We start from the raw sequence: 128,897 nt of genomic DNA on the forward strand, positions 1-128,897 counted from the left end.
CATTTAGATTGGATTTGGATTGGATTTGGATTGGATTTGGATTGGATTTGGATTGGATTTGGATTGGATTTGGATTGGATTTGGATTGGATTTGGATTGGATTGGATTGGATTTGGATTGGATTTGGATTGGATTAGGATTGGATTTGGATTGGATTTTGATTGCATTTAGATTGGATTTGGATTGGATTTGGATTTGGATTGGATTTGGATTGGATTTGGATTGGATTTGGATTGGATTTGGATTGGATTTGGATTGGATTTGGATTGGATTTGGATTGGATTGGATTTGGATTGGATTTGGATTGGATTGGATTGGATTTGGATTGGATTGGATTGGATTTGGATTGGATTTGGATTGGATTAGGATTGGATTTGGATTGGATTTTGATTGCATTTAGATTGGATTTGGATTGGATTTGGATTGGATTTGGATTGGATTTGGATTGGATTTGGATTGGATTTGGATTGGATTTGGATTGGATTTGGATTGGATTTGGATTGGATTTGGATTGGATTTGGATTGGATTTGGATTGGATTTGGATTGGATTTGGATTGGATTTGGATTGGATTTGGATTGGATTTGGATTGGATTTGGATTGGATTTGGATTGGATTTGGATTGGATTTGGATTGGATTTGGATTGGATTTGGATTGGATTTGGATTGGATTTGGATTGGATTTGGATTGGATTTGGATTGGATTTGGATTGGATTTGGATTGGATTTGCATAGAAAAACGATACGCGTTCCTCTTTGTTTTGAAAGCCACAACCAAGGTAAGTAAAAGGAAGGTAATCCAATATGTCAGATTGCACCATCCGCCATATTGTAAAACCTAACGACAGCTGGCAAGTTTGTGTTCAATTTTTTTCACTAGTGAGATGACAAACAAAAACTTTCAACCCTAGCAACGTAGCAACCCCCACAGAAACCATTCACGCTTAACTTTCTCAGCACTAAAATCGGACAAACTCCATGACACTCATCGAGTGTTTCCTACTTACACGGATTGCAAATTAGCTCGTACAACCACTTAAGCAAATATTTTGCCATATTTCGGCATAGCAATCTTTTTTGGTTAAGAAATCACCATTGTTTCATAATTAACAAAAATGCGGGGCACGAGCCAAGTTTAAACCTGGGGGATTATTACTCATTTTATGAGTGCCATGGAAATATGTCAACATTGGTTATCCGTGTTGAAAATGTTGTTGCCGATCAAGTTGCCGATGCGGCGCAGCAACGCTTCTGTAACGTTCTGCAGCATAAACAAACTGGCCGGCTGTCATCTCCATCCCCCCCGCAGTGTGCCGCACTCCCCGCATCCACTTACTGCTTATACGCTATTGATTGATGCACCAAGCGGTAAGAAGAAGAAGTTTTGACATCCAAGCGGTGTGCCGTTTACATCCATCGACCAATCAGCGACGAGGATCTTATCGACGGCACACCGCTTGGATGTCAAAACTTCTTTTTCTTTTCGCTTGGTGCATCAATCAATAGCACCTTCCTTATAAACATCTTGGCCACAACTATGAAGATTTAAAATCAGCACGGAAAAATATTAAAACCCAAAGAATAAGTTTTAAAAACTCAAATTTGGCTAAACTGCTTTTAGTTTTAACTCAAAGTTGGGTTGTTTTCTCCCTCGCCCATTGCGGTTGTCGAAAACAAAGGGAGAAGCACCGACGCATCCGCTGCTCTTCCGTGGAAGAAGCCAAATTTGGGTTTTCTTGAGTTAACCCAAATTTGCGTCATTTGAGGCCTCCGTTGGGTGAAAATAACTTACCAGTGGGTTAATTTTTTTGCCGCTCTCAAACGAGAACTCTGGAGCTCGATTTGAATAGGTCGTATGTACATTTTTCGATATAAAATTCGATCAGTTTATTTAAGTTATTGTAACAATATGGAAGATATTTTGGAGACTTTTAATGATGGAACGGAAAGCCTGTTTTGTGATGATTCTGCTGTATGTATCAACTTTGTTCAATTTCAACGGTTTTTGCTATAATAAGCGAATCCAACTGATCGAATTTTTAATCGACAAAAGCACATACGACCTTTTCAAATCGAGCTCCAGAACTACTCACTCACCACTTTCGCTGTTTGACGCAAATTTGAGTTATTCCACGGAAGACCGGGATTGCGTCAAAACAACTTATATTTGGGTTGATTTGTAGTTCCGTGAGCGTTAAAAGCAGGGAGAATAACCCTTAGAGCCGATGCACACGGGTGGCGCGTCCACGCAGCGTCCACGCAAGTGCGTCCTGAGTTACACACAATCAAATGGGAGGATGCACATACACGCTAAGATCAGTTTACCTATTTTTCTAAAATATGGGTAAATTTTATTCAAATTTGCGTAAACTTTTCGCAAATATGGGTAAATAAAACTCATATTTTGGAAAAGTGCACAACCTCATTTATAGGTAATATTAACCCATATTTGGGTTACAATTACTCATATTTGTGTCCACATTACCCATATTTGAGTTTTATTAACCTATATTTGAGTATCATTTACGCATATTTGCGGTTGTGCACTTTTTGGAAAAAAGGTAAACTCCCAACTAACAATCACTCATTTTACAAGCACTTTTACGACGAATTGATTCAGCATGATGCTGAATAACATTTGGGTAATTTTCAGGCACAACCTTTGTTCGGTTTTTGTTCACACAAATTTGGAGAAACTATAGAGCATAGTGTTGTGTACCAACTGAACTGTTTGTTGTGAAATCGTTTAACAACTATATAGTACAGCTGTTATTCAGCTTTAGCAAAAATGATTAAAAATAAATAAAATGCAAAATTTTTCAATTTCCACGAGAGTTTATGATTCGAACTTAATGCTGTGAACAAATATTGTGAAATAATAACTACACATAAATTTATCTAAATCCAGATTCGAACTCGAGACCCGTCGATTGCCAGCCGCATGCCTTCCTATCTGTGCCATCCTAGAGATGATGAATTGAAGCGCTCAAATCAAAACATAAACTTCCGTGGTTTAATAATGATCAGACTTCGACTCCTATTCAGCAGTGGTGAATTATCACAGACATTATGGTTAACGACTGAACAACAGATTAATTCAGCTGTTGTTCAGTAAAAAACACGTGTTTTTCATCATGTACTCTGAGTCGAAGTATGATGAAACAAAAGCGCTTGTTTGACTTGTGAAAAACACATTATACAGATACATGTGCTTATTTTTACATGAACTTAACAAGAAGCAGAAAAAAGTGTTGTTAAACTATGTTGTAGAGGAATTACTGCGAGTCGTATAAAAATCTTATCAAACGCTTGAAAAGTGTTTTAAATTATCATTGTTAATACCAATACGAAATGTTGAACATTGGCTACCTTTTCAATTGGAATAGCATTTGTACAGTAATGTGTACAGCATAATTTTAGTTCAGCTATAATTACTATTGTAAAGCAACAATTCAGCATGCATGCTTGTTTGCGGCTGGCGATTGTTAGTTGGGCTGATCTAAGCGTGTACGAGAACGCAACGCTACCGCACCGCAACCGCGCCGCACCGTGTGCGGCACGCAATGTCAACGCATACCCCACAGGAACGCTGCGGCGACGCAGCGTGAATTCACGCAGCGTCAATTAACGCTCGTGTGCATCGGCTCTTATTGGGGACTACGAAGGTGATGATTTTGTTTGCGGTTTTCTGTGGGAAAGTGAAGGAGGAAAGATTTTTTGCTTTTTTTTCACTCATACTCCCATAAGAAACCCCGTAGGAAGAAAGAGTGTTTCCCTGCTCATCAACCTTCGTAGTCCCCAATTCTCCCTGGTTAAAAGTGTGGCCGATGAAATTTTTGCAAGTGTTACGTGTGTTTGTCTGTGTCTGTTCTCGCTTCTATGAACCAGATTAGTTCTGGAGCTCGATTTGAATAGGTCGTATGTACATTTTTCGATATAAAATTCGATCAGTTTATTTAAGTTATTGTAACAATATGGAAGATATTTTGGAGACTTTTAATGATGGAACGGAAAGCCTGTTTTGTGATGATTCTGCTGTATGTATCAACTTTGTTCAATTTCAACGGTTTTTGCTATAATAAGCGAATCCAACTGATCGAATTTTTAATCGACAAAAGCACATACGACCTTTTCAAATCGAGCTCCAGAGTTATTCGCTTCTCGACACACAGGTGGATTTTGCACAATATTATTTTTTTGGGTCTTCATGCTCGTTCGACCAACGCGCCCAACCCCCTGCCGCGAGCCGAAAAGTGACAGATCGTCGGTCGTCAGCCGCACTGCGGGTGTTTTGCAATCGGAAAATCAAAACAAAACTTACTAGTCCCGTTTCATTACGGTACTTTCCGGAAAAAAATTAACTTTATCGGAGTTTTTGCATCAACGAGTGAAAAACATGACATCCAAAGTTCTGCTAAATAAATTATCTTCGCTTTCGTCGCGGCACGTCTACATCGTTAACTTCGGTAAGCTGTTGTAATTCTGGTTTTGAATCGACTCATAAAAACCTAATGTTCGCCTTGCAGTGCCCTCGCTATCGTTCTCCTCTAAGCCTCCGTCCTCGGACAAACCGGTCAGTCCCCGAATGGAAGAGTTCCAGAAGAAGCTGCGCGAGAAAACCCCGATCGGCAAGCTGGACGAAATTGTCGGTAAACATCCGTACCAGGAGAAAGAACCGTTGGAACCGTGGCCCAACAACACCAACCCGAACACTGGCGAGATTGGGGGACCCCGGGGACCGGAACCGACCCGGTACGGCGACTGGGAACGAAAGGGTCGCGTTAGTGACTTCTAGGTGAGTAATCAATCGCATCCGAAGTTTCGTTTGACATTATTCTGGAAGGTACCAGTGAAAGTCACGATTCCGCTGATTTAATGGAATCTACTAGTGTTGTAAATGGTTAATGTAGATATTATAGCTGAACTAATTATAACGTAGGGTGATATTCTTGTTGTAGGCGTAGTTCTAAAATACATACTGAAATGTTGCCAATTTGAGATTTTAAATAAAAGTTTCCTGACAATAGGTGGCCTATTAGGGACTCCCAAATTAATGTTCGAAAAGTCATTGTAATATTCTATAAGACAAGTGTTGTTCGGTAGATTGTATAAACAAGTATGACATTTATTTTCCCAAATTCCTAACACGGCCTGCTACAGGATACATAAATATTTCAGCCTACTACATCTCTCCTTTTCTCTAAAATTGAATAGATTGTTCACAGTCAAACAATAGTACTATAACACATCTTAATAGTATGTAGTTCGTACAATAACCATTGTATAGTGTATGCAGGGTTGTTACAACAGCGCGGATTTCGCGAATTTCGCGGATTTCGCGATTTTCGCGGATTTGGCGCGGATTTGCCCCTGGAATTCGGCCCTCGCGCGGATTTGGCGCGGAATTGGTTTTGCTATTCTGTCATGCAAATTTTGTACATGATTCTACTCTGATTTGCATCATAGTTTTTTTGTGTGAGATTGCCTTAATTTGATCTACCAACCAGCGCTTGACGAATCCCTTCGACGAATTTTGTTCTATGATTCTTGTATATGAACATACTGAGAGTTAAGCCATTTTAGTGCTTGAAATAACTTTTATTCCCGTTGATATGAATCCTAGAGCCTTTGGATCTTGGGCAATATGTTTCAGTAATAATTCAATACGAAATTGATCTAGAAACTCTGAACTAAACCAGAATAATTACATTACCTTTATGTAGTTTATTGTCGAAGCATAATTAGTTTTTACAACATAGGTACCGTAATCCGGGGTCAAATTGATCACTTTAAAACAACTTTTGCGGATAACATGAGTGACAATTCAAATATTGCCAAAAGAATTTCTGTAAAATCAGTACCCAGTGGATCTCTATGAAACCATGTGACAGAATTTTGATCAACAAGTTTAAATTTTCAGTTAAACTACATCAAAAATCAAAAAATTGAAGATGCCACTTTGGGGCGAAATTGATCAGTATACAATTAAGCATCGGTTAAAAAGATAAAAATCCTTATCCACTTAATTTTGCTGTTCTAAACCCGAATAACGCGTCAAAACTCTTACAACTAGTGAATTTGACACTTAAAATGCAAAATTAAATTTTGAAATTTCCCCCTTAACGCCTAAAGGTAGGCAATTTCCTTTGAAATAAGTGTTTTTTGTTACAATAAATGAATTTTTCGTCAAAAAAAGAACTTATTTTTAACTTATTCAAATTCAGAATAGCTTCATAACTTTCTAACCAAGGCTCCACAAAAATGTTAAAACAAAAAAAATACGGGAAGTCCTAGTGGCAATCGATTGTTTAGAGGCAATGATTTCAGCTAAGTGAGAAATACATTGCAAATTCCTAAAAAAATAAGGCAAAACTGACTGTTTTCTAAACAAATAAAAGTCTAAGCTCATCTTTAGACATTTATGAACTAGATCAGATGGAGTAAGAAGTTTAAGATCATTGCGACGCTTAGAAGTTCCTGGTATGCAATTACAATGTAGTACCCAAATGATCAATTTCGCCCCGCTGATCAATTTGACCCCGGTTTACGGTATTTAAGTAAAACATGCTAGAACTCTTTCACCTTTATAAATGATCATCCGACATAACATATTATCTATTGGATTTAGAGGAATAAACTAAACTTCGAGCTCTACTCCGAATACTTCTTAGAAATTCTATAACAAAATCCAAGTACCAAGTAGGTAATCATCAAGGGTCTTCTTCAGGGTGTATCCCCGGAATTCCTCTAAGGATCTATTCTGATATTGTTCTTAAGATCTTTTTGAATGATTTTTTTTTCTTTTTTGGGTTAATGATTTCATCTATACAATTCTCGAGTAATTTGTTTCGTAATGCCTGATTATTTTCTGTAAAAAAATCCTGTAAAAATATCGAAATGAAAAGAAAATTCCCGAAAGAGTTCCTGACAAAACTATAATAATTTTTAGTTCCAAAGTCGTGCACGCTGGCTGTACTGTATAACAAGTGTGCACGGCATTTGAACAGGGGGTACAAACTAGCTACGCGCATGGATTGATTGATCTTATGATCTTCTGAATACAAGTTTTTAAAAAAATAAATAACAAATTGATTCTAGAAATTTCATTACAAATGTTTCTCAGGAATCCATGTAGGTACACCGCATAGTAATAACGCCATTTCTATTAGAAATCCTTAGATCATTTTAGAAAAACTATCGGAGCATTATGAAGGAAATTTATATAAAAGGCATATAAATCCCTATGAGAATTAATGATGAAAACTTTGGAAAAAAAAACCCTGAGGAATTCATGGATAAATAACTGGACAAGTACCTGGAAAGTACTGGAAAAAACATCCTGAAGGAATTTCAAACCAGCAAGAAAATCTTTAAAAAAATGAAACATTATCTTTTCAGGAATTTTCCCAGAGTTTCCTCCAATGATTGCTGTAGGGATTTTTTAGTATTTTAACTGTGGAGGAAGGTATTATCTATTTGTACAGACATCTCCCCATGTGTTCCTCTTGAAATTTCTTCAATATTTTCTCAAGACGCTGTCCACAAACTACGTAGGCTCATTTTTGACCATTTCAGAACCACCCTTTTTTTCGAAAATTTTCCCCGAAATTTTCGAAATTAGTATGGAGCTTGACCAGTCCTCCCCCGCCCCCTAACAGTCTACATAATTTGTTGACGAACCTAAGGTATTCTCCGTGGATAACATTAGTTTACAGCATTTTTTGAACTCGGTAAGCTGATGACCAGTTCAACCGCTGCCGTCGTCGAGCACGGACGGGTTCAATTGTGTTCCTTTTAGTTCGGTTTCTCGTGGTTTGCATCTCGCGCTGTGTTGGAAACAGTATTCAAGCGCGCTTTGTCTGTCGGTCGTTAACACTTGCTTCATTTGTCCGTGGTGCAATCCGTGCTAGAAACAGCACCAAATCGAAATGAATCGAAATCAATACCGTACAGTTTCGATTTCCGACGGGTAGTCCACCGCCGTCATGGGTGGAAATAGCTAATTTCCTAAAGCAGCTGGACACGGATTTAATGCTAATGGAAACAGCATATAAAGCAGCCCAAGACCGTTCACTGTATGTTAAGTTCATCTCCCACGAGGCTATGACGGAATCGCTTGGGAAAAACACGGAGCCGCGGCAGTTTGCTTACAAAAACGGAAAATCAGTAGCAGTGAGGATGACGATTGCAGGTGCTAATATGCAGTACGTCCGCGTATTCGACCTGCAACCGGAACTCCCTGACGCAAATTTGTCGTTGACACTCGGGGAATTCGGAAGAATAGAACATGTGATTCGAGAGAAGTTTCCTTCGGATTTGGGTCTTGATCACATGTACACGGGGATTCGAGGAGTATACATGGACGTGGAAAAGAGCATCCCGCCATCAATAGATGTTGGCGATAGAAAAGCAAGGGTTTTCTACGAAGGTCTGAAGGACACTTGCTTTTTGTGTCTAGGATTTGGTCATCGGAAGGACGTCTGTCCTCAGCGTAAGATTCGGACCAAGCAGGATAAGAAAAGGCAAGTTAACGAGGAATCCTGTTCATACGCTGACGTCGTATCTGGAAAAGAAAGTGTACCGGAAGTAATTAAGGATACCTAAACTTGTGAAGATGACCTGATTGAAGTTTTGGAGGAAGACGACGGAGAATATATTGATCTGCCGGAAATATCGGATGCGGAACGAACGCAGGAGCGCAATTGTGGAACTGATTCCGAAAAGGAGCAAAGACGAAGACAAGGCATCAAGGAATTGAAACAGGTGGCCAAAGCCATCCAGGAAGCGATGTTCAACCCCCAAGCTAATCAACGTCGGGCCCAATTCGCGGCTTCAGGTTCTGGTGCTGGTTCCAGTTCCGGTTCCGGACCGAGAGTGAAGGTCCCTAGAAGAACGCGTTATTGATGTTTTCAATATAGTTTTTAAAATAACAAATTGTATTGCAAGATTCTCGGCTCTGTAGAGTTTTATTTAAAACAAGCGAGCAAATAAAATAAACAAACTAGAAAAAAAAGCTGATGACCGTTTTTAGTGCAGAATCATGCCCTGAGTTCGAAAACTCCAAGGAAAAAATTTACAGTAGAGCGGAAATTTTTTCGTCTTTCCACACAAGGTTGATGACTTGAAATCGATTTTTGTTCTATTTTTAAGCAAAGTCGCTCACTTCACACATCACATTCTCCGTAATCAATGCTCCGATTGAGCAGAATTTTTTACTGTAACTCACCCACATATAATATGTCAAATAAACGTTGAGAAAGAATTTTTAAATTGTTTTTTTTTCTTATTGAAAAAAAATACGTTTCTTCATAATTTTTTGGAAATTTTGATAAAATTTAAGGAGATTGCCCCCAAAACTCGCCAATATCTTGATTTTCATCAATCTGACGCAAAACCTGCATTCAGATGATTGAATGGTGTTATATTCAGCTTTTAATTTATAGAAAAAGATTCAAAATTGGTTGAACAAAACGCAAGATATTTGAATTTTATGAAATTCCATATTTTAAAAAGTTGTAAAACTCGATTTTGAGTTAAAACTTAAATTTTTTGAAGCACGGTTTCGAAATTGTGCTTCAAAAATTTTGGTCGTTGACAGAAGTTCACGACTATCGTTTTATTTTGTAAACTAGTGTAATACTTATCTAAAGTTTAAGTTTCTTTCTATAATGTCTCACTAGGATTCTCCAGACATTAGCATTGTTTTCAAATTTCTAAGAATTACCCTCATGTTGCGATACGTGATATGCTTATGGGCGCGACTCGCATTAACGGGTTAAAACATAACTTTATTAAATAAAACAATTTACTATGTAAAACGTGTATGCACGCGAGCCGGCGATCGCAATTATATGATGACGGTCAACGAAGAACGATGCACACCGAAACTCGATGACATCTGTCACAAGCTGACGGCTGTCAGCGGAAGAGCCCCGAAGGATGTTTCGGCTGCGTTCGTAGTGGGATAGGGTGGTCCTCCCAACACCTCCCCCTGTTAATAAAGGCTGTACGGCTCGTACCTCACAGGCAGCCTTCGGACTCTTGAAGACTGGCGAGTAGGAATCGATTGTTGCTGTAGATTGGTTTGGGGAGTTCGTTGACGACGTTGTGGAACTGGCTGCAGGTCCTCGAGTAGCGCAGCTGGCAAAGGAGATACTGGCTGACTACTTTCTACTTCCGGTTCAGGTATGGTGTTGCGTAGGCCCCAGCTGTCCAGGAGAATCGCTAGCGGAACTTGAGCGTGTATCGGTGTACTGCTGAGTTGGGTGTTGTCTTCGGACTCGTAACGTTTCCGCATTTGGTTACAGTGGGACCGAACTAGGTTTTGCTTCGATGGTAGCCAAATGTTGTACATCACACTACCGATACGTTCGATCACTTTTCCAGGTGTCCAGGTCCAAGTGTTTGCAGAGTAGGCTTTGGTCCAAACGAGATCTTGGGGATGGTATTCTCGAGCTTTTGTTCCGTGTTTCCGGTTGAACTGCTTGGCTTGGTCCTTGGATGGTTCATTGTACGGTGTCGGTGGCCGAAGGAGTTCCAGGGATGTCCGAATCGGCCTTCCGTACATTAGCTCCCCAGGCGACTTTCCATCTGGAGCGCTTCGACACGGTGTTGATCTATAGCACAGCAGAAAACTATCGATGGCTTCGTCGAGGGTTTCCCCCCCTGCGGTGATTTTCTTGAGGGTTCGCTTGAATGTATCCACGAACCGCTCCGCAAGTCCGTTGGACTGCGGATGATATGGAGCAGTTTTCAGGTGGACGATCCCGTTTGCTGAGCAGTATGCTTCGAATTTGTCACTGGTTAGTTGAGTTCCGTTGTCGGTAACCAATGTTTCCGGTTGCCCGTATCTTGCGAAGATGCCACGGAGTATTCGCAAGGTTGTCGCTGTAGTAATGTTGTTCGTTCGAACTACTTCTGGCCACTTTGTGAACGAATCGACCAGGATGAGAAAATAGCTCCCATCTAGTGGACCGGCGAAATCCAAGTGCAGGCGCTGCCACGGCTTCGCTGGTTTGGGCCAGGACTCCAGATTCGTTTTCCGGTCTGTCTTGGCTACACTGGCGCACTCGTTGCAGGAACGGACTAGTCGGGACACATCATCGTCGATATTTGGCCAATAAACATACTGACGAGCTATGGAGCGCATACGCTCCACACCAGGGTGCCCCTTGTGCAGCTGCTGCAGCACTTTCTTCCGACAGGTTGACGGAATGACCAACCTTTCACCATACATGAGGCATCCAGCAACGATGGAGAGATGTTCACGACGAAGATAGAACTGTTGGGTTGCGGGGTCGCTGATAGTTCCTTTGTTCGACGGCCAACCTTCATTGACGAAACGAATGGTTCGCAGTAAGCAGTCGTCACTTTTAGTTGCCCCCTGGATGACCTTGAACGAGAGCGGGAAAGCTTGTAACGAGTCGTTGATGGTTGTTCGTATGCTGTGTTCCAGCTCTAGGGAGGCGATGACATATTCTTCTTCGGGACGCACGTGACTGTTGATTAGCCTTGATAATACGTCCGCATGCCCGAAGCTGTCGGTGGAGATGTAGCAGATTTCGAAGTCGTAGAGTAGAAGTGTCAGGGCCCACCTTTGAAGCCTGTTTGCAGTGTAGGTGGGAATGCCCTTTTTAGAGCCAAAAATCTGCAACAACGGTTTGTGATCGGTTTCTAGAGTGAATTTTCTACCGAACAACATCCGGTGGAACCGAGTCACGGCAAACACAAGGGCCAGGCCTTCTTTTTCCACTTGGCTGTAATTTGTTTCCGCTGCAGTCAAGCTTCGAGACACGTGGTAGATGGCTTTCACCGATCCGTCGGGGAACTTATGTGCAATGCGGGCTCCCAGCCCGACCGATGACGCATCCGCTGACACAACGATGTCCATTGATGGGTTGTAGTGTGTGAGCAGCAGCGGTGATTGAAGAATTTCTCGAAAACGATCGAATGACTTCTGACAGGCGGATGACCAGTTGAACTTGTTTTCCGCCTTTAGCAGCTCGTCCATCGGCTGCCGAAGAGTGCGCATCTCCTTCACATACTTCCCATAGTAATTTATGGCACCCAGATACGACCGAAGAGTGGGTACGTCGTGCGGGGGTGGCATGTTGACAATGGCCGCCACCTTATCCGGGTCTGGCCTGATACCGTCTCCGTCCAGTATTTGACCCAGGTACTTCACTTGACGCATGCTGAAGCTACATTTTTCGATGCGCACCGTGAAGCCGAATTCCTGCAAGCGAGCGAGAACTTTCTGCAGATTTCGTTGATGCTCGGCCTTCGTACGACCTCCGACCAGAACGTCATCCAAATAACCAACGGTGAACGTGAGACCAGCGAGCATGGTGTCCATTATCTGCTGGAAGGCCCCCGGAGCAGATTTTACGCCGGGCGATAACCTGGTGAACTGGTATAGGCCTTTGTGGGTGTTAATGGTGAGGAGCTGCTGGCTTGCTTCGTCGACAGGAACCTGAAGGTATGCGTCCGATAAATCAATGTGGCTGAAATATCGACAATTTGCCATCTTCGTAAAGATATCCTCGGGCAACGGCAGAGGATAACAGTTCGGTTCTAACGCGGAATTCAGGCCTGTTGAGAAATCCGCACATATTCGAACCGTCCCGTTCGGCTTTCGGACGGCAACGATCGGGGCCGCCCAATCGGAAAAGTTGACCTTCTTCAGGATATCGAGGCTCTCCAACCGTCGAAGTTCTTCCTCCACAGCGCTCTCCATGCTGTAAGCTACCGGTCGTTTGGGTCGAAACACCGGTTTTGGATTGTTCTTCAGCACCAACTGAACTGGAGTTTTGTTGTATAAGCCCAACTTCGTGGTGAAAACGTTCGGAAATTGGGCACGGAGGTCAGCGACTTCTTGGGTTTCCTCGGTGGTCACTTGATTGCAGAACGACGTGATGGACTGGTTCCACAATCCAAACATATCCATGAGATCAATCCCTAAAATGTCTAGATGGACGTTAGGAGCGGCGACGTAACACTTACCCTCCTTCGTGACGTTGTTCAGGGTAATGCTACAGTGCAACTCCGAGACCAGATCCAGAGGCTCTCCAGACGCTGTTCTTGCTTGACATGATGCTGTTTGCACTTTTGGTCGACCGAGCTTGATCCACGAACGGTGCGAAATGATCGACACATCCGATCCCGTGTCCAGTTGCAGCCGGAGAGGAACACCATTGAGCTTGACGTCGATGAACTTCCGGCCTTGACTGATGTTCTGCACTGTCACTGTTTTCGTTGACTGGTTTCGCTTCTTCTTCTTGTTCTTCGGTGCTGGCTTCTTTGAACTTGACGCGCCAGACGATGACTTCGAAGAGAAACAGGAGCAGTACCCCTCTTTGTGACCCTGCTTCCCGCAATCACGGCACTTGTGGTCGCGAAATCGGCAATCCTTGTTGAAATGCATCCCGCCGCAGGACCAGCAGGGTGTTCTTGGTTGATCTCGAGAAGGACTGTTGCTGCTCGACCGATAGGGTTTGTTCCGCTTGTTGTGTGCCACAAAATTCACTGATGACGGGTTCTCCACAAGCACGGTGTCCTGTTTGAGGTTCACCAGGCTGTTGCACTGTTCAACCACTTGTTGGAGTGTGAGATCTTCAGCTTCATTGAGCTTGTTGATGAGGCGCATTCTGATCTCCGCGTCTTGCTTCGACTTGAGTCCACACACAAACGTCAAACACTTGAACTGTTCTTCGGTCAGCTCAGACAGCTTAAAATCAACGCACGACTTGTTCACTTTGCAGGAATACGCGAGGTAGTCTTCACTGTCCTCCTTGGTTGTTTGGAGACAGTTATAGCGCCGCCGAAAGATGGAAATGGTTGCACCAAAAAGCGCCTTCAGCTTTTCCACAGTCTCGGCGAAGGTGAATTCCCGAGCAGTTTTGGGCAGAATAAAGCTGTTATAACGCTCGTGATCCGGCGGGCTGAGCTTGCGCAGGAGTAGACGCACTTTCGCGGCATCATCCAGCTTGGAAGCGTCACGGTCAAACAGATCACTGTAGCGGGAGAACCAGGCATCGAAGGTATTACCGCTTTCTTTGTTGTACACGAATTCCACCATGTTACTGGAAAGCGAATCGAGTACCACTTCATCGCGGGACAAACTTTTGATGGCGGATTGGGTGGCTGCCAGTTGCTGCGACATTTGCCCCATGAGTGCTTGCTGATTACGGAGGATCTGCACAATGGTGTCGGTGATATTGCCCGACTGTTGTTGACCTCCCGAACCTGGTGCACTACCGCCATTGTTTGTCGCCATCGCACAATTTTCTCCTACTACCGATCCACGAAGAACGCCTTTTCTCGGGATGAACGCGCGATTTTTAGCACGATTTTACTACCGCCTCGTCGCCACTGTTGCGATACGTGATATGCTTATGGGCGCGACTCGCATTAACGGGTTAAAACATAACTTTATTAAATAAAACAATTTACTATGTAAAACGTGTATGCACGCGAGCCGGCGATCGCAATTATATGATGACGGTCAACGAAGAACGATGCACACCGAAACTCGATGACATCTGTCACAAGCTGACGGCTGTCAGCGGAAGAGCCCCGAAGGATGTTTCGGCTGCGTTCGTAGTGGGATAGGGTGGTCCTCCCAACACCTCACAATGTCCTACTCAAATTCATCCCTGTCTAAGAGTGATGGGATTGACGATGGCTTATCAAGCGTCGTCATATAGAGAAAATTTGTATTAATAGTTTGTAATTCATTCGTTAGCAAGCTTTTGCAAGTTTGAGTCTTATATAATTCTTGATAGAATAGATTAATTATAGTAATTAAAATTATTGAAATAGTAAATGGAATAGTGCTTAAAAACAACTCTGATTAGAGTTAGCGCATATAGTTATTAAATTAAACTAAAATCGAATCCTAGTAATCATACCGTTGCCTATTGCATTATATACATACGCTTGATTTGCCGTGCCTCCAGCATACGTTTAGTCGCTGTCGCATGATCTAACAACAGTTGTCTACGCGCAGTGCTGGGGGAGCCGACAGGGCCCACTACCAGCCTATACTAACCCTCTAATTACTAACAAGGCTGGGAAGCTAACAATCACTCATTGCACTGTTTAATTTAATCAGTGGCAGTCACAATTTTAGCGGATGTGATCTGCTGTAGTTAATCATAAGTAGGTGTTATAGTAAGTACCAGTAGTAGTAGAAGTAGTAGTACATAGTAGTTAATACTAACAAGTAGATTTGTGCTACTCTATTTCATTTCCCTGAAACTATTTTTATTTTAACTAAGCATATATTTTAACTAAGCATAAACTCAGGAGTGGATAGCATGACGACATTGATTGGAGAAGGGTCCAATTTTATTATGGAATGCAAGAGTGAGTGTGGGAGGTATAACTGCATTACACATACCGTGACATCACCTAGGGTAATTGTTCCCATCGTTGCGGTAGTACCTATTGTTGCGGTAATGGCAATTGAGCACTTTTTCGACTGAAATGTTACCAAAAGGTATTTTTAATAGATGTATGGTGCTTAAATTATGAGATTGCACCATTTGTTTGCTTAAGATTTGCCCAAAAACCTATTTTAAAAAAATATTTTCATAAATGTGTTTGCTGCTGTGTTCCTATTGTTGCGGTAGTGTTCCTAATGTTGCGGTATCCCATATGATTTCAATGGGATACCGCAACAATAGGAACAAAATACCGCAACATTAGGAACACATACCGCAACATTAGGAACACAATGATCTTTCAGATAAAAACGAATAAAATGCTCATAACAACATCAAAGTGGCAATATTTCGTTATTTTCCCGTAGATTAAGGATGGATTTTATTATTTTCAGTTCAATCCATGTAAAAAGTTTGCTTGGGGCGATACAATTGTGGTTTAAACATGAACCCAGCGCTTAACTCCTCCATGATCGGATCAATTACCCTAATTCCGGCACTTTTTTTCGGTTCCTAGTTCCGTTCACGCCATCCAAAGAAATGGGGTGAGCGGAATTGGGAGCCGAGGGGGAGTGATTGGGGTTGGTTGATGTCACGGTATATATCTTAGACAGGGCAGGGTGATAACAAATTCGCGTTAGAGAATTAATAATTTAGATGTTGAATGCTATTCTCTCAAGAGGCTTGTTGGTGAAGGTAAAAAAACTAATAAAAGTAGATTCCAAAACACTTTTTAATCTTTGCTACTTTGTTGTACCTATATGAATAACCTTATTCGCTAGTTGTTGACCAACAACGGTAAACTTATCTTTATAAATGTTACAAAAAAAACACAGAGATCCAGAAGTTATCACACATAATCTGCATGAATAATCTCTAATATTGCATTCTTAACTCTCTTTCTTCCCTTTCTGATCATGGTACGCCGAGGATCTAACCGGATAAGCGGAGAATTATCTTCGAAAACGGACGACATAGGTTGAGTATAAAACAATAAGCACTCTTCAAGTGGGTAAGTCAAACAACACAAAACAGCACGAAAAGGTTTCTGGGGGTGATAGATCGATTAGGTGCTCAGCGCTGTCTGCAAAGCAAAGATGACCGTACACATCGTGGTTGCTGCTCCGTGATTGACCGGAGTAGTCGTAATCGGGGTTTGCTACCAGTGAATAAGAGGCTTGTGACATTTGAAAGTCGATAACGGCGTCCTTGTGGTCGGCGGTAGGGGAAGAGAGTGTTGGTTCGGCAACCATTGCTACTGGAAGCCGTGGAGTCTACGGCGTACCCACAGCTGTCTCGCGGGGATATACGGGAAATACGCGTCGCGATCTCTATTACAATAGCGATTTGTTTTGTCCCGCGCATCTTGTGTAGTGGTTCCGCGCGTTATAGAGGCGAACGCGATCGATAATGCTGTACGATAGTTACCCCATATAGAAGCGATGCATGTACACGTACAGCAAAGAACAACACGATAATAAACTAAACACCCGCGCATCTATTGTCTGTTTTTTTCCGCGCGAGGCAATGGCGAACGCGATTGATTATGCTACGATGCTCACCAAATACAGAAGCGATACAGGTACAGCAGGGAGCAACACAATACAATACAATACAGTACACAAATTGATAGTGAAACACAATATGTACTTTCGATTAGCTTCTCAGCGCGGTTCGACATACAAAAACACATAGTGAAACGGCAACAATGGGAAACTTTTATTAAAACTATTTTTGTTCAACGCAGGCCAAAACAGTGTCGACTTGGGCCACGATATGCCTACGTACTTCTGTGTGTTGAAACAAAAATAGAGGCTCATAGAAGCAAACGTAGGGAAAGGGTGCGGTGTTAGAACATAAGCACAGTGTGCTACCGCCGTAATCACTATGAAAAAAAAAAAAAAAAAAAACAATGTCCTACTCAAATTCATGCTCATTATTTTTAGAATTCCTCGAAATACATATTTTGTATCGGGTACTGTATATAAAAACTTCAGAAATTCTTCCCGTTTCATTCCGGTCTTTTCAATGATTTTGAAGAGATAGCTCCATGGTTATTTTTTTTTAATTTTTCCAATATTTTCTTTGATAGAAATTTCTTAACAAATCTTTTGGTATATTCTCCTGAATGACGGGCTCTGGCAGATTTTTCCAAGAACACTCTGTAGATTGCGGCAACGATTTTACTAAAACTTATTTAAGGAACATTGCTAAAAAAACATGAAATAGAGTTGTGGCAAAACGTCTTCAAATTGCAGAAAGCTTAGAACATTTTAGATGAACAGCGTTAATTTACGAATCAACAGTTTAGCTCCCACCTCAATTAGTCCATTTCAGTTGAAAGTGCCTTTTCTTTATACACCATTGTAGATTGTTCAAATTTTATGTTTAATATATACGCAATGTAGAAAAAATAAACTTTACTTCCACACTCTCGTGGATTTGACGCGAATTTCATTTCACAATCGCGCGGATTTGGCGCGGATTCAAATTTTGCTCGCGCGGATTTGGCGCGGATTTTTTTCCACGCTTCTCGTAACAACCCTGTGTATGTATCGTTAAGTTCATGTTTGCACTTCTTAGCTTCTCCAGGTAATCGATAGACCATTTTGGATATCCGTCATTCCTTAAGGGTCCGGTTTCACAATTTGTCCAACACATGTTTCTAAATTAAAATAGAAAATGAGAATAACATTGATACTTGGTAAAATATAATTAATTATACTACGTTACTCGCCCTACCATCTCTTCTTATAATATTGTCAGATGATCATTCTTACCTCATTGCAATTGACATTACCTCAGTAACTTCGCTAAACGAATAGTTTTCGCCATTTGATACTCAACTTTTTTTCTTCACAATTGTCCAAGGTAACTTTCTCCGCTTGTACCTTATTGCTTCATGGTTTTGCAAGGAAGATAATAACGAATGTTCTGTCCAATGGTCAATCTGTAAAGATAAAGCTTCTTTTCAACTTTCAATAACGATTTTGTACATATTATTTACATGTCCCTTTACCATGGACTCAACTGAAGTCAAATAAACTTTCTTCGTCTCATGGTTCACGGGACTGCCAAATGGACTAAGACAAGTCTCCTTCATTTGGTCTTATCTAATGCAGACTGAAACAATATGTTTCCTTTGCGTGTCTCTTTACCCTCGAATAGATGGACTAAAGTCGTACTTTCTACATCTATCTTGCGGTAGACTAGACTGCCAAATGGACTAAGACTACATAGCCTTCTACATTTGGTCTTTCCGTTTTGCAGACTGAAACATTTTGTTTCCTTTGCTTGTCCCTTTACCCTCGAATAGATGGGCTGAAGTCGGCCTTCCTACATCTATCTCGTAAATAATTTCAAGTTAAGTCAAAAGTTTTTCAAAGCTCATTATATAAGTCATAAATGGTCAAAATTTCATTGCATTCAGTTCATTGAATCCGGAGATATAACAGCTCAAAGTTGGCTATCGGATAAATATACCTTTTTCTAGAATCTTTATAACTTCGTGCAGAATAGCCCGATCTTTTCCAAATTTTGTCCACTGATACACAACTAATTGATCCACTTACAGTCAAAATTTGAGAATATTTGATGCACTTTTCAAAAAGTTACAGCTATTTGAATATTTTTTTAGAAGGGAAAATTTTGCCTGTCCCGATCATTTTGTCTATCCCCTGTACATCCCCGCCGCTTCATTTGAGGTTTCTAAAAGCCCTTGGGAATTTCCAAGGGAATTGCTTTGTTGCTTGTTCGTCCGTGATATTATGAATTCGATTGAAAATCAAAAAACTTTTTTTGAGAAAAATATTTTTGCTAATTTAGAGTTGTTTACAACATACATCGGAAGTGACGTATATGATAGTGCATCATTGAACGCACCCAGCGCACCCCACCCGGTACTGAAAAAAAGTGTCGCTAGTCGAAAAGCGTCGCTAGTCAAAACGTCGCTATTCGGTTTGGTGCTGGCGCCATAATATTTGTACTGGAGATCGTCAGTGGGCTAAAAACACAAATCTGCAGTCAACATAGTTATTATAGAAATAGAATAAAAACAATTTTTCTTACCTATTTCCTCTGCGATTGTAATTTACGATCCGAATGCAAAAGCCTTCACTTCCGAAACAAATATGGCCGATTGATTTGCTCAGTCAAAAGTGTAGAAAGTAGCTTGTAGAGGTGTGTCTTCAGTGGTGGTTAAAACTAGAATACATTTATTTCTGACAATCTTAAACTCTATAACATTCATGGCATACTACGACTTCACTTTTGTTCAGTCTCCCAACACTCCTCCTGAAGTCATAGTGATTCCCAGCAACTTCGGAAATATTCCAACTTCGGTTTCTGCAATGTCTTCGTTAGTCCGTCTGCTATTTATCTGCTCATCCGTACTCACGTAGGCCAGGTTGACAACTCCACGATCGAGGGCTTCTCTGATGTAGTGATGTCGAATGTCGATATGTTTTGTGCGGGGATTGTACCCGCCATTCTTCGCTATCGCTATGCAGCTTTGGTTGTCGCAGTTTATCTGGATTGCCTGCGTTTCTATTGAGATTGAAGTTAATTGTAGTAACCTACGACTGTCTATTATAGTGACACTCACCCTAGCAACGATTGTTTAATAGACCAAACAGTTGAATAAAACTTTTCATTCGTTCTTCAGACTACAGCCAATCCATACGTCTTTTATTAACTCTCTCAAGTGGTTATGGGCCCAGGACGTTGGCCATAGCTGAAGAATAGTAAGGCAAAGAAGTGAATATTTCTGGCGTGTGCAAGATGGTTCTTCCAAGGGAGGATTCAAGCTCTCAAGGCGGTAGGAGTACTGGTGGCGGATCGAGAGGAATCGGCATAGGAGATGGCGCAACAACAAGTGGAGTTGGTGTGCGGCCAGCGGCGCCGGTGCGGTCGTTCGGAAACGCAGTTAGTCTACCGGCCATGGAGAAATTGAAAGGACGTCAGAATTATGCCTCCTGGTCCTTTGCGATGAAAATGATCCTCATACGCGAGGGAACGTGGCGAGCAGTGAAACCTGCTGAAAACCAGGAAGTGGATCCAGAGATGTGCGAGCGCGCGTTGGCAACCATTTGTTTGTCCTTGGAGAAGCAGAACTACAGTTTGGTCAAGACGGCGAAAACATCCAAAGAAGCTTGGGATAAGCTGCAACAAGCGTTTCAAGATAACGGGCTCATCAGAAGGTTTGGACTCCTGGACAAGTTGACATCCATCAAACTTGAAGAATCCGAAACGGTGGAAGATTACGTGGATCAGCTCGTGACGACGGCGAACGATTTGAGTGAAATAGGATTCGAAGTCAATGATCAGTGGCTTGCTTCCTTGCTGCTCAAAGGACTTCCGGAATATTATAATCCGATGATTATGGGGCTGCAGGCATCCGGCATCAATCTCACAGCTGACGTGGTGAAAACAAAAAAGCAGTAAAACGTATAATGAGGTATCTAAAAGGAACACTGAACAACCGTCTCCAGTTTTCCACATGCTACAATCCTACTCTAACGGCGTATTCCGATTCGGATTGGGGAGGAGATGCAGATGAACGAAAATCTACGACGGGCTACGTTTTTACCAAAATGGGAGGAGCTATATCTTGGAACTCCAAGCGACAGGACGCCGTGGCTTTATCGACGTGTGAAGCCGAATATATTGCGCTATCAAGAACTGCACAAGAAGCTCTCTGGTGGCAGCAATTACTCAAGCAATTCGACGAGCAGCAGGTGGTCCCGATTATGTGCGACAATCAGTCGGCAATCTGCGTTGCCAAAAATCAAGGTTTCAATCCGAGGACGAAGCACATTGATATTCGTTATCATTTTGTACGGGAGACGCTAAATCGAGGAAATGTAACCCTGGACTACGTTTCAACGAAGCAGCAACCGGCAGACGGATTCACGAAGCCTCTAACAAAGCAAGTTCATGAAAATTTCAAGAAAATGCTTGGCATCGTAGGTTAAGGGGGAGTATTGAGATTGAAGTTAATTGTAGTAACCTACGACTGTCTATTATAGTGACACTCACCCTAGCAACGATTGTTTAATAGACCAAACAGTTGAATAAAACTTTTCATTCGTTCTTCAGACTACAGCCAATCCATACGTCTTTTATTAACTCTCTCAAGTGTTTCTCCAAACAAACTTGAGATACGGGGCTGTCCATAAACCACGTGGTCATTTTTTTGGGACTTTTCAACCCCCCCCCCCCCCCCCGCGTGGTCATTAGTCCATACAAAAAATTTTATTTGTCCATACAAAATGGTCATTGGCCGAACCCCCCCCCCCCCCCCCCCCTAATGACCACGTGGTTTATGGACAGCCCCTACCGCGCCACCAGGATGCTTGTACGGCGGCCGATACCGCCATGTACTCCGCTTCACACTTCGAAAGTGCAACTGTTGGTTGCTTTTTGCAGGACCACGATATCCCGCTGCACCGATCCCGATTCGCTAGCTTCAGCAGCTGCCTCGTCCAAGAATATTACCTCACGGCGTTCCGAAAATACGCACGTGCGAGAGAGTTGGCTTCTTTCCACTCCAGGCTTCCTCGGGCGTCATGTTGTGACCACGGGTTGGCGATCGGTTGGTCAAGTAGACAGCGGTTGACACGGCTTCGGCCCAAAAACGTTTCGAGAGCTTTTACTCGAACAACAAGCACCGTGCCTTCTCCACAATCGTCCGGTTAGCACGTTCCGCCATGCCATTTTGCTCGGGGGTATAGTCGTTTGTGGTTTCGTGACGGATTCCTTTTGAACTGAGGTAAGATTGAAAACCTTTGTTAGTATATTCCTTACCATTATCGGTCCGGATGGACTTCAACCACAGACGAATTTATCTTCGTTTGTGCTTCAACTTCTTTCCGGTCTGGCGCTCCGCCATAGCGTGGAAGTTTCGGAAAACGTCCATGACTTCATCCTCCGATTTTCGTTTCAGGAAATATACGCACATGCGCCGAGTTTTTATCGTCGATGAAGGTGATGTAATAACGATTACCCCCTAGAGAGGTCTCCTCCATCGGCCCGTTGATGTCGGAATGAACCAATTGGCTTCTTTAGGGGTGTTGAGATAATTCGATATTCTGAATCTGCATGCCAAACTGAGCCGAAATCCAAATTTTCATGAATTTTGGTGCCCGGGAACCTATTTAAAAATCAATTTAAAGTTTGTATGGGAGCGATTTGATGAATCACCCCTCGTCGGATTTTATACTGGGCGGAGCTGTCAAACAGTTGCGCAGCTGTCAAAAGGTGATTTGAAAAAATCTCTTTGAAATTGATTTTAGGTATCAAAATAAAGTTCTAAAAATCTGAAAAAAATCACAATGGCTCAGAAAAAAGGGCTCTTTTGTTTAAAAATATAAAATCATTAAATTTTTCTTAATTTAAAAACCCAATTGTAGCACTTCCGAAGCTCGAGATCCTTCCTTGCCGAATGGTAGCCTAGCCTGCTTCCCCATCGGACAGATTCGACAATCCTTCCTAGCCTTCTCGTTGATCCGGATTCCATCAGCTAAACCGTTTGCGAGCTTCCTAATGTTTTCTCCGTTTAAGTGGCCCATTCGTTTGTGCCACAGCTCCATGCTTTCAATGGATGTACAGGCCAATGCTGTTTTCGGTCCGCTGCCTGCCTTGTCCAGTTTGAATTGGTTGTTCACGTGGCTGCCAGTCGCCACAACTTTGCCTTCGGTATTCAGCACCTTGCATCCTTGGTTCGTGAAGTTCACCGAATAACCCTTCTGAACAATTTTGCTTATTATGTTTCCAGTTCAAAACCGAATTAGCGACATTTTTTCTTTGACTTCCGCTGCTTTTGCCTTTCGTTAAACACAATGTCGGAAGTGGGGCGCTGTATTATACACCTGGTGCTCTATACAGCGCCCCACTTCCGACATTGTGTTTAACGCAAGACAAAAGCAGCGGAAGTCAAAGAAAAAATGTCGCTAATTCGGTTTTGAACTAGAAACATAATATTGACAAAAGGTTTGCAGTCAGAGAAGGGATCAGCTGAACGTCACTAATCGCAACATCGTCCTTGTCCTTCTGGCACGCCGGCCAAATCCTTGCCGTACCACTAGCGACGATGTCCATCATGCCGCCGTTAGCTGCCATTACCTTACCGCATCCATCGTCGAAGCTTTCCAGTAGGTCCTTGCTTGGCGTCATGTGTGCGTAAGCGGCCGAATCGAAAATCCAATCGTCTGCTTCTCCCAAGTCGAACGTTGATAGTACCGTGCAAAACGTGTCGCCCTTCCGTGCTTCCCTGCAGTCCTTTGCGATGTGTCCGAACCGGTTACATTTTCTGCATTTTGGACCCTTCGGTGCAGTAGGCTTCTGTTTCTGCTTCCCGTTTCTATCCTGCCGTTTGTTGGTTGCGAAGGCTTGATAGTTTTTTCCGTTGCTATGGTGATAATCATCTTCCTCTTGCAGCAACTTGGTTTTCACGTAGTCCCCGGTGATTGCCACGCCGGAGTTTTCCAGCGCCATAATCATCGGATTGAACTGCTTCGGGAGACCGGCCAGTAGCAGCATTCCAACCCACAGCGACGGGATCTTGAAATCCAACGAATTCAGCTGGTTGGAAGTAGCCACCACCTCGTTGACGTACTCTGCCATGCTAGTGCAGCTTTCCAGGGTCAAACGAAGCAATTTGTGCAGTAGTCCTACTTGCCTGGCCAATCTTTTGTCCTCGAACGCTTGCTCCAATCGATCCCAGGCATCTCTGGCCGATTCCGCATCCTCGATGTGAACATAGATCGATGGATCCAGCAACAAGATGATTTGCAGCTCCGCACGAAGATCCTTCTGTTTTTTCCTTGGTTTTTTCACAGCCTCGAATGTTCCGTCGTCCTTCTTTTTCGGTTTCACTGCGTCCCAAAGTCCTTCCAGCTGCAGATATGTCTTCGCTGCGAACTTCCACGATGACCAATTCGTTCTTCCGGTCAATCTTTCGAGAGCAGGAAGGCTTGATCCACCGTATGAGCTTCCAGGGAAACCGCTAGGTTGAGTTCCGGAACTTGAAGTCATCTTGAATATTTTTCTAGCTTGCTAGCAACCAGCGTTGCCAACCTTCCAGATTTATCTGGATTTATCCAGATTTTTGAGGTCTCATTTAACAAAAGTCTGGAAGATCCAGACATTTGTTTTCCGGATTTGTAAGGTTTTGCTCGGAATTTGTAAGGTTTTTGCCCGGAATTTGTAAGGTTTTCACGCAAATCCAGACAAATCATCCTAAATCATCCAGATTTTTCAAAAATTGACCTGGCATCCCTGCTAGCAACAGGCCCATAACCTGTAGAAAGTAGCTTGTAGACGTGTGTCTTCAGTGGTGGTTAAAACTAGAATCAAGGTAAATTTAATGGAAGGTACTAGCATATAAGCAGTAAGTGGACGCGGGGAGAGGTTTATGGCGGGGGTGTTGGAGTTGATTGCTGGCGAGTTTGTTTACGCTCTACTTTATCGGTATCTGTGAGGTTGCTAGGGTTGCTAGGGGTTATTATTTACATACTTCCAAACAAGTGAAAAAATTTCCACAGTGGCAGGGCAGGTACTTGTTGTCGACCTTGTTGTAGAATTGCAAGTTAATTACAATGCAAGTTAATGCAACTTTTCGGCTGGATTTTGCTGGTATTGTGATAAATTCAACGCCATACGCTCAATTTTAGCAAAACGCATGCTGAATTTTCACTGCCTAAAGTTTAAAGAAAAACCAACAGATCAGAATTTTGAGCGTGATGGTGTACCTTCGGCAGCAGTTGGGAATTTTTCCCGAAAGCCTTATGTGTTACAAACTGTTGCCAAGATTACTCCGCAGGGTTTCAGAGAAGTTTCGCATGGAACGGGTAATATTTTGTCTAGTCTAGAGCATACCATTGGGGTTATTGCATTATTTGAGTGCAATAAATTAGACCACAAGCTCGTTGGTTGAAATCACCATGTAGTGACCTTTTGGGTAATGGCTTGCTATCATTGATAAACTTCCAAATCAAAACAAACTTGCCAGCTGTCATTCCAAATTCCAATATGGCGGATTGTATGATTTAGCATATTGGATTACCTTCCTTTTACTTACCTTGACTAGAATACATTTATTTCTGACAATCTTAAACTCTATAACATTCATGGCATACTACGACTTCACTTATGTTCAGTCTCCCAACAAAAAGAAGTGCGCAACCGACTTTTCGGTTGAATCATCCAACGTGAAGTTCACCGCATTTGAAGTTTAAACAATGCTTGGAGTTTTGTTTTGCTTTGATTTACCGAGTTTTCTCGGTATTTGCTACCGAACTCGTACCTTTAGCTGCTTCACCGATGGTTTCGCTTCAACTGACAATCAAATTGATGGAAGTATACCGAAAATCGGTTGCTTTTCAAAACATCATGGGTAAAATCACATTTTAAAGCGATCTTTTCGGTACCTGATAAACCGGTGCTGGTCGGTAGAAAAATTAACCGAGTTCGGTAATATTTTTTAAGTGTGTATGCTGCGCCATGGCAAATTTTACAGGGTGTCTACTACCTGGAAAAAAACCTGGAAAACCGGGAATCCTCAGGGAATTTTATTTATCAGGGAAAAACCTGGAATACTCAGGGAATTTCTTGAGTACTCAGGGAAATTTTACTCCGATAAAAAAAAAAACATTGGGTCGTATGAACCTGGTAGTAAAAATCCATATAGAAATTTCGCTACAAGGATTTTTTTTTCCGGAAATTCCGTCAGAATTTCTTTCTGGAACTTCTTTAAAAATACTTCCTGGAATGTCTCCAAGGATTTCTTATAAAATTCCTTCCGCATTTTTGACGCTATTTTTCTTGGTATTCCTTTCTGATTTTTTTCCGGAAAGGTATACTTCCGGAATTCTTTCAGGATTCCTGAATTCCAACCGATTTCTACTGGTGTTTTTCACGGGGATGCTATTTCTTCTCAGAGTTCCTCCAGTGTTTTTTTCAAAGAAATCTCTATAGGATTTCTACCAGAATTTATCCCGAATACTCTATAAGAATATCTGTCGGGATAAATCGTGGAATTTCTTTCGGCACTCCTCACGGAAATTTTACCCAATTCCTTCCGCTGTTCCTCTTGGGGCTTCCCCAGAAGATCTTCACAGAATTTCTTTCACAGTTGCTAAAGCAGTTATTACTGGGGTTTCTACTAAAGTTCCTCCAAGGGTTTCTGTAGAAGTTTTCACGAATTTACTGCAAGAGTTCCTCAAGAGATTTCTTTCATTTTTTTCCTGTTATATCTTCAAACCATTGCTTTTGCCTTTCTTCGAGATGTTCTTCCTGGTCTTCTACAGGAATTTGTTAAAAGTTTTACCTGAGGTTTTTCTCGGAGTATCTCCTCGAACTTCTCTCAGAAGGTTCCTTCCGATGTTGGTCATGAGATGTCTCTCAGAGTTTTTTCTTAACTTACCCTGGATTTTCTCCTAAGATTTTTTTCCAGAGTGCCTTCTGGGATTTCTACAGGAGTTATTGCTGATTTTTCTCATTGAATTCTTCTCTTGCATTCTTCCAGAGCCAGGCTGTTTCTTGTAGTTGTAACGGATTTCTTGCAGTGATCAACCTGAGAGGTTTTACAGATATTCTGAGCATTATTCCCAAAATTCTTCCCGGAATCTTTACCAGAAATTCTCCCGAGCTTCTGAATACTCCTTTGGGGATTTCTCCCAAAGTAATTGCAGGGATTCTTCTACGGGTTATCCTCAGAATGTCTCCTGGGATAACTTACGAAATACCTTATAGGATATTCATGAAGAAATATTCGAGGGAATTCAAATAAAATCTTGCGAGAAACTCCGCAAAGTGTTATTGAAGAAATCTCAACAGGAACTTCAGGAAAAACCTGAGAAAAAAATGAGAGATCTCGAAAATAGTTCTAGATAATAGTAATCCCGAGAAGAAATATTAAGGACATCCTAGGAGGATAGCTGTCCCGGAAAACCACAAAAAAAGACATGGACACTGGCTTCAGCCGGCGGCTGTACCGATTGAACGAAACTTAACACGGAGTGGCTACGGATAAGAAGCTATTCTCGTGAAAAATTTAATCGCTTGGAGCGCGAATCGAACCCTCATCCATCCGGACTCTAACCGAATGGCTACGAGGTTCAACCAATGACATTCTTGAAGAAACTTTGAATAGTTTTGGATGAATCTTCAGGAGGAATCTAGCGAGAATCTTTAGAAGTATATCGGAAAACCTTTGCAAGAAATATCGGGACGTACAGATATCTCATGTGAAAGAATCCTGCGGAAAGCCAGGAAGAAACTTTGGAAGAAATTCCAGGAATTATGCTCAGAAATCTTGAAAGAATTTTCGAAGAGTAGGGAAACTTACGTATTTTCGGCAGTTTTGTTCTCTTCGTCATGGTTTTTTATTGAAACCTGTTGAACTCAGAGTTGGCATCAAATCCTTCCCAACAAAGTTGAATATGATCAAGTTTCAGGCAATTTGGCCGACATAATTGAAAAAATAACCCAAATTTTCTAAAAATTAAATTTGGGTTATTTTTTTAATTATAAATATTTCATCTGGAATAACCTGGAAAACTCAGGGAATTTTATTTTGAGTTATGAGTAGACACCCTGCTTTAGCGGAATCACTCTTTTCGTAGGGTTCCCATTCCTGCCACCAGATGCGGAGGGATCGTTAGCTTCCGTCAGATTTGCTTTTAGGGTTCTCACTCCTGCCATCAGAGAAAAGAGTGATCGTTAGCTTCCGTCAAATTCACCTATGGCCAAAACATCTGACCATCCAAAACTGATGCTCCTACCCTATTGCTTTTCATTCCTGCCACCAGGTGTCAAACCGACTCCAGTGAGATGTGAGTCGGTATTATGCGCACGCAAAATGTTCCAAAACCTACTTTACCGACGCTGTCATCGGGCCGCGCCGCGATGCCGAAAACTGTCAAAAATTCGCAACTTTCCTCCTTCTTGCTGGCCAGTCCGGAACGTTGGTGTTAGTGCCTTCGCGCACCCCATCGTCGCAATTCTTCGTACGTAGCACGTGAAATGAAAGTTGAATATTACACTCCTTCATTCCGTCAAAAGTAGCAAGAAAATAGCACGATTATCCACTAATTAGACCAAAAAAGGGTCTTCCGTTGTGCTCGCGGGACAACAAACCATCCGGGGAACGTTTCCGTCGCGTTTGATCGGTGATCACGGTCAGCCAGGAAGCAAAGTCAGTGAGTGGCAGAAAAGTGTGAGGTGAAGAAAAAAAAAATTGCGAAAGGATTCTTGTCATTGTCAAAACGAGGCCGTCATTTCAGGTCAGGACAGCAAGACTGGAAAAAATAGTACGCAAAAAGGGATAGAAAAAACTGGCGTGTAACGATAAGTGAACCAATCTTCAGGGAACCGACCAAAAAAGCCCGCATCGCTGGGATCGGGAATCACCAGAACCGGATTCCATCATAATCAAGAGCGCACACACAGTGCGGAATCCGACCTTCGCAGCAGCGATTGTCAACGTAGCAGGGGCACTGATTTCCTGCGAAATCCAGCTAGAAAAAAAACCTAGTCGTCACTCAAGGTAAGTCATTGGATAATGCCTTTTCCGGTTGTTGAGTTGCCGGTACTATTTCCTTCTACGATTTTGGTTCCTTCTAGTGCCATTAGAATGGAAATTGCATAAGAACTTACACCGAATCGAGGTGGTTTTCCTCTCAACGAAAGGGAAGGTGAAACACTAGTGCCTCACCTTACCTCCCTCACGCCTCGCCCCTTCACACACCGTGTCGTCTTTCACGCTTTCATCAAGGTGGGCTTTGGATAAATTTGGTTGTGTGCAGCTTAGCTGCTGCTGTTGCTGCTGCACCAGGCAAGCAACACAAGACAAGACAGCGGCGCACTGACTGCGTGTCTACTATGATTAAAATTCCATTAATCGTAAATGTGCGGTCGGTGGCTCTCGTTTTTTGACAGCGCTGACCCACATTAATGGTAGGGCTTGAGAGAACTTTTTTTTATTGAACTGCCTTGGGAACTGCTGATGTAGTGTTTCAGTGGCGAAGGGTCACATTTTTCACAAAATTTAATTTAATTCTTTGATGATATAAGTTTAGCATAAAATGATATAAATATAATATATCGAACCGATACTTAAATATTCCCCCACATTTTATAAGAAATATAAGATGCTAGTGAAAAGAACATTCTGGATAAATATTATATACAGTCGAACCTCCATGAGTCGATGTTCCTTGACTCGATATCGACTCGTGGAGGTAATTTTTTCCATACTGATTTTTTTTCTAGGTTACTATGACTTTCTAAAGGATTTCTGTTCCACTACTCGATATTTCCATGAGTCGATGATCCCTTCGATATCGACTCATGGAGGTTTTACTGTAGATTATATATACCTCATATAAGGAAACGGTTCTTGGAGTAATGTTACAGAACTCAACAGACAACTTGTCAATTGGTTATTCAATAGAGTGTCCGAAAATAGAAAAACGTGATTTGATCCACCTACCCAACTAACATTTATTGTGAATGTAAACGTCAACAAAGCGTCCTTAATACGGCTTGATGCTGAGTTACTGTGTTGTACATATGGACGGAAGCTTCTATGCAAGCCCTATACAAATGAATCTGGCGAACTTAATCAGCTCGTACATGCTGTGCGATCAGCTTCTATGCCACCTAGTCATTGCTCTTTTCTCGGCTCCTATGTAACCACTAACTGAATAACATCTTGAGAAGGCGCTTTTTCAGCCTTTTTCGCAGTTGTTAAATAATAGTTTTACGGCATCCTTAAATTAAACGATTAAATATAATTAGGTTATGGATACCGTGACGCAATACATGTGGAACTGGAATTATTACTTCTTAAATTGAATAATTGAAGTACTTGCCGCTACTTGGAATCGAACTCCCGATCTCCGTATCCACTGGTCCCGATGATGTCCTCGCTGCCACACTGCTATATATAAAACACATAGAAAATAGCCCGTTTTGTTTTACTCCAGACAAGGCTTCATAATTGTGCCACAAGAAACCTTACCCAACTTCATCTTGCTGTAAAAGCTTGTGAAACGTCAAACACAATGATATCATCAACACTCGGATACTTTTTCAAAACGACGTATAATACACGCAAATCCTATGTTGATACGTCGTTTTGAATAAGTATCCGAGAATGTTTACATTGAACAAGCTGTGTAATTGCGCCAACAGATTCTTCTTCACAGCTTCTAGCTGAGAGAGTGTTCTTTAAACGGCTACGAAGCGCTGCTGTTTTGTGTTTTGGCAACATTACAAAACGTACTGTATAAAAGCAGCTGTTGTAGTGGCTGGGACTCTTACTCGATTTGCACATCTTCCGGCAAATCTTCCGGCATTGAATTAAAGTGCAATAAAAGCAACCCAAATAATTTCACAGCACATAAATGGATAGCTGTAAAGAATTTGTGTAGTAGCTAGGGTAGCAAACCACTTGGGCAGCGGCCGGTATTTTGGGCACTCTTCGCTATAACTTAGTCAATTCCAAACCAATTGACTTTAAATTTTGTACACGGCTAGATACTATACGTATCTCATCGCATTCCAAAAATTGTGTCAATTGGTTCAAAATTGGCTGAGTTATAGCAGAAAAGTGCCCAAAATAGGACCCCTGCCGAGATGGTTCCACTTCCCTATATATCCCGCTTAAAGTTTGTTTTGACAATAATGTTTATATCCGACAAGCCGTGTTGGTGAACCAACAGTTTCTTTATTACAGCTTCTAGCCCTAATGAAATCGTATAACGGCCTTTAAAGCGCTGCTGGTTTGGGGATTTGTCAGTATAATGAATTGTACTGTATAGTAGCAGCTGTTTTGTTAGTGGAGACTCCTATTCGATGTGTTCAAGTTTTCACATCTTCCGGGAAATCTCCCGGAGTTGGAATAGGGTGGAGTAAAGGCAGCCCCAGTGACAAGCAATGGATTTCTGAAAACCGAGTTTGGTAGCTGTATGGTGCTTGTTTTGCAGTCGTGTATTAGCTTATGATTTATAGTTGACTAGCTTTCCTTTTATTCAGCGTTGACTGCTTTTACTCGATGCTTACACAACAGAAAGCAAATGACTGCCCAACTAACATTTATTGTGAATGTAAACGTCAACAAAGCGTCCTCAATACGGCTTGATGCTGAGCTACTGTGTTGTACATATGGACGGAAGCTTCTATGCAAGCCCTATACCAATGAATCTGGCGAACTTAATCAGCTTGTACATGCTGTGCGATCAGCTTCTATGCCACCTAGTCATAGCTCTTTTCTCGGCTCCTATGTAACCACTAACTGAATAACATCTTGAGAAGGCGCTTTTTCAGCCTTTTCGCAGTTGTTAAATAATAGTTTTACGGCATCCCCAAATTAAACGATTAAATATAATAAGGTTATGGATACCGTGACGCAATACATGTGGAACTGGAATTATCACTTTTAAAATTGAATAATTAAAGTACTTGCCGCTACTTGGAATCGAACTCCCGATCTCCGTATCCACTGGTCCCGATGATGTCCTCGCTGCCACACTGCTATATATTAATAACATAGAAAATAGCCCGTTTTGTTTTACTCCAGACAAGCCTTCATAATTGTGCCACAAGAAACCTTACCCAACTTCATTTTGCTGTAAAAGCTTGTGAAACGTCAAACGTCAAAGAGTGTTCTTTAAACGGCTACAAAGCGCTGCTGTTTTGTGTTTTGGCAACATTACAAAACGTACTGTATAAAAGCAGCTGTTGTAGTGGCTGGGACTCTTACTCGATTTGCACATCTTCCGGCAAATCTTCCGGCATTGAGTTAAAGTGCAATAAAAGCAACCCAAATAATTTCACAGCACAGAGATGGATAGCTGTAAAAAAATTGTGTAGTAGCTATATATCCCGCTTGAAGTTTGTTTTGACAATAATGTTTACATCCGACAAGCCGTGTTGGTAAACCAACAGTTTCTTTATTACAGCTTCTAGCAGTAATGAAATCGCATAACGGCCTTTAAAGCGCTGTTGGTTTGGGGATTTGTCAGTATAACGAATTGTACTGTATAGTAGCAGCTGTTTTGTTAGTGGGGACTCCTATTCGATTTGTTCAAGTTTTCACATCTTCCGGGAAATCTCCCGGAGTTGGAATAGAGTGCAGTTAAGGCAGCCCCAGTGACAAGCAATGGATTTCTGAAAACCGAATTTGATAACTGTATGGTGCTTGCTTTACAGTCGTGTATTAGCTTATGATTTATATTTGACTAGCTTCTCTTTTATTCAGCGTTGACTGCTTTTACTCGATGGTTACACAACAGAAAGAAAATGACTGAAGCTTATAGCGCTGAAAATGTTAGTTGGGTGAAGCTTATAGCGCTGAAAATGTTAGTTAGGCAGTCTTGTAGTCAGTACAATGTAGCTTTTATAAATGTTACTTTTATATTCGTTTTACAGGGTGCGGCAGGAAAAAATGCGAAAAGTTCAAGGCACTATTACACGCTAAATATGGGATATGTATTACTTTTTTTTCATGACAGTGTATCAATCAATGTCTATATTCTAGCACTGAAAAATAAAAATGAACATATTTGATGTTTAACATGTGATAATGTAGGCCTTATATGCGGATATCAATAAACTGCGCGCCCAATGGTCATTAAACAAAATGACTATAACAGTAACAAAATTAGCTCAACTTCGATGAACAACCTGACCACACTGATCCAGAGCCATGTAGTTTCACATACCAGATGAAATAAGTACATATATTTGATGATATTGTAGAGCAAATCAAAAATTTTGTTTTATCAGATGCGAAATTTAGCGACCTGTGCGATTTTCTGCGGTTTGAAAATTCTGGTTGTCTTCATCTTCAGGCGCCGCCCTGTAAAGGTTAGTGACCAAAATGGGAAATTTTTTAATTAACTTTTCAGAAAACTAGCCTATTATAGATCATGGAACGTTGAAACATAGATTGGTTAATGTCAAATGGACGAAAATGAGGTTTGAAGTTGAAAAATACTTTCGCATTTTTTCCTGCCGCATACTGTATTGTTTGTATAACTCGCGTTTAAATGTTCTCGACCACCCGAAAACGCGGTATACAACATGTACTTATTTCTGTATTTCTGCAAGATCTTTCGTATGATATTCTGGAGCAGTACCTGGAAGAAATTTTGGCAGCGAGAGTCTGATAACATTCTTTGAGGAATGCCTGACAAATGCAATCCTGAAAAACAGTGGTTCAATGTTTTTAGAATACCTGAAATATTTTTTTACAATACTTCTTAAATGTTTTCTTTAAAAATACTTAGACAAAGAATAACTCTGCTTTCGGAAAATATTCGTTGGTCTTTCAGTATGCTTTTGTAGAAGTCCTGAATGATTTATAACAAAACTTCTTGAGAAATATCCGAGTAGATGATATTTCCCAAAAATCTTGACTGTTTTTCACAGAAAAATTTAAACAACAGAAACTGTTTCTGATGTTTCAATTTCATTCTGACAGATCATACATTTATGAAGGGTATTTAAAACGATTGCTAATAATAGTGGTTTTGCAGCACGGTGTCACAAACACTAATGCAAATCTACTGGTTGAAAATATGCCCATTTGATTTTGCTGGGAACAGCTGATCTTTGTTTACTATTTTCAACCAGTAACTCAAGTGGTGTTCGAGTAATGCAGCATGTACGTACACGCAACACTACTAGAAGCAGAAACCACTATACTAGTGTTGTGAAACCTTCTTTTCTGATAGTAAAGGGGTATTGATCGGACCGGCTTGCAACATAAATACACCGCAAATGCAAATTATCAGTGTGCAATATCTTTTATTTTTCCATCCCCTTCATCACATAATACTCCTCATTCTGAGCCCTAACTTCTTCGCTGTTTCTCTTCCTTGCCTTTTCTCATTCATCTTGTCTTCCCCAGTTTTCGTACTCACTCATATCTTCTTGGGTGCACTCTTTCTCTTCTTCTTTGCTGTTTCCTCGCTTCTTCAGAGCTGTCGTCTTCCTTACCGATGAGTCTCGAAACTCTGGTGCTAGTCCATATCGAATAGCTGCGAGATCTGTGTGCATGCAATTGTATCCGGAACCGAGTCCGAGACTGTAGCTCCAATAATGCCCTCCTCGCGGACGGCCTACATTCGAAGCATTCCGTTACTCGCTGCCGGAATCCGACCCGATCGTTGTTCGAGAGCGCTGCGACGTGTTGAGTCTGTAAACAAAAAGCCCTGATACGATTCCAATTAGGATCGGCAAAACTCAGCGATAGCGTGGGTGCGCTTACCTCTACTGGAAGGCTTCCTGTTTCGCACCGTTTCTGCGTATGGCTGGAATCACTTCGGGAAACGACGGCCCCGCTGCGATAAACGGACTCACCAACTAGTTCTTGTCATCTGATCTCTGGCCATCCAGCTGCTTCGTGACGGGATCGACTTCCCCGCTGCCACAGATCGTTCATCTCCGCTTGACATGCATTCGCAAATGGCTTGTTAAACTTGACTTCCAGCTCGTACAGACTTTCTTTTATGTACGCTGTAGCGATGACCGTATTCTCCTTCCTCGACGAAGTTTCATTTTCGCAAAACAACACCGAGATTCCAGCTTTCACCAGTTACTTGACCGACATCAGGTTATCTCTCAAGTCCGGTATGTACAGCACATTGTTGATTTTCATTTGAACGGCTCTGTTGCTGACTCCTTCGATGATACCTTTCTTCCGAGCTTCCAAGGTCTCGCCGTATTTGGCCACGTTGATGATGATGGGACTTGACAACTTGTTCAACGTCGAAAAACATCAGCAACGTTTGGTGCTAAAAGAACCCAGGTATCAGGTATCAGAAGGCCGAGTACGTTTCGAAAGATATCTCGGTAACCAAATGTCTAATTATATTTATTAGCGGGTCTGTGTCATTTGACATAAAATCATTTGGCATAAGGCCGCTTGGCATGACGGTCATTTGGCATAATGGACACTTGGCATAATAAAGAAGGGTGCATTTCGGTTATGCCAAACGACCTTATGCCAAATGTCCCGCTCCCTTTATTAGCGTTCTACATACTAGGATATTGTAGCTTTCATTTGGAGCAAAGAGAACTCAAATCGGGAGTCGGTTGAGAAACGTGCGTGATTTTTTTTTGTAACGCTTACACACAGATACACAAGAAACTCGGCCGTCCTGGACTCGGATCAGAAATCGGATTTTCGAGCGATATTTATACCCTTTTTATGGGTGTAAGAAGGGTAAAACGAGACGAAGTATCGTGAACTATTCCAGGCAGCAGGGGAGATCGAACCGTTGCTACACATGCTATCGACTCCTATTTCAAACATCCGAATGTGTTCTCACCAAAGAATAAGCGGTGCGTGATTGCATGCCTTTCAAAGTATCGCTGTCATAGAATTCTTGAAAAAAAAAGCGTTCTGTTACCGACAATATGTGATAAACTTTTCAAAACATATCAAGCTGAACATTCTATATCCACCCACGATGTGTACAATCACCTAAGCTATGCTACCTGCCATAAACGCAACGGCTTCGGATTCAGCAACTACGTTGGCTTCTGCTTGCAGCTTAACACGACGATCCTTTGTCATAAGGACTGTACCGGAAATTAACTATAAACGTTCACAATTGCCTAAAAAATAATCTGTTCGAAATAAACATAACTTTATTTTTGGAGATACTATAAAAATCTTTTAATTAAAGAATGGCAGTTCTGATTTTCAAAAAAATATTATTTAACTTGGACTTTTATCTCAAAGATTGCACATATGTTCTTAAAATTTTGGACACCTCTTAAAAATTTGAAATTGCGAAAACTGTGGGAAAATATTCTATTTTTTCTCTTATTTTTGCGCAAACATATTCTTTTCCAGAATGCTCATGATAAAGGAAAATTATTTTTATCAAGAAATATTCCCTCCGCAGTTTAGGGCAATTCTTAAAATTGGAAAAAGGCCATTTTTCAAGGAACTCTTTTTTTATGCGTCTTCAAAGGACGATTACGCAAATAAAAAATACATAAAGTTGAATGTTTGCATTTTTTCAATTGGGTATGTATTTAAATCTGTTGAAGAGGTAGTTTTACCAAAGAACGGAATTTTATAACCTCTGAAGATATTTGAAACAGAGCGTCAAAGTTCGACCAAAAAGTAGGTGTTTTTTTGGGACAGACCATATTCTGAATGTTGGAGGTTTCTCGATCCAAAATAAGAATTTTTAAAGTCGGTATTGAGTCATATGTTATGTACACTTATCTGCTAGTAATAATCATTATTTTCCAGATTTTTCCCCGTACCATTTTTTTTGCTACAAATGATTGAAACGTAAAAAAAAAATAAAAAAATGCAGTTTGTACAGATTGTTATTTTGTGTGGACCACTCATAGAACCATATTCTCAATAATACTTAATATTTTCCAAATTTCTTCAAGCTGTTCTAAACTTTACTATATTGTGAAGATTTCATAGAAGAACCGGAATGAAAAGACCAACCGTGCTTCGAGATAGAGCATTTTGAACGTTTATAGTCAATTTCCGATACAGTCCTTATGTCCATTCTTCTGGCTTCTTCTGACTTCTTCAACTCTACAGCCAGCAATCGCTCACGTACAACTTCAAGCGTAAGGTTTTTTTCCTCAAGATTCTCAAACACCTTCACAAGGGGGACGTAGGATTCGCGGGCAGTGTCTCAAGCAGTTGAGACACCGTCTCTTGTGTGTCAAGTGTCTCACCAACTAATGCTAATTCTTCTGTAGCAGATTCTATAACAAACTTAGATATTTCCGTTGATTTCCTTTCTATGATTGAATTTGTCTGTATCAACTGATTGCCAGGGTCTGAGGGATGAAACAGTTAGCGGAGTAGTTGAAGGAAGGGGCGATATGCTCTATCCAAAAGAACATCGATAAGTCAAACTGTTATAGAGGTTCAGACTCGGAGTGGAGTTTTGAAACTTTCTAAGTAGGGTAAAAACACTAGACTTCGTCGCCCTAAAATTCTGCTCTAATCTTCGCCACTTCATACATAAAAAATGGAATTTGTATGGAGGGGGCGAAGACTAGAGCAGTGGCGAAGTCTAGCGCTTTTACCCTATATGTCCACCAAAAGAAATGTTTTTTTTTTTATCTGTATTAACGAGATTTTTAGCCCTTGGCTAGTTCATCTCGGGACCCACGCTTTACTTCCCTTCCGAAGGAAGAACTCACATTTTGTGAGTTTGTCGGGAGTGGGATTCGTTCCCAGGTCCTCGGCGTGATAGTCAAGTGTTCCAACCAACACACCAGGTCCGCTCCACCAAAAGAAATGTTGTACGATGCTAAAGTTTTGACTGCTTGCTTATTAATGAAAGTGGGTATGAAAAAATGTCAAAAATTCATCTTTGTACAATATTTCGTTTTCCAGGTATTGGTATTGTCGGGCCGCCACCAAACCGAACTTCGCACAATCTAGTCGCGACGCGACCCAACTCGCGACGTTTTTTAATCAGCACAGCGCACTAGATGCGAAACAGTTGCGACACTTGTAGACTAAGAAAATGGCAATTTTTGATAAAATGTCGGTCTTTATTCCAACTGGATAGACCTTGGGATAGACAATATATGTTTGAGAAGCTTCAGAACGCGACTCCGGATAATCGAGTCCGACTTGCAATAACGTATTCCAGTAAAAAACCAACATTATTAATTTTATTATATCATAATTTGAAACAGTAGTAGGTTGTTTCACTTATACATTATTTGTATTTATTTTAGTGTATCGAATTTTTATTCCAGTATTGACCAAATTCCAAATTATTGCATCCGAGGAGGTATACATACTTTCGTTGTGCAAAATCTTGAAGATGCCAGCCATTCCTGTTTCTCTTTCGCTTTCATGATCACATACCTACCTATTAGACTGGGTCAACAAAGTCGATTTTTCGGAACAAAGCTTTTTCGATTCCTTTTAGCGTCCAAAACAACTGTGCAAAATTTGGGAGCGATTGGTTGCGTCCCCGTATTCCGCATTGCGATTGAAATTTGTATGGAAGTTAGTATGGGAAAACGTACTTTTTTGAATTTTACTCATAAGGTGAATTCTTTTGTCTAATACCATGTAACTAATGACGTTGAAGTATAGCCTAGGATATACCGAAAAACTTTGCCGAAGACCACAAAGTGATCCGACACTTGTGAAAAAAGTTATAACGTACAGATTGCCCAGTGGTGCTTAACATTTAACATGTGAAGGAATAACATCAATAATAAAATCTCCATTTTTGGCCTAAGTTACCTAGCGAATAACTTTTTTCACACGCGTCGCATCACTTTGCGGTCTTCGGTAAAGTTTTTCGGTATATCCTAGGCTATACTTTAACGTCATTAGTTACATGGTATTAGACAAAAGAATTTAACTTATGAGTAAAATGCAAAAAAGTACGTTTTCCTATACTAACTTCCATACAAATTTCAATCGCAATGCGGAATACGGGGACGCAACCAATCGCTCCCAAATTTTGCACAGTTGTTTTGGACGCTAATATTGATTGAAAAAGCTTTGTTCCGGGTTGATACGATCAAATTTAAAGTTTCTCCATACAACGTTGACCCACTCTACTACCTATACCTAACCGCGTACCTTCCTTCGCTGCACAGCTGACGTTATCATGCGCGAGGCGGAGAGATGATGCGATTGCAAATTTTTGAAAGCCATGAAGTTTGAGCCGGGAGCGTGTGCGCGATCATTGTGAATTGTGATTTTTTACACATCGTGCCAAAGGCGCAGAGAGAAAAAGTTTGGGTTTGTTTGTGTGACTGTTGCTGCTGCAGTGATGTATCATTTATGCGGTGTGTGCGGTCTAAATTAGGTGTGTAGGCTCAATGTACCAGTTATGGCTATAGTACCTCAAATTCGCCATAGTCGATTTTCAACCTTTAATGATGCAAATCAACATGAAAAAAATTGTGAACAACAGATCACGTTCACAAAAGATGGTTGCAATCATTCAAATTTCACAATTTGCTCAAATTATGATAGAAATAAATCATTTTCCTTAAATTTTCGGCTTCCTTGCACCCTATTTCGCCATAGTGTATCAGTTATGGCTAATCCCATAAGGAATGCATGTAAATAGTGCGAAGTGGAACACAAATTAGCAAATGTATCCATAACTGGTACAGGGTTCCTATCATTGGCACACGCCGTAATAAATACTAAAAGTAGTTTTGGACCCGTTTCTATATTTTTCCTGTAAAGTATTAAAACTAATGAATCATTTGACATGTTGATGACATTCGACGGTCTTCTTCTTATTTTTGTAGAAATAGTTTTTTTTAGGTAGTGCGATAACTGGTACAGGCACCCTATACAAATTTACATGCCTTACTGACCGAACCAATGACATCAGACAAGTAGAGACGAGTTGGAGAGATCACTGCACTATTCGCGATTGCAGCCACGATCTCCGGTTAATCAATTAATGAGCTTTATTCGATTGAGATTGATCGTCCCAAGCAACACACATGTTATAATAGAGTTACGACAGCGCAAGTTTTGGTTGTATAGAAGTTTATTTTACGTAATTCTAACATTGTGTTGAAATAACGTAAAATAAACTTCTATACAACCAAAAATTGCGCTGTCGTAACTTTTATATAACATGAGTGTTACTTGGGGTTAATTCGATCAGCGGTTCGGCGAAAAAAGATATCTTCGTTACTGAAATTGGCAACATAACACGTTTCATATACGAGGGAGCATTGAATTAGGATAGTTGGTAGCATGTGTAGTTTTTACAACTAACAACAAAAATCCTGCCGCCTTACGCGATATAAATAAAAAGACACATGAATGGTTAGTAGATAGCGTTGATAGCAAACATGAGCTAGCTAGTCTGACTCAACGCTGAATCGCCGGCTGATTTTCCCATTCATTATGATCAGCTGCTGGGTGCATGAAAAAGCGGTCTCTTACATGATGCACTTTTAGGTGCGCTGCGTTGATCTAATTTTGCTGTTTTACGTTCCTTCTTTCTCTAGTGCATCTACTAGTACATGTACGCTAACTAAGCACATGATGGTATTTCCCATAGTGCGTGGAGGATAATCAGCTGAATCGGGGTTGAGCGATCTGCACTCCGCCGTAGATTCCGTTCGAAAACTCCAAGGGCGCGTTGGTGCTCTGCACGTAGGGTCCATGCTTCGTGCCCATAGAGGACTACCGGTCTAATAAGCGTTCTGTAGATAGTTAACTTCATGTGACGGTGAACTTTATCCGATCGTAGAGTTCTGCGGAGTCCAAAGTAAGCTCGATTTCCTGCCACAATAAGTCTCTGATTTTATCTGCTGGTGTCGTTGTCGGCGGACACCATTGAGCTCAAGTACACGAATTCTTCAACCGCCTCGATTTCATCACCGTTGATATAAATTCGGAGTGGCGGAGTGTTCTTTGTCTTCAACACATAAGATCGAAAAAGCTAATAGGAAGAACACGCCGCGATATAGGCATACCTCTATGAACGGAGTGCGAATTCCGAAAAAGCTACCGATCGATAGAATTTGTGATGAAAACAGAACAATACATAGGCAGTCGGGTGCCTGAAACTTTTGCCAGTCTTGGTAAGGTGGTATGAACTACCAACCAAGCCGATCTGTTTAAAAGCACAGGTCGCACGGCAGAAGTTTCACGCATTCGATGTATTCGTTCAATACATGGCCTACTTGCCTAATTTCACCTTCTATAAAATCTTCACACTTGTTCGCTACCTAGCGAATTCTATCATTTCATTATCCACTTTGATCTCTACTCCCTTCCTACTTATGAGTAGAAAGAGACCGATATAGCCACAAAATCATCAAGTTAATTATAGAATACGGTCGATAAATCAGTACATGATATGAAAAGTTTGGCTTAAGAAGAAAAGTGTTCTATCCAATAAGATCGAAAAAGCTAATAGGAAGAACACGCCGCGATATAGGCATACCTCTATGAACGGAGTGCGAATTCCGAAAAAGCTACCGATCGATAGAATTTGAGATGAAAACAGAACAATACATAGGCAGTCGGGTGCCTGAAACTTTTGCCAGTCTTGGTAAGGTGGTATGAACTACCAACCAAGCCGATCTGTTTAAAAGCACAGGTCGCACGGCAGAAGTTTCACGCATTCGATGTATTCGTTCAATACATGGCCTACTTGCCTAATTTCACCTTCTATAAAATCTTCACACTTGTTCGCTACCTAGCGAATTCTATCATATCTATCTTTTCATTATCCACTTTAATCTCTACTCCCTTATACTTATGAGTAGAAAGAGACTGATATAGCCACAAAATCATCAAGTTAATTATAGAATACGGTCGATAAATCAGTACATGATATAATATCAATATCATCAGTGAAACCAAACAGCTGAACGGACTTCGTGAAAATCGTTCCACTCGTGTGGAATCCCCGCTCTCCTTATTACACCTTCTAAGGCGATGTAAAACAGCAAGCACGAAAGACCATCACCTTGCAGACTCAAAGGAACTCGAGAGTGACCCTGATGCTCGAACTACGCACACCACTCGATCCATCGTCGTCTTGATCAATCGTATCAGTTAATACGGGAATCCGTATCCGTGCATAATTTGTTATAACTGTTATCGATCGATTGTATCATATGCCGAATTGAAATCGATGAACAAGTGATATGTGGGCACATTGTATTCGCGGCATTTTTGCATCACCTGGCGGATGGCGAACATCTGGTCCGTTTTAGCGCGTTCACACAAGAATCCTGCCTATTATTGTCCCTCGAAATAATAGGCAAATTTGAGAGAATATCTTGTAGGCAGCGCTCGGTAATGTGATCGCACGATAGTTTCTACAATCCAACTTGTCGCCCTTTTGTAGATGGGACACACGATACCTTCCATCCATTCCTCCGGTGATACTTCCTCCTCCCAAATCTCGGTAATGACCCAGTGTAGTGCTCTCACCAGTGCTTCTCCACCGTATTTTAGAAGCTCGCTTGGTAGTTGATCTGCTCCAGTGGCTTTGTTGTTTTTCAACCGGCCAACCTCCTCCTCAATCTCTTGGAGGTCAGGGGCCGGAAGTCTTTCGTCCTGTACACATACTCCTAGATCTGTTACCACGCCACCTTCGGTACTTGCAACGTCGCCATTGAGATGCTCATCGTAATGCTGCCGCCACCTCTGGACCACCTCACGCTCGCTCGTGAGAATATTCTCGTGATTATCTCGGCACATGTCGGCTTGTGGCACAAAGCCTCTGCGCGAGCGGTTCAGCTTCTCGTAGTTCCGGCTGGCGCTACTTCCTCCGGAAGACTGAGTTCTGCCTGCTCCGCGCCTGTCTATAACGTGCCTCATTCGCCCTCGTACGGTTGCAGCGTTCTCGCCAATGCTGCATTCTTCTCGTTTTTCAACTGTTCACATCCGCCGTCGTACCAGTCGTTTCTGTGATTCGGAGTTGCGAAGCCTAGTGCTGCAGCCGAGGTACTACCTATGGCGGATCGGATGTCCCTCCACCTCCAACCATCTGCAAGTGTATCTGCGCCAAGCTGCTCTTCCGTTGGTAGGGCCACTGCTAACTGCTGCGCGTAGTCTTGAGCCACTTATACCACGTTACGCAGTTGCTCGATGTTGAGCCGCGGCGTTCGACTTCAACGCGTGGTAAGTTTTATGCGCATGCATACAGCGACTGAGTAGTGGATCCGAAACTATATTCGCACTGCGCTATGTGCGGACATTCGTTATACTGCCCCTCTTGGCATGGCAGTCCCATGTTGTTTCTAATGCAAATCATATTTTTGTCTCTCACGAGCCCATGTAAAATAAATTTGATACTTTTCTCGCCTCATTACACAGCTCATTGAGCCACGAAAAGTTTATGCATCACATGAATACACTTTTTTGAAAACAATTGGAATTATAGTGCAAAACGTAGGCACTTTGAAAAACAACATGGGACTGACATGCGAAGAGGGGCAGTATATCCGAGAAGAATTTACCATCGATTAGAACGTGGCCGATTTGGTTCTGGGAAAGAAAGTGCTTTGGACTACCATACCACGGGAGGTTGCAAAGTTTACGCATCGCTGGCCGTTATCATTCGATACGGCGTACAGGCTGTTTCGCCCGATTACTAGTCTGTACATTTCCTCCATTCATGTCACCGACAACGATTTCCACGTCACGCGGTGAGCAACCATAGTACATTTGCGCAGTTACGTAGAACGCTTCTTTCTCGTCATCAGGTCTCCCTTCGTGTGGGCAGTGTACATAGTTGATGCTGTTGTTGAAGAAACGGCCCTTAACCTGCACATCCTGGCGTTGATCGTCTGCCACTTGATCACATGTTGCCGCATCTTGCTTAACACTATAAATCCTGTTCCTAGTTCATTGGTGGTGCCACAGCTTTAATAGAAGGTAGCCGCTCGATGCCCGCTTTTCCACACTTTCTGTCCAGTCCAACAAAGATAGTCGTTGATTATCCTGTCACATCCTGCGAAATCAAGTAACTTGCAATTCCATGTTCCAAGTTTCCAGTCGTCGCGTGGGTCTTTACCTTTACCTGTATCGAGTTGTATTTTCTCCTATGTTATTCGCAATGGAGATTTTTACGAGTAGGAACGGTGAAGACTGGGTATGTTGCGCAATTCAGATCCCATTGTGATCCACTAGCATTTGCCCAGCAACTCCCATCCCTAACTCCTCGTGGTACCGGCCGGAAACTATGAGCAACCTTAGGGAAGATCGGGTAACCAACACCACGGTCGGAACTTTGGTCGTAGGGTGACAGGGAAGGGGGGGGGGGGTTTCTTCGACAAACTTGAGCGTCTGTTCTCCAGGAGGAGCGGCTCACAACAGCGTCTGATCCTCATGTTAGGGGCGGCTGATCAACGTCTGTGTGCCAAGCTCAAGTGTGCGCTATGGTCCTCTGGAAAGTTAGGGGTTGGTATCAGGCCCTACAAGCCAGCCGTAAAAACCATTGCAACGGAAAATCAACAACAGAATAATACGAACCGAGACCAACGGCGAACAAAAAGGACTTGCGATTGGAAACTCGGTACGTGGAACTGCCGATCTCTCAACTTCATTGGGAGCACCCGCATACTCGCCGATCTACTGAAGGATGGCGGGTTCGGCATCGTAGCACTGCAGGAGGTGTGTTCGCCAGGATCCATGGTGCGAACGTTTAGAGGTAATCATACCATCTACCAGAGCTGCGGCAACACACGCGAGCTGGGAACAGATTTCATCGTGACGAGTGACGAGGCGCGTGATCGGTTGGTGTACGATTGACGAAAGAATGTGCAGGTTGAGGATCAAGGGCCGATTCTTCAACTTCAGCATAATAAACGTGCACAGCTCACAATCCGGAAGCACTGATGATGACAAGGACGCATTTTACGCGCAGCTCGAACGCGAGTACGATCGCTGCCCAAGCCACGACGTCAAGATCATCATAGGAGATTTGAACGCTCAGGTAGGCCAGGAGGAGGAATTCAGTCCGACGATTGGTAAGTTCAGCGCCCACCAGCAGACGAACGAAAACGGCCTACGACTTATTGATTTCGCCGCCTCCAAAAATATGGCCATACGTAGCACCTTTTTTCAACACAGCCTTCTTTATCGTTACACCTGGAGATCACCACAGCAGATGGAATCTCAAATCGTCAACGTTGTGATTGACGGACGGCACTTCTCCGACATTATCGACGTCAGGACCTATCGTGGCGCCAACATCGACTCCGATCAGTACCTAGTGATGGTCAAACTGCGCCCAAACCTCTCCGTCATCAACAATGTACGATACCGGCGACCGCCACGGTACAACGGATGTCGCCTCAGCATGCGCGCAGAATCTCGAGGCCGCGTTACCAGACGTGGGCGAGCTCGATGAGGCCCCTCTAGAGGACTGCTGGAGTACAGTGAAAGCAGCCATCAACGACGCAGCCCAGAGCACCATCGGGTACGTGGAACGGAATCGACGGAACGAATGGTTCGATGAAGAGTGCAAAACGGTTTTGGAGGAGAAAAATGCAGCGAGGGCGGTAATGCTGCAGCAAGGGACCCGACAGAACGTGAAACGTTACAAACAGTAGCGGAAACAGCAGACCCGCCTCTTTCGTGAGAAGAAGCGCCGCCTGGAAGAAGCGGAGTGCGAAGAAATGGAACTGCTGTGCCGTTCCCAAGAAACACGGTAGTTCTTTCAGAAGCTCAACGTATCCCGCAACGGCTTCGTGCGCGAGCCGAAATATGCAGGGATAAGGACGTAGGCTTCTTGACGGACGGACGTGAGGTGATCGAAAAGTGGAAGCAGCACTTCGATCAGCACCTGAATGGCGTGGAGAACGTAGGCACGGGCCAATGCAACGGAGGACGGAAATGAACCAACTCCCAAGCTGAGGGAAGTTAAGGATGCCATTCACCAGCTCAAAACCAACAAAGCAGCTGGTAAGGATGGTATCGCAGCTGGACTCATTAAGATGGGCCCAGAAAAGTTGCCCACCTGTCTGCATCGGCTGACAGTCAGGATATGGGAAACCGAACAGCTACCGGCGGAGTGGAAGGAAGGGGTAATCTGCCCTATTCACAAAAAAGGCGACCATTTGGAATGTGAGAACTTCAGAGCGATCACTATTTTGAATGCTGCGCCTACAAAGTGCTATCCCAGATCATCTTCCGTCGTCTGTCACCTAAAACGAATGAGTTCGTGGGAAGTTATCAAGCCGGCTTCATCGACGGCCGGTTGACAACGGACCAGATCTTCTGCGCCGCACGCCTTCTTGTGCCAACCGGATCCAGTCGCGAACACGAACTTTCCAGGGTTGTTGTCCGGCATTCTTGCAACATGCCCTGCCAATGGTATCCTTTCTCGGCTTTGACCAGTTGGTTGTGCTACGTTCCCCGTTGAGTGTGCAGCGAGCTCGTGGTTCATCCTTCATCCTCTAGCTAGGTGATCTAAAGCCAAATGTAAACTCTTCTATGATTAATAGAACAGAACTGATTGTTCGAAAGGATTAGATACATAAAAATGTCAAAAAGTGTAGATTCCAATGAAAACACCTCTAAGATGGAATCAAATACTCATCAGATGCATATCAAATGCTATGCTGATTAATAGATTGATTTATATTTTGTCATAGTTACTTCGTGTCATAGTACGTATTTTTCTAACCGTTTCTATTTCATTTTATTTTCCAGAACACGCAACTAAGCAAACCTGATACTGCCACGTAACGGAACTCTATTCCAACTCACCACTTATTGAAATTAGACCACTGTTCAACGAATTGCACTGCGAGTCAGAACCAACTGTGTCCTGCCAAGTGAAACTTAAGCAGCGGATAACGTGTTTTATTGTTTTTTTTACCCATATACATACATTATACATCTGAAATTATCAGTGCGATCGATATCAGGAAATCCATTCTAGTTGTTGTTATTTGTGATCTATTTACTATTTAACTCTGGATCGAAAATAATTGCTATATTTCGTGCCAACCGGACACGCGTTCATAGCAATAATGACGGACACAGTCGAACCCGTCGCTGACCAGCAGCAGCAGCACCAGCAATCGGAAGAGGACAACAACAATCAGATCGACCTGGCCGACACGGTGGCAAAGCTAAGCATCAATGGAACAGCAGCTCATGATCAGCAGAACAATAGCTGCGAAGAGAGCGAAGACAACAACAATCTAGCCACTAGCACCATAAACAATAATGTGGACAGTAACCATCCGTCGATAGGAAAACGCATTCGGCGAACTTCCGAGAAGCTGCTAGGCGAGGACACCGGAGCCCGCAAGAAATACTCGCTGGATCAACTATTGTCATTGAAGGATGCCACAATCAGCAAAGAAAAGCCCACCACGATACCGGATGCGTGTCGGTCTATCTTGAAGTCATCGCACAACCCAATGATGGCTTCGAGCAGAAACTTTGGCAACCAAGATAACTCGCTGTTACCAACGTTCATGAGGGGTATGGACGGTGGTGGCGGTGGTGGTGGCATCGGTGGCGGCATGATGAACGCCCGGCCGGGTCCAATGAAACGGGCACCCTATCAGGGTCGATTATCGGCCAAGGAGATGCGATCCGGAGGCGACGATGTGGATAGCGGAATTATCAAGGTTAATTTGAACATTACCGAGGAAGTTAAATTGAAGGAGTGCGCCAACGCTTGGAGGCCTCGGTTTTTACAGAAACAGGAAGAGCTGGATGAAGACACCAAGAAAACACAGGAACTGTTCAAGAAATTCCGCAGCGTGCTGAACAAGCTCACGCCGAACAATTTCAACGACTTGGTGGAACAGGTGAAACAGTACGAAATCGACACGGAAGAACGATTGGACGGTTGTATTAAGATTTTATTCGAGAAGGCCATCATGGAACCGAATTTTACCGACACCTACGCGCAGATGTGCAAGGAGCTTGGAACCATCATAAAAATCGAAACAAGTGATAACAAACAGCCGAACTTCAAGCGCAAGCTGATCACTCAGTGTCAGAAAGAGTTTGAGAAGCATCACACCGATAAGGAAGAGAATGCAACCGAATTGGAGCAGTCGAAGAAGAAAGCCGCCGAAGGAGAGGAGAAATCTGATGAACTCAACGAACTGCAATACGAGCTGGAGGAGAAGAATGCCCGCATTAAGAGGCGAGCCATGGGCACCATACGATTTATTGGAGAACTGTTCAAGCAGGAGCAACTGATCTGTAGAATTATGTACTCCTGTTTGAATATCTTACTGAGCGAGGAAATGTTGGACGAGGAATCACTGGAGTGTCTCTGCAAGCTGCTGACCACGATAGGTGGTCGGATGGAGAAAGACTCGGTGCAAGACTCCCAAGGATTGCAGTACTACTTCGATCGTCTTCAGGAAATTGCCGACCGGAAAAGTACCATACAAGTCAGCAACCGGATCCGTTTCATGATCCTGGACCTGGTCGATTTGCGGAAGAACAACTGGCAACCGCGTAGGGCCCAGGCCGCGCCAAAGACGATGGAGGAAATTCAGAAGGAGGTCGAATCCGAGGAGAACAAGAACAGAATTCTGAACTTTGTGCTATCGGGCAGTGGTGGCCGTGGAGGTGGCGGCGGTGGTGGCAACCGTCAGGATGGGGATCGGCATCATCGCGGCGGAGATGGAGGAGGCAGTGCGTCCAAGAATAAGCAACGCTTCGTCGATGACGACGGGTTCGTGCAGCCGGTGTCGAAGAACAGCACTCGCCAACAGTTGCCCATGTTCGATCCGAAGAAGCTCAACCTATCGGCGGTAAGTGACTGGCAGATTAACGGTTGTTTGTTTAAATTGGTGGGTATTTAGAGCGATACTTTAGTTTTACTTTCAAACTTACAAACAGTCAAATACTTACATGCTCGCATTCTCGAAAGATTTGGATTCTGCTTTGTCCATAGATTCATCGAGGTTACTTGGTCATTTAAGGCACTTCTTGGGGTTCTATCGAACAGATATGTTTCATACAGCCAGGAACGAAGATGATACCTGGCTCTGGACGATTTTATATTAGGTCCTCGAGCTTATTAAGTAAATACAAGTTATGTAATTCGTCTCAATCATTCTCTCAATAGGGGGTTCTTTTTTCTGATTAGCTATAATGTTTTACCTAACTTTACGGATACGACCTTGTATTACTCAAAATTCCAACCCGTCATCCCATTCGCAGCAAAAATCTCCGGAGGTCACCCGCCTGGGTTCGGCATCGATGTTCCAGGGCTGGGGTAAGAACAATGCGTTCGCTTCGTTGACCGACGACCAACAGCAGCAGCAACAGAATTCGGCCGGCCCCCCGAGTTTCTTCGGCTCAGGTGGACTGGGTGGTGGTGGCCCTGGCGGTAGCAGTGGCGGACATTCCTCCGGAGGCGGCAATAAAGGCGGTGGCGGCGGCGGCTACGGAGGAGGGAATAAAAAATCCGGCCGTGGCGGTGGTAAGAACGCCCCGTATCAAGGCAGAAGCAGCAGTCGCTTCTGATGATAGGCCCTGGGTGCGAATGGTAAGACTCCTTTCCTGATTTAGCCGTTTATTTTCCAATTTTTGCGTCTTATTTTGCTGTTAGAACCAGTTTAGAAAAGGGAGAAAATTCAAATAGGGTAATTATTAATCATTACACACGTGTTCCCTGGAGCAAAATAAAAATCTGGCGATCGATCTTCCAAATTTCAGGGTAGATTGAAGGGCGGAGAAAGGCCTATTGCAGTTAGAACAGGGAAGTGGGATTCAGTTGAGCTGATCGACAATTGCTTTAGTATAGGGTGCAGCAACATTTTTTACATAGAATGCGATTATATTTTTGTTAACAGGTTCTGCTTTTGTTTTCAAGATTATAGCTTTTAGAGGGATATTTGAATAATCAAAACAACCGTAGTTTTCTGTATTTTCAATCCGAGCAACGCAATTTGCACGCAGTTAGTTATCCGAAACGAATGGAACTAATCTAGCCGATTCACATTTCCGAATAGCCTATACTGCCCCCATTCGCACAACAGTCCAATGTGAATAGGAAGCCCAGCAAACATGGGATTGTTATGCGAATAGGGACAGTATAGGTCGTAGTTCATGCCAACCTTCGTTCAAATGATTCATATACCCAAGCTTAACAGCTTTATATCTACACTTTGGCCTGATCTACGGGATGTTGGTTATATCGGGTTGAGTTCGTCAGAACTCAAAGTGATGTAATTGTGCTTCACTAACGTAACGCAAAAACAGCCAATATTACTAACTAAAGTTCCTTTTGCAATATTTAGTTCATGGCACAAGGATACAGAAGAAAATCACTGCATATTCCAGAAGTAGTGTCGTAATAAAAATGCGCCAACGAAGTATACCATGATTGGGTATGCTTCGCAGTACCGACTGCGCAGAGATCCAACAGATGGAAACAAATGTTTCGAGATGAAACCGGACGTAAAGAGAGATTAATAGGAAAACGCGAGTTATAACCGTTATGATCATTGCAACAGGAGGAAACCGACACTACCAACATAATAGTCAAGCGATGAACGCTAATATATCGTCAAAACAGAAATTTATCAAAATCCACTACATGATGTATTAGGTTAAGCTACAAATGCCTTTGAAACTTCCAACTGATTAGGGTATCTTAGTAGGCCAAGACGCATAACAGCAGCCATCAACCATAACCAACTGCTCTGGCGCATCGACGACAGTAACCACCATGCCTGTTGTCAGATCCACGCGAAAGGAAGTTCTCCAAATCATGATGACTTTTGATTTTGAAAATATTGTTGTAAGTTTGCGGGAAAACGGAACTCTAAACATAGGGAAAATGATATTACAGTAAGTCAAGATAATACATCAAGCATGAAGCGTTAATGCTCAAAACATATGCAGCAACCGTATATATGAAAAAAATAGGTGACACTGTCGATTATGGAATGATCGATTTATAGACAAAAATAATTAATTGCATATTAATATTAATAATGAAGTGGATAAAACTAATTTTAAACTTATTACAGCATAAAAGTCCAGAGGAGCAGAAGCCTCTCTAACTGTAACGGTGAACTTACCAGGAAAATCTTGTGAACTCTTGCAAATCATACATAGTTAAATACTTAAAAGTGTAAGCAGTTATGAAGCAAAAGCAAAAAAAAAAGTCCGTTATCCCAAAACCCAAAACTGTTCGTTTTTACGTTACTGGTAATCCGAAATCTCCTTCATTGTAATTGGACTTATTTTCCTACAAAATTCCCAAGAAACAGAAGTAGCTGAATAACAGTTTCTTAAGCTAAAGTTTGTTTAAGAGTGGTTTGTTCCACTCTTATACAGCAAAAATGTTTGTTGGGTTATCATGTGTACAAACATGTGTTTTGACTTTTAGACCGATTGCACCGAAATTTCATTTTTCACGCTGACAAGGGAACGTAATCATGAGTTGGAGCAAATTGTCCCTGCCCTTCGGTTCAGAAAGGGGTATGGGCGCGTTCTGCCAACTTGGTCGAGGCAGATTTCTTGTGTGAACAAGTTGCAAATGGACATTCAAAGTGCTACTTTTGAGGATCACTTGAAGGTGGAATGGAAGATCATTCTTTTTATGTATTCGTGTTCGTGCAGTTGTGTTTTCGCGTTCGTATAGTTTAAGCATTACCATACACTGAGTTTGATCAGCGCTGCCAGCCAGCAGGGATGGTCTTCTCACCTGCACCCGTTGAACCATTCTGAATGGCCGTCGTGATAGTATCACCAAGAGCACTAATATTACTTTCCTCTCCTTTCATGTACCTCACCTTTAACAATGCAATGTATCGAGCATTGATTTCCGGCAAAGCATCACAACAGGAAGCCAGAAGGAGCTCAAAACTATAATAATCACTAATACTGGAACAACTGCGCAAGTATTGCATCTAAAACGTTCACTGATTACCCTTGAAATCAACATAAAGGTAAATAACGATGACTATATAATTATTAACACATTCTATCCACAGCTCAATACACCAAATTAATCTCCCACCTTTCCCAATCTCTTACCGTGCCATGCCCTAATACCGTGTGCCTCCTAATACCGTGTATTTGACAAAAAACTCAAATATTTTACTAAGTGTATTATTTTTATAACTGAGTAACTAGTTCAATCATTAGCATATTAAACCTGCTCAAGTTAGGCGTGATAAATTTGGCACATATTTACAAAAACAAGCAATTAAAAATATTTACAGAATGTGAGTGCAAAGTACCAAGTATTAGGGCATGGTTCCTTTTGTGTTCCAAATACCGTGTTTCGGCTAAAACTTGCAAACTGAAAATATTATTGATACTTTTTACTTCATGAATCAATTGCACAAACCTCTAGGCAACGTTTGCCGCACAGGTTCTTTTAAGTATGAATTTAGTATGATTGATATAGTGATGATTCAAAGGACCACCAATGTATGCGGGTCACATACACGGTATTAGGAACAATGCTATGTTTTACAATTTTGATTTTAACAATGGATTAAACATTTGGAATTCCATTAATCATATTTATTATACATAATACACACAATAAGCAATAATATAGCGTTTGAAAAATCAAGAAACTTGGATTATTGATTTTTCCAGGGCTCTTTGAAGTGAAGAGCATCCTTAAGGTCACGGTATTAGGGCATGGCACGGTAGGCCTCGCAAAACTTAAAAACCAATGCATTTCCAAATCGCACCGTGTTTTAAATACTTTAATACTTTTGATTTGCACATACACTACCCGTCATAAGTACGGACTCACAAAAAGTATTGCAACAATATTGCATCACCCTGACTCACCTCGATATCTCTAAAACCAGAACACCTACAAATATATCGCCTTTAGAAAAGTTGTTGCTTTTGGTCTTCTGAATAACTTTCCTGAAGACAGTATCTTTGTAAGTCCTCAGGTTCTGGAGATATCGAGGTGAGTCAGGGTGATGCAATATTGTTGCAATACTTTTTGTGAGTCCGTATTTATGACGGGTAGTGTACATAGTTCTCGAAATTGTTTTACGATTTGAATAATATTTTCGCTCTAAACGTTTTCAAATGTGATCGTTTTGTGGGTAAATCTTAATATGTTTAGAATGCCTCTATTGTGCTTAGTAATGCTTTCTTTTATTAAAAATTAAAAACAAACATATAACTAATGTTGGAAACGAAAGTCCAGAGTTTAAAAATAATCATAGTTTCAAAGCTAACGTGTGATCAATACATACGTACACGAATTTTTGACACCAATGTAGCTTGACACAACGAAAACTAATTAGGTACTTCTTTGACTTTCTGTCTTTTTTGTATGACAAAGTAGACATTTCGACGTTTTTGCATTTGTTGGTATTACATGAAGAGCGAGAGACTATGATATAAATCTACAGGAAATAAAAACTAATACTGTACCGTCAGTGTACCAGTAGCCGCTCATGACCCAATAGCCGCTCACTGTAGCAAAAATCAAGTTTTCACGCATAAATACACTCTTTTCGTCGCTGATATTCTTGGACAATATAAATCATATGAGAGCAAAGCCATTTTATGCAATATTTAACGAATAACATAAATTTTAAAAACAAAAAAGTAGAATTTTTTGAGCGGCTATTGGACCCAAAAAAGCTGTAGGAAATTTTTGTGTTCCAATAACCGCTCACGCAAAAAAATACGTGAAATTCATAAAATCTGTCGATTTTAGTACACAGTGTATTTAATCACTATTATACACTCCCACTGAACAGGAAAAAATAATTGTAAAAACATAGAGTTGCAAAAATAATTCACTTTTCCGCAAAAGTCTATTTAACCGTTATGTATCCGACAAACTTTTTGCTTTTTTCTACACCGTGCTTTTTAAATGGGCGCTGGGTACCCGGGTACCCTGTCGGCCACATAAGGGTTAAAAGATGGCATACATTTGTCCGTGAGCGGAATTAGGACCACTTTGGTCTCACACAAATTGTAATAAAAACATACTTTTTTGAAAAGTTCTACATAAGTCTTGTTTTCTATCTGATTGTACTTAGATTAAACTAACATAAAATGCAAAAATATTACAAATTGGCTTACCAGTCATTTGACAGATGATGTTTTTCTGCAAAACTGGCCTTAGATGAGCGGAATCTGGTACCCTGATGGTACTCTTTATGCTTGTTGATGAAAGACGACTTTTTATCGTGAAAAAGTACAGTATAAAAAAGCGTATCTTCAAAAATCAAAATGTCAAACATAATTACTATCTAACATTCCTTTCAGATTAACCCAATAGTACTGAATGACATGATGTATTAAATATCGAACAAAATAGGACAACACAGTGTTCCAGAAATAGAAAAAGTCTTGACAAATATACGACAACTGACGACAAGAAAAATAACGGACGAAATTTGAGTCTAGAATACTATAACACGACATAGACAAACCCTGATGAATGACTACTTCAAGACTGACAGACAAATTGAAAAACAAATCCTATCTCCTACAGTAACTTTCTGAGTCGGTTTGCAACAGTGTCTTAATGGATGTCATTTTCCGCGTACGTCTGGTTAACTGCTTCTGAAAGATTACATATTCTGTTCTATCTTCAGGTCTAGTGTAGAGGTTTCGACTCTATTCAGAGTATAGCTAGAAACCTAGCAAAAAAAAACTACTAGAAAACTAATCTTAAAGCTTACAAAAGGTTCAAACCAGGGTTGAAAAAATCTCATTCAATTGAATGAATTTCTGCTGAACTGAATGCTTTTTACATTCATTTTCAGCTCCGCTGTGAGATACTTGAAAGTGAACGCAGAAAAATTCAACTACATTGTGGAGGTAATGACTGCACCATCAACAACACACGCTCTGCGCTGATGGATGCTTCATTTCACCACCGGCCGCATGAATGCGACTTGCCCATAAGCAAACGTGGTGAATTTTTGTCGTTTGAGTGCCGGTCACAGGAAAAATGTTGCTTTTGAACCTCGCCGTCTCCCCGGTGTGAGCGAAGAGAGAATTTTTATTCTCTTTTTAATTGCCTCCGTGAAGGACAGGGGCTTCAACGTCAGAAGCGGTGTGGTGAAAAGACAAAAACAAAAACTCACGTTCGTTGGAAGCTTTGGAATTTTTGCAACCGTGGTTCAAACTAGAAAACGAGCTTAGTTCTATTAGTTCTAGTACATATTACAAGCTCATCTTATGATAGATTTGTCAATCTGTGACTTTTCAGTGCCAACTGTTCGGCTTGTAATAACTAGGTTATCAGAAAAGTTATGATAAAGAGATTCTCAAATAATTATAACATTGCAGAACGCCATTAATGTAGAAACAGCAGTGCGTAATTGATCAATCGTTTCATCAACGGAGTACACAGCGCCCCTAGGGATCGGACATTTGTGCCGTAGCTGTAGGTTCTAGAAGGCTAGATCAACGGTATTGAACCAAATTGTGATTTTCTGAAGCGATTAATTTATTATTTTACTATGAAATCGATATACCTAGTAATACTAAATCATTAACAGTAAACATTAACTGTTTAGAACAGGGGTTCCCAACCTTTTTGAGATGGCGACCCCCTTAAAAAATGTCAACATCTGGGGCCCAATGAAACAAACGAATCCAACTTATTTGGGCACAGTGACGTAGCCAGAAATTTGGTGTGGGAGAGATTTTCGACGATCAATGATATTTTTTTTATTTTACACTCACATTTCGTAAACAATCAGTCGCAGTTTGAAAATAGCGGCGCAGCTGAAAATGTTTTCTTCTGAAAGCGTTTTATACTAGAAATTTGTTCCACAAATTATGACTCTTTGGGGTGGCGGTTGGGGGTATTGTAGTGGTTATCCCTAAAAAAATGGAAAGGGGGTTTGACCTGAGTGGTGCGAATAGAAACGGTTTTATTTTTAAAACTAGCTAACACACTCCCGGCACACAGCTTGTAAACACGCACGAGCGTTCAATTTTCTTGCAACCACCTCTCTCAGCGCGGTTGTCAAACACGCTGTCGCGACGCTGTTCGGAAATGGTAAACATGATCAATCCACCATTATTCCAATTTTGTTCTCGTGTTAAAAGTTTATTATTTTCCATTCGCGATGGAAATTTTGATGGATAGTTGTTAAAAAATTAGCTGAAATAGGCTCAAAACAGTGTTTATCCTTCTCCTCGTTTTCCAACGGCTTGACAGCGGAGATATCGTGACAACAGTTTTGATTACATCCGCAGCGCCTAGATAACAATACTCTTCAATTAATCACACAGGTTCAACAAGGTTTAACATAACCTCAATCTTCAATGTTTGGCTCCCGATGTTTGGCTCCCGCTGAGAGAGCATATTGAGTCAGTCCGCGACACTCAGGGTTTGACGAATGTCTCGCCAAATTCCTGTGTTTTAAGCAGAATTCGAAATTCTACTGGAAACTTATTCTGAAATATTCACAAAAACAGTTTGACGAACTTTACCAGAATTCATGATTTTTTTAAGGATGGAGAAATTAACCAAAAAATGGAGTATTCTAACCAATACTACAATAAATGTTTTCTGAGAAAATCAGCCTATGAATGTAAAACAACATTTTCTTATAAAATCAGAATAAAAATTCCTTCTTTTACAATTTCAGTAGAAATAAATCTTAAATATTCACTAAAATACTATGATATTAAATCGATTAAAAACATCTCAAGAGATTTTCAGATTTCCCAGTTCCAAAATGTTTTTAGTCTCCAGAAACAATAACAAAAATTGTTTCAACACATGTAACAACTTTGAAATGCTGTATAATTATGCAGATTTTTGAGATGTTTTGAACAAGCATTTTTTTATCCTGAGAAAAACAAAACCTAGAAATATTAGGGAATGTACATCTGAACATGTTTCGTGAAACTACTGAAAAACCCTAGTTAATCCACCTAGTGGTGCTGGCGCCTTTCTCGTGCCTTCGAAAACCCATTTCAACAAAGTTCAAGTGACATGTTGATGAATACGGTATCTTTCCGATTTTGGCAACACGAGGTGAATTTTATGTTGCCAAAAACAGTAAAAAAATTGTGATTTTACAACTTTTATGCGTTATTTTGACTTATATTATCAATATGGACTATTCAAAAGTTACATAACGCTCCCCTTAGGTGATGTTCATAAATTACAACATGATTTAAAAAATTGTCGTTTTTCAAAACTTAATGAATTTATATTTTTTTAATAGAGGTAAAGCTAAAAAGATGTATTTAAGATGATTTTACGATAAAAAAAATTTGTCAAAAATTTGTGTTGCCAAAATCGATAAAAAATTTGTTGCCAAAATCGGGTGTTGCCCAAATCGGTAAAAAAAATGTTGCCAAAATCGGGAGTAGACAAAAACGGGTGTTGCCAAAATCGGTAAGAAACTGTATAGCACTTTCATATGTTTAATAAAAATCCATTTTATGGCTTCCTGGTGCCGTTTATATAACTTTTGATGTTTGAGCCTCAAAATCTTAAGAAAAAGCCGCTATCTTGAATTTTGAGCCGAAATCTTGGATTTAAGACCGCTATCTTGGATATTCCGGTCACCATTTCTGGACTCCGGACATCTTCCCCATACCAAATATACCCTACCCATATTGCATGGTTTTAGGGCCTAAAACTCCATTAAAAAGCCGTCATCTTGAATTTTGAGCTGCCATCTTAGATATACTGGTCGTAATTTTTGGAGCCCAGACATCTTCCCCTTACCAAATATACCCATATTACAGTCGAGTCAAGTACAAGACACTGAAGACGACCTTACAGTTGAGGTCGAAATACGTATCTGTCAAAGGATGCAAATTCTTAGTGGAATTCAAAGGAACAGTACTTAACGCGATTTTCCTTTTTTATTTTCATATTACATAGTTTTGAAACCGAAAACTCCATGGAATAGCTGCCATCTTTAATTTGGGGCCGCCATCTTGGATATTTTGGTCGTCAATTTTGGACTCCGGACATCTTCCCCATACCAAATATACCCTACCCATATTGTATGGTTTTAGGGCCTAAAACTCCATTTAACAGCAGCCATCTTGAATTTTGAACCGCCATCTTGGATATTCTGGTCGTAAATTTTGGACTCCCAACATCTTCATCAAATAAAAAAAACACCCATATTGCATTGTTTAGGGTCTAAAACTACATTAAATAGCCGCCATCTTGAATTTTAGACCGCCATCTTGGATATTCTGGTCGCCATGTTTGGACACCGGACATCTTCCCCATACCAAATATACCCATATTTCACTGTTTTAGGGCCTAAAACTCCATTAAAATGCCGCCATCTTGAATTTTGAGCCGCCATCTTTAATTTTAGACTGCCATCTTGGATATTCTGACTGCCAATTTTGGACTCCGGATATCTTCCCCATACCAAATACATACACTCATATTTCATGAATTTAGGACCTAAAACTCCATTGAATAAAAGACGCGGACACCGTCTTCAGCCAAAGGCTGCACAGACTGAATTAAACTTAACACTAGACAAGGGACACAAGGAGCATGCACCAGTGGATACGGAGAAGAGACTATTCTCACGAAAAGTTTCATCGTCCGGAGTGGGAATCGAACCCTCACCCCATAGCATGGTGCGATTAGAAGCTTGGTGACCCTAACACACGGCTACGAGGCTCCACAAATAGCAGCCATCCACAATAGCAGCCATCTTGAATATTCTGCTGCCAGCTTGGATTTTAGACCGCCATCTTGGATATTCTGGTCTCCATTTTTGGACTCCCGACATCTTTCTCATACCAAATATATTCATATTGCATGGTTTTAGGGACTTAAACTTCATCAAACAACCGCCATCTTGAATGTTGAGCCGCCATATTGGATTTTAGACCGCCATCTTGGATATTCTGACCGCCAATTATAAACTCCGGACACCTTCCCCACACCAAATATACCTATATTGCATGGTTTTATGGTCATAAACTCCATTAAACAACCGCCATCTTGAATTTTGAGCTGCCATCTTGGATTTTAAACTGCCGTCTTGGATATTGTGACCGCTATTTTTGGACTCCGGAAATCTTCCCCATACCAAATATACTTATAATTTTGAGCCGCCATCTTGGATTTTAGGCCGCCATCTTGGATATTCTGGTCGCCACGTTTGGACTCCGGACATCTTCTCTCTACCAAATATACCCATATTGCACATCTTCTCCGTACCAAATATACCCATTCTGCATGGTTTGGGGCCTAAAACTCCATTAAAGAGCCGCCATCTAGAATTTGGAGCCACCATCTTGGATTTTAGTCCGCCATCTTGGATATTCTAGCCACCATTTTGGGACTCTGTACCAAGGTTGTTAATCGATAAATTATCGTTATCGCCGATAAAGTTAACGTCTGTTATCGTTTATCGCCGATAACGTTAACGTCTTCAGACGGATTCGTCATCGGCGATTACAGTTAAGGGCGGACGGGACGGTCGGGTAAATATCCGCCATTGCTCTGTTGCTACTAAGATGGTAATCTCAGATTCTACTTCATATTTTGCAACAAAAACCTATCATTGTGTATGCTCACTTGCACTGCACATGCTGATTGTTTTTCATCATCTTCAGTGCAATAGAACTCGAGATTACCATCTTCAAAATCGCAAATTGTTAGAAAGAGAGGCAAGATAGGAAAAATAACACGGCGTCCCGTTTCACCTTAACTGTTGAAATTATCGACTCGATAACGTCTCCGGAAAATTTTCTTCGCGATCTGAACCATTGTTGATGCCGTCACCAGAGAAAATAGGTAGAGAAGCGAAGAGTGAACAGCCGCCAGAACGGCAACACTTTTTCTGTTTTGATTTCCTCGCTCGGATGCTGGCAACTGCAGCAAAGCAGATTAATCCACCCATCGAAGGTAGTGCCTATCTCGCATACCGCATTTGAAAACTATTTATACTGTTGTTTTATTAACTAGGCATTATCAAACTGATGTTTCAAAATGGAACAATTTTCATTAATTCAAGGAATCAATGTTATTTATACTGTTATCCATGATATTTAAAAACTTTGGTAAAAATATGTTTCAAATGATTGCAATACTTATCTTCACTTATGCGGTAATCGTCAAGGTTTGTTGATTTTGCTCGATAGGATACCAGTTTGACGGTTCGATAAGGTATTTTTGGCTTCACACTCTTCGCTTCTCTACCTATTTTCTCTGGCCGTCACTAGGGTAACTATAGATTTATCGCAAAATTATCGAAGATACGTTGATCTTTGCGTTGATTCATCGTTTGATTATCGTTATAGCGCAGTTTCGAGTTCGAAAGGAATCGCTCAAGAAACTTCTTGAGTGATTCCTGGCAGAAACTTTCTTCGGTGATTGCCATTTGAACTCAGTAACAAATTTTGAAAACGACGTATAATCAATGGTGTAGCATTGATTATACGTCGTTTTCAAAATTTGTTACTGAACTGTCATTTCTTCGCTACTGCGTACTGCGATCGAAGAAAAACCGGTTTCTTGAGCGATTCAGGCAAGGAATTTCCCATGCATCAAGATAGGCTGAGAAATTCCTTCTGATCTGCAAACAGCGCTTATCGAAAAATTATCGAGCAACCTTTATCGTTATCGAGTTTGCGTTGAGTTAACTGTCGATAATTTTTTTGGTTAACAACCTTGCTCCGGACATCTTCTCTATACAAAATATACCCATATTGCATGGGTTGGGGCCCAAAACTCCATTAAAGAGCCGCCATATTGAATTTTGAGCCGCCATCTTGAATATTCGACCGCCATCTTGGACATTTGACCGCCATCTTGGATATTCTGGTGGCTATTTTTGAGTTCCGGGCACCTTTCTCATACCAAATATACCCATATTGCATGGTTTTAGGATTAAACATTTTCAACCGCCATCTTGAATATTGGACCGTGTAAGCTACTTCCTGGTAGTGAATCACGGGACAGTGGTTTACCTGCTCTGTTTCAGGGTAGTTACGTGGTTGCGGGGGAGGAGCACCAGATTCGGCTCCAACAGGCTCCCGATACACGTGCACTAATCAGGGGGCAGAGGAAGGTAGGATGATTTTGTCCACAGCTAATCACCTTCACCCGGGTTCACTTCAACCTACTTCTCAAACTGGTATTTCACGCAATTCACTAATAACACGCTTGATGTTAACTGTTATTTAATTTATTACTATAATTAACTAGTTTAACAAAGAGTTTTACAATTCAAATTTAGCTTCCTACACAGATAACAGACGAACATGCTCGAACAAAATAGCTCGAAAATCTTGTGTAAAGAAAAAACAAGCTCAGTAGCGACATCGACGGTGACATTCCCACCTAAATACTCGTTCCGACATCATGATGGCGCTTACTGAAGAAATATTTCACGAGCGCACCTTTACATTTTCCTACTCAGAGACTGTGCTGTATTTGCTCAAAAAACAAGATGTTTATGATTATTTCACTAATTTAACAACAACATTGGAGCACAGAGAACAGACGTCCAAGCTCATGCAGTGCGGTTGTGTAAAGCATTGCAACGGTTGTTTTGAAATAACTGGGAATGTGGCAATTACGCCATTACGCGGCGCTATCGCATTTCGAATAGGGGTACAAATTTGCCATTGCCTTACCTTTTGGCGCTAGTGTTGCCAGGTGTGCACCCCAATGCCCCAATATACAGTGTATCAAACAATTGTCCGTACAGCAATTTTTTTGTCAAAATAATTTTCCATTCAAATGTGCATAACTTTTTTATGCGTCAATCAGAAACGCTGAAATTTTGACCAATCATGAAACCTATATCAAAGCTCCATTGGTAAAATTTTGAGCGAGATCGAATAAGTTTTCTGAAAGTTATAGAACTTCTAGTAAAACTTATAAGATTTTTGAACACATTTTTAAAACATTATATCTCAATATATACTCGACGAAATTTTTTCATTTTTTTGTGTTACATCTTATACCTAAGGCTTTAATATGCAGCCATGTTTGGGGTTTTATATTCACTACAAAAAATATGAAAAATGTGCGTATGTAGTTGACGATGTTTTAAAATTTACCATATTTTGCACATATAATCTGCCCTCGAATCTGCCAAACGTTATCCACCAATAAAAGTGCATTAACTGAACGAAACATCCATAGGACCTACTCTTCATATGTAGTTTAGTAGGTCCTGCATAAAAATATATCAATAAGAGAGTTTAAAAAAGTTGAAAACACTTGGCACTTTTATGGATCAAAATATGATAAATTTCCAAATGACACTCTGAACATATACAGATTTTTCATATTTTTTGTAGTGAATATAAAACCTTTAACAAAGCTGCATATGAAAGCCTTAGGTATAAGCTGTAACACGAAAAATATTGAAAAAGTTTCATCAAGTACATATTGAGATATAAAGTATGTATTAAAAATGTGTTCAAAAGTTTTATAAGTTTAACTAAAAGTTCTATAGCTTTTAGAAAACTTATTCAATCTCGCTCAAAATTTTACCAATGGAGCTTTAATATATGGGTTAAAATTGATCAAAATTTCAGCGTTTTTGATTGACGTATAAAAAAGTTATAATCATTTAAATGAAAAATTATTTTGATCAAAAAATTGCTGTACGGACAATTGTTTGATACACTGTAGTTCCACCCTGAGACAAGACTCGCGAAGACGGTCTTCTTTTTCTCCACTTTGTTATTTTTTTCTTCCTATCTGTGTTGACATTATTCGCCTCCAAACGTCATCACCCCACCGCAAAATCGCTAGCGTAGAACGATCGACGCGCCACCATTTTTCGAATGTTGGAGAGCACAGGTACCCTTTTCGCGGTGTTGCTTCACCGTGAACAACTCCGCGAAAAAGGTATTGCTTTTTTCACTGAAAATTTTCCTTGCTTCGCTGAACAACATGACGTTTTCTTCCAGCGAAGGCTTACGCGATACAGAAAATCGCTGAATTTCACACTAACACTGCAGAAAATCTGTCAACAATAACTTAATACACATGCATTTTCAGCGAAAAGATCTATTTGCGTGACAACAATCCACTCTCATGACTACCGGGCGGCCGCCGTCAAATATCAGGATTGCCAACTGTCCGGCGACTGCTGTCAGTTTTCTTTGTCGCCGAATCTGGCGCTGGGTCTTCGGCGCGGAAACCCAAAGATGGGAATAAAATGTTGGGGTTTGCGCGCAATACCTACACCCCCACTGAAAGGAGCCTTGCAGTAATGACAAGCACAAAAATGTTTTTAAATTTACCATGGCAAAACATGATCATCGACCCACCAACGCTTCTTGTGTGCGTTTTGTTTCTTCTCACATCAACCGGTTCGATAGCTGAGTGGTAGCGTGCGAGCCTGGTGATGTCAAGATTCTTGGTTCGAATCCGGTTGCCAGCAGAAACTTTTTTTAATTGAAAATCGAGTCCATGGTAAAATTGAAAACATAATTCTGTTGAATTAAAACGAAACTCAGTCTGCACAAATTTAGTGGCGTTGTGCATTTAAATTGACCCTCAGAATAGTCATTTTCACCGCAAGCCGCCGTTCAGTGTAGGAATTGGCTTCTTTAACGGTGTTGTGATAATTCCATATTCTGAATCTGCATGTCAAACTCCGAAATCCAAATTTTCATGAATTTTGGAGCCCGGGAACCTATTTAAAAATCAATTTGAAGTTTGTATGGGAGCAATTTGTCGAATCACCCCTCGTCGCCGTTTGTACTGGGCGGAGCTGTCAAACAGTTGCACAGCTGTCAAAAGGTGATTTCAAAAAATCTCTTTGAAATTGATTTTAGGTACCAAAATAAGGTTCTAAAAATCTGAAAAAAAGCACTATTCGAAAGATGGTGGCGCGTCGATCGTTGCAGTTTATCCACCGACAAACCAACGTGCCAGCTCATACAACTTTTCCAATTTTTCTTGGCAAATAAGTTCTCCTTTTAATCACTAGCTCCATCTGCGCGATGATTTACACAGCTTCCTCTTTATGTGTGCGTGCGCATAGGAGCTTTACCTTGTCAAATTATTTTACACATTTTGAAGTAATAACCTGCATTCAATGTTTTGCGCAATAAGAAGACATTTCGTTATGAACGTTAAAAAGAAATTTCATCCGCTGAAAGTTTTTATGTTTGGGAGTTTTTATTTGGGGTTCATTGACTATTTTGCTTCATATCGAAAGATTTCTTTTAATAGTTCCATTGCATGGTTGATTGTATCTTCTATTGGTTAGATAGAAATAAGAGTGCTTGTGATGTTTACATTGATCAGCTGGAAATTTTCGTGCTGTTTTATGACGTCTTCTTCAAGGTTTCTTTTGTCAAAAGACGAAAATGACAGAACGAGTTACGATTTTTAAACGGTTTGAGGTTTAAATTTCTTGCCAATCTTGGAAACAGAGTGTCACGTCGGTTTGTCGGTGGTTTATCGTTTGACAGTCAATTGTAGTTTTCGTTTTTGTGGCGGTGCTACACCGCTTCGTGCTACACTTTTCACTACAAAAACGAACATTTTCGATGCAGTTGCCTTGGTGTGCGTGAATAAAAACCAAAATATTTACAACTTCGCAAACGTTGATTGGAGGACACGGTGTACACCCTATAGACACTATAGATTCCATAGACTCGCGGAGACATGGTTGAGCAATACGATTTTTGTGCGTTTTGCCGTGAATTTATAGTGTACCGAGCGAATATGACGTCACGCAATCCATTGTCGCTATTGAAATCGTGACGTCATGCTCGTTTGGCTACACGAACTGACAGTTCGTTTGGCTACAGTTGTCTTCGCCTCCGCGAGTCTATGGAATCTATAGTGTCTATAGTACACCCGCGAAAATGACATAATATGTTTTGGGCTGGTGGTTCAAACACGTACGTGACCGCGTCACCTCACATGCAGTGTGAATGAATCCCATTCACGCACAAAATCATGTTGAGGTGAAATTTTGCATCGCCAAAAATCGCCAAGCAAAGTAATCATTGGAATATAGCGCATTTAGTTCACCACTGGACTATTGACTGTCAAACGATAAACCGCAACGATCGACGCGCCACCATCTGTCGAATAGTGGTGGGTGTAGGTATACCTTTTTCGCGGTGTTGTTTACGGTGAAGCAACACCGCGAAAAGGGTACCTGTGCTCTCCAACATTCGAAAAATGAGGGCGCGTCGATCGTTCTACGCTAGCGATTTTGCGGTGGGGTGATGACGTTTGGAGGCGAATAGGGCACTGCATTGTTTTGATTTTGTATGGGATTTTGACGTTTCTTGGCCTTGTTGTTTACAAAATTTCTGTAAGAGTGAAAGAGAGGGAGATAATTTCATGCAGTGCCCTATCGCACTAGTTTTCACGAGTGCGAAAACGCAAATAAAAGTGCGCGATTGCATCAAATCAACTCGGTGTCTTCAGAGCACGTGCTTGTTCACCATAGATTGAAGAAATAGTGCGCCGAAAACATCAACCTGATTTGATGCAATCGCGCACTTTTGTTTACGTTTTCGCACTTATGAAGTCGCAGTTCGCAGTCCAGTGGTGAACTAAATGCGGTATATTTTGTTTTCAATTTATTTTTGACAGTACAGAAGAAAAAAATGCTGCTCGGAGTGAATTTTGGCTTCAGAATTTATCTCGGATAGCAATACTTTACTCGTTTTAGGTAACGTAATCAAACGGGCTACAACTGACAGCTCAGTTGGGCTGCACTTGACGTTGCTTTTTTTCCTCTTCGCGAGTCTCGTCTCAGGTTATGACTACATATTGCATAGTGGGCTTCGTGACCGTGCGGCCAACAGTGCGGCTAGCATTGTCCAACCAACCAATCTGTGAGTCAATTCTGCATCATAGAGCAATCTTATGGAATTTAATTGTTATGAACTGTTTAAAGGTCGTGTTACGAACGCGAAGCGTGAAGTACATTTGAATCCACACAATTCGGAACGAATTCCTTTCCAACCATTTCCTACAACTAACCAAGCGAGCCGCATCATAAAACCCCAATCAAGTTCGAACAATCAAGACCTACCACAATATAATAGGGCCCGCGATTATAAACGTAGAGCAGAGCGGCAATGTTTATCAGCATAACGAAGCAAAAGCTATGCGGCTGAGGGGCTCGACTGACTTTGAGCAGCATGATAAAATAAACAATCTGAAGCGACACCCGATGGAAACCATACCAATAGCCTAGCAGATCGGCAGCATTCTAAATGTAATCAAAATCCATCATTGAACTTGATCTTGAAAATTAGGCCAGCTGAGCATCGGGATCGTGCAAAATATGAATGGTAGATCTAATTCTGTACAAATACAATCAAATCATGTAGCTAGAGATTGCTCAAATTCAGGAAAATTCTCTCTTCGGAGAAGAAAATATTTCTCCTGTGAAAACACGAAAAACCATGTACCCGCGAAAGATCATTCTAGAAATCTGGCCGCTCATATATTCATGTTAAAACACGTACTGAAAGTGTAAATGTGTAGATCGTAACGAGAGCCGCTATTTCATCATCCTTTCAGGAAAGATCATGTGTAATTTTTGGTAGGCCCTGCGGCTATAAAAGAGGAAGATCAATAAAGACGAGAGTCAGTTTTGTTTTTGGACTCCACACTGGATACCTCCCGGATAAGTATTTTGCTACTCAAATTCCTTTGATCCTGAACTTGCACTTGCGAAGCTTAAATTATTCTGATCACTTGATTGGATAATTCAATCCTTCTAAAGTGTTGATATTTAGAATCGTGGAAGTCTAAGTCATTGGATCGGTCAAACTTTTTCTCACTCTGGTAAGCCAAGGTTCCGAATGCGAGAAACGTTGGCATGAGTCTAGAAAAGGCCAGTTTGATTTTGATCCAAGTGTAGAGGCACTTATTTCTCACTCTGGTACGCCAAGGTTCCGAATGCGAGTAACGTTGGCATGAGTCTAGAAAGGCCTAAGTGCTCTACACACGATTTTAGACGAGTCCCAAATCATTGAATTTATCGAACTTTTTCTCACTCTGGTAAGCCAAGGTTCCGAATGCGAGAAACGTTGGCATGAGTCTAGAAAAGGCCAGTTCGATTTAGATTCAAGTGTGAAGGCATTTATTTTCTCACTCTGGTACGCCAAGGTTCCGAATGCGAGTAACGTTGGCATGAGTCTAGAAAGGCCTAAATCCTATCACACACGATTTGGACGTTCGATTTTAACTATACTCCTTCTTGAACCTCCTACCCTGAGTGAGTAGTATCGGTGTTCGAAAGTAACGCGTTCCGTCTAGTCTGTTGGTTGGCACGCACGGAATGTAATACCGTATCCCTTCGCAACGGTACCGTGAAACGATTGTGGGTTTCGTCATCCTGATCATCGTCGATTCATCATCGCGATAGCTGTGGACAAGAGTGCTGCTGGATTCAGTAAGTATTTGGTCTAGTCCCACCGCAAGAGGAACACCACACCCCGATCGTGCTGCCAATTGGAAGATTGCGCCCCGGTGCCATCGCCAACAATTTGGTGGCTCCAGAGAGGAGGAGCTACTGCCACCAACATCTTGGTGGCCTGCCAGAGAGGAAGGAAAATCGAACTCCAGGAGCGCGCTGAAAAGTGGAAATCGACACCGAGTCTAGTGTGAAACAGTGAAGAATATTGAACACTGAATATCATCAAACCGTCGTGAACCTTGTCGTGAACAGTGAAAAGTACTGAAGAAAAAGAGTACTTATGGATTATGTTTGCTGAAAAATAGTGCCGGAAAGTGAATTTGAATCCACAATAAAAATTGTGGAAGACTGTCAACGTTAAGCATAGTGAATTAACTGATTGCAAAGTGGGTAGAAGTCAATGCCAACGAATAGTTTTTTTTTTGTTGTAACGTGGTTTACTGTCGCCAAGAGTGCAGTCTGAGTGTTGTGCATAGTCACAAGTTATACGGTTACAATTCTATAGGATCCGAACTGTGAACTGACATTCACAAACTGGTCTAGTCGTGCCATAGTGACTAGCGCCCTTTTCGGGAAGGCAAATTAAAGTGAACTGAATAATCACTGAAAACGAATAATCAAGAATAGTGTTTTTTTCGAGTTGTAACGTGGTTTACTGTCGCCAAGAGTGCAGTCTGAGTGTTATGCATAGTCACAAATTATACGGTTACAATTCTATCGGATCCAAACTGTGAACTGACATTCACGGATAGTGGCAAATAAGCCTATACAGGCAAGGAAACTCGCGGTACAAGTGACACAAGTGTGCAAGGAACAAGAAGAACCCAATTCACGATAACCAAGTGAAAAGGAATACGAATACCCAGCAATCCAGAACAAAGAAGAAAAATAAATCACGATTGTTTTTATGTGACTGACCTGAACAGGTCTAGTTGGTCTAGTCGTGCCATAGTGACTAGCGCCCTTATTTGGGAAGGCATCTGAATGGTAAAAATGAGTAAAATGTAATTTGTTTTTATGAGATTTGAACCTTTTTCCTTTAGAGTGTTACAGTGCATATAAACTTTTGAATTTAAAACTAGCAACACTGTACCAAGCTAAAAATCAGAAATAAACCGGACTTTGTATCGAACGGAAGTATTTTTACTAATTTTCAAGTGTGCCGAACCATCCGATTTTCCTGCCGAAAGTTTTAGCCTGAGCTATCGTGGGACATTTTTTGGTCCGTTCTCCCGGATCATCGGAGGAATTTTGCATGGTTTCCGGCAATCGCGAGTGATAAATTAGCACCGTGTGCTAATTTCGGCGCAAGGCCAAAATACGCGTTGGTGGTGCTTCGCCACCCGGTGGAGTGTGTGCCTGTGGCACGAGAATTCGGTGGTCGCCATCTTGGCGAAAAGCGATTGTCGACGTAGCTTCGGCAAGAGAAGGTGCCCGTGGCACGAGGGACGGCAGCCATCTTTACAATTGTCGACGTAGTCTCGACGAGCGGAGTGTGCCCGTGGCACGAGAAATGGCAGCCATCTTTGCGATTGTCGACGTAGCCTCGAAGAGCGAGTGAATTGTCGGTCGGTCTATCAAGTCCGACAGTGTTTGTAAACATTGATTCCGTGGTGTTGTTCGAGCAGTGCAAAAACATACTTAACATTGAAAAAGCTCGACACGCGTGTGATAGTGTGGCCGAAGAAGAGGCTGAAGATCCATGAGTGAAAGTGAAACTCCCCGTGGACCGTCGAGCAAGGTTCAGCGAAGGAATATTCTCGACGCGCTCACCGGATCACAAAACAGTGACGAAGAAACAGCGGATCGTATCCCAACCGTGGCCCAACAAAAGGCCGCACAGCAGGAATTGCTAGCCAGACGCAGGATGGCGCAGAGTTTGGAGATTTTGGGTGATCGGCAGGCGCTGCTGATCGATAAGCTGCTGCGAATGCGTGATACACTGCAAGAGGAAGATATCAGCATTCATCTACTCAAACTCCACGTAGAAACGTTACGCCGAACAGCTGACGAGTTTGAGAAGGTCTACGCAGAAATGTCCGCTCTGTTGACGAAGGAGCAACGAGAAGCGATGCGAGTTGAATACGGAAAATTCGAAGCAATACACAACGAAGTGTATGTGGCGCTGCAGACGCGAATCGACCATGTCGAACAGCAAACGAAACTGCAGGTGTACCAAAACGTGGCCGCTCCCCAGGCATCTTCCCAAGCACCGGTGTATGTGCAGGCGCCAGCTCCTCACCTGCAGGCACCGTTCCCTACCTTCAACGGTACCCTCGAAAACTGGTTCAGCTTCAAGAGTTTGTTCCAGAGTATCATGGCTAGGTACACAAACGAAACCGATGCCATGAAAATCCTGCATCTACGAAACTCGCTCACTGGGGAGGCCAAGGATAAGATCGACCAGGAAGTAGTTAATAACGGCGATTATGCTTCGGCGTGGAAGATCCTGGAAGATGCTTATGAGGACAAGCGTCTCATTATGGACACCCATATCGACGCAATCCTGGACTGCCCGAGAGTCACCAAGGATAATCGTGGTAAGTCGCTCTCAAAGCTAGTTGAGCTGTGTGTCAAGCACACGGATGCCCTGAACGGCCATGGATTCCCCGTCGAAGGATTGGCCGAGCTCATACTGGTGAACGTACTGTATAAAAAACTCGATAAGGAAACACAAGAGCTATGGGAGACTAAGCTGGGTAGCGGCGAGCTTCCCGATTTCGAAGAATTCGTCGACTTCTTGCGCGAACGAGGACGTGTACTCCAGCGAACCAATCGGACCCAGCAGCCACCTCCACATCCAGCTACTCCAGCATCAACTAAGCGGCAGCAGATAAATCAGAAGTCGCACTCTCATGTGCCTTCCAACTCCTTCGTCCAGGTCGCTAGAGAGGTGTGCCCATGTTGCAAGGCGGAACATTCGATCTACCGTTGTGTGAAGTTCCAAGGATTGTCATCGCAGGAGCGAAAAGTGCTTGTGACAAAAGCAAACCTTTGCTTCAACTGCCTGAAGTCCAAGCATCGCGTCGTCAACTGTCCGTCGGAGCAGGGGTGTAAGGTGCAAGGGTGCGGTCGCAAGCACCACAGCTTGCTGCACTCAAACGATGCTACTAGTGTGGACGTTCCAGAAAAGCATGAAGACAACGAAGAACATGCAACAGATTCCGAAGGACAATCGCAGAAGCAGCAGAAGAACTCTGAACAGCGTAGTGGTGCAACAACTCTATGCGCAAGCATCAGCGGAGCCGACCACCGTGTCATCCTTTCCACGGCACAAGTGTTGGTTACTGGAAAGAACAACGAGCTCGTACAGTGCCGTGCGCTGTTAGACTCTGGATCGGACAGCAACATCATAACCGAGCAGCTGGCAGGAAAGCTTCAGTTGAACATGGTCCCCGTGGATGTTCCGATCAGTGGATTGAACAACAGTGAAACTCGAGTCAAGTTCCTACTGGCCACGAAGTTCCAGTCCTGCAATCGTTCGTTTGCTTCTCCCAAATTAGAGTTCCTGGTTGTTCCAAACGTGACTTCGAACCTCCCGGTGACTAGCATCGACTCCCGTTCCTGGAGGATTCCATCTGGGCTACATTTTGCTGATCCAAAGTTCCACTCCCCCGGCGAGATTGACATGGTCATTGGAAATGAAGTATTTTTCGATTTGATCAAAAACGGTCGGATGAAGCTAGGCGTGGATGGCGTTACGCTAGCTGAAACAAAACTTGGATGGATTGTGGCGGGTTCGGTACCGATCAAGGGCAGATCGAATCGCCGTGTGTGTCAGCTCAACCGAAATGATGAAATGCTGAACCAAACGATGTCCAAATTCTGGGAACTGGAAAGCGTCTATCCGGAGAAACCTACGACTGTGGCTGAAGCTGTGGCTGAGGAGCATTTCAAGACCACCCACTATCGTGAATCGTCTGGGCGGTATGTAGTGCGACTGCCATTCAACGGCATGGAGAGTCAACTTGGCGACTCCTACGATGCAGCTCGGAAACGCCTCAATAAGCTGATGCTCCAGCTCGCGAGGAATCCAATCAAGCGTGGTGAGTACTACAGTTTCTTGTCAGAATACTTGGCACTAGGCCACATGGCGGAGCTGCCTGGAGATGGCACGGATGGTGGCGGTTACTACATTCCTCACCATGCTGTGTATAAAGCTTCGAGTTCGACGACAAAGACAAGAGTGGTATTTGATGCGTCAGCGAAAACCACTACAGGATATTCGCTCAACGATACACTCTTAGTTGGACCCACGGTACAAAATGACATCGTCTCGATAATCCTTCGATTTTGTACCCACTCCGTGGTGCTGACTGCCGACATATCCAAAATGTACCGGCAGGTGTGGCTACATAAGGATGATTGCAAATATCAGCAAATCCTCTGGTGGGACGGCAATGGCCACCTAAAGGTTTACCAGCTCCAAACGGTAACATACGGCGTTGCTAGTTCACCGTACCACGCGACACGAGTTCTGGTCCAACTGGCAGCTGATGAAGGTGATGAATTTGCACTCGGCAAGGTGGTCATTACGGAGGACAGCTATATCGACGATTTCTTGACTGGCGGCTCGTCGAGTGAAGCAGTAATTCGAATCTACTCGGAGCTTTCAGAGCTGCTACGTCGTGGCGGCTTTGCAGTGCATAAGTTTTGTTCAAACAGCGTGGACGTATTGAAGGCTATCCCCGAAGATCTCCAAGAACAGCAAGTTAGCTTTGATGAAGCTGGAATCAACAACAGCATTAAAACGTTGGGTTTGATTTGGAACCCTCAAGAGGACTACTTCATGTTTCGGGCAGCGGAAGTCGACTGGACGGTGGTGCCAACTAAACGCAAGGTTCTGTCGGAGATCGGACAACTCTTCGATCCGCTCGGATTCCTGGGCCCTGTAATTGTATTCGCCAAGTTGGTTATGCAAGACATTTGGCGTCTTGGTATAGAGTGGGATCAAGAGCTTCCACAGGAACTTCTAGGAAAATGGAATCAATTTCGTCAGCAATTACCAGCATTGAATCAGATCCGGAAACCACGATGTGTGACACAAGGTGACGCGGTTACTCTGGAGCTCCATGGTTTCTCGGACGCGTCCCAACGCGCATATGGAGCTGTTGTATACGTGCGAAGCATCGCTGCGGATGGAACTGTCTACGTCAACCTGGTGGCCAGCAAATCGCGCGTGGCTCCGCTCAAGCCGACAACGATACCACGACTCGAGTTGTGCGGGGCAAAGCTTTTGGCAGAACTGGTGCAGAAGGTGATTTTTGCGATGAAGATCCAATTCGATGCTGTGAAGCTGTGGTGCGATTCCCAGATTGTTTTGTGTTGGCTAAGGAAGTCTCCTCTCGTATTAAATCAATTTGTTGCCAACCGTGTCGCTACAATCGTCGAGCTAACGCAGTCGTACCAGTGGGGCTACATACGATCCGAGGAAAACCCTGCTGATGCGATATCTCGAGGTGAGCTTCCAGAAGATCTGCAGAAGAAGGAACAATGGTGGAAAGGCGCTCAAATGCTCTGGGAACAACAACTCACTCCACGTCAACCTGAAGCGATTGAAGAATCCATGATCCCGGAAGTGAAGGCGGCGGCGGTAGTGATGGCAGCAGTCAGGTCGGACCCACCAATAATGCTAAACAGACTGAGCAACTACAGGAGAATCCAGCGAGCGTGGGTGTATGTTCATCGATACATCGACAAGAAAGTGCACAAAAAGCAGGAATTTGGTGACATCACAGCCGACGAAATTATGAGGGCTGAAAGGTCAATTTTATTGCTCGTTCAGCGTGAGTCATATGGCGATGTTCTGAAGGCTCTACAATCAAAATCCGTTCAGCGGCAACCGTACCGAAATCTGGCGTTATTCGTTGGTGATGATGGCCTCATCCGAGTTGGCGGTCGCCTAAAATATTCGGCTATTCCGTATGATGGCAAGCATCAGGTGCTGCTTCCACAGAAACATCACATCACGGAAACCATCGTGAGAGGATTGCACCAGGAGCACTTCCACGTCGGCCAGAACGGACTTTTGGCGATTGTTCGGGAGCACTACTGGCCAGTACATGCACAGCAGCTGATCAAGAAGGTAGTTTCATCGTGTCAAGTGTGTGCTCGACAGCGTCCACGACCAGGAGCACAGTTCATGGGAGACCTTCCTGAAGTACGGGTGCAGCCAGCGCCACCGTTTTCTAAGGTGGGCATAGATTACGCAGGTCCTTTCATGCTGAAGATGGGAGGCCGCAGCACGAAGCTGTACAAGGGCTACGTAGTTGTATTTGTTTGCTTGGTCGTCAAGGCCATCCATTTCGAGTTGGTCTCGAGCCTGTCGACGGACAACTTTATAGCAGCACTGCAACGTTTCTCCAGCCGACGTGGTCTGCCGAGTGACATTCACAGCGACAATGCCACAACCTTCGTGGGCGCTAATCATGAGTTGGCGGCATTGAGGCAGCTTTTCGAGGACCAGCAACATCAACTGAAAATAAAGGAGTTCTGTAGCACGAAGGGTATTCGCTGGCACTTCATCCCCCCCAGAAGCCCACACTTTGGTGGGATCTGGGAAGCGGGGGTGAAATCTATGAAATACCACCTCAAGAGGGTAGTTGGTGAAACTCGACTTACCTTTGAAGAGATGACCACTTTTCTAGCGCAGACGGAAGCCATCCTCAACTCGCGTCCTCTGTACCCCATGTCAGAGGACCCAAGCGACTACTCCGTGCTGACCCCATCGCATTTCCTGATCGGCCGTTCTGGTGTAGCGCTTCCTGTGCCGGCATATGGAGATGAAAAGGTCGGTCGGCTCGACAGATATCAGCACGTCCAGCTGATGCACCAACATTTCTGGGACAAATGGTCTCGCGAATATCTTCACCATTTGCAAGGACGGCAAAAATGGAACACGAACGTGAACTCGAGCTTCAAGGTGGGTGCTCTGGTTCTGTTGATCGAGGAAAACCTCCCACCGCAACAATGGAAGCGTGGGCGGATTGCGGCTGTGCACCCCGGCAAGGACGACGTTGTACGAGTGGTGACAGTCAAAACAGCAACTGGTGACTACAAACGAGCGGTGGCGAAGATTGCTATGATGCCTTCTGTTGAAACTGAATTATCAACGGGGGGTGAATGAATGGTAAAAATGAGTAAAATGTAATTTGTTTTTATGAGATTTGAACCTTTTTCCTTTAGAGTGTTACAGTGCATATAAACTTTTGAATTTAAAACTAGCAACACTGTACCAAGCTAAAAATCAGAAATAAACCGGACTTTGTATCGAACGGAAGTATTTTTACTAATTTTCAAGTGTGCCGAACCATCCGATTTTCCTGCCGAAAGTTTTAGCCTGAGCTATCGTGGGACAGCATCATTGAACTCGATATCGTGAAGAATATAAGTGAACAGACATTCACAAATCGGTCTAGTCGTGCCATAGTGACTAGCGCCCTTTTTGGGAAGGCAATTAAAAGTGAACTGACATTCACAAGTAGAAATTTGGTCTAGTCGTGCCATAGTGACTAGCTCCCTTCGGGAAAGGCAACATTGAACTCAACGATATCGTGAAGAATATAAGTGAACTTACATTCACAAATTGGTCTAGTCGTGCCATAGTGACTAGCGCCCTTTTAGGGAAGGCAATATTGAACTGAACAGTCGTGAAAAATTAGTGAAAGTGAACTGACATTCACAAGGTTTTGGTGGTACGAGATACAGCACTGTGCAGACAGTCTTGGACGGCGACTTTTATGCAACGAGGCTAGAGTGAACTCAAGGAAATCCCGAAGCTAACCTGGGAATCAGCAAACATGTCTACAAGGTTCGTATTGAACAAGAACGGCCATTGCCGTCTTTGCAATGAGGATGATACAGTGTGTGATATGGTATGTTGCGATGAGTGTGACCGCTGGTTTCACTTAACGTGTGCAGAACTGGATCATAAACCGACTAAACAAGAAAAGTTTTTATGCGTAAAATGCACACAATTGGAAATTGAACGCAATGACTTGCTCGACAAGCTACAAAAACAAAATCTGTCAGAGCATATAAATCAATCGATAAGTAATGCGTTAGCAAGAAACAATGATGCAACACCATATTTCAAAAGACAAGGCCTAATTAAACTTCCAGCCTTCAATGGAGCTCCACGTGATTGGCCAAAATTTAAAAATATTTATGATGATACTACAATTGAAGGAGCATTCACTAATTTGGAAAATTTAAACCGGTTGGAACAAGCGTTGAGTGGATCTGCAGCAAAATGCGTTGCAAATTTGATGATAAGCGCAGCGAATGTCCCGCAAATCATTAAACGACTTGAAGAAACTTTCGGAAGACCTGAAACTGTTTATAAGCAACTGTTAAGCGACTTGATGAAAGTACTTCACCAAATACGAGTAAACCCTGTTGAGTTATCGGACGCTTTGGACAATCTTGTAACAAACATGGAATCGTTGAAGAAAATAGACTTTTTACGTGACCATCGCCTAATTGAAGATATCACGAAAAAGTTACCATTTAATTTGCAAATTAGTTGGACAGAAGTGGTGCAGCGTAATCAATCTCAACCCACACTGATTGATCTGAGCAAGTGGTTGAAACCACATGCATCGACACTTCGATTATTGTTACCCACATCTGGAACATCTAGAAATGTTATGCCAGCGACACATCCTGCAAAATCTAGAATACATGTTCACACTAAATCCAACGATTTGTGCAACATTTGCAATTTAAATCATAAAACTCAGCAATGCAACAAATTAAAAACTGCTAACGTTAATCAACGTAAGGAAATATTATCGCAAAACCAACTCTGTTTCTCTTGTCTTGGAAAAGGGCATTACTTAAGGTTTTGCCCCAAAAAGACGGAATGTAAATTGAATGGATGTAAAAGCAAGCATCATCGATTATTACATCAACCTAAGCAACAACAATACAAATCGGAGAGGAATAATCATCATGGATATAAAAAGGATGTGTACTTTCAAATAATACCTGTAAAACTGAGCAACAAGGACAAAGTCATCAATACATTTGCATTTCTGGATCCGGGATCATCACTCAGCTTGATCGACGAAGCCATCGCAGATCAGTTGGGGCTTGATGGAAAATCTGATCCATTATGCCTCACTTGGACGCAAAATTTATCAAAAGAAACTCCGAGTAAACGAGTTAACATTCAAATACAAGGGAAAGGCAAGCAGTACGTCATGAAAGGTGTTAGAACAATTCCGGACTTACAACTGCCAAAGCAATCACTGAAGATCAAGCACATCAAAAAACGTTTCAAGTATTTGGCAGACTTGGACATCGACGGATATCATGATGCAAAACCAACTATATTAATCGGGCTGGAGCATCCCCACCTCCTGATGACAACTGACAGAAGACACGCTGATGAAAACTCTCCTATGGCAGTAAGAACCAAACTCGGTTGGCTGATTTTTGGTAAGATCTGTAGGGAAGATGATTATTTTTCAATGTCAATTAAAGAAGAAAAGGAAGCAGAAAATCTCTCCAAAATGTTAGAAGATTTTTGTTCGTTAGAAAATTTTGGAGTTAAAATCATTGAGGAGCTCCCTAAATCAAAAGATGACGAAAGGACAGAGAAAATTCTTAATCAAACTCTCAATTATAAGGATGGACATTATGAACTAGGTCTTTTGTGGAAGAATGATAAATCTAGTTTTCCTCCAAGCTATAACAATGCCCTGAATAGACTAAAATCACTAGAAAGGTCTCTAATGAAGAACCCAGAATTAAAAGATTGGGCAAATGAAAAATTTAGTGATTTCTTGGAGAAAGGTTACGCTAGACAGCTTTCACCTGCAGAGCTGATGAGTGAGAATCCCAGAATATTTTATTTGCCTCATTTCATTGTCATTAACAAGAATAAGGTTCCGCCAAAGCCACGAGTTGTATTCGATGCAGCGGCGGAAGTCCAAGGAATATCATTTAATTCCGAACTAATGACTGGTCCTGATAATTTGATGGGACTTTTTGGAGTTCTCTTGAGATTTAGAGAACACAGTATTGCAGTATCTGGAGATATTATGGAAATGTTTCAGCAAATTAAAATTATAAAGGAAGATCAGTATGCTCAACGATATCTCTGGCGTAATTGTAACCCAGATGCACAACCGAATATTTATGTCATGGAATCCATGATATTTGGCTCAACTTGTTCACCCGCTTGTGCCCAAGCAGTAAAAAATTATAATGCTAAATTATTTGAAAATCAATTTCCAGTTGCATCTACTGCAATTGTCAACCAACATTATGTGGATGATTATCTAGACAGTTTTTCAAGCATGAAAGAAGCAATTAAAACGGTTAATGAAATAATAAAAATTCATCAGTATGGTGGATTCTTTATAAGAAATTTTATTTCAAATAAAAATAAATTGATTGATCACATTCCAAAAGAAAGAATTCAGATAGTAGAAACGAAACAATTTGAACATAAAGATTCAATCACCGAAAAGGTACTCGGAGTGTTTTGGAATATTAAAAGAGACTCTTTGCAATATCGAGTCAAATTTGATAAACTGGGTGAAAACATATTAAGAAAAGATCAAATGCCAACAAAACGCGAAGTGCTTTCGTTTGTAATGAGCATCTATGATCCACTAGGGCTCATATCAAATTTTATTATTCATGGAAAAATGTTGCTTCAGAGATTACATAAAGAAACTTCTGACTGGGATACTCCTATCTCTGAGAGAGCGTTTAATCAGTGGAAATTGTGGCTACAAATGATGAATCAAGTTTCGAAAATTGAAATTCCCAGGTGTGTTACACACCCATCAGCAGAGTATTACGAATTACATACATTCGTTGATGCTTCAGAAGATGCATTTGCAGCCGTAGTTTATTTGAGAAATAAAACTAATAATGGAGCAATGGTTACGTTGATAGCAGCAAAATCTCGAGTTGCTCCATTAAAGAAAATTTCAATACCTCGTCTAGAACTACAAGGTGCCGTACTTGGTACCCGTTTAATGAACACAGTTAAAAAAGAGTTACGCTTGAATATATCAAGAATCATAATGTGGACAGATAGTCAAACTGTACTAGCGTGGATCAATAGTGAGCATAGAAAATATAAACAGTTTGTAGCTTATCGCGTTGCTGAAATTTTAGAAACAACATACATGGATCAATGGCGATATGTTCCCTCAAATCAAAATCCTGCTGATGAAGGAACCAAGATTGTTAAGAAAAATCCAAAGTGGTTTACTGGTCCATCATTTCTGAGTGATAATGAAAGAAATTGGCCATCCAGAAATAAAATTGGACAAACAGTTGAAGAAATCAGAAATTATGTTTCTTTGCACAATAAGTTAGAGAAATATTCTTTCATCAAAGACGATCATTTTTCTGACTTTTGGAAATTGAAAAGACATGTTAACATATTCAAACAATTCGTTAAATGGATTGTCAATAAAGGAAAACCATTGCATAAACTCTGCTATGAGGATATGGTTGAAGCAGAAAATATTTTATTTAAAAAGGCTCAGTGGGAATGTTTTAACGATGAAGTCGTGTCTCTTACAAATGGTAATGGAATAGATAAATCAAGTAGACTTCGTGAGCTCAATCCATTTTTGGATCAAAATGGAGTTCTTAGAGCTAAGGGCCGTTTAGAAAAGGCAGTATGTCTGTCTAGAAACGCTAGAACTCCAATCATACTCCCATATGAACATTATATATCTTTTCTGGTAGTCAAAACGTATCACGAAAAATATTTCCACTATAACGACAATGCAGTTATTGCTGCCATCCAACAAAAATATTGGATCCTCAAGTGTAGATCATTATTGAAAAAAGTTAAGAAGTATTGTCAGAAATGCATACTAAATAAAGCAAAACCATCTCCTCCCATGATGTCCACCTTACCGGACTTCAGGACTCAACCATTCATTTATCCTTTTACAAACACAGGAGTGGATTATTTTGGTCCACTGGAAGTAATGATTCGAAGATCAGTTGAAAAAAGATGGGGTGTAATATTTACATGCATGTCTAGCAGAGCAGTCCATATTGAACTTGCAGAGAAACTTGATACTGATTCATTTTTTGTTTGTCTTCGTAATTTTCAAAATCGCAGAGGCAAGATTAAACATCTTTTTAGTGACAACGGAACAAACTTTGTTGGAGCAGCTAGAATTATTAAAACGTTAATTGACGAAATCAATGAAAAAATGGATAATGGGGAGGCTGCAAAATTGGATTTAAAATGGACATTCAATCCTCCAGCTGCCCCACATTTTGGAGGTGCATGGGAAAGGTTAATCAGAATTATTAAGCAATCCCTCAATGTTATGCTGCAAGCTAACAATGGTAAGATACCAAAAGTGGAGGAATTAAGAGCTGCATCGATTCAAGCTGAATTTATTTTAAATTCGCGTCCCCTAACCCACATACCAGTCGATAATATCGAAGATGAAGTTTTGACACCATTTCATATTTTAATAGGAAGAGCAGGAGAGTATGTCCCTCCTTACGATACGCTTGATTGGAGTTTGAATCAGAAGCAATGCTCAAGTGTAATGGAATATGGGAAATATTTTTGGAACCGTTTCAAAAAGGAATATATTCCTACATTAATTAAAAGAAACAAGTGGAATAATAAAGTCGATCCTATAAAAATTGACGACCTTGTGTTGATTGTCGATGAAAAAATGCCACCTGGATCTTGGTTAAAAGGTAGAGTTATTCAAGTTAATACTGCTGACGATGGTCAGGTTAGATCAGCATTGATACAAACGAAAAAGGGAGTTTATTCTCGTCCAACTACAAAAATCGCTGTAGTGGACGTGAATGGGATGAACATAGAACCGATTAATGAAAAATCAACCAAATCCAATTTAAGAACAAAAGAAACATGATATATGAGCAAGGGGAAAAACGTGCGGCCTCCGCAGTTGTGTACAAAATAATGGCTGGACAGCATCCAAACAGACAAGGATTTCAATTTGAAGCTATGATTTCCGAAAAGGTATTGGATAATGTATTCAGCAAATATTGGAAGAAGTTAATATCTTGGACTACTTGGCTGGGCAATCTAACATCTACTGCTATTGGTTTATACCTAATAGTGCGTATTATTAAATTCTTCGTCGATACACTTATTCATGGAAGAATTTTATATGACATATATGGATTTAGTTGGAAGCTAATTGCATCATGCTGGGATTCACTCACTAGTCTTCTATCTCACAAGAAATTTATGGAAGAAACCAAAAAATTCACCAAGGAAAACGATAGAACAAAAGACCTGGAATCAGTCAAAGAGAAAAGCGACACTAAACTAAATGAAAATGTAGAAGAGCCATACAGAGCCAGTATGTATCCAACAATTAATAAGATATAGTTGTTCAAGATAATAAGATCAATAATAGTAATAAGAAAAATAATTACTATACTTTATCATAATCAACATTGTAAAGGAAATGTTTGGAAGATCACTTCGCTTATCGAAAGATACTAGGTAAATCTCCCCGGTAGATTTACGAGGGCCGGAATGTTACGAACGCGAAGCGTGAAGTACATTTGAATCCACACAATTCGGAACGAATTCCTTTCCAACCATTTCCTACAACTAACCAAGCGAGCCGCATCATAAAACCCCAATCAAGTTCGAACAATCAAGACCTACCACAATATAATAGGGCCCGCGATTATAAACGTAGAGCAGAGCGGCAATGTTTATCAGCATAACGAAGCAAAAGCTATGCGGCTGAGGGGCTCGACTGACTTTGAGCAGCATGATAAAATAAACAATCTGAAGCGACACCCGATGGAAACCATACCAATAGCCTAGCAGATCGGCAGCATTCTAAATGTAATCAAAATCCATCATTGAACTTGATCTTGAAAATTAGGCCAGCTGAGCATCGGGATCGTGCAAAATATGAATGGTAGATCTAATTCTGTACAAATACAATCAAATCATGTAGCTAGAGATTGCTCAAATTCAGGAAAATTCTCTCTTCGGAGAAGAAAATATTTCTCCTGTGAAAACACGAAAAACCATGTACCCGCGAAAGATCATTCTAGAAATCTGGCCGCTCATATATTCATGTTAAAACACGTACTGAAAGTGTAAATGTGTAGATCGTAACGAGAGCCGCTATTTCATCATCCTTTCAGGAAAGATCATGTGTAATTTTTGGTAGGCCCTGCGGCTATAAAAGAGGAAGATCAATAAAGACGAGAGTCAGTTTTGTTTTTGGACTCCACACTGGATACCTCCCGGATAAGTATTTTGCTACTCAAATTCCTTTGATCCTGAACTTGCACTTGCGAAGCTTAAATTATTCTGATCACTTGATTGGATAATTCAATCCTTCTAAAGTGTTGATATTTAGAATCGTGGAAGTCTAAGTCATTGGATCGGTCAAACTTTTTCTCACTCTGGTAAGCCAAGGTTCCGAATGCGAGAAACGTTGGCATGAGTCTAGAAAAGGCCAGTTTGATTTTGATCCAAGTGTAGAGGCACTTATTTCTCACTCTGGTACGCCAAGGTTCCGAATGCGAGTAACGTTGGCATGAGTCTAGAAAGGCCTAAGTGCTCTACACACGATTTTAGACGAGTCCCAAATCATTGAATTTATCGAACTTTTTCTCACTCTGGTAAGCCAAGGTTCCGAATGCGAGAAACGTTGGCATGAGTCTAGAAAAGGCCAGTTCGATTTAGATTCAAGTGTGAAGGCATTTATTTTCTCACTCTGGTACGCCAAGGTTCCGAATGCGAGTAACGTTGGCATGAGTCTAGAAAGGCCTAAATCCTATCACACACGATTTGGACGTTCGATTTTCACTATACTCCTTCTTGAACCTCCTACCCTGAGTGAGTAGTATCGGTGTTCGAAAGTAACGCGTTCCGTCTAGTCTGTTGGTTGGCACGCACGGAATGTAATACCGTATCCCTTCGCAACGGTACCGTGAAACGATTGTGGGTTTCGTCATCCTGATCATCGTCGATTCATCATCGCGATAGCTGTGGACAAGAGTGCTGCTGGATTCAGTAAGTATTTGGTCTAGTCCCACCGCAAGAGGAACACCACACCCCGATCGTGCTGCCAATTGGAAGATTGCGCCCCGGTGCCATCGCCAACAGGTCGTTTCTCAGTAACTTTAAGAAAATTTAATTTTATTTATTTAGCTGAGTGCACAACTTGGTGCCAATCATGATTCAACACCCTAATCAGAAACTACCGAAACTACACCGCCTGGGTGCGAATCGGCTCAGCGCTCTGTCGAGTGTGATGGGCAAAATTTTGTAAACAAACATTATCGCCATATCAGTGTTCATATCGTAAGAGAAAATCGCACCGTTTTTTTCCACCTGTATGGCCTCGCTGACGGAATTGGAAATCGGCCCCACTCCGGCAACATTCCCGGAGGTCTCGTTCCCGGTGGAAATCACTCGCCTTCCGGCCTCGGAGCTAAGCTACGGTGAGTTTTTCAGCCGCTTCATGCAAACAAACACGGCCGTCATCATTGGTTCGGTCGCCGACCGGTGGAAGTGCTTTCGGCGCTGGGTGCATCGTGATCGTGATGATGATGCAGTCGATAAAGTAGACGTGACCTACCTGAAGGCGCGTATCGGAAACGTTACCGTACCGGTGGCGGATTGCGGACGGCAGTACTACAATGCTCACGAGAAGCGGGATATGCAGTTTCACGAGTTTTTGGATTATTGGGCTGACCGGAAGGAGGAACATTCGAAGATGTATCTCAAGGATTGGCATCTGAGGGAAATAATGCCGCAGTATCGGTTTTATGAGACGCCAATGTTCTTTGGGTCCGACTGGCTCAATGAGTATTTGATTGACCGGAAGCTTGACGATTATATGTTCGTATATATTGGACCGAAGGGCACGTGGACATCATTCCATGCCGATGTGTTTGCATCGTACAGTTGGTCAACCAACATCTATGGAGTAAAAAGATGGCTCTTGTTGCCACCGGGAGAAGAAATCAAACTTAAGGACAAGCTGGGAAACTTTCCTTTCGAAATAAGCGAAGAGCTTTTGAAGGAAAAGCAGGTGCGCTATTATGACATCCGCCAAACGGCAGGGGAAGCGATATTCGTCCCGAGTGGGTGGTACCATCAGGTCCAAAACCTAGAGGATGCGATTTCCGTTAACCATAACTGGTTCAATGGATGCAATATAGCGAACATTTGGGCCAGTTTATGGGCGGCGTACGAGCAGGTTGTGAAGGAAATCGACGATTGTAGGGACATGGACAACTTCGACGAGCATTGTCAGCTGATGTTGAAGGCGTCCTACGGGATGAATCTGGAAGCGTTTCTGGATATTCTGGAACATGTTGCTAACAAGCGAATTGGGACCATCCTAGGGGGCGTTGATGTAGTTCATTTCGATATATACAAATTAGGTAAGTGCCATATCCAGTTTGATCTAATGAAAATTCAGGATGTACTAAGTAGTATGCATGAGCAAAACATGTTACTAGAAACATTGCGGCTATTGACCAAAGTTGAAGAAAACATGGATAAAATAAAGTCAGCACTTAGGCAGTTTTAACTTGTGTTCTTATTTGCAATAGTTTGTCCTCTTTTGCTTTTTAGTCCTTTAACTTTACTCGATACATACCGTAAAGTGTAGTGAATAGAATTCTGAGCACACAGCTTTACTACAGCTAGTCAATTTAATAGGAGCCTCCCAGCCAAGGGCTGAAAGTCTCTCAAATAAAGACAAATCAATCAATCAATAATAGGAGCCTAAACATATCTGACAGTGCCTGTCCAATGACAGTAATTAACCCTCCTAGGATGTTAGATTTCGTGCAGCACGCTGACGTAGAACATGTTCAACGAGCCTGTCTGGGTCATATTGACCCCTATATCTTACTAGGGTTAAAGTTCCTATGATAAAATTCAAACAGTTTTTGTCGTGATTGAGCATATGTTGTAAATTCATACATAAATGAGAAGGTACTGGTTTCTTTCGGACAGATTGATTCGAAACAAACATTCTACCAATAATAAAAGAAAGCAAATCAGTAGTCGAATACTTTTTTGTATTTAAACTCCATAACCATTATATTATGTAAACGGCTCAAACCAATATCAAAATCACAAATGTCCTTTGTACCTATCCTTAAATAATAAACCCACAGGGGCAGCTACAGCTTTGGCACGATGCTCGTTAGTATTACTTTTTCCTTGCACAGTTCAGCGACATCTTCCGGTCCCAGAGCTATTTCTTGGCAAATTTCCTCTACCATTTGCAGTTCGTCTTTCTGTTCGGCCAGTGCCCCAGCAGAGGCCGGTGTTCTACTGAGTTTCGGAGCAGGATTCGGAACCAATTGATCGTCCTTTGTTTCGCTTCGATCTAGGAAGGCATTGCGTTCCCTATTGTGCGTGTATTGGTTTACTTCGTTCAACTCGAGCACTGGGAATACGCATGCATCTCGATTGGAGAAGATATCAGTCCATTCGTCTCTGGTTTTGGTGCGGAACACTGCTTCGACCAGGTGACGCGCTTTATCGTCATCGTCATACTGTGCGATGTTACCCTCCAAATCTAATCCTTGCAGCAGTTCCTTATAGAATTGGGGTTCTAAGGCGCCGACCGACATATATTTCCCATCCTTGGTTTCAAAGGTATCGTAAAAATGCGCTCCGGTGTCGAGAATGTTCTCTCCACGGGGCTTACCCCAAACAGGGAGATTCTGCGAACGAATCAGCCAACTTCCTACATACGCAGCACCTTCCACCATTGCGTGATCCACGATCTGCCCCTTTCCGGAGTGATGCCGCTCCAATAGGGCTGCCAGAATGCCAAAGGCACACAACAATCCACCACCAGCAAAGTCGGCTGCTAAGTTAATCGGCGCCGTAGGCCGTTCGCCTTTCCTACCGAACAATGATAGGATGCCAGACAGGGCCACATAGTTGATGTCATGGCCTGCTCGGGGTGCGTGGGGACCATTTTGGCCGAACCCCGTCAGCCGGGCGTAGATCAATCTCGGGTTCTCGGTCATCATTTCGCTGGGTCCTAGACCCAGCTTTTCCATTACGCCTGGTCGAAATGGTTCTATCAGCACATCGGACGACCGGCAGAGCGATCGTACTATTTCCACTGCCTTGGGTTTCTTCAGATCCAAAGCCAACGTTCTCTTGCCGCCTTGCAGAACATCCAAGCTGTTGGTCGGTGTCTGAAACAATTTCAAACACATATAAAAGACATTTAGTTTTGTGGACCTTATTCCCTCCGAATTATGTTGGTGAAAACAAATTCGACAACACATTGAATTAAACTCAGCTAGGCCAAGGCCAAGTCTTATAAAACAGTAGATTCAAAAGATTTTTAGTTTATCACCCCCAATTCATTGAACAAACCTTATCTATTCGGGTGACGGTCGCTCCAAAGTCCGCCAGAATCATCCCACAGAATGGTCCAGGAGCAAGTCCGGCGAACTCCAACACCTTCAATCCTTTTAGGGCCATTTCGATACTCTTAATTCATAAAAATTCAAAAAATCATTGGTTCAAATGTATGTGGCCAAAGGTCGTCGGTCGTTGAATCGTTTCGTTGATTGAGCCGAAACTTGAACACTATCCTTCCGTCCGTCCACCAATCAAATTACACGAACTACAGTTTTGTTATCATAATTTTACGCAAGCAACAGTCATCGACGAAAGCTTTGAATGAATGAAAGTCGATATCGCAGACGCTGATGATGATGATGATGATGATTGAAAAATGAACACAACACGTTAAAAAAAGTCAATAAATAAATTCAAATAATTTTTGAAGCTAAAATTCATGTGACGAGTTGCAAAAAGTTGATTTTCCAGCAAGAGACACGTATTGTGAGTTTCCTTGGTCACTGGATTCGAAGGTCAATTCGACACCCTAAATATACACTCAGGAAAATTGCCTCATACTTATTGGCAAATATCCATGTGCCTAACCACATCCAAAGTATATGCAACCAATACCCGATTACGCAGTCAAATTAGCGCATGAATAGTATGTGCTCTAAATTGGCTTCTTAAACGGTGTTGAGATAATTCGATATTCTGAATCTGCATGGCAAACTGAGCCGAAATCCAAATTTTCATGAACTTTGGTGCCCGGGAACCTATTCAAAAATCAATTTGAAATTTATCCACTTATCCGCGAGCGGTAATGGCGACGGCGGGCACAACTAACCGATTCAAATTTTGACGTTTCTTGGGTATCGCAATCGGTTGGCGCCACCGATCGGCGAGTGAAGGAGTGAGGAGGAGAATGAAACTGTTTTGACTTTCCCCCAAGAAACGTCAAAATCCGAACCGGTTGATTATGCCCGCCGCCGCCATTACCGCTCGCGGATAAGTGGATATGGGAGCGATTTGTCGAATCACCCCTCGTCGCAGTTTGTACTGGGCGGAGCTGTCAAACAGTTGCCCAGCTGTTAAAAGGTGATTTTAAAAAATCTCTTTGAAATTGATTTTAGGCTGGGGGCTGCGAATACGAACGGTTTTAATTTTCAAGCTAACTAAAGCACACCAACACACTTTTGACGCTCGGTTTGAAAACACGCACGAGTGTTTAATTTTCATGCCACCGCCTCGGCGCAATTCGCCTCCAAACGTCATCACCCCACCGCAAAATCGCTAGCGTAGAACGATCGACGCGCCACCATTTTTCGAATGTTGGAGAGCACAGGTACCCTTTTCGCGGTGTTGTTTCACCGTGAACAACACCGCGAAAAAGGTACCTACACCCACCAGTATTCGAAAGATGGTGGCGCGTCGATCGTTGCAGTTTATCGTTTGACAGTCATTTGTCAAACACGCCGTCGCGACGCTATTTGAAAAAGGTAAACATGATTAATCTCCCCATGACTACAAAATGTTTCTCTTGTTCAAAGTTTATCCATTTCTAATTTGCGGTGGACATTTTAATGTATCATCATTTTAAAATAAACTACAATGCACAAATAACAGTTTTTATTATTTGCCTTGATTTCCACGTCACCCAGCACTTTGTCATGTCTTGTTTGACTTGTTCAGAAAAAATATTGTTGCAATACTTTTTTGACAGGTGGAAGCGCAAAAGAATAGTAGCTGTTGGAGCTGTGACAGTTCGACGGAGATATTTTGACAGCGGTGCATGGAGATATCTTGACAACCGTTTTGATTCTATTCGCAGCCCCCAGATTTTAGGTATCAAAATAAAGTTCTAAAAATCTGAAAAAAATCATAGTGGCTCAGAAAAAGGTACTCTTTCATATACCGCATTTAGTACACCACTGGACTGCGAACTGCGACTTCATAAGTGCGAAAACGTAAATAAAAGTGCGCGTCTGCATCAAATCAGGTTGATGTCTTCGGCGCACTATTTCTTCAATCTATGGTGAACAAGTGCTCTGAAGACACCGAGTTGATTTGATGCAATCGCGCACTTTTATTAGCGTTTTCGCACTCGTGAAAACTAGTGCGATAGTCCAGTGGTGAACTAAATGCGCTATATAAAATCAAAAAATCATTACATTTTTCAAAATTTAAAAACCCAATTGTATGAGTCACTGCTGTATGGTACCTCATCAAAAGTATGAGTCGCACTGGAAAACATTGTTTACCCTCATTGCAAAAATCCATGTCCCGGACACATACACTGAGAAAAATGGTTAATCATTTTAGTTTATTATTTAATAATAATTTTTCATTTGCCTGTTTTAAACATTGCCATGCATGAAAAATATGCATTGCTTCATTTATAATATGCAATCCGCGGAATTTGCGGTATTTATTGGTTACCGTGAATATCAAGACCCTTATAGTACTCTTAGGACTTAATAAAATATTCAACTTGACCACCGTCATTATTGATAGGAAGTTATAAAGTTACCCGCGCTCATGTTTTTAGTTTGTCCGCGAGTTCCTCTAGTGTCCTCAGGGAAAGCCATGGCGTATCACAAACCGCGATCGCGATTACTACTCCATTGTCGGTAAGTACATCTAGAATATGTTTCTTACAGAGGCTAAATTGAATGTTTTTCTTATCTACAATAGCTTTCGGCACTACCGGAAAGATCTGGACTTAACAGATACTGGCACCACCGGGAAGATGCAACGAACCAGTTCCTGCTAGAAAGATGATCCGAACTTCACAGATTTCAGCACCGCCGGAAAGATCTAGTCAGTTCATGCTGCAGAAGTGGTCCGATCAAGGATCGGACTCCGGCTCCGGTGCAACATCATGCAACGATGAACGAACCGTAGGAGTCTCCGTGCAATAAGCCTGGTGCTAATTATCTCCGACTAATATAGTTCAGAGTAAGATTTACATGTATTTTAGATAAGGATAAAGTCAATAAAATTATTATGTGAACTGTTTTATTAAGAAAAATGCAATGATTTTTTATTTTTAAACAAAAGAGCACCTTTTTCTGAGCCGCTATGATTTTTTTCAGATTTTTAGAACTTTATTTTGGTATCTAAAATCAATTTCAAAGAGATTTTTTGAAATCACCTTTTGACAGCTGTGCAACTGCTTGACAGCTCCGCTCAGTACAAAATGCGACGAGGGGTGATTCGACAAATCGCTCCCATACAAATTTCAAATTGATATTCAAATAGGTTCCCGGGCACCAAAATTGATGAAAATTTGGATTTCGGCTCAGTTTGGCATGCAGATTCAGAATATGGAATTATCTCAACACCATTAAAGAAGCCAATTGAAAAAAAAAAAAAACAAAAACAATTTCAAATATGCATTGACAAATATATTTGATATATGCATTCCAATGCAAAACTCCAATGTATGCATTGAATGAATAACCACCAAAATATGCATTCGAAAGGGTGGGCAGATCGAATATGCTTTTAGTAAAGATTTTATGCATTTTAGCATTTTCCAATCCTCCGTGTAGAAGGAATGAAGATTTTTTCCCAGTGTAGGCGAATCCAAAGGAAGCTAACGATCCCTCCGCATCTGGTGGCAGGAATTGGCAACTCCAACGGAAGCTAACGATCCCTCCGCATCTGGTGGCAGGAATGAGAAACCTATGAAAAGAGGGGCTCCGCCAAAATTTGCCATTGCGCAGCATAGGCAAACTGCACTTTTTTCACTTTTTCATATCGAATTCCGCATCGTAGAGAAACAAACGAGCACTTTTTGAAAAGAAAATCTAATTCTCTTTCAGATGCGCTTAGATCCGGTAGGTACTTACGAACAACTTATGTGATTAATTTGAGGAGCTCTTGCTATGCCTCCGGCGGGCAATCTTCCGGATTTTTTGTTAGCTGGTCAATCCGGTGTCTGTGGCCGGGCATCGAGATTGATGATAATAGAAGCCATTACCAATGGAAAATAGCAACCACCAAGGCAAAATATGAGTTAATTTTGAAAACGAAAAATTGAATTTTTGATGTAAACAAACGATTTTCACCTTATCTCACTTAGCGCCTCTACAATTGGGGGTCATCCGAATTCACCTATAAGAACCTTACCAAAAACGTGACTCCGTCAAAAATTGCCATGGCGCAGCATAGGCAAAGTGCACTTTTTTCACTTTTTCGCATTGAATTCCGTATCGTAGAGAAACAAACGAGCACTTTTTGGAAAGAAAATTTAATTCTCTTTCAGATGCGCTTAGATTTGGTAGTGTCTTTAGCTCACACTAGGTAAATTGCCTTCACCTCCAGCAAAAAAATATACTTAAGGGTAGGTAAATTCAACCCAAGACCCTCCCCCCCCTCATTTAACCCAAATTTGGGTATACCTACATTTACTCAAAATTGGCTTATTGGGCTCAAGGCCCCCATTGGGTAGATGCATCTCTGTTTGTTTTTGACAACATCGGTGGGGGAAAGAGGTAAAACAACCTAATTTTGGGTAACTAGTTTATTCGATATACTCAGCTTTGAGTAAAATCGACCCAAAAATTAGGTAGTTTGATTTCTCCGTGTGAAAAAGTTAGATACGTCGATTTGAAAAATTATGCTTGAGTTCATTTATCGCACCGATGCACTGAGGCAAAAAAACTTAGGAAGAACGTAAGAACCCCTTATGATTTGGCGACATTACGATTATTGTTGAAAGCCATAAATTTCACTTATGATTAAGAGAGAAAAATTCAATATCCAGTCCCTTAACAAAATCATAAGTTTTCGCTTATGAATATCATCGGATAAAAACTATGATTATCGTGTGTTTTCTCTTATTGAATTCTGTTGTATTATAGTTCTTAATAAAACTCCGAATTTAATCCCGTAACCGAATACACGCTTTATTCTCACATTTCTAACATGGCGAAAATCCCCCACCTTCCTCCTTCTACTTTCCACTAGGGATGCTCATCTATTTCCTACACTGATCGTAAAACCCACATAACATATTCCCCTTTTTACGAGTTCACTTCTTACTGTCCATTACTGTTAACATCCAACACGTAGTCTTCAAAACGCAACGGTTTCCGGATAGTCCGTTTTGATCGTAGCACTGGACTCTCCGTCAACGGCACTGGTGATTTCGACTGGCTCGACAGCTGGTTACGACGATCGGTCGCATCTATTGGAGATCCTTGGCGATGTTCTTCAGAAGGAGTGGTCCATTCAGCTTCATTATCCGAATTGGTATCTTCTTTTTCGTGCACTTTCTTCAGATGGCTTGAGTTACGACGATAAGTTCGACCGGCGGGGGTCTCAACCATCACTGAATTGCCTTGCTTTTGTAGCACTATTGCTGGATCTGGTAGGAATGGTGCCGACAACTTGTTCGCAGGATGAAGATTTTTCATCAGTACCCGATCTCCAGTCTGCAGATACGATGTTTTTGCTCCTCTTGCAGCATCAGCATGAGTTTTCGCAGCGTGTTTGTAGATTGCATCTCTATCTCGAACAGCTTCATCAGTCGCACTCACTATTTGAGACATGTGGGGAATCCAGTCTCTGAACTTCCGACCGAAAAGTATTTCTGCCGGAGAATATCCCGTAGCAGGATGTGGTGTCAAAGCATAGACATAATTGAACTCCTCCAAATCTTTTCTCCAGTCGGATTTGTTCAGCTCAGCAATCTGCAAAATCTTCAAAATCGAACGATTTTGGCGCTCGACCTCGCCGTTGGCCTGCGGCCAATAAGGAGTCGTTTGTCGCATTCGCACGCCGAATTTGTCGCAGAAGTCTTCCATTTCCTTGCTCGTAAAGTTTCGTGCGTTATCGGTCGTCAAAATAGTCGGGATTCCAAGCCGCATAAAAAGAGGGTGTAGTTTGTCAATGATATCCGAGGAGGTTGTGTGCCTCAATATCTCCACAATTCGAAATCGACTATATGCGTCGACTATTACCAAAAGCGAATCTCCTGATGGAAGGGGACCAAGCATATCCATATTCAAATGCTCCCATGGTTTTTGAGGTAACTCTCTGATCGCCATAGGTTCCGGAGGCGCTGCTTTCCCGACAATTTGACATTCTAGACAACTACGTACAGCCTTTTCTACGTCGCCGTCCATTGATGGCCACCACACTTTAGATCGAAGACGCTGCTTAGACCGTTCAATGCCAGGGTGCCCTATATGTGCCAACATCAAAACACGCTTCTGCAGACTGACCGGAATCACAAGACGCTCTCCTCGCAGTAGCACTTCATTGCAGCAATACAGCTCATCTTTGAACGCAGCATATTTTTTCACAGATTCACTCCATCGGCCGGTACGAAGGGCTTCTTTGACGGCACACAATGTTGTATCAGCTAACGATTCCTTGACGATTTCCTCCAATCTCAACGCAACAGGCTTCGCACGTTCAGCAATCACCAGCACCGATTGCTCTCCAATTTGATCATAGGTAGAACAATGCTGAAACTGTGGCAACCGGGACAACGGGTCAGCAATGTTGATTTTACCAGGAATATGAACTATTTTGAAACGGAACGACTGCAAACGCATGGCCCACCTTTCAATCCTCGGGCAAGAATGATGCTCAGGCCCGAATATTACCTTGAGGGGCTCGTGGTCCGTCAATAATAAAAACTCCAGACCACGAAGGTAAACTTGTAGACGCTCCGTTGCCCATACCAGAGCCAAGGCCTCCTTTTCGTTTTGCGCATAAGACTTTTCCGTTTCCGACAAACTCTTGCTAATGTAACAGATTACTCTCTTGATGCCATCTTTCTCCTGCAGTAACACGGCACCGAGCCCTGTCGGACTCGCATCCGCGATCAAAATCGTTTTGTCTTTTGGAGAGTAGTATCCTAAAGACTTCGGATCCGCCAAAATACTTTTGATTTCCAGAAATGCTGCCTGATGCGTCAGTTCCCATCGATATTTAGTGTCCTTCCGCAACAACTCCCGAAGTGGTGCAGTCAACGTTGACAAGTTAGGAATGAAGCGGCTCAGGTATGTGATCATGCCGAGAAAACTCCGCATCTCCTGAACATTCCTTGGTTCACACAGCAGTTTGATGGCTTCCACCTTGTCCATGGTTGGTTTTATTCCGTTCTCCGACAGAATGTGGCCCATGAATGTAACTTCTGACTTCCCGTATACGCATTTACGAGGGTTGATCGTGATACCATATTCCTGTAAGCGACGCAACACTAATCTGAGAACTTCATCGTGGATCCGTTTATTTGGTGCGAACACAAGAATGTCGTCGATAAACACCTTTACTCCGGAGATTCCTTTCAGAACACGTTCGATAATACTCTGAAATACCTCTGAGGCACAGTTCATTCCGAACGCTAATCGTTTATAGCGATAATATCCTTGATGAGTTGCAAACGTAGTGATGAACCGTGTATTCTCCGCTAGTACCACTTGGTGAAAGGCTTTCACGAGATCTATTTTGGAAAACCATTTGCAGTTCTGAAGATGTGGTAGAATGTCCTCAAACGTCGGTAATGGATAATGTTGTGGGACAATTGCTCGGTTGGCTGCTCGCATGTCAACACAAAGACGCACAGCAGAAGGGTCGCCAGCTTTTGGTGAAACAACTAGTCGAGAAATCCAAGGAGAATCTCTCGGAGCCGGTTCGATTATGTCCTGGTCCAACAGGTTGTCGATTTCCTTCTGCACCTTCTCCTGGAGTGGAATCGGAATGTGGCACTTTGTATGCTGAACAGGTTTCACTTCCTCATTGATTTGAAGAGACACTTCCATTCCGTTGATCTTCCCAATGTTGTCAGCACTGCAGCTTACTCCCCAGACGTTAGTGTTGATTTTTAGAATCTGTAGCTGAGTCGCCGTGTCACAGCTTAGCAAACTTGCACCTCTGCTTTTCACTACAATCACTTCTGCCACAATTTCCCGATCCTTAGTGGCGATTTTGGCTGTAAACTCCCCCAACACATCGAGGTCATTGTTTCCATACGCCTTCAACACTCTCTTCGTCCCCTTGGCTTGGGACAGCACTTGAACTTGATTCTTCTTCAGGAATTCCCATGTGTCACTGTCAATAACATTAACTCCTGCTCCAGAATCAACAATCCATTTGATTTTAACTCCCCCCACACTACACACTACTTTTTCGCCGTTTGTATTTTCGGTGTCAGTGGCAAACACATATTTAACACTATCGTCTCCGCCCACCACTTCACTGACGGCATCATCAGAATCATAAAAAGTTTCGGAGCCAGCCACAGACTCCTTGTCAATTTGACGAACTCGTTGGTTACTCATTTTCTTCTCACGATGTTTCGTTTTACAACACCGTTTGAAATGGCCAATAAGGCCACATTTCTCACACTTCTTATCTTTCGCAGGACAACAATCATCATTCGCGTAGTGTCCTGTATGTCCACAACGGTAGCACGTATTCTTCGAAGTTGTGATCTTGTTGACTTCAACTGAATTTTGCAATTGTTGACGCACTTTTTCAATCGTTTCCAGTGACCGACCTTCATTAACTATTTCTGCCAATGTCATGTCCGGTTTTGTCAATATCTTCGCACGCAATTCATCCGACGAACCTCGCTCAAAAATCTGTTCTTTTATATTCTCTTCTAACCAATCACCGTACTCGCACAAACTCCCCTGTTCTCTTAGACGTAACACAAATTTGGATATCTTCTCATCAGGGCTTTGTTGCAAATTACGAAATACGTGTCGCTCCCGAGGTAAACATTTCATCGGTATGAAGTGGTTGTCAAGAACTTGTATTGCATCTTTATACACATCCGATCCAGCTGCTGCTTGAGCTTCTTCATCAACCAAGCTGTCATAAATGTCACGCACACTTTCGCCGGCATAATGTAGAAGATACGACTTCTTCCGTGATGCAAGCGAAACGTTGTTTACATCCAGGAAAATTTCAAACGAACGTTTCCACTTCTTCCATCTCGTGCTCACATTTGTGGTATCATCGGGATCAAAGGGCAACACACCCACAGCTCCAAGTGCACTCATACTTGAACCGACACTGTCGCTTTTTTCAACCACGCCAATGTTCTCTTTTGTTTTTCACTCAACTGAATTTGCCTTTTTATTACACGTTATCACAGAGCTGCAATCACAATTTCACTCGAAATAAATCCGCACGACACACATCGCAATATCCCATACTCGATCGCCAATTGTTGTATTATAGTTCTTAATAAAACTCCGAATTTAATCCCGTAACCGAATACACGCTTTATTCTCACATTTCTAACATGGCGAAAATCCCCCACCTTCCTCCTTCTACTTCTAGATTGAGTTTAAATAAGGGCGAAACTAACATGATCGATTTCTCTTCATCGACTCTCTCTTCTTCATATTACAGTAACAAGATGCAAGTTTTGCTGCACTTTTTGGCCATAAAACGCTAGGTTGCGATGCAATCTTGCGTCCAAGCGTAAAAAAGTTCAATAGAATTAGCATCTTGTCACTTTAATTTGAAGAAGAGAGAGTCGATGAAGAGAAATCGATCATGTTAGTTTCGCCCTTATTTAAACTCAATCTAGACTTTCCACTAGGGATGCTCATCTATTTCCTACACTGATCGTAAAACCCACATAACAAATTCAACTACTAATGCTTATGGAAATCGATATTGTTCATTATGAATTTCATGGCGCAAGCAATATAATATTCGTATTCAATTTTATTGATTATGGATGATTAAATTATATTCTAAATCATGGCATGACATTGCATCTTGGAATTACTGAGTAAGTAAAATGATCGATTTTTCTTGATCGATAATTTAAAACTAAAGGACAAGGAACGCGTTCGACTGTTCTTTTATTTAAGTTTACATAAGTGGCTAACACTTGGGCTAACATTCTGTGGCAAATAATGACAGTCTAATTTGCTTCTTGTCACTTTATTCAATGGTTAATATCGATTAAGAACGACCGATCGTGATACTTACGAAATTCCAGATTTATTGTTGATTTGGGCGGAGAATTGAAGTTAGAAAATGAAGGCAATTTGACTTTTTATGTCCTTCATTTCCGAAAACAGATCTTTGAGTAATTTGAGTAATGTGTGCTTGTCCAAGCAGCAGCTAATTGGAATCCGTACCCTTACTGTAACGATTTTCATAGTTTTCAAATATGATTTTTTCACAACAATGCCGCTTATGGCAATCATAAGTTGTAGGTATGAAACGCAAACACAACAGCTATGAAATAAATAAGCGAGTAATGAAACAGAAAAATCGCCCATTCATAAATTCCAACTTATGAAAATCCTAAGTGTTTTTGCCTCAGTGTGATGATGAAGATGACACAAGCATTTAATGAGCCATTTTACGAGACGTTTCGGATCAGCTGATCGCTCATTTCATGAATGAAAATTTGACAGGAGGTTGCGCCCAAGCCCGTGAGTGTTAATATCAATATCAACACTGTTGTCGTTTCGTAAAATCAAGCATAATTTTTCAAATCGACGTATCTAACTTTTTCACTGATCTGAGTAAATTCATGGTCAATGTTGACGACCATTTCACTAAAATAGTTTTTAATAAAAAGACTTTTCATAAGTTTTTTCGTGCTTTACATCACCAGGGATATAGCACGCACTAGGTAAGAAACAAAACCTACTCATTCCATATCATTTTCACAATGAATTTTGACAAAAATACACATACACCGGGTTGGTTAGAGATACGTCATGCCAGATACGTCGCTTTTGTATGGTGCCAGTTTGGTGTATCTGTTACTTTTGATTTTGGCTAGATACGTCGTTTGGTTTTCTCATATATCAAAACGGTGTATCTATCAGTAAAGTTGTAAACATCGAAATATTTAGATACGTCGTTTCAAAAAATATGCTTAGTTAAACAAATTAAGCAATAAATCATCAATCAGTGATGTGGATTCTTCAATTTGCTTCATGAATCATGCATGCAGCAGTTAACCCGGATTTGTTTACATTCTCGAGTTACGTCGGATTGAAAAATTATGCTTGAAATAGACTATGATGACAGCCAAACGTTTGCTTTCTCGCTCACTCTCGTGGCGACGCGAGACGAGACAGTTGTTGCGTACGATTGTGTTCTGAGCGTGTGTGCGTGTAAATTACGGGAAACGTAAAGCAGCAGTCGAAATCGTCGGGTCGCTGCTCGGTCGAGCAGCAGAATTTTCATTTATTTCGTTTATTTTGAGTTGTTTCTTCGGTTCGGTTGTACTTTAGTTCGATCGCCTGGACCGTTGGTTCCAATTTGTGCTAGTTTTTCGTTCGTTTTCGTTGCGTTCCGTGCGGCAAAAAGTCGATTGAAAGTGCGAAATTTTCCGTGGGATCGTCAGCAAGCACATTCGAGAGAGTTGGGCGAAAGAATTCAGGACACATCCCGACGATCGTGCGAAAGAGTGAGAGGGTTGCAATTTATAGGGCCGTGAGTGTGAACGGGATGCAAACAGTCATCGAGACAAAAAATGTTGGGCGTACGGTGCTTGAAGGCAGCTGTGTTGGTGTATGAATGAAATTGTTGTGAACGAACCAACGAACGAACGGCTACCAGCTAGTGCGCTTTGCTGGGGCTTGGCCCTTTCCTTCTTCGCCTCTACGTGTTGGAACGATCATCATCCGCTAGTTGCAACAACAACATCAGTAGCAGTGGAGAGAGAGAGCATTGAATGGATTAATGATGATAGCGATGGGCACATCGGCAGAAGCAGCGGTCTTCCACCTACCCAGCTAGATGATATCCCAACAAGCTGTTTGGGCCGTCCACAACACAACGAATGATAGGCGGTCGCACAGACGGCTGAACCTGTGAGAGAATTTATTTTTGGAAAAGCATCATAGCGAAGTTCGCGTCAGTGAATCATCGAGGTAATGATGGTGACGAAGCTGTGGAAATAATGCTGACCGACGAATGTTTGAAGTACTTTTGCGTTTGATTTGTTCAATTGAGAGAGGTACTGGCATCATTTGAAGCTTTGTTTTACTGTAAAACCTGTAAACCACTTGATTCAAGCAGCATTTGCGAATTTCTTCATATGTATAAAACCAAAGCACGGAGTGTGCCGTCGAATTTTAGATTCATGATAAAAATATGTGGATCAATTCTGGATCCGCGACCGAATCGTTTAAATTAAAAAACAACATTTATTGATAAAATATGAAAAACAAATTTCAGAAAATGCTAAACCCATATCAATTCTTGAAGTTGAACTCACGTCCTGCAAGAGTCAATTCTTATTGGCACACTCTGTTGTACTCTTGGTTCATCACTGTTTCCACATATGTTTCGTCGTTGCATATCAAACAATAACGTCAACTTTTCACCTTTTGAACCATTCGCAGATAAGATCGGAATCGTCGTCCAAGAGCAGCAACACGCAACAAAGGCGGCTGGCCGTGTGAGGCTGTGTGTGGAAATATAACTGCAGGCTTATCTAATCTGAAGCGAAAAATAAAACAAGTGTATCATCGGTTGACTGCCGCCGCCGCCAGCCAGCTAATACCTAGTAAGTGAATCAGAAGAAGCCACTGAGAAGTAAGAAAAGTGTACTGTGTGCTGTGCTGGAAAAGAAGTCATCGTGCCGTACCGTGCTGTAGGAATACAAAAGTATGTGTGCTCGTTATGAACAGAAGTGAGAGCTAGCGCGCGCGGATTGCATTAATTATAATCAGTCAGTGAGTTTCAATCTATAGAAGGTCTTTTCAGTGTGACTCCTCTTTGGATCGCAGACGGCGGCGACGACGATGATGATGGTGAATCAGAAAAACATTAGTTTGGCGCTCCGGTTGCTGCGATCGGTAGTGGTGTGAACGTTTCTATAGAAAATTGCAAACATATTGTGAGTGAAAATCAGCATACAAAGTATAGGAAAAATGGGAGATACCAAGGTGAAGCAAGCTTTCTATGGTACGCCGCCTCATCATCAACAGCCAACTAGCTCCAAGGCGTCCGGTGCAGGGGGACCACCTTCGGCATCCGACATCCAGAAAGGCGGAGCAGTGAGCAAAGAAGATGGCGCAGCCAAAACTCCCAACAAATATGACCAGCTCAAAGCTCGCAAAGCTGAGCTGGAAAAGAGGCTCAACGAAAAGTACGCCCAGCTGCAGCAAATTAAACGCGAAGAGGCTCAACTCATCGGAATGTATCCGAGTGACTTCAGTGCTGGCATTGGAAGTCAAGATCAAAACGGAACGGCGCCTACCTTGAGACGAAAGATCGGTACCAGCTTTAAGCTGCCGGAAAATCTGCTGAACAACAAGGAAGATGACATCAATAAGCTGCTTCTGGAGAAACAAATCCAACAGCAGATATCGGAAGCGTCGCTTAGGTTAGCCAATGATACAGCCCAATCTAAGTCGGTTCGAAGGACACACAAGCAAAACTTCGAAACAGCTCAGCAGAAATTACTGGCAATAAATCAAAATCTCAGCGTACTGAAGAAACGACAACAGCAGGCTGCGGAGCAACAACAAAAGCCGCCTCCTGCGACCCGAGACGATATAGATATTCATAAGAGCAGTAATTTCAATCGGTTTCGATCGAACAGCAATAGCAGCAGCATGGTGATGATGATGAATGCGTCGGAACGACGAAACTCGGTGAAATCCAACACGTCGTCAAACCATTCCAGTAACCTAAACAGCTCGATTGGATCAGCACCTAAACAAGGGCATCAACAGCTTCTGGTGCAGATCCCTAGTCAGCAGCACCCAAACCATTATCATTCGCAGCAAATCTCCCCGTACTCAATACATTCCGGAACGTTGTCGGTGATGCCATCGGGTTCGCAAAGTATGACCCCTGCTGCCTCGGCCGCAATGGTATCCCAGCTCAGCATGCTTCGGCATCGCGTTCGACACGACAGCTTTAGTGGGATGATTAGCTATGATCTAAGTGGTGCTTCCGGGGAAACGGCAAAGTTGTCACCCGTGAGTAGCGGGAGCGGGCATCATCACCATTCGCATCCTCACCAGCACTTCCAACAGTCGCAACAACCTCATCAAAGTGGTCCCCATCGATTGAACAAACTGCTACAGCAACAATTACATAGCTACAGTCCTCCTCCCCCGGGTCATCACACACATGGCACTAGTCCGGGTTACGTACTGTCTCCTCCGGCCAGCGGTGGGTCATCATCTGGCACCGCCGCCGGACAAGCATTCGTTTACGATACAAAAATGATCTCAAGGCTTCAACCTCCTCCGCCGCCGCCGCCGCCGCCTCCAACATCCGGTGACCAGAACTACTGTCCAAACGTTGCGCTGGGTGGTGGCTTCGGCTACGATCAACCGGAAGGGGCCGCATCTGCTGGTCTCGGCGGTTACTGGATGCTTCTGGAGACGGGAGAAAAGGTCTGGTGTGCTGTGGATAACCGATTCTCCAGTTTAGATCGGAAGCAGGGCGGTGGCAGTATGAAGCTTTCTCGGTCCAAGGTTAGTCAACATGCCCACGCCGCCCCAACCAAGAGCAATTCGATGGGAAATTTTGATTTTATCCATAAACAACAGCAGCAGCAGCAACAACGGCAACAATCCGACGAATCGATCCAACCGGATACGATTTCCGTAACATCTGGTTCCAGTGAACACAAGAAACGAGAAAAGGTTTGGCGGGAAACCTCCTTGGACAGCCCGGTGGTGAAGCACAAGGCTCTTCCCTCGATTAGCTTGAATCCTCCAGTACTTCCGGCATACCCGGAACCTCCGCCACCACCCCCACCTCACCATAGCAGTTACTCATCGCAATCCAATTCCGCGCAACAAACTCCTCTGCATATCAACACCAGCAGCGGACACAATCTGCTTTCGTCACCCTCATCGCCATTACTGCTATCACCTCAGCAGATGATATATTATCAACAGAAGCAACAGCAGATCCTCGAACAGCAACGACAGCAGCAACACCTTCGGATAAGACAACTAGAGGAACAGAAGCATCAAGCATACCTGCTAGAACAACATCAACAACAACTGCAGCAGCAGCAGCAGCAGCATTTACTACAGCAAAAACATCTTCGATCACCTCCTCAACCCCCTAAGCAACAGTCCCATTACCCGCCAAATTCCTCCTATTGTTCAAGCCAGCAACCCCGGCAGCAACAGCATCTAGACCTCCTTCCCCTCCATTCCCCTCAATACTACGATCGGGAAAACCACAACCTCCCTCCGCACTACTACCAATCCCAAGAGGCTCCACCGCCGCAGAACAATCTCTCCTCGCGCCACCCGGATCTCCTCATATCGCCCACCCTCTCGGCATCCTCCTCAAACACCCTCACATCCCCCACGTTTCGACCGCAACCGTCCGTCTCGCCGACCCCATCCACAATTACTACCACTTCCGCCGGACCGGGATCGGGTGTTATCCAGGACATCCAGACGGAATCGCCCAAGAACGTCACCGTGGTCCAGCAGGGTAAGATACAACCCTACAAGGAAGTTACCAAGCCGTTCGAGATGTCCGACTTCTACAAATACTCCACCAAGTACCGACAGAAGCAGCAGCTGCAGCAGCAGCAGCAGCAACAACACCAACAGCAACACGGAACAACCGGCGCCGAACAGGTCAGTCCCAATGGGAACAGTTCCGGCGGAAGCGGAGCGGCGGAAGTGATCCAGAAGGTGGTCTATCAACCGCCGAACCCGTCGATATGTCAACCCATCAACTACAACTGAACGGCGTCGCCACCACTACTGAAGCGTAAGTCTGACTGAGAATTGTTTATAGAACTGCGTAGGTAGTTATGTTTTCATATTGAAAATTGTTCGTTAGGAAATTACAACTTGCGGGAATATACAAGTATAGTTAGTCGACGTATAATTTTCCTAGAAGAAAATGTTATCGTTTAGACTTATAAGGGATTATAAGGGGAGATTCAGTAGGAAAAGCATTGGATTGGAAATAACTCTGATCTGTGTGTAAATGAATGCTATCATCAGCATTAACTTATTCTTTTTCTTGGCGTAACGTCCCTACTGAGATGAAGTCTGATTCTCTGTGATCTATGAGCGTTTCCGCAGTTATTAGCTGAGAGCCTACTCTGTCAATGACCATTTTACATTGATTTATATAACGTGTGGAAGGCACGAAGAAAATCAAAGACATTTCCATCATTCAACAGTTCTTGGACCGACTGCGAATTGAACCCGTCACCCTCCGCATGGTAGTGCTGAATACCCGCGCGTTCATTTACCGCTTTGGCTATATAAGCTCATCCGTCATCATCATCACCTACGTCGGGGAAATGGAACAGAGCATCGCGAAAAAAGGGGACGTTTGCGGAGGCATATTTTTAGAACCTGTATATGTACAAGATTAATCTGGGGTAGGGAAGTGGAACCATCTCGGCAGGGGTCCTATTTTGGGCGCTTTTCTGCTATAACTCAGCCAATTTTTAACCAATTGACACAATTTTTGGAACGCGATGAGATACGTATAGTATCTAGCCGTGTACAAAATTTCAAGTCAATTGGTTTAGAATTGACTGAATTATAGCGAAGAGTGCCCAAAATACCGGCCGCTGCCCAAGTGGTTCGCTACCCTATTATTCAACGAATCGAGAGTTCTTATTTTTGGCAGTAGATTTATGCAGGATGTCAGTTTCTGGATTTTTACTTAAAGGCCAACCAAGCCAAGTGGAAATAACAATGTTGAAATGCTTTGACATTCGTGTACACAACTGAAACACGTGTGTGACGATCATATTGAAATATAAATTGCGAAAAGAAATCTACTTGCTCCGCTGGGAATCGAACTCACGACTTTCAATTCTCTAGACGGGCGCTTCTTTTCCTCCAAGCTACGGAGACACTTGAATTCATACCGGATTATTACACGAATTATCGAACAATTTGACAATGATAATGGTACTAAGCACTCCCTTAGGATAATCAACGAAGATTACAAAATATGCTTGAGATTCTCTAGAAGTTGAACCCGGAGTTCCGCCTCAAGTATAACGCTACTTTTCCTCGTAAAAACCGAGAAACGGGCTTTAAAGATCTCCCTAGAAAATTCTCTGAACGCTTTGTGAATTTTTGGAACTTTGGAAGATGAAACATCAAAACCTAAGAGCTGATTACTGGTGCCTTAGAAGTCCTGGCTTACTTAGAGGTTTGAATTCCACCTTGGTCGATGTGAGAGGGAGTGTTGTTCAACCTAGAGGAAGCGAAGAATTTCCTCTTTATTGCCGACGAGCAGATACAGAATTTCCGTATCTTGAAGGGCTGGAACCCGAAGAGATCCTTCGGCTTAGCTTTCTTAGTGTGATATTAGTTATTAATTATCACGTACTCTCGGATGATGGTTGTTCATCAACTCCTTTATTCAGAAATTTTTCACTTACGGCTAACTTCCCTGATTAAAAATATCATAAAAATACGATAAATTTTATTGTTACAACACCATTTTTTCGAAAAATATTCACCATTAAACGTATTGTAATTTGCACAGTACACTAACAATCACCCCTATTGTTCTATACCATTCGGCGAATGGTAAATGGCACTTTTACAATAAAAAATGGTAGTCGTTATCTATCTTAACCATAAAATTTTGAGTAAACTTTCATACATTTTTTCGCGAAAAACAATAGAATGTATTGTGTTTTTATGAGACATTTTTTGGGCTACTTTCAAAATAAAACAATACATCCTAATGTTTTCCATTGTTCTTACAATACAAATACAATTAATTGAATGGTATAATATCGTTCACAAATTCATCATTCAAATTATGTGTATCTATGTTTCTGTAAACCTCTCCACTCAAATGATCTTCAATCACCAATTCAAAATATTCTGACAGACTATTCCCAGTCAATGTCCACGTATCATAGTCTATAGTGCACCTGTAATGTACTAAAAAGTCTCTACCCAAGATTCCATCCGTTGGTATGGATTGGGTATATCTTGAGGTACTATTTGGAATTTTTGAGGTATTTTGATTCCATTAGGTAATTGTAATAATGTTGAAATAGTTCCTAAAGTTTCAAGGGATTCGGAATTGATTCCCGTTATATTTCATTTATCTTGAATATTGATTAATTCGGTTGTTTTAATATTCTCAACTTTGATCAACGATATGATATTTCAGCACCAGAATCAATAAGAAATGAGTTATTTTTATCGGAGGCATCAGTACCCAATGACACAAAATTGCTGATAGCGGTATGGATTGTAAAAATTTTGCTCAACGGCGTGGCATCAATTGAGCCAGAGTCACTGGCTGTGGTTGAGGTCCCTGAATTGATGGTTGAAACCCCAAAGCAGTTTCTTGATTTACACATGCTGCTCGTCCACTTTGTGGAGCTTGCGGGTTTTCTGAAGAATAGTAAACTCTGGTGTAACGGTTACCATTAGCATAACCTCTGTTGCTGCCTCTGAAAGAGTTGTTGTTACCTCTGTAATTTTGTCGATAATTTCGGTTTGAATAATTGTTTTGTGAATTATTGCGACCTCTGGAATTTCCGCGGTAATAGGACAAATCGGTGAAGTACTAGAATTGTAGTAATGAGCTGAATTTTAGTATGGTGAGAAGGTCAATTCTCCGTTTCTGCAGCGAAATGGTGCAAAAGGCGTGGGTATTATGATTCCTTGCCTAATTTGATGCTGTTTGAGCAAAACTTTGGGCAACAGTTTTGTTGTTTTCTCCATTTCTTGCAACATAAACAATATAGTTATCCAAAGTTTTGCTCAAACAGCATCAAATTAGGCAAGGAATCATAATACCCACGCTTTTCGCACCATTTCACTGCAGAAACGGAGAATTGACCTTCTCACCATACTAAAATTCAGCTCATTACTACAAATCTAGTACTACACCGAACGTGCCCCATTTGTATATCCGCGTGTTTGGTTTGACCTGTAATTGTGGTATCTGTTACCCGAATTACTTGCATGTACTTGAAAAATTTTACTCGAGTAGGTTCGTATTCGGTGACTTTTTCTATCGCGGATGACAGCGTAGAAAATTGTCCAGCTTTTATGATCAGTTTTGTTTCTTCACTTCTAAGGCCAGATGCTAGTGCCTTAACACCAGCTTTAACAGCCATTTTTGATGCTGTCTCAACTGGTACCTTTTCGTTTATGTAAGCCTTTTCCAGATCTAGGGAGAGCTTCTCAATTTGTTCGGTGATTTTATTTATCTCACCATTTTGTTTGATTGAATTTAATTTTGCTACTATCGTTTCAGGAGCAATTGTTGAAGTACATTTCGCAGTTAATTTTGTTAAAATGTCATCGACATCTTGTGGGTTGTCACCCACTGCCGATCTAGCTTTACCGTCGAAACGCGATTAATAACTTGAATGGCAATTGCTTTGTTTTCGTCATTAATTAGAACCTTCCATGCTTTAAGCGCTGCTATTATGCTATTTAGTTTTTCACCGTCACCACTGTATTGTGGAATCAGTGACGGTATGGTTTTCACGATTTCTAAAATAGACGTCATCGTAGCACTTTCTCTTATACGTTTCGCAAAAATAATGGCAGTTGCAGTAGCTTTAAAAGAGACAAGCTCTATTTTTCTTTTCACTTCAACTAGCTGTTCTATGGCGTTGTAGCAATTTTTCGATTTTTTCAAAATTACTTGGTTTTCAGCTGTATCTTCAATTTGAGTTATGCATTCAATTTGATTCAATAGTTCATTAGCTGTTTTTCTCTGCTGTATAAGTATTCTATTTGATGATCTTACTTTTAATTTCAATTTTAAATCGTTGTAGATTTTCTTAAGGTCTTCGTATTTTTGCCTCATTTAACCCTTATGTGGCCGACAGGGTACCCGGGTACCCAGTGCCCATTTAAAAAGCACGGTGTAGAAAAAAGCAAAAAGTTTGTCGGACACATAACGGTTAAAAAAAATAACCTATCACTTGTGAAATAATACTAAGATTTTTTTTTGTACTTACTAAAAGGTTACAAACTTTGGTCGATAGAGCTGCATGTTGCTATCGTTGTATCAGCGGAGGCGCTCTCCTCAACGCTTAATGCTCATTAAATTTCTGCTACTTTTGTTGGCGGAGGCGCTCTCCTCTACGCTCAATCACTGCAGCCCATACACTCTAAGGCGGTGTATTTTGGTTTGGATGGCCTCGCCGAGCGGGGTGCTCCTGGCATTGGTTATCATTGACCGAACATGATTGGAGAATCACTGCAGCCATAAACTTTATCAGGGCAAGCGAAATTTTTCTTGTCACTACCGTACCGCTAAGCCTTCCGCTTCTACTTATTCAAATCCCAAGTAACAATCAGCATGCCTTGAAGGTTTATTCATGTTTTATCCTGGTTTTATACGAGCATGTCAAAAAGCTAGTTGTTCTAAATTAGTTTTATGTGGTAGTTTTTTACTTTGAACCTTTGGCGTTCCATAAAACTATCATATAACTTCTGCTATAAACATCTTCAGTCAAAGACTTGCAAGTAGGCATGAATTGGTTTTATCACTTATTATATACCATTTCAATAAAACTTGCATTTGCGGTTGTTGTCGGAGAGATTTTTTTGTAAACAAATACACAAAACTGTGAAGCAATGCATAAAACCAACAAAAGATTTCGTGGCCGTAACATAAACCAAAAAAAAATGCTGTGATAAAACCGCTAGTTCTATCATGAGCTCCAGGGTGGCCACTCAACCGGGAATTCCGGGAAAACCGGGAATTACCCGGGAATCGCAAACAACCGGGAAAACCCGGGAAAAAACCGGGAATTTGCTTAGAACATAAACCACCCTTAAAATTTAAGGTCCAGGATTATAATTTCTATTGCATCTACATGAGAATCATCATTTCTTCTTAAACATGATCAATATTTTTGTAATCTAAAGATACTATATCGCAGATACTAGATGCAGAGTTCAAAACTTAATCATAAGATTTATTTTAGATTTTTCTTAAATTTTGATTTTAAATCTTGGACTTTTTAATGGAACTGTTGTAGAGAATTACAATTGTTTTTGAAAAAGCTAAGGTATAAATGGAAAACTTTAAATAATGTGTTTTGGGTAGGACAGTCAGTGTATTGTATCATTACAGAAAAAAATCTTGCCATATTAGATTTTAGAAATTCTGTTAATCCCATCGTCTTCAAGAATTTCATAACATTTTTTCCAGTATTTCATGTTGGACATGTTCTTTAGATAGTATACAATCGATTCTTTCAGGTTGCCTAACATTTCTCTTGATGATAAACCAAGGTTTTCTTCGCAGATTCTCCTATAGATTTTTCCAAACATTCATTAAGAGATTTAGCAAGATATTTTCCCAGGGATTTCTTGAAACGTCTCACAAGTAACTTTTCCAAAACAATTCAACCATATCAAGCAGTTTTACCAATAATTTCCTTTTTTTCATGAAAATTATTGATAAAATTATAAATAATTTCTAAAGACGTTCTTAAAGATTTTACATGCTTTTCGTCAAATACCTTTGGAGTAATTTACTTGGGAATTCCAACTATATCTTACCTATTTGAATCCTCCCATGGATTTCTTCAGGAGTCCCTCTTTCAATAGTATACTGTCAAGCATCTCAACAGTGAACATTATCAAGGAATCCTTTAATAATTATTCCAGAGATTCCACAAACAGTTTTTACATTCCAGATTATCTTTACAAGTTTCTTCAAGAGATTTTTCGAATAATCTCCCAGGGATTGCTCCAGTAGATTCTCGAGAAATTGATTTGAGTTTTTTTATTTCAAAAAATTTCATTTGGCATTTCTATTAGAAATCTCTACCCTAACTTTGAATAGAGCATATCTAATATGTATAAAATTCCGAAAATACTTTCTTGAGAAATATTTTAAGTTTTTAAGACCTGAGAAAATATGGGCTTCGTACTAAAGGTGACCTATATTGGATTTTGTTTTTCTAACAAAGATGCTCTAATGGCAGGGCTCATTCGCTTCTAATTATTAGGCATGATTTAGTTTTCGCTTTGTTCGAGATTTTACTAACGTTTTCTGAATTTTGAATGTTGATAACTTGCACATAACAAAAGAACTTCTGGTACAAAAAATCGCATTCAAGTATTTTTGTATCATTTTGAGCGTTAAACAGTTCAAGCTTAAAGCATAAAATTGAACAGTTATGGTGTTATGTTGTTGGGGAATTCAAAAAATATATAAATATAAAATTTATTAAAGCCGCCATAAACTGTCAACCTCCTAGAACGCGATCAATTGAGCCAAAGGTCTACTTCACATGGGCTGTTTATGATGAATGATATTTTTTGACATTGTTAGACCTTAGACAATGGTGCGCTTCCAGTAAGGTTAAACTGTTTACAAAATCAGAAAAGTGAGAAAATACAAAATAGCAATACAGTGGGGATCCGATTTTGTCAGCCCCCGATTTTGTCTACCCCCGATTTTGTCAGCTTTTTGACCCGATTTTGTCAGCCTTTTTTGAAGTAAAAAATAAATTTGTTTTTCATTCAGAATTTTCATTTTTTAATCATTATTAATGCAGTTGATGTCTTTAGGCGTCATAGAAAAAATACGCAATGAACAAAACTCGTGTAACTTTTGAAAACGGCCAAATTTTTTTTGCAAACTAACACATTGTGGCAATTTTAGCACCCAACCCTCGCCAATGTTTTAAACCAATATTGTTTTAAATTGCTAAAAGATTCCAGTTCTCTCTCTTCTTGGCGTAACGTTTCAACTGGGACACAGCCTGCTCCTCAGCTTAGTATTTTATGAGAACTTTTACAATTTTTAACTGAGATGCCCCACAGCCAATGTTTATTTTGCATATGTAAATATATCGTATGGTAGTCATGAAGATATTTTATACACAAGGTAGTTAAGGAAATGTCGATTATGAAATGGATTCTGAGCTAACCGGAATTCAAACTCGTCACCCCCAGCATGGTTTTGTTGATTGCACGTGCGCTTACCACATCGGCTATATGGGCTTAAATACTATTCGTTTCAATTTCCTCAGGAACAGAACAAAAAATAAACGCTGCCTGTTGTTGAGATTACAAGTCAATCTATTTACTTCTTTCCGGCATCTCTGAGATTCCTCTAGGTTTACTTGTTTGGATTGATCCAGATAGGCTAACATTTGAAAAGGGCGCAACAATCATTTCGAATTTTTGCTTCTCCCTTCCTTCTGAGCACATGGCCCATTTTTCATGTAATCTCTGACCAGTAACAGATAGAGCAGACTCCCTTCTATCTAATAACGGGATAAAATTGTATAAAAAAAATAATATACGCCTAGACGGGGTGGAAGAAGTTGAGACATGCAATGGTTGTTCCGCCTTTTTTTACATGTGTTTCCTGTTTGGATAGCTTAAAAAATTGCTGTGAGAATTGTATTCATTAGAAATCCTTAAGGAATTCGAGATAGGATTTCCCCAAAAAATCTTGCTGCGAACTTTTGCGTGGTTTCTTGTAACATTTTTTGCTGGTATTTCTCCAAGAATTCCGTCGGAAATTTTTAAAGGAATTCTTCCGGGAGTTTTATAACGATTCATTAAAGTTTGTCTCTTTAAGATTTTCTCAGGCATTCCTTCTGTGATTTCCCCAGAAGCTTTCATTGAGACTTGTTCTGGAACTCCTGCTAGGATTCCTCCAAAAGTTTTGCTAATATTCAGACAGCATTCTTTTTCAAAAATTTTCTACATGAACTCCTACAGCAACGGGTTTCTCCAAGGATTTCTCCAATGATTCCTTATGCAGTTGCTACGTGGATTTATCCAGGGATTTTCCTAGCGATTCTTTCAAGGCATCCAATTTCTATATACATATCTGTTCCTCCAAGAAATTTTCTGGAAATTTCTATAAGAACCTTTTCAGACATTTCACTAAGAATTGTTCATGCATTCTTCCTATGATACCCCCACGTTGACGAACTCCTGAGATTCCTTCAGAAATTCTTGCTGGTATTCGTGTAGGACTTTATTCAGTAATTTCTACTAAGAGAATTCTGTAGATACTTCTGCAAAAATTCCTATATGAATAACTGCGTGCTTTAGTCCGTGAATAAATCTACGGAAGGCACAAATTTCCCAAATGGAAGAGAACGTGCCCCTGGAGCCAACCTTCTGATGAATAAATCTAGCGATTTTCCTAGGGATTTTTTTTTTAATTCCTCTATTAATGCCTTCAGTAATTACTCATACAAGAATTCCTCTAGAGATTTCACTATGATTCCTCTGTTAGATTTCCCAATTGGGCATCCTCTATGGATTTCCGGGGTCCCGCTTCAGATTTTTCCAGGGTTACCTCTTGGTATTTCTTTACGAAAATCCCTTGGTATTGCTTCTGAAATTCCTTTAGAAAATTTTGTTGGAAACTCTTCTGGAATTCATGCAAGAATTTAACAATTCATTTCTGCTATGGTTTCTCCTTAAACTGCTCCAGATATTTCCCCAGTACTTTTTTCCAGGAATTCCGCCATGGATTTATTAAGGAGATTTCTTCAAATATAGCAATAGGGATTCTTTCAATGATTTTTCAGAAAATGCTAAAGAAATGCCTCTAGAGTTTTCTACGGAGATTGCAGTAAGGATTCTTTCAGAAATTACTTAAGAGATTTATCCAGAGCTCCTGTAAAGGTTTTTGCAGAAACTACTTACGGGATCCCTTCGGGAATGTATTGAGGGTTACGTTCCGTATATCCTCGGGTAGTTTCTCTAAAAAATTCCCCGAACATTTCTTCAAAGATTTCTCTAGAGATTCTTTAGAGATAAGGCTCTGAAAATTAAAGTGAAAAGGCAGCGGAAACGTAGCCAATTCGAACAGTATGAGTGTCTATACTTGTCAATCAGATGTTGGTTCATTTGCATTCGTTGACAGCTAAAGTTAGATGTTATGATTTAAACTGCGCTAACCAGTGTCAACTGTCTTCTGTAGACCATAATTGCTAAGCTAGGAGAAGGCTGTGTTCCAGTAGGGATGTTATGACAATAAGAAAAATAAATAAAAGATTCAATAGTTCTGCTGTAAAAAAGCACTAAATGTTAACTTTGCCTGTGCCCTTAACACACTTTCGATTTTTTTACCACAAAAGGTTCGTTTAAATATTACGTAACGCAAAATTTGGCATTTTTAGACCCTATCCGCTATCCCTCCACCGCGTAACTATATTTGAAAGAGAAATTTTAAAATTTTGTATGAAGCGTAACAAAGCGCTGGAAACCCCCCCACCCCCATTTTCGTTACGTAATATTTGAACGAATCTAAAGCAGACCCTCCACACCTAACTCCGCCTCTGACGTGCTCAGAACAATTTTTCATGAATAAAAAAATGATTTTAAAAAATGTCCCGATTTTGTCAGCCCAAAATGCTACCAGGGGCTGACAAAATCGGGTCCTTACTGTATCAGTGTTCCGATTTAACCATATAAATCAATTTCTAGAAAACCGGGAAAAAATTTTTAGGTACCGGGAAAAACCGGGAATTTATTTTACTGAGTTGAGTGGCCACCCTGGAGCTCAGTTATGACTACCTCAGGAGGGTTAGGCCTATTGGATGGATCAGGAACACAGAGTTTTAACAGAAAAATATGTCGCCTAGCCGGGATAATTTATGTAAATACAGAAGAATTATTACTCAATTTTATGATTTCACGTACAGCTTAAGATCAAATCGAACCATACAACACGTTTCCATCATTTTATTTTGTCAGAAAAATTACATAATGTCTTTTAAACTCCGCTGTGTTGAAAAAACCCTTTTTGCACCCAATTCCACCGAGTAAATTAAATGCAATTAACTTTCAAATTATGCATAGTTTGTGTGGCGCACTTCGTTTCTGTCATTATCACAGTCACATTCACCACAAATTTTCCGTGGCATGTCTTCTGACACGTATTAAATAGGAAAACAAATCTGAATTCCATATCTGCATCTTTCCAATTGATGGCTGGATAAACAACCAAGCATAATTTATTCTGACGATCTAACATTGAGAGTGAAAAATAATCAAAACAATTATTTGACAAGTCAGAAGATGGTTTTATTTAGAAGATTGATAAAACTATGATACAACCAGAAATCCTAAGCCGGTTTGCATACGAAGTCCTGTAGACCATAATAAGACTGGGCCAACTTGTTACCGACAGGCAACATTTTGAAAAATGAAGAGTGCGAGACGGTAGGGATTAATAATGTAAGATTAGATCAACCACAACGGCGCATTTAAATCTATCTGTGGGTGGCTGCAATAAAACAAACGCACCGCCACGAATGAGAGACCTTGGCAAGTGCGACAGCAAAGGGGAGTTACCTGTAGCCCAGGAAATGGATAAACGCTAGCTGTCCTGGGTTACCGATCGCGAGTGGGCGACCGTGACAGCGAGTGGGATGATGAGGCGAGGGCAGTTAATTAGCTACCATTGAAGTGTGACGATCGTGGGAAAAAAGGTAGAGAAGTTTCGGCTCAAGTTTTCCGGTGCAGAGCAAACGATCTGCTTGGGAGTCATTCCCCGGAGCCCTGAAGGTTCCGACCCACCACGAGGGTCTAGTGATTTCCCCGGCCAGCTCCAAGGGCCGATTTTTGCATCGAGTCTCAACGATTAGTGAGCCCTCACCGTTCCAGAAGCGAACAGGAGCAAAGTTTAGCCGTTTTTCGTCACGGACAACGTTGGTTATCGCTGCGGCGCCAGCCGCTCAGGGCCGATCCTAGCCGTGGTCCTGGCCACCCGTCTCGGTGGTCAACGGCGATCCTCGACGCCGCCGACGCGGCGCTGTTCTTCGCGGCCCACGCTGAACTGTGCTTCGTTTTACCGTGGCACACACCTATCTTTGCCCAGGCCCATCCTGTTATTCACCACGGCCACCACCGCTCAACGATAATCTTCGCCGCCGGCCTCTGTGGCCAGCTGTGATTCCCGACGGAGCCCACACCGTTCTACACCGCGGCCAACGCCAGGCCCCATTGCGGCCTGCGCCGTGCTCCGCCGCGCTTTTCCGCGGCCCACACCGATCTGGGTCGAGATCAACGCTATTTTCCGCTACGGCCACCACCACGTGGCGCACCAACGCCGCCCTTCTGCGCGGCGAACTCCGATCCTCGACGCGGCCAACGTCGCTCTACACAGCTCTTCATCGCGGCCAACGCCGCTTTGCGTCGTACCCTCGCCGTTCTTCACCGCGGCCGACGCCGCGTTTTGCTGGAGCGCTCCTCTGCATCGCGGCCAACGCTGTTCCACGCCCGATCAACGCCACCCCAGACACACCCACATGTAAGTCGTCGTAATAAATGTAAATTTGCACCTTATATTCCCAGTTTTAGGACACTCGCACTCCGAAGACTCCCCTCGCCTAACGCCCTGAGACCCGGGACTAAAAGAGGTCTTGACTGCCCACTCCAATCGCCTGCCGCGGCTAAGACCAGCAGGCGGGAGCTTGTGTCCGGTCCCTTCCGGAACGGAGTGGTCCCGGGGCCAAAATAATTGAGTCTTATACTGGCGCCCAACGTGGGGCCCGATACAGGCATGGGCTCATAGGAATTCTTTCCTGAGCGCGAGTAGGAGAGCAGGCAGACCAAAGTCCAGACAATGAGGAGAATCGCGATGGCTATGACCCATCCTAGGACAAAAGCCATTCCAGAAGTCAGGGACTGCTCGGTCAGGATCTGATCATGCAGATCTCCACTGACGATGTCACGTAAGTCCCACAGAGAAGAGGATGTCCTTTTCCAGATTCCGTGCCAGTCAACACTCATGAGGATGTCATACAGACTAGCAGTGCTGCGGGTGTTGATGTACATCTCAATGGACAACTTTCGCTGATCCCATTCAATGTTTTCAAACCGGTCGTCAACGTACTGGGGTCTGTATTCCATTCTTCCATATCGAGTGTCTAGCATGTGTCCGGTACTGTTTCCTTGGAACAGGGCTGAGTGTCTGCGGTCAGCAGCTTCAGCCCAATGCCATGCCAGCCAGGTTGGGATATCATCCTTGTCCAGGAACTTCATGAACCTGATAAGGTCCTCCCCGACAAGGGTGTATCGACCGGGAGGCTGGCTGTAGGTTGCTTCTTCTGGCATGAACGTCATGCCCATCTGGTCCAGCAGCATTTGTGCCTCGGGCCAACAGGACCATGAGACGGGGTTCTCCTCCGTTTGGCTGTCTACCGGAAAGACGTAGCTTCCCGGAGCTCGACGTCCGGTGCGTCCTCGGCGCTGAATCATCGAAGACGTCGTGACGTCTGTTTCCGTCAACTTGATGCGGTTTTCCGAGAAGACCATGGGTCGCAAGACCTTCCGGGTGTCAATGACCATGTCAACTCCTAGGTTCGCTCCCATCTCGGATATGTCGGTGGATACCACAAGGGTGGTTTCATCGCTACCAGCGCGGGCATAGTTCGTGGAGAAATTTCCGCGGTGTAACGACACAGCTCCAGGTATGGATCCAGCCAAAGAGTTGGCTTGCGTATGGGACGGGACGAACATGATTGCTTTCTTGGAGTTGCGAGACTTCCTAACACCATTTATCCAAGCCGGAGTCATCCAGCTGGGAAACGCAATGGCCTGATCATGGATGGGGAAGTTAGATCCGCCATCGGGGGTGTGTCCTGGTGGAGTGGCACTCAGGTACATCAACTTGGTACCCTTTTCGTGCAGGTGTTCCATTATGCCACGAGCGGCGATGGACATTGGGTCCATGAAATGACATTCATCCATTATGATGAGAGACACGCCGATCTTCTTAACGCCATGTGAATGTTGCGTGGCACGCAACAGTTACCAAGTTCCTCTTGCAGTACATAAGGTTCCGATCACTGTTTATGTCGACCGCGGCAAGGGCATCAATCACCTCAGCCATGACCACACGCGTGGGGGTGAGGATAATGGTGCGCAAACCAGAGTCGAAATTTGCCTTGGTTTCAGAAACAATGACCTTGCGAGTCTTCCCCTTCCCAGGATGCCATGTGACAAACTTGCGAGTAGAATCCTCGACTACGTTGGTGACAACGTCACCTGGTCGTCCACCGGCAACTGTTGACCGGTATATGCCATCAATGTAAAACCCGTACCCGTAAAACCCCACAACATCGCCATTAATGAAAAATGGAGAGCCAGAAGAGCCCTTCCCAAAGTCCACGCTAATGAACATGACGGTTTCATCGTCGATTTTAATCACACCGGGTTTGTACTTGTGGTACTCAACCGTTTTGTCGGGCTTTGTGGGGAGTGGTCCCGGGGCCAAAATAATTGAGTCTTATACTGGCGCCCAACGTAAATATCCTTGAAGAGGATCTCAGGAGGGAGAACATATCCCTGGATATATCCTCCTTTTGTGCGTTGGGGGAGTTTTCGAGTAATTTCCAATTTCTCTGAAATCATCTCACTCTGGTCGCATTATTCTTTAGAAATCAGTGGCAAATTGTGTAGGATCGCGGTGGTGACTTTGAACCACGTGGCAAAACCGATTAGTTTATACTCCGGAACACGAGTGATCAACCAATTTTGTCATTTCCAATCAATTAAGAATCTTTACCGATTACACGAAACAGATCCGGGTGAGGCTGTGAATTGTAGAGCAACAAAGTTCGACAGTTTTGTTGGCAAAAACATAATCGATTCCACATAAATTAGACACTTTTTTTCCAAAATGCCACGATTGTCAGTTTCGGGTCCGGATTTTGTGACACTCTACCGGAGTATGCGGGTGGACCACCTTGAACCCGGAGAGCTTGATTACGAGCTTTTTCTGCGGAATGTCGTGATTGGGGACGACGAATCTCGCGGTAAGCGCCGTCGCAGGCTGCGACAAATCTTGAGAGAGGAGAGTGATGGACATGAGTTCATCATTCACTACGATCAAGATCCAGAAGTAGATCTAGGCATATGTAAAAGGTTACTGTCAGAAATTTGTCGAATACTGTCCGATGGCCCGCGATCCCAAGTGGAGATCTGTAGATCTCGGTTGCTACACCTGGGTCATCGACTGGCTGTAATAAAAAATCATGCAGTGGGAGATTTAAAAAACCAGAGCAACGCAGAGTTTTCAAAAGTGCTTGGTTTATTCTCTGAGCATTTTTGGTCGGAGGAACAGTTTTTCACCGTCGGAGGAGATTCGGCTTCCGAAGCAGACGGTTTGTTGGACGAAGCGGCAGGAAGAGAAGAAGCTCCTGTATCCGCGAGGGGCAGTTCCACTGGGGCCATTCCCAAGAACACGGACTCGTCGAGGTACGTTTCTAAAGCGGACTTCAGCAGGGCTATGACTGACATTGGTAGTCTAATCCAAGCACTGTCATCGCAGGTGAATGGATTGAAAGAGGAAATTCGCAAGCAACGCACTCCTCCTCCAATTCCACCAAGGCCATCTTTACCTCCTTTGAATAGCACAAACCCTTTTCTAGATAATGCTGCTCCATCCCACCAAGTCACAGCAACCCTGCCAGGCAGCCGATCAGCGGATGGGAGAGACTCCTGCCGGACCAATAGTGGTAACGTTCCACAAGGTGCCTCCCACAGAGGCGCTGCGAATGAGTCCTTTCTACGTCGAATTGACGAACTTACATTCAGTCCCTTTGTTGTGCGTAATTCTGATCAATCACCGAACCCGGTGAACAGGTCACACCATCAGCCCTCCAACCCGGCGGTACCTTGTGTACCACCAGTGGTCCCACAACGGAAAATCACCCCTGTTTCACAATGGAAGGTGAAGAAATATTCCGGTAGTGATCATGGGCTGGAGCTAAACGAGTTTTTGGCCCATATCGAGCAATTGGCCATTTCCGAACACGCCACCGATATCGATTTATTTGATTCGGCAGTGCATCTTTTCGATGGTCCAGCTTTAAGCTGGTACACTGCGTGTAGAAATCAGCGATTGCTGCAAAGCTGGCCACAATTGGTGCACGAACTGAAAACCGAGCTCCGGCATCCAGATCTCGATTCAGTTCTTCGCACAAAAATTTATCAAACTCGTCAACAAAAAGGAGAGTCTTTTCAGCAGTATTATCTGCAGATGAATAAGCTTTTTCAAGCAATGAGTCATCCAATGTCGGACTATGAGAAATTGGAGGTTCTGAAAACCAACTTACGGTATGACGGCCGCAAAGCGTTGGTGGGTAAAAATGTGACTACGCTTAGGGAGTTGATGACCATAGGCAAGGACCTGGATGCTACCGACTTCTCAGTGTTCACCAAGGTTTTTGGTCCCGCTAAGAAGGAGAATTGTATGATTGAATCCAGTGGTCGAACTAATTCTGGCACTCGTACATTCGTCAACCAAAATCGCCAGAACGCTCCTCCACAACATCTCAAAACTCCAAGAATCAACAATCCTAACAACACAAAAACTGATTCGAAACCGTTCCCAAGTTCGAAGCAAAACCAATCCGGAAATAGCGGGAACACCGAAGGGCATTCGACAGAGCCAAAAGCTGGCACGAGTAAGCCCAGCGCTTTGTTGAAGCTCGTTTCCAACTATTCGCCACCCGAGGATGGACAGTGTTTTAATTGCCGAGATTACCACAATCTTCCTGATTGCCCAATTCCTCGGAGAGTATTCTGCAACCGTTGTGCGTTGTTAGGGTTTACCACCAACAATTGCCCCTTCTGTTTAAAAAACGGTTTGTGGAAGCCCTAAAGCCGCAGGGACTTCCGCAAGCGCCTCCGGTGGACAATTCTGAGCCTTGGTTGCCGGACCTCTATCAACTCTATGAACAGAGGTCAGACGATGAAGATGAGGGAAATGATCTGCCGGAAATTCATAAAATAACATTAAATAGTCTGGCCGATGATCGACCACACGCCCAACTTCTCATATTCGATATTCCAGTGAATGCTCTTTTGGATTGTGGTAGCAACCTCACATTCATCAATTCAAAAATCTTTCAAAGGCTGAAGAACGTTCGTCTTAATAATCTCAGTCAACCGATTGAACTTCGAACTGCGGACGGTTCTCGTTTGGAAGTCCTCGGTGAGGTTCTTATTCCTTTTACTTTCAATGGCAAAACCAGGGTCTTGTCCACACTAGTGGCGCCCCATTTGACCAAAGATTGTGTTTGTGGGATGGATTTTTGGAAGGTTTTTCGGATATTCCCCGCGATTTCGACGATTTCCCCGAGTGGATCGGTGGAGGTAAAGAACCGGGAAACGTCTGAACCGGATTTAACAGAATCCCAAAAACGACAGTTAGAGGAGGTCAAACAGCTGTTCAAAGCAGCAGCTCCCAATACACTGGATGCTACACCTCTGTGTGAACACAAAATTGTTGTAAAGGAAGAGTGCAAGTCCAACAAACCAATTCGTCTATATCCGTACCCAATAGCTCCAAAGGTACAAGCCGGCTTATTTGCCGAAATTGCCCGATTACTTCAAACCGGAATAATCGAAGAATCTAATTCCGATTGGTCACTGAATATAGTGCCAATCCGAAAAACCTCTGGGGCAATTCGATTATGTCTCGACGCTCGCAAACTCAATGAGAGGACCGTACGTGATGCCTATCCCCTTCCGCACCCTGGACGGATCCTGGGCCGATTACCTCGCGCAAATTATCTGTCGACTATCGACCTCACGGAGGCATTCTTACAGATTCCGTTGGCCCCAGGATCACGGAAATATTGCGCGTTCAGTGTGCAGGGGAAGGGGATGTTCCAGTACACGCGCCTTCCATTCGGTTTGATCAATAGCCCGGCCACGCTGTCGCGATTGATGAACCGAGTGTTAGGTAACGGTGTACTGGAACCGAATGTCTTCGTGTACTTAGACGACATCGTCATAGTCACGGAGACATTCGAGGAGCACGTACGGCTTCTCAAGGAGATTGCGCGGCGTTTAAGGGAGGCGAATCTTTCGATTAAGCTCGAAAAATCTCACTTCTGCCTGCGCGGGGGTTACATACTATCTTCTCAAGGATTGAGAATCAACCCTGAGAAGATAAGACCAATTGTAGAATATGAACGTCCCTCGACGATCACTAAACTTCGCCGTTTCCTCGGGATGTCTAACTATTACCGGAGGTTTATCCCCGACTATAGCAAGACAACCGCTGCCCTCTCTGAACTTCTGAAGACAACTTCGAAGATAATTAGATGGACTTTGGAGGCGGAGGAAGCTTTCCAGGCCATTAAGGAGAAATTGATTACCGCTCCTGTGCTTTCCAGCCCAAACTTTGAATTAGAATTCAGCATACACACCGACGCGAGCGATTACGCCGTCGCCGGAGTACTTACGCAAAAGGAGGAAGGCCAGGAAAGGGTAATCGAGTATTTTTCGAAGAAGCTCACGACTCAGGAACGAGCATACCATGCCACCGAGAAGGAGGGCCTGGCTGCTTTGCTGTCGATTGAGCACTTTCGTGGTTATATCGAAGGCAGTCACTTCCAACTAATCACTGACTCGTTCGCATTGACATTCATAATGCGGACGAAGTGGAAGACTTCCTCACGACTTAGTCGCTGGAGTCTGTCACTACAAATATATGACATGACCATTGTTCATCGTCGAGGCAAAGAACATGTCGTGCCCGACGCACTGTCGCGAAGTGACATGGCCATTTCTGCCAAAACAACGTCATCGAAATGGTATGATGACCTAAAACTGTCGGTTCTCAATCGACCTGATGATTATCCCGACTTTCGGGTAGATGGGGATCAACTTAAAAAGTATTTGTTTAATAATGACCTCGCCGATCACCGATACGATTGGAAGATCATCCCGAGCCCGGAAGCTCGAGCCGCGATACTCAAGGTATGTCACGATGACTCCATGCACATCGGTATGAAAAAAAAAAAACACTCGAAAAGGTGCGCCAGAACTACTACTGGCCAAAGATGGTAAGTCAAATTCGGGCTTACATTCGGAAATGTCCGGTCTGCAAGGAAATTAAGCCGCCAAACGCGTCTACGACCCCTCCGATGGGGGACATGCGCGTGCCGTCGCGTCCGTGGGAGATAATCGCGATTGATTATATCGGTCCGTTACCGCGGTCAAAAACGGGCAACCAGTACGTGCTGGTTACCTTGGATCTATTTTCAAAGTGGGTCCAGTTGCATCCTTTTGCGAAAATAAGTTCGAAAACCCTTTGCATGGAATTGACACGGCATTGGTTCCATCGCAATTCCGTACCCGCCATTATTTTGACAGATAATGCTACGTCTTTCACCTCGAAGGAATTTCAGTCGCTTCTCAATCGGTTCGGTATCAAACACTGGCTATCGTCCCGGTACCACTCTCAGGCCAACCCGGTAGAGCGAGTCAACCGGGCGATAAATACGTCCCTTCGGTCATACGCGCGAAACAACCAACGCGAATGGGATACGCGATTGTCGGAGGTAGAAGTTGTTATAAACTCTACAGTGCACTCTTCGACCGGATTTACACCGTTTCGCGTCGCGAGGGGAGAGGAGATAGTCCTCAACGGTATGGAGCACAAAGATTTCCAAAACTTAAAGGAAACATCGGTAGATGTGCGCTTCGCGCGTATTCGCGACGAATCTCCTAAATTATTCGACTTGGTCCGCAAAAACCTCGAGAAAGCGTACTCGGAAGCTTCGCGGATCTACAATCTACGAATTCGTCAGCCCGCTAAACCATTTTCAGTGGGCGAAACAGTTTATAGGAAAAATACCAAACTTTCAAACGCACAGGAATTCTATAACGCCAAATTAGGGGCACAGTACATACCTTGCACGGTTTTAGCCAAACATGGGTCGTCATCCTACGAACTTGCTGATCAGCAGGGACGGAACGTGGGCATCTGGCCCGCCTGTCTGTTGAAACCAGCCTAACACTTCCTTTCGGACTCGGGACGAAAAGAGCGTTCCCGGTCTCTGAACCACTTTGCTGAGTTCAATGAACTTAGACCTCTAAATGACCTTTTTAACTATCGAGGTTAGTCTCACTTCTGGCCTGTATAAGGTAACCGGGCCGGCTTTTAACTTTCCGCGGAGTAAAAGCCGGACGGACGTTTTCACGGAACAGGCATCACTGAGAAACTTTCAATTTTCCCAATTTTCCTCTTTAAACCACTTCACTTCACGTTTTGCGTAGACGTCCGCAAAACTTTTCAAGTTTAAATTCGCGCGCGTACCTCACACTTTATCAAGCGAGGTTCACCGGTATACTGAAGGGTAGATTCGTCAGAGCTTGAACCGATCTCAAACCCATTTCCCCTTTTCATTCGTGAAACTGCACGAAAACACGATTCAATTTGAATCTTCGTTGTATGAGTCAACGTTTCATGTGGACCCACTCCATCCATAGACGAAGACCGGACTTATAATTACCTATGGTCTTGCTATCGGATATTTGTTGAGGATCTACGAACGAGACAAATGGACCGACGATTAATTTGACCACTAGCGGCAGTGGTGATAGAGCCATCAATTTAGTGCTCCTTCGACGATCGCGCATGCAACATCGGTCGGCGCGATGCGTATGCGTACAAACGTACAACTCGAGCTCGGTCGACGCGTGTGTTGTAGATGTGGAATCGATTGTGTCGCGTATTGTGTTTATTGTGAAGACTCGTCCGGACGAGCCCCGATTTGTTCAATGTTAATTGTTGTGATTCGAACAACGATTGGGAATTTTGACCGCTATAGTAAATCGATACTCGTGATGTGGTGTTGTAAACAATGCATGTTTTGTTCGAATTGGTTATAAATTCTTTTTGTTATTATTTATTCGTTTTTTTGCACACTGATTTCTAGCGAATGATGTTTTTTTTGTACAGATTTGTCCATTGTTCATCCTCTTATTAGTTTACATTAGGCTACACTTTCCAATGTTACTCCTTTGTTAATATTGTAATTATTTTTGCTTGACCAGAGGGGGGATATGTTACCGACAGGCAACATTTTGAAAAATGAAGAGTGCGAGACGGTAGGGATTAATAATGTAAGATTAGATCAACCACAACGGCGCATTTAAATCTATCTGTGGGTGGCTGCGATAAAACAAACGCACCGCCACGAATGAGAGACCTTGGCAAGTGCGACAGCAAAGGGGAGTTACCTGTAGCCCAGGAAATGGATAAACGCTAGCTGTCCTGGGTTACCGATCGCGAGTGGGCGACCGTGACAGCGAGTGGGATGATGAGGCGAGGGCAGTTAATTAGCTACCATTGAAGTGTGACGATCGTGGGAAAAAAGGTAGAGAAGTTTCGGCTCAAGTTTTCCGGTGCAGCGCAAACGATCTGCTTGGGAGTCATTCCCCGGAGCCCTGAAGGTTCCGACCCACCACGAGGGTCTAGTGATTTCCCCGGCCAGCTCCAAGGGCCGATTTTTGCATCGAGTCTCAACGATTAGTGAGCCCTCACCGTTCCAGAAGCGAACAGGAGCAAAGTTTAGCCGTTTTTCGTCACGGACAACGTTGGTTGTCGCTGCGGCGCCAGCCGCTCAGGGCCGATCCTAGCCGTGGTCCTGGCCACCCGTCTCGGTGGTCAACGGCGATCCTCGACGCCGCCGACGCGGCGCTGTTCTTCGCGGCCCACGCTGAACTGTGCTTCGTTTTACCGACCTCTATTATTATATCACTTGTTCTCTTTTGTTCGATAACACTCTGATCCGGTATTTGCCGGACATCGCCTCCGTCCACGGTTCCTCGATTGGATTCAGCGATAGCCGGCATTGACCGACCAGACTCGACCTCTCGCATCGACCGTGTTGACAGCTCTGGTTCTCGTACATCGTCAACGATCCGAATTCGAGTGGGATGAGCGGTTGTTCTCGTCTTGGTATCTACCAGGATCTGTAATAAGTTTTCAGAAATTCGCATTGAGAAACATATAATTACCCATTGTTCATATAGATGTGGAATACTTTGCTTGTTCCACACCTTAATTGTAATGTCGTTAGTATAGTATTGATTTGCTTTTAAAAACAGTAGTAACATTAAAAATAGTAGTATCAGCATCAGCTGATAATGTTTGGTTTGGTTAACCATGTTAGTAACCATCAATACTATACAAACAAATACAATTTCAGAAGGAAATTCAACCTTCAACGTCAAAACTTTCAAAGTTATCTGATCTCTCACATACAACTCCACCATTCCTGGTTTGTAGAAAAAGGTCATAGGTTGTAGCTTCACCTGGCCAGTATCAGCAGGATTGAGATGTTTGTTAGCTTCATTAAAGCCTTGTCTTTGATGAGTTATGAATTTTGATAGTGTGTTAAACGAGAGACCTTTGTCCGACAATAAGTCTGGCAATTCAAAACAGTCAGTAACAAGTTTTAATGGAATTTTCTTCATACTATTTACCTCCACCCATTTAGAGAAACTGTTAACCAACAATAAGAAGGCATTGTGCTTGAAACGAAAATCAATTGTGTGTTTCTTACTAAATGGTGTCTCGGCAGGTTTGCTTTTTGTCCTAATGTTTAGTTTTGGAAGTATTGCCACAGTTGCACAAAATCCACAAGCAACAACAAACTGTTCAATGTCAGCGTACCAACCATGGTGTAAAAAGTTTGAAAGCTTTGATAAAAATGTATAACGCTTTGTCTGATTTGCAATATCCAGAAAGCTATCCGGTAAGTTGTTCTCAAACATAAAGATTTTTTGCAGTTCTCGATCATATTTCGTAGGCAAGGACACTATTGATCGAAATCGTAAGCAAACATCAGCATTGCCCATTAAGGCAGCACTGTTGTTTAAGGCTTGCACTGCATTCAACAAATTAAGCGTTGAAATGAACGGTTGTTTAACTTTGTCCAAAATATTAGCAGTTGCTTGAGGTTTTGTTTCAATAGTAATAATTGACTTCTCTGTATTAAACCTATTATCACATTTGAAAATAATCTCCCGAAAATAAAAGGGAACGTCATGAAAATGTTCAAAAATTGGCACTTCACGAGTTAAAATCAAGTCTGTTTCAAAATGTTTTACAGTTTTAGTCGAATTCTTGACAACTATGTCATAAAAGTTTGGATTTGTATCAGCAACTAGTGCTTTGCTTTGATTTTTCAAAATATTGTTCACTGGCATCAAATCACCAAAAAAATTTCTCCAGTTGGGACAAAATTCATCCAACCATGGTCTACCCAGTAAAGGAATGAACTGGTAATCACAATCAATCACTAAAAGATTTAATTTTGCTATTTTGTCATTATGTTGAACACTAACTTCCACTTCACCAGACACCTTTAATCTGGAACCATTTACCACTACAAGTTGTTTAGAGCTTTTCAATAAAGGAATGTCAAATTTAGAATTAAATGAATGTTTGTCCATCACTGTAACTGAGGAACCACTGTCAACCTCCATTTGTACAGGATTGTCTTCAATAGAGACATTCAATAGACAGGGATCACTTTTTTCAATGGAAGAAACATGCATACACTCTAGTTCTGCTGAATCACTACCGTCCGAACCACAATCGATGGTCATTAGCCTGTCAACCTCCTCGGACAGTCCATTTGCGTCGTCGGTCACCGCCTCAGGAATGTAGTTGACTTCTTCATCGCTCAAATCGTCGCTCAGTATGTAGCAATGTCTTCGCTGGTGTCCTCTTCGTCCACAGTAATCACAGATTGGTTGTTCCATTGTCCATTTTGTATCGTTCATTCTTCTGCGGTTTTGGATTGTACCAGCTGGTGGATATCGATGCCTAGGATGCTGAAATCTTGACCTAGTTACGTTATATCGATCTTCCGCAAATCGAAAACCAAAACGACTATTCATTGAACCACGAAAACCTTTGGGACTTGTTCTTACTTTTCGTTCAGCAAATTGTCTTCCATTAGAAGAAGCATATCTGTTATAAATTGAAGCCACTAAGTCATAATTGTCATTGTTCTTCAAAACTTTTGTATGAATATTCGCCATTTCCCATGAAGCGATAATGTTTTCAACTTGTGCTAAAGTCAATTTTGAGCTATCTTCAGTTAAAAGTCTATGCCTAAGAGAATTATCAGTTAAACCAACAAGAATGCGATCAACTATAAGGCGATTCTTTTGGTCACCAAATTCACAATATTCCGCCAAAGCTTTAAGCGAAAAGATAAAATCACTTGCAGTTTCCCCATGTTGTTGCACTTTCATACTAAAATGATGCCTTTGTAGTAGAATTGAATCAGTTTTGTCAAGTTTTTCTTTGAGCTTTTGCACTAAAATTTCATAAGACACTCCGTCTAACATTTCTTCGGTCGGATACAATTTGTCCGCCATACTAAAAAGGTAATCTCCACCTAACAGAAACATTTGATCCTTCTTTTGATCGTCATTGACCTTGTTGACTCGAAAATGATATCCTAATCGTTTAATCCATGTGGAAAAAGATTGACCTTTGCGGAAAGGTTCAATATTAGGATTTAACACATATGACATGTTCGCCAAAATTGAGCAAAAACACCTAATTTAGTCTTTAAATACACTTCAAAAGTTCACAACACTAATTGCAAATGTTAAAAAAAAATAAAAAACAATCGAAGTTTGTCTTGCGTAGTCCTACGTCAAAATTTCTACAGCAGTTTTACACAATCAGTATAAATGCGAAAATCTTCAAACTCTAGTCGAAATAAAACAAATAGTTACTCACCCGATCGATGTCAATCTTACCAAGATCTCCACTGACCAGGCCCCAATCGCCACCCGGCGGGATGGAAGCTGCCGCCACTCAGCGAGAAGATGGATCCGGAAGCAAGTCCGGAAGAAAAATCGCACTAGAAATCCTGCCGGTGGAAACGAAACAGCAACTTCACGGCCACAGCAAATGGCGCCGCACGGTCTTTCCAGCTGTATAATAATGCCTATTCACTCAAAACAAAGAAAAAGAAACTCTTAGTATAGAACAAAAACAGTTTATTGTTCACTGTAACAAATGAATGGAATGAATAGTTTTTTTTTCACAATGGTTATTTTGCCCCGTTTTCCCACCAACTGACGCTGCCAAAGCAAATGGCGATTCGCGCCGCTGAGACAATTTTCACTTTTTGTTCGCTATATCTTCCACTAGCGATGATTTTACCGCACTTTTACGGCTTTACCTTGCCTTTTTACCCACCGCACTTGCTTCTCCGACCAAACGGCTAACCTCGCTCGGTGACTGCTTGTTGGCACTTTGGTGGTGAAAATGTACTAAGTGCGAAAAATTTTCGTTCCTCCTCGTCCACACTTTTGCACTATTGCGCCGAAAACACTTCCCGGAACCGTTTTCCTCGTCGCCACTATTAAGTTTGTTAATCACTTCCAACTAATTAGTTGGGCTTCCGGAGGAACCAGACCGACCTAAAGTTTTCACGAATAAAGTGACCGGAACAACTCATACGGGGGTAAACTCAAAGGGGGTTTTCTTGTACGTTTACGCGGAGTGAAATGAAGTACGTCCTACTTGTTCGATTGCACAGATTAAAAGAGACCTTCTTCAGGCTTGTTTATTGACAAGAGTCTTCAGGCAGCAGTGCTGCCAGTTTTCTGCTGGTTATAATTATTGGTGCCATAAAAGCTGAATACACGCTTACGTGTAACTAATCAAAATGTCTATGCAATATACATTAATCCTTGTCCAGGAACTTCATGAACCTGATAAGGTCCTCCCCGACAAGGGTGTATCGACCGGGAGGCTGGCTGTAGGTTGCTTCTTCTGGCATGAACGTCATGCCCATCTGGTCCAGCAGCATTTGTGCCTCGGGCCAACAGGACCATGAGACGGGGTTCTCCTCCGTTTGGCTGTCTACCGGAAAGACGTAGCTTCCCGGAGCTCGACGTCCGGTGCGTCCTCGGCGCTGAATCATCGAAGACGTCGTGACGTCTGTTTCCGTCAACTTGATGCGGTTTTCCGAGAAGACCATGGGTCGCAAGACCTTCCGGGTGTCAATGACCATGTCAACTCCTAGGTTCGCTCCCATCTCGGATATGTCGGTGGATACCACAAGGGTGGTTTCATCGCTACCAGCGCGGGCATAGTTCGTGGAGAAATTTCCGCGGTGTAACGACACAGCTCCAGGTATGGATCCAGCCAAAGAGTTGGCTTGCGTATGGGACGGGACGAACATGATTGCTTTCTTGGAGTTGCGAGACTTCCTAACACCATTTATCCAAGCCGGAGTCATCCAGCTGGGAAACGCAATGGCCTGATCATGGATGGGGAAGTTAGATCCGCCATCGGGGGTGTGTCCTGGTGGAGTGGCACTCAGGTACATCAACTTGGTACCCTTTTCGTGCAGGTGTTCCATTATGCCACGAGCGGCGATGGACATTGGGTCCATGAAATGACATTCATCCATTATGATGAGAGACACGCCGATCTTCTTAACGCCATGTGAATGTTGCGTGGCACGCAACAGTTACCAAGTTCCTCTTGCAGTACATAAGGTTCCGATCACTGTTTATGTCGACCGCGGCAAGGGCATCAATCACCTCAGCCATGACCACACGCGTGGGGGTGAGGATAATGGTGCGCAAACCAGAGTCGAAATTTGCCTTGGTTTCAGAAACAATGACCTTGCGAGTCTTCCCCTTCCCAGGATGCCATGTGACAAACTTGCGAGTAGAATCCTCGACTACGTTGGTGACAACGTCACCTGGTCGTCCACCGGCAACTGTTGACCGGTATATGCCATCAATGTAAAACCCGTACCCGTAAAACCCCACAACATCGCCATTAATGAAAAATGGAGAGCCAGAAGAGCCCTTCCCAAAGTCCACGCTAATGAACATGACGGTTTCATCGTCGATTTTAATCACACCGGGTTTGTACTTGTGGTACTCAACCGTTTTGTCGGGCTTTGTGGGGAGTGGTCCCGGGGCCAAAATAATTGAGTCTTATACTGGCGCCCAACGTAAATATCCTTGAAGAGGATCTCAGGAGGGAGAACATATCCCTGGATATATCCTCCTTTTGTGCGTTGGGGGAGTTTTCGAGTAATTTCCAATTTCTCTGAAATCATCTCACTCTGGTCGCATTATTCTTTAGAAATCAGTGGCAAATTGTGTAGGATCGCGGTGGTGACTTTGAACCACGTGGCAAAACCGATTAGTTTATACTCCGGAACACGAGTGATCAACCAATTTTGTCATTTCCAATCAATTAAGAATCTTTACCGATTACACGAAACAGATCCGGGTGAGGCTGTGAATTGTAGAGCAACAAAGTTCGACAGTTTTGTTGGCAAAAACATAATCGATTCCACATAAATTAGACACTTTTTTCCAAAATGCCACGATTGTCAGTTTCGGGTCCGGATTTTGTGACACTCTACCGGAGTATGCGGGTGGATCACCTTGAACCCGGAGAGCTTGATTACGAGCTTTTTCTGCGGAATGTCGTGATTGGGGACGACGAATCTCGCGGTAAGCGCCGTCGCAGGCTGCGACAAATCTTGAGAGAGGAGAGTGATGGACATGAGTTCATCATTCACTACGATCAAGATCCAGAAGTAGATCTAGGCATATGTAAAAGGTTACTGTCAGAAATTTGTCGAATACTGTCCGATGGCCCGCGATCCCAAGTGGAGATCTGTAGATCTCGGTTGCTACACCTGGGTCATCGACTGGCTGTAATAAAAAATCATGCAGTGGGAGATTTAAAAAACCAGAGCAACGCAGAGTTTTCAAAAGTGCTTGGTTTATTCTCTGAGCATTTTTGGTCGGAGGAACAGTTTTTCACCGTCGGAGGAGATTCGGCTTCCGAAGCAGATGGTTTGTTGGACGAAGCGGCAGGAAGAGAAGAAGCTCCTGTATCCGCGAGGGGCAGTTCCACTGGGGCCATTCCCAAGAACACGGACTCGTCGAGGTACGTTTCTAAAGCGGACTTCAGCAGGGCTATGACTGACATTGGTAGTCTAATCCAAGCACTGTCATCGCAGGTGAATGGATTGAAAGAGGAAATTCGCAAGCAACGCACTCCTCCTCCAATTCCACCAAGGCCATCTTTACCTCCTTTGAATAGCACAAACCCTTTTCTAGATAATGCTGCTCCATCCCACCAAGTCACAGCAACCCTGCCAGGCAGCCGATCAGCGGATGGGAGAGACTCCTGCCGGACCAATAGTGGTAACGTTCCACAAGGTGCCTCCCACAGAGGCGCTGCGAATGAGTCCTTTCTACGTCGAATTGACGAACTTACATTCAGTCCCTTTGTTGTGCGTAATTCTGATCAATCACCGAACCCGGTGAACAGGTCACACCATCAGCCCTCCAACCCGGCGGTACCTTGTGTACCACCAGTGGTCCCACAACGGAAAATCACCCCTGTTTCACAATGGAAGGTGAAGAAATATTCCGGTAGTGATCATGGGCTGGAGCTAAACGAGTTTTTGGCCCATATCGAGCAATTGGCCATTTCCGAACACGCCACCGATATCGATTTATTTGATTCGGCAGTGCATCTTTTCGA

General features: G+C 42.3%; 9 protein-coding genes across 13 annotated transcripts; 5 read left to right on the top strand and 4 right to left on the bottom strand.

Moving 5' to 3' along the window:
* Positions 1 to 4,287: 4,287 nt before the first annotated feature.
* Positions 4,288 to 5,025, top strand: LOC109430178 (succinate dehydrogenase assembly factor 4, mitochondrial). Its single transcript, XM_019706232.3, has 2 exons — positions 4,288 to 4,465; positions 4,526 to 5,025. Exons 1-2 carry the CDS (start codon positions 4,396 to 4,398, stop codon positions 4,792 to 4,794), a joined length of 339 nt encoding a protein of 112 aa, XP_019561777.1. The 5' UTR covers positions 4,288 to 4,395; the 3' UTR covers positions 4,795 to 5,025.
* A 4,968-nt stretch (positions 5,026 to 9,993) lies between these two features.
* LOC115255902 (uncharacterized protein K02A2.6-like) lies at positions 9,994 to 14,274 on the bottom strand. The gene has a single exon (XM_029854092.2). The coding sequence runs from the start codon at positions 14,272 to 14,274 to the stop codon at positions 9,994 to 9,996; it is 4,281 nt and encodes a 1,426-aa protein (XP_029709952.2).
* A 14,113-nt stretch (positions 14,275 to 28,387) lies between these two features.
* Positions 28,388 to 51,092, top strand: LOC109430176 (eukaryotic translation initiation factor 4 gamma 1). 2 transcript variants are annotated; one of them, XM_019706229.3, is made up of 4 exons: positions 28,388 to 28,663; positions 28,726 to 28,988; positions 46,626 to 48,703; positions 49,116 to 51,092. In XM_019706229.3, the coding sequence occupies exons 3-4, from the start codon at positions 46,949 to 46,951 to the stop codon at positions 49,419 to 49,421; spliced, it is 2,061 nt and encodes a 686-aa protein (XP_019561774.3). In that variant the 5' UTR covers positions 28,388 to 28,663; positions 28,726 to 28,988; positions 46,626 to 46,948; the 3' UTR covers positions 49,422 to 51,092. The 2 variants fall into 2 exon arrangements, with proteins under 2 accessions (XP_019561774.3, XP_062705923.1); XM_062849939.1 differs by lacking the exon at positions 28,726 to 28,988.
* Positions 51,093 to 65,664: 14,572 nt separating this feature from the next.
* On the top strand, positions 65,665 to 84,328 carry LOC109430175 (2-oxoglutarate and iron-dependent oxygenase JMJD4 homolog). The gene is made up of 2 exons (XM_019706227.3): positions 65,665 to 65,755; positions 82,407 to 84,328. Exon 2 carries the CDS (start codon positions 82,639 to 82,641, stop codon positions 83,839 to 83,841), a length of 1,203 nt encoding a protein of 400 aa, XP_019561772.2. The 5' UTR covers positions 65,665 to 65,755; positions 82,407 to 82,638; the 3' UTR covers positions 83,842 to 84,328.
* Positions 68,991 to 74,414, top strand: LOC134286083 (uncharacterized). Its single transcript, XM_062847650.1, has one exon. It carries the CDS (start codon positions 68,991 to 68,993, stop codon positions 74,412 to 74,414), a length of 5,424 nt encoding a protein of 1,807 aa, XP_062703634.1.
* Positions 84,317 to 85,941, bottom strand: LOC109430174 (alpha-methylacyl-CoA racemase). The gene is made up of 2 exons (XM_019706226.3): positions 85,662 to 85,941; positions 84,317 to 85,477 (listed from the first exon to the last, which is right to left on the bottom strand). The coding sequence occupies exons 1-2, from the start codon at positions 85,767 to 85,769 to the stop codon at positions 84,443 to 84,445; spliced, it is 1,143 nt and encodes a 380-aa protein (XP_019561771.2). The 5' UTR covers positions 85,770 to 85,941; the 3' UTR covers positions 84,317 to 84,442.
* Positions 85,942 to 90,676: 4,735 nt separating this feature from the next.
* LOC134286084 (uncharacterized protein K02A2.6-like) lies at positions 90,677 to 94,177 on the bottom strand. The gene has a single exon (XM_062847651.1). The coding sequence runs from the start codon at positions 94,175 to 94,177 to the stop codon at positions 90,677 to 90,679; it is 3,501 nt and encodes a 1,166-aa protein (XP_062703635.1).
* Positions 94,178 to 96,734: 2,557 nt separating this feature from the next.
* Positions 96,735 to 105,399, top strand: LOC109430172 (alpha-protein kinase 1). Of its 4 annotated transcripts, none has more exons than XM_029868904.2 (3): positions 96,737 to 97,510; positions 97,985 to 98,249; positions 98,339 to 105,399. In XM_029868904.2, the coding sequence occupies exon 3, from the start codon at positions 98,516 to 98,518 to the stop codon at positions 101,315 to 101,317; it is 2,802 nt and encodes a 933-aa protein (XP_029724764.2). In that variant the 5' UTR covers positions 96,737 to 97,510; positions 97,985 to 98,249; positions 98,339 to 98,515; the 3' UTR covers positions 101,318 to 105,399. The 4 variants fall into 4 exon arrangements, with proteins under 4 accessions (XP_062705924.1, XP_029724764.2, XP_029724763.2 ...); XM_019706225.3 differs by having other exon boundaries at positions 96,739 to 97,510; positions 97,985 to 100,075; positions 100,151 to 105,399; XM_062849940.1 differs by having other exon boundaries at positions 96,735 to 97,679; positions 97,985 to 105,399.
* Positions 105,400 to 111,090: 5,691 nt separating this feature from the next.
* Positions 111,091 to 114,721, bottom strand: LOC134287634 (uncharacterized). The gene is given in 2 exon segments (XM_062849942.1): positions 111,091 to 114,317; positions 114,319 to 114,721. Coding segments are annotated over 2 exon segments (1,842 nt in total). The 5' UTR covers positions 114,714 to 114,721; the 3' UTR covers positions 111,091 to 112,870.
* Between the last annotated feature and the right edge of the window lie 14,176 nt (positions 114,722 to 128,897).

Source organism: Aedes albopictus, chromosome 2 (assembly GCF_035046485.1).
Source record: "Aedes albopictus strain Foshan chromosome 2, AalbF5, whole genome shotgun sequence".
NCBI classification, from domain to species: Eukaryota; Metazoa; Arthropoda; class Insecta; order Diptera; family Culicidae; genus Aedes; species Aedes albopictus.

Coding starts and splice junctions, on each gene's coding strand:
- LOC109430178 (XM_019706232.3), top strand. CDS start 4,396: ATGACATCCAAAGTTCTGCTAAATAAATTATCTTCGCTTTCGTCGCGG. Junction 4,466..4,525: donor CGTCTACATCGTTAACTTCG/GTAAGCTGTTGT, acceptor TTCGCCTTGCAG/TGCCCTCGCTATCGTTCTCC.
- LOC115255902 (XM_029854092.2), bottom strand. CDS start 14,274: ATGGCGACAAACAATGGCGGTAGTGCACCAGGTTCGGGAGGTCAACAA.
- LOC109430176 (XM_019706229.3), top strand. CDS start 46,949: ATGACGGACACAGTCGAACCCGTCGCTGACCAGCAGCAGCAGCACCAG. Junction 48,704..49,115: donor AGAAGCTCAACCTATCGGCG/GTAAGTGACTGG, acceptor TCCCATTCGCAG/CAAAAATCTCCGGAGGTCAC.
- LOC134286083 (XM_062847650.1), top strand. CDS start 68,991: ATGAGTGAAAGTGAAACTCCCCGTGGACCGTCGAGCAAGGTTCAGCGA.
- LOC109430175 (XM_019706227.3), top strand. CDS start 82,639: ATGGCCTCGCTGACGGAATTGGAAATCGGCCCCACTCCGGCAACATTC.
- LOC109430174 (XM_019706226.3), bottom strand. CDS start 85,769: ATGGCCCTAAAAGGATTGAAGGTGTTGGAGTTCGCCGGACTTGCTCCT. Junction 85,478..85,661: donor CCGTCACCCGAATAGATAAG/GTTTGTTCAATG, acceptor AAATTGTTTCAG/ACACCGACCAACAGCTTGGA.
- LOC134286084 (XM_062847651.1), bottom strand. CDS start 94,177: ATGACATTGGCAGAAATAGTTAATGAAGGTCGGTCACTGGAAACGATT.
- LOC109430172 (XM_062849940.1), top strand. CDS start 98,516: ATGGGAGATACCAAGGTGAAGCAAGCTTTCTATGGTACGCCGCCTCAT.